The 122674-nt window shown below is 43.6% G+C and overlaps 2 protein-coding genes across 3 annotated transcripts; one reads left to right on the top strand and one right to left on the bottom strand.

The window, feature by feature from the left end:
* The first annotated feature begins 4626 nt into the window (after nt 1-4626).
* RAB35 (RAB35, member RAS oncogene family) lies at nt 4627-22762 on the top strand. Its single transcript, XM_054006521.1, has 6 exons — nt 4627-4824; nt 8869-8919; nt 9728-9851; nt 17681-17805; nt 17903-18027; nt 20126-22762. Exons 1-6 carry the CDS (start codon nt 4773-4775, stop codon nt 20252-20254), a joined length of 606 nt encoding a protein of 201 aa, XP_053862496.1. The 5' UTR covers nt 4627-4772; the 3' UTR covers nt 20255-22762.
* Nucleotides 22763-23600: 838 nt separating this feature from the next.
* BICDL1 (BICD family like cargo adaptor 1) lies at nt 23601-98980 on the bottom strand. Of its 2 annotated transcripts, XM_054007017.1 has the most exons (10): nt 98536-98980; nt 92909-93124; nt 53422-53538; nt 49788-49934; nt 46913-47092; nt 45750-45968; nt 44182-44325; nt 38723-38853; nt 36221-36341; nt 23601-27369 (listed from the first exon to the last, which is right to left on the bottom strand). In XM_054007017.1, exons 1-10 carry the CDS (start codon nt 98947-98949, stop codon nt 27169-27171), a joined length of 1890 nt encoding a protein of 629 aa, XP_053862992.1. In that variant the 5' UTR covers nt 98950-98980; the 3' UTR covers nt 23601-27168. The 2 variants fall into 2 exon arrangements, with proteins under 2 accessions (XP_053862992.1, XP_053862993.1); XM_054007018.1 differs by lacking the exon at nt 44182-44325.
* Nucleotides 98981-122674: the final 23694 nt, after the last annotated feature.

Raw genomic sequence — 122674 nt, 5'->3', positions numbered from 1 at the left:
TGATGTCAGAGTTATTTATCTGGCAAGACCACTTCAAGGTTTTATAGTTCACCAATACTATTGGGCCCCATATACAGAGAGACATCAGAAAGCTCTGGTAGCAGGAAGCTGAGGTATTTTTTGGAAGGTAAAGTGAGATTTTTGTGTCCTCGGAGATTGTTAAACAAACCATATCTATTTTATCAGATAAAAAACTGGCGAAGCCTAAGAAATGCAGAACACTAATAATTTTTATTTGAAATATGAGAAGAGACTGCTTTGACTCCTCAAAAAGCAATGAAATTTATGGGCTCAAATCAGGATGAAAGGAGAAGTGTGTTTAGTCCCATACATTGAAGTTCTTTATCTGAGCATACAATCTGGAGTAATCCCACGGGGTTATTAATGCTGATCTTCTGTAGCTGCCATTATGATGGGAGTAAGTAGGAAAGGGCTTGATCTGGGCCATACCAATACTGAAACTTAATCAGGAATTAAAAACAGATACTCAAACAGAAAGAAATATCCTCTAGGATGGCCTTTTTGAAGGGTTGGGTTTTTCTGTTCGAGTGTATTGCTTCAGAATCTGACAAAATGATCTTACTCTCCCCTCAAGTGTCCATAATATGATTTGTGATCCTGCAGAATGAGATGTGTGCTATGTAATTTAATTATCTGACTCACCTATGGTGACTTTATTCTATATCCTGTTTCTACTTTGTTTTGGTAGAAGTTGGTGAATTGTATGTTTCTCGAATGAACAGAAATTTAATGGACAAGACTAAACATTAACATAGTCATAAAAGGGTGAAATTCACCCTAGTGCTGTGAAGGGCCTAAGTGATAAAAGGTCTTTTGCAGGCTCACTGCTTTAGAGTGAATTTCACCCATTATGCATGGAGTTGTATTTTGTTAGAAGATGTCATGCACTGAAACAGACTTTAAAAAGTTAATATCATCCAAAAGGTACAAAACAGCAGACAGCAAACAATGGATGTACTGAAAGTGCACCTATGTCATTATAGTAGAGAGGCAGAAAAGGGAGGAGAATGCAGCAGATTCCTTAAGGAGGGTTGTTAGATCATTCAGTAATTGAGGGCACTGGTCCTACACCCAAACCATGCATACTCTCTTCATGATTTATAAGTTAGTCTCCACTTGCAAAAACAACTAAAAGAATTATACTTATTTAAAAATTACTGTTGCCATGTGAGTAAAAGTTGGACATGGTCAATGAAGAACAGCTATGAATATTCTCATTAAGTTATAGCTTGTAAATTAAGGGATACAATTTTTATTGGCTGAATTAAATATTAAATTTTAAAGCCACTACACACACTTTTCACCTTGTATAGTGTCAAGTGAAAAAATATGGTGAATGACTACAGTCTCATTTCAGGAAAGAATATATTCAACTGTATTTTTAAGATTAAGTCAACTTTCAATATTCTATTCAACTGTTTAAAACAAAGTTTAAAGCTGGCTTTAGTGATCTTGATTTGTCTTTCTGACAGTGTATAATATATTGTGATGAATAAACAGATCATGTATAGTCAACCAGAAATAAAAATACTCTCAAATTTTACCATAACACACAAATTAAACCTGATCAGTGGGTAAACCTGATGCAAACTGGAGATGAGAGAACCATTTATTTCACATCAGACTTAGATGTCTTGCAAAAATCAGTCTTCAATAGAAGAGAAGATATTCCTACCACTGATTAAACTAACAGCCTTGAACTGCCAAGTTACTGTCACTTAGTGGCAGCTGAACTATATGCAGCTCAAGACAAGCACACAGGAATGTATGGGAGAGATATTTAAACTTGCAAGATACTTAATCTTTCTTCAATGGAAAAAAGAAAAAAAGTGGTGATAGTGTGAAATCTTCAAATGTTTGGATTTCTAAATAATTGAGTCTCATTTTATGGAAAAGCTGTTCTGTAAAACTGATACTGTTGTGAAATGTCTGTGTTGCAGTAGTGATGGTATTAACAAGCCCCAAGCATTCAAAATCATGAGGCAGGCTGTATGAGATTAAAAATAAATACATTTGAGAGGCTTTATTTGCCTCTTGGTGTTTGAGCATTTGGGATGTATGTTGGTCATGTTTTCAAGCTTTTCTCCACAACTATAAGGTCTTGAAATTTAATTTTAAAAAATTAAAGCTGAGATTCTCAAGACTCCGGGAACTGGGGCTTTACGAAAAACTCCAAATAGGGCAAGATTTGTAATTATAATCACAAGCATTGATAACACTGCTAAAGAGAAATATACAATGGGAGCTGTTTTTATGTGTCAAAAACCTCCACTACTGGAGCTGCCTTTCTGGTTCTTGATGGGCATGGTTAAATCCAGTAGTCCTTTCCAGAGTAATTGATTAACTGCATACCAATAGGGAAAATACTGGCAGTGCCATTGTAATATCGGTCTCACATAGGTGATAGGAAAAGAATCCTAAAGGTGCAATGTATCATAAAGGGAACAAGATTCTGATCCTTCATGATCTGAGCTGCTTCATACTAGTGTGATAGAAGAAATTTAAACCTCTCAAGTGAGCATTTTGAGAAGCAAGCATAGAAACAGCTATATTTTCAGTAAACATGTCATTTGTAGAAACATCTTATTGATCTGATTTCAGAGATATTGAAATCAGTGGGAATTGCAGGTGCTCAGCACCTCTACAACTCAGATCTTGTTTCTTTTAGGCCATTAAGTGTGGTATGGTCCTACTACAAAAAAATCCTCAAAGGTAATACAATCCTGTTCCCTAAGTGACACAAGCAGAAGACTGATTCAACTATATTCTGTTTCTCACAAATGTTATGAGTCATACCATTTTTCAGTTTCATTCTCCTTGTTTGCCAGGCCCTCTAGCTCTTGTCAAGCTGTAGACACTTACAACCCATGTGTCACTGAGAGGTTTTTTTCAGTGCTAATTATACTTGTTCCAGTTTTAAATAGTATACATAAGTAATGTACTTGTGAGGGTTAATAAATTGTAAACATATGGTTAAATCCAGTAAAATCAGCTCAGTTTATTGAAATACTAACTTGTGTCAATATTTTGGCTTGAATCTGTGCTAAACAAAATTTGACATTCCTGTAATTGCTTTGAAGACACATGCAGTACTAGGACACTGGTTTTTGCTCTAACACCAACAAGAACAATATTTCTATAGAAAAGTAACTTGGGAAAATACTGTTAAAGCTAAGGTTTCTGTGAATAATTTTTAAATTTTTGTTAGGCTTTGTCAGTTCTCTGTCCCAGCTCTACCTGAAAGTTTTAGGGCATGTGTGAACCTTACTTTGCAAGTGCAATAGTCATGACAAGTGTGCTCATACAGAGGCCTCATTGTGAGTTACACTAGCAGAAAAGACCGAATACCCCAGTGACCTGCGTCTCTGAAAAAAGAAGGTGGCTGCAGGACAGATGGAACTCGGTCTTGTATACCTCTCCATGGAAGATGAATGACTCATTGTACAGCTGCATACAAAAAAATGACAGCTGTCAGCCTTATTGGACCATATCTCCATACAAGAGTAGGCATAGCCTTGCACTTTACCATAGGCCCCACCTGTTTAGCAAAAAGAGCAGCAGTCCCTAGGCTCCACCTGCATCTTGGATTATTGCAGAGGTGGGTCTTCTTCATGCTCAGTGGATTTCAGCTGTAGATTTCAGTTGATGGAAAATGAGGTATCCACAGGCATAGTTGCAGAGCTATGCAGGAGCCAGGCGTTGTTTCAACTGCACAGGGATGCATCTTTCTATTAAGAATGAGAACTTCATTCCAGAGCTGCCAGGGACCCCTTCACTGTATGACACATGAGGGCATTCCAGAAGCTGGCGGGAGCTACGCTGCCTGAGAGAGAAGGGTAGGAGCAGGCTTTGGTGTGGCCTGCCTGGGAGGGAGGCTATTCCAGCATATGGAATGCAATGGCAGCTGCAGGGCTGCCAACTCTTTCAATAGTTGGTGTGTCTTTTCTTAAATCCTCAGCTCCTGGAGTCATGTGACTGGTACTCTCAGCCCTCATGGCTGCTTGAAAACGTGACCCCCCTCCCCCCAGGCTGGGAAGCCAGATGGCAAATAGAGCCCAACATTCAGTGTTGTTAAAAATCCCACCGTTTTTTAGCCTCTCTCATGTTTGACTGGGGCCCTGTCTCAAGGCCGGGTGAGGCAGATGGGAGCCATGGGCCTTGTCCTCTGAAACCTGTCATTGGGCAGCCCATGCATCAGAGCGGAGGGGTCCTTTGGGGTGGCTCCCTGCTCTGAGGCAAAGATGGGTAGAGGCCCTGGCACAGCAGGTCCAAGGGCTGGGGGCCTGTCTGAGGAAGACAGAGGGATTCCTGGGGGGGGGGGGGGCGCTGTCCCCTGACTGTGAAATGGGCGCCAAAACTACTGAGGGGACTTGCGCCCCTCACTACACATGCGCAGGAACACAGCGGCGTCGGGCGTCAGAAAGCGCATGCGCCCCATAGCCCCTCGCTAGCCTCGGAGTGACACGGGCGTAAGCGCCCAGGTAGAGGGAGGAAGTGAGCGTTGGGCCCGGGGGCCGAGAGGACGGGGAGGTATTGCGCATGTGCAGTGGGAGAGTCGAGCGGCCGGCGGTCTCCAGCTGCAGAGCGCGGCCGAGGCGGTGCGCGTGCGCAGTGTGAGCCCTCGGGGTGTTGCTGCCGCCGCTGTCAGTTCCGGCTGTTTGTTCGGGAAGTGGATCCGGCCCGGAGCCGCTGCCGCCGCCTGAGGAGACCCCACCTCTCCCGCCGCCCGGAGCTTCCGCTCCCCACCGGCCATGGCTAGAGACTACGATCACCTCTTCAAGCTGCTCATCATCGGCGACAGCGGTGAGGAGGGGAGCGAGGCCGGGCCTCGGGGCGGCGGGGCTAGGCCTCTGCCCGGGGCAGGAGCCCTCCGCGCCCCTGGCGGCGTCTGACTGGGCGAGAGGCCTGTGGGGCCTCGCGGGGGGGTTCGGCGGGTAGTGCCGGCCGGGGGGCTGGTCGGTGCAGGGGCGCTGCCGCCGGGGGCGGGGAGTGGGCGGCTGGCGTGGAGGGGCCGGTCTGGCTTGTACCTGGCTGGCCAGGCCGAACGCGGGGTCAGAGAGTGCCTGGGAGGGCGACACTCATTCAGCACAGGCTTGGTGCAGAAACTCCTATAGCCGGAGCGGCTGCCCGGCCGCCTCCTGATCCTGCCTGAGCTGTGCGGGGCTGCTTGTCCGCCAGCGAGCGTTGAAACACACCCTCTGGGTGGACTCCTGCAGGCTCGCCCTCACTCGGTGGGGCTAATCGCATCTCCCCACTGGCCCACGAAGCGGCCTGCTGCCGCTGGAAGGAAAGGGTCGGTTGTCTCCTTTGCTTTTAGAGTATCTGTTTAACCTGTGGAACTTGCAGTCCCAGAGTGTTGAGGCAAATAATGGAACAGGATTGAAAAAAGGATTAAACACCTGGATAAGTAAGGATAACATCAGCATTTACACCCGCTAGGATAGACTTTACAAGGGCAATCAAACCTCATGTTTTCGGGGCATATGCTGTTATCTAGCTGGGATCAGGAAGGAATTCCCTCATAACGACAGTCTAGAGGGTTTGGTCTGGGCTCAGAATGCCCTAAGGACTGTTGTTTCCAATGTGTCAATTCCTGTGTTTTTAACATTTAAAATAAAAATGTTCTTTAATATTGGTCAAGATATGCCCTGTTGAAGCTTTGTGTATGTGTTCATCAACTTAGAAATAACTTTGGGTCTTGTTTAGATCTTTAAAATGGAGGAGGAGTATGTGTTGGATGTATATGTTCCATCTACTAATCATGGATGCCCGAAATACTTAACCTGTTGGTTGAAGATAGGGAAAATGTCTGATCTTTGAATTTAAAAGGCTTTGCAGAGCTTGAAACACTTTTGAAGGGCAAATAATTGAATTTACCATCTGTCATGTCAGTTGATCTATTTTGAAGTGCACCAGAAATGCAGGTGGGGTATGTCTACTTTTATATAGGTGTCCCCAAACTTCACCCAGTCAAGTTCTATAGTCGCAACCCTTCAAGATCCTGAAACTTAATTTAAATAAAATGGAGTATATGTTATCCACCCTCCTCTTTTAACAGAGGTGTGACCTGTAAAGACAGCAGATCCCAGTATGCAATGTGGGATGACCATTTGAATATAAATGGAACGCTGCATGATCCTAGGAACTGTCATCTCAATAGGCTTGCAGCTCCCTATCAAAAGTGGTTGAATGTGTACTACACTGTGTCCCCCTCGTTGTTGCAAGAAAGATAGGGCTTGTGTTTACAGAGTCCCTATTTTAAATAAGGTCAATTTTTTTTTAAAAGGGAAATTATTCTAAAACCGAAGGAGAGGAGGGCACATGTGGTAGCTTACTGATCGCTTTACTAGAGTAGAGTTTAAATACTGTCTTCCTTGCCTGCCAGTAGGTTTCAAAACAATTTAGGCAAGATTGGTAATTTGGAGAGAGCACTCTATTAGAGAGGAAGATTTTTCTTTTGATCGGTTAAATCCGTTTGCTGGCATTTCTTAACTTGGGCAAAGCCTCTAATCACTGAAGAGTGTCCAGTGTGAGAAACTGTGCATGATCTGATTGTGAGAGGACTGGATGCCTGCAGCTTGGGGTTCTAACAGTTCAATCCACTGTAGAGCTACAAGTATTGATAGTTAATGTTTTCTCTTTAATCCCAAGAGGAAGGCTTTGTCCCAATTTCCAGAAACATTTCATTTGCATTGTTTATTGATCCTTACAGAAAAGCCCAGTGTTAGGAAATGCAATGTTGTTGGATGGATTGTTACATTTCATCTGCTTTTCCCAATATGGAATTGTGACAGTAGAATTTTCGTGTTTAAAACAGGTCATTTTGAAAAGATGATTGTAGTCTTAGCTGTCCAAGTTGTGCCAAAAATTTTAAAAATGAAATATACAGATAGTTAGTCTATCACTTGCATGCCTATGTCTGTTCTTTCATTCAGCTAGAGCTGGACTTGTTTTGAAAGCTGTGATAGGGAAATTTATGCACTATTAGATTTCATAATTAGAAGACAAGGCAGTGCTTTTGAATTCTTACTTTTACATGAGTGGAAGAAGTTCTACTGACTCTGTCTCTTCTCCCTTCCCCCCGTCCCCCAAACTTAAAATGTACTTGCATAGGAGGTGGGGGCCATGGGGAGTGTGGTTTCTCTGTATATGAGCAGTGTGCTTTATAGACAGTGTTCATTCAGTGAGATCTGTCATCTGGAACAGCTAGAACTTCCTGAATTCTGGAGGCTTGGCTTCTCTTTACAAGCCATTTGGTGATTGCCCGTGGTCAAGACATTGTCCACCACTGAAGTAGATCCTCCTGACAACATGCAAGTCATTTGCTCTCCATGGAGTTCTACAGTGTTGTTTGCAGCTGGTTTTGTCTTAAACATAGAGATGCAGTCTAACAAGACTATAAGACCCAACATGTGGTGTTGAGGCCACTTGGATCGAGATGACAAGCTGCTCGCTGGGATCTGTAGACTTAGCAAGCTGCATCTTTTTGAAAGTTGGCAGTGGTTGCAACAGCGTTGGTTATATAAATTATATGAAGCCTTTGGGCCCTTGGCATGTTGCTAGTGCAGCCCTCTCTGAAGTTTGGGCAACTGTTATCAACCACCTTCTCGGAGCTTGGGGTGTTCAGCATTTGGCTACTGTAACCTGGTTGTCAATATTGCCTTCTGTATAACACTCATCTTCTGTGAGAGGCTACCTTTTCTGCTCTTGATGTTTAGGCAAATGCTGGCTAGGCTTATGCTTTAGGCCTATGAGACATGGATTTTTGGGATGGCAGGGAAGATAGATACTCTGTTTAGTGTTATGGGAGGTTGGGGGAATCTGAAAAGACTGTGAAGAACTATAGGAACTCTGTGCAGTCATCATACAGAAATCCTTGCAGATTTGTTAATAGTGACTGTGTTAACCAGTTTCTCAATGAGCAGGCAACTTAACATGAGTAAGCGCTGACCTGACAGACCCTAGTTTTAAATGAGAGGAAATAACATTGGTCAGTTACTGTGATCAGGTGAGCAAACTGGAGCTAAGGGTCTCTTCTAAGAAGCAACAAAAATGACTACTTGGGGTTTCCTCATGCCAAAACCCAGTGGGTTTGTTGTGAAGGAGTCAGTTCTTTGTGATGGATTTTATTGGAAGCAGGTGTGTGCAAGATGTTCCCATGAAACTGGAAATGCTGGAATGTGACTGCAGATTGTTTAAGGAAAACCTGAATGAAGTACTGTTCAAAGCATTCAAAATTGTTACATGAAACATCTCATGCAAAGGGTGCAATTTCAGAGAGATCCTGCAGTATGGAATACTTGCTGCTTCCTATTAGATGACAATATAGAGCAATGGTTCCCAACCTTCTTGAGCAATTGCACTAGTTTACCTTGGCTGTATTAGTCAGTGCTTGCTGTCTTCCATTAAATAATGCCCATTCTAACCCCAGCTTGGCAGCACCAAACCCTGATCTCAAGGCCCAAGTAGCCCAAATTTCACCGTGGGTTCAAGTGTACATGATTGAATGGGAGATAGGCAGTGGTGTTCAGGCATGGCACAAAAGCTCATAGAGATGGGATGTTTTTAGAATATCTGCTGGGGATGCCTGCTGGGTCATTATTGGTCCAAGAACTGAAAGTTGGGGGGGGGGGGGGGGGGGTTTGCAATGGATCCCTTGAGATCTGACCTGCAGTTCTGTTCATGCCAGTTTTCTCCTCTGAGGCTTTGGTCAGGAACTGATAGAACTAGATTATCTTCCAGAAGAAGGAATTAAATGGGATTCAGAAAATACAGTGAATGAAAGACAAAATACCACCATCTGTTACTTCTATTCCAACAGAACTCAGCATTTTTTTTCTCTCTCAGGTGTTGGCAAAAGCAGTTTGCTGTTACGCTTCGCAGATAACACTTTCTCAGGTGAGTGTTCCCTTTTCTCCAGTGGTGAATTGGCCGAGGGCTTTCCTAGCACCGCCCCATCGCTACAGAACTCTCATCCTGGGAGTTCACTTAACCTGGCACTGCTAGCCATATTAGAAATCTGTTCTCTTCCCAGCTCCATTTCTCTTGGCATGCCCACACAAAATCCTTCCATTTTGATTGTGAAAATCCCATTGTGTCTAGATCAGCATAAATCCTGTGGAAGAGTTCAATTTGTTAAATGTCTGTTGCACCATGCAAACTTCTGCCCATTGTAAAACCTCCCATTCATCCTGTGGGATTAGGATTGATGGAGGACTATAGTTAAATCATGATAATTTAATTCTTTGTAACATGATTCAGAGTTACCAGGAGGAGATTAATAGAAATAGATTGTAGCCAAAGGGAAGAGAGATTCCACTAGCAGTTAAGATAAATTTTGCCCTGCAAACTCTCAAAAATAAAATATTTGTGTATTTGTTACCCCTCTTTTGATGAATTTGGTGCTTATTCTCAACCACTGGTATGGTGTTGGAATAGCTTTCTTGAAATAGATTTTTTTGCCACTGGATTTGATTTTTGGCATCAGTGGTGGAAAATAGCCTGGACTCATGAATAATTATTATTCAGATAAAAATGGGGCTTGAGATACCTGTCTAAAAGGAGTCCAAATAGATTGGGCAAAGTGACAGAGTCCTCCTGCGGCTACCGCCAGCTGCAGCCTAGACACGTGTCCTAGTGAATGTCGATAAGTCTAAAGGGAACAAGGTTTGGTGTTCTCACTTGCATACACACTTCCTCTCTGTAGGCAGCTACATTACCACAATTGGAGTGGATTTTAAAATCCGGACAGTTGAGATTAATGGAGAGAAGGTGAAGCTACAGATATGGGACACAGCTGGACAAGAGCGTTTCCGGACTATCACATCAACGTGAGTATAGTTGGGCTCCTTTGAATGTGGCTCCAAGCTTAGATATTATGGGCTTCTTGGAATGTAGCTTAGCTATTATAGCATGGGAGTTTCTCAAATATGTGGTCTATCTGTGTTTGTGGCGATTCTTTTCCAAGCTTTCCCATGACAATTAGGGATAATGGAGTTATGGTTAAGGAAGGAAGCAGGACTGGGAAGCAGGACTCCTGGATTCTTGGCTATGCAACAGATTTTCTGTATGATCTTGGGCAAGTCTCTTAATTCCTCTACCTCTAGTGTCCCAACTGTAAAACTGGGAATGTTTCTCTATTTTTTTATACATCAGTAAATGTAGCCCCTCAGCCTTCTGCAAAATGTGCTACAGAAGTTCAACGTATTAATCCTCTCTATCAGTTTTGTAGTTTTAATGATTCGTTTGAGGTTTAAGAATTCAATGTCAAATATATGGATTCTTTTTGGAATTGCTAATGGTGAAAGGACATTCTGATGGTTAGATTAAAGTACATAGTGTTCTGTTGAAACGGACACCAACAGAAGGTTAACCTTCTTCTTGGTCTGAGGTCAGTTCAAGCTCATTGTCCTTTGAACAACTGCAGTGCTTTTCCTGTTCCTGAAGAAACCACACCCTGAGCTGCAGCTGCAGCACTGAAAGCTCAGGAGAATGAAATGTTTTTGCTCTAACTGGTTACAGTGGATTTGGGGCTGCTCAGAGGGTGTTGGAGGAAGAGGAAGGAAGACATTTGGAAATGGATCCTTTGTTTCCTTTCTGTATAAAATACATTTGTACTGGGAGGACCCAAGTGCCTGTTTTCTCATACACTTTAAGGCCAGAAAGGCCTAGATTGTGATCATCTAGTCCTGTCCTCCTGCACGTTGCAGGCCACAGAACCTTGCCCACCCATTTCTGTAATAGACCCATAATCACTGGCCGAGTTACTGAAGTCCTCAAATCATGATTTAAAGACTTCCAGTTACTGAGAAGCCACCATTTACTCTGGGTCACTTGCAGGTTTAAACTATTCTGCAGAGGATGGTGAAAAACCCCCAGGGTCTCTGCCAATCTAACCTGAGGGAAAATTCCTTCTTGACCCCAAATATAGTGATCAGTTGGACCCTGAGCATATGGGTGAGACCCACCAGCCAGACACTGGGGAAAGAATTCTCTGTAGTAACGCAGAGCCCTCCCCATCTAGTGTCCCATCTCTGGCAGTTAAGGATATTTGCTATTAGCAGTTACAGATGAGCCGCATGCCATTGTAGGTAGTCGAATCATACTATCCCCTCCACAAAACTTACCAAGCTCAGTCTTGAAGCCAGTTAGATTTTTTGCCTCCACTGCTTCCCTTGGAAGGCTGTTTCAGAACTTCACTCCTGGATGGTTAGAAACTTTTCTCTCATTTCAAGCCTAAACTTGTTGATGTCCAGTTTATAGCCATTTGTTCTTGCGTCAATATTGGCACTTAACTTAAATAACTCCTCTCCCTTCCTGGTATTTATCCTTCTGATGTATTTATAGAGGGCAATCATATCGCCCCGCCTCCTTCATTTGGTTAGTCATTCATAACTGACTTCTCCTTTGGCTTCTGTCAATTAACTGAGGCAGATCATTTTTCATATAACATCAGGTAACTACCCCAAATTAAAAAGCCGAATGGGGTTGGCTGCCTTTGGGAGAGGTTTAGATGTTTAGAAATCGGTGAATAGTGCTCCATCCTTTTCCTTTGCATTTCTTCACTGATACTGCTGGAGACTTGTTTCATAAAAGCATTGCAGACTTAGTGTTCCTGTGCCTGACATCACTTCTTGTTTCAATGCTGTGGCAAGCTTCAGAAAGGAAGTGGTGAGGGGGGAGGCAGTAAGACACTGCTGAAGTTCTTATCAGCTGTGCATATGGGCCACTTGTTGTGGCTGAATTTGTGCTGAGTCAGCAAGGCACCTTCCTGTTTTCAGAATTCACAGCCACACTGCAGGTCTGAGTTAATGAGCCTTGGTTCACAAGGCTGTGGGGGCTGATGCGAGCTAGATCCGAAAACCACAATGCCCAGCAATTAAAGGGGAATTCCAGGAAATGAGACTTACTTTTGAGGACAGGAATAGCTGCAGAAGTGACTGTCTAATGTAATGTGTAAACCTTCTGCTTCTCCTTCCACTCTCAATCATTTAAAAACAAGAACTTTTGAGAATCATAGAGGATCCTTTCTACATGAAGGTTTTTGGACTTCCTGATGCATGTAATGCTGCTGCTGTTACAACTTCTCTGAGAGAGCTGAAGACAAATTGTAATGTGCGGGGGAGTAACAAACCCCCATGTTTTCCCATATTGTAGAGTTTTCAGGGTAGTTACTAGCCTGCCACAGAACCTTCTGCAGAGAAGCAATAAATATGTTCAGCTTTACACGCAACTGAATGGGCATTTTTGCTTTCAGCCCCTCTGGGACATTGATGGCAAATACTTAGGGAAGAAGTGAAAAAGCTGCTCCAACATTCTGTATTGTAGTAGAGAAACTTTTTCCTCCAGCTAGGTGGGCTGGCTGTGGCTTCTGGAGTACGCTGCTGCTACTTCTTTAGATGGCCAGTAGGCGTGAGGCAGCCTCCTCTGGCGTGGACCATATTCCATATGTAGATAATAAACTACAAGATTGTGGATTCAGAATTTTATTGTCAAGCGAGTAACTGATTTGCTTAGACCAAGACATTGAATAGCAGATTAAATTACCAGGTTATAGAGTGTACAGAAGGGCTTGGCCAAACAAAGCGTGGGTAGGGTGCCAATACATTGTCAACAGAATGGTTGAAACTTTAGGTTGCTGTAGCAGTGATTGTTTGGATTGAAAGGGAAAAGGTGATCCTTGGCTATTGCTATAGACCAGTAAATCTTTTTTGCAGATAAAGATAGTCTACAGGTAGATGTCAAGTCAAGTATGGTAAACAAGCTTGAAGGCTGAGAGCATCTGTCGTAATCGTAATGGGTTTGAAGTGCTGCTGGGAAGACTTAGAATTGCAACATGACTGAACTGAGTGCAAGTCTGTAGTAGAAAATGGGAAGACATAAGCTGCAGTAAAGTCATCTCTGTGTAAAAGCCCAACATACTTAAGTTACAGAAGCTGAATAAGACACAGAAGCTGTTGAGGAACGTAAAGGAAGCTGAGCAGGAGAATTATTTTTTATAAAGTCAGGAAAAGTAAAATAGACTGAACAAATCCTGCAGTAAATAGCAAAATGTCAAAGGCAGCAAGACTGTGTACATATGAAATAATCAGGGGTCTTGGGGTTATTGGTGTCTAGGTGGAGCAGTGACTAGTGCACTAGCCACTTAACTTTAGAGAGCTGGGTTGACTTTCTCCTAAATCCAAACAGAATTTTAGTTTTGATCAGATAATCCCATATGTGCACATCACAAACCCTCTGGGGATATTGCAGGTCACGAATAAGATGTGAGAGTTGCATGCGCTGCATCTTTCCATGCTTGGTCTGCTCAAGTACATTTGTGAACATAGAACAGTTTTTAACGGGGATGGTAGTTTATATCCAGTCTCCTTAAGGACAGTGTGGCCTTAACTCAAGGGTGAGGTAATTATAGAGTGATTAGCTACCGTGCATTTGTAGAAGAACAGGGTGGAGATATGTCCAAGTCAGGGATCAATTTTCCAGGGACAACAGAAGTAGAGTTATGGTGTACTGAACACCAGATATGGTTATTAAAAGGTTAGATGTACTTAGTCAACAAAATTCTGATTGCAGATGATATGCATTCGTGCCTCTGACAAGAAATAAGCAAGGAAATGGCGAACTTTAACAAATGTTGAATTCACTACAGTCAGGTGAGATTCCAGAGGACTGGAAAAGGCAAACATGTAAACTATAAACCAGTGAACTTACAATATCAGCTTTAGAGATGCCATATTGGACTAGACCAACAGCCCACCTAGTTGGGTGTCCTATCTTTGACAGTGGCAAGTTTTGGATGCTAGAGGAAGGTGTTAAGCTCCAGGCTGTATCTAAGTGTATGGTACAAAACCAGCAATTAGAGGGAGATTTTTTTTCCTGATCTCGGGTGGTGATCCGCTTATATCCTGAAGCATGAGATCTGCTTCTGCTTGTAATATAAAACAGACTACTGTAACTGCAGGTGCTATTGATAAATGTCTAATCCCTTTCTAAAAAATGTATTAAGCTTTCTGACTCAATAGTATCCTGTAGCAGAAAGTCCCACATGCTAATTCTAAAATGTTTCCTCTTTTTATAGGCGTAGACTTGGAAGAGATGTAGTGGGAAGGTGTAGCGGGTTGATTTAAGGATATCATTGTTTAAACAACCAGCCCTGGAGTTTTGTGAAGATTTATTACTTTGTTGTGTAATGATTCAATAATAATGTACTTACAGCTTAAGATTTTACAAAGTTTTGTAGAAAAGATCAGGGTAATGTTTATAATGCATTTGTGCAGCTGTATAAACTGCAGGATTCTCATTCTTTTATTTGAATTTCTTATGATGCAACTCCAGAATTTAAGCTTTTGTACATTTAAAGTCTCTAGTTTTGTGGTTGAAAGATAACCCAATAATCTTTGTCTGCGGACATTTTGAAATAATAATTTGGAGGTGTGAGTAGCCCCATTCATCTCAATAGGACATTAAATTGGAAAACCAGTGATGCTTTAAACATCAACAGCTATTTGATGACTGTTCTTTTTAGGAAAAACACCAAGTTACTATGCTTCTCCATTGTTGGATGTTGTGGCAGATATTGAGTTGCAGGGGGTAGCTAGTTGTCAATATTTGCAAGGATGGGGAATGAGGATTTCATTCCTCCTTCCTTCAATTTAAAATGGCCTCTATCCTACCCAAAATAGGATGGGGGGGGGGGGGAAAGGAGATGCATCTGCTCCTTGGTATCAAAAGCCTCGACTGCCTCTTAATTGTCAAAAACACAAAACTGACTCCCACTCCTTCCCGGGTGCCAAAAGCCCCCTCTGTCCCCTACCCATCTGCCAAAGCCAACAACTTCCCCCAGGCAATTTCTATAAAGCAGTTATGTATGTTTAGTGCAGCACGTGGAAAATTGAAAGTATGACCACAGTGTAAATCAATATCAAAATGAGATCATATAGTCACAGTATGTGTTGCACTTGGGCGGCATGAGTTATGTCTAATGTGCCACTTAAGACACAAGGCCTTGGATAAGATTCATGGATAGTGTAAAGCGGGGCGACAAGCTTTATAAAAAAAAAAAAAAAAAGAAAAGGGGAGTGGGGAGGGAATTAGTATCCGGAAATAAAGGTAGTGATAGATTAAACCATTAGGTTAGTCAAATGTTGAGTGAGATCTCAGACAATGAAGAAAATTGCAGTTTAGCATAGACAAATGTAACATTGCGGGGGGAGAAATGGGTCAACCAAAGAACATCTGTTACATGAAAGAGTCTTCCAGTTCAGAATCAAGAAGAGGATTTAGATGTAAACCATCTGTCCATTGCTCAGCCCCAGCAAAACCAAACCAGATACAGTACTAGGTTTGTGAGCAGGATGAGAGAGCACAAAACGGGAGCTGCTGGACCTATGTAAATTAGGCCCCAATCTGGAGCAGAGCTTGTCTACAAGTCACGTTTCACGTGGAAGAATATTTTTGATGTGGACTGCAGTCCCTGAGGATAAAGATGTTATGTAGTCTAAAGAATCTAAATTATAAAGGAAATTTCATATTTTTTTCTGGTTGAGGAAAAGATGAATTGGCCTAACAAGCTTCAAAATCATGAAAGGATTGGTTGAGAGAACTGGTTAAAGGGTTTAAAAGTACAGCATAATCTAGAAAAAACAGTCTGGGATTAAATATTCTTGGTCTAAGCTATTTCATGCCAAGGGACTTGAACGTATGGCATATGTTTCTGAAAAAGCAATGCAAGAAAATTATGATATGCCTGGGTTTCTTTCTGGAGAACGTAAGAGTAGAGATGGGAACACATAGATAGGCAGACAGGTTCGCATGGTGACCTTCCATACTTCTGAATTGTAATGATCCTATGCTAAAAAGTTGCTCAACATCTAGTTGCTGCCTCCACCACTACCTGGTGATGTGAAACAGGCTAAGACAAAGCAATTAGTGGGGAAAAGCATAGCTGAAAAGCCTTCTAGAGATAGCAGCACTTTGCACTTCAGTGGGTGAAAAGCACTGAGTGTGCTGCAAAGGTCTGGTATCATTAATTCTAGTCTTACAGATGAGGAGACTGAGGTAGCGATGTTAAGTGACTTGCTCAAGCTGTTACAGTGAGTCGGTGGCAGAGACGAAAATATAAATCGGAACTAGTCTGAAGTGTAGCCCAGTTGGTCTTGCTCAGTGTCACAGTGCACAGATGGATTGGGGTGAGTTCTGTCTGGGGAAGGATTGATTCAGCAAAGGGAGAACTAGATTCAAAGTGTTGGTCGCAGCTGTCATCTCTGATGAGCAGAGGGAGGAAGAGCCCTTGTGGAAATGCTGATAACAAGAGATTGGTCTCTGGAAATCTTGAAACCTATTTCTAAGGGAACTGCCTCAGTTTGGCTGCTGTGAACTTCCGCATTTGCATTAGTAAAAGCTAATCCTAGTCAGACACAAGAAAAGGAGGAGGAGGGGAAAGACAGGTAAACGTGAAAAGTGCACCTCGTAAAATAATTCTTGGAGTGGTTCAACAAAGAAAACCATTTAAAAAAACAAAAATGCCAAACCATTGGGAGGGATCAGTGTTAATTGTCTCAATGATTTACAGAGCAAATTTGCTCAATTCAAAAGTGAAAGGTTTCTTTCTGAACTGCCAGCCCTGCAAACTCAACTGGGATCTGAATATTAAGCTGAACATAAAGGTTCTTTCCTTCATGCACATCATTGTACTAAAGATTTTGCAGGCCATAAAAGGTCTTCATTGATGCCTGCACTGCTCTATTTTTTTTCAGAGTTTGCACAGGTGGAACAAATTGGAACATAGTGAACAATTCTGATGCACAAAAAGAAACTGAATCCATCTCCTTTTCTTAGCTGTGTTGGTTCTGCAGGACTAACGAGCTTTGACTGCATTTCACTTATTTTTAATCACTAAAGGTAGAAGCTATGACTCTGAATGCACATATGGAGCAGATCTGTTGAGTAGGAAGGTGCCATCAGTACACAGTTGCTTTTCAGAGTAGAATGAGACTTTAATGCAAAAGGAGTAACCGGGGGCTAAATAGCAAAGCAGACAGATCTGACTAGTTTATATCTGATCACAAATTAGACTTGTTCACATGTTAGACCCTAATGAGCATTTTTCACATCTCAAAACTACTGCACAATTTGGCATAATTTAACGATCTTTGCTGGAAGGCCTATGGCTGGAATAGTGGATGCTGTTGCCAGAGAGGAACTGGAGGCACCTAATGATGGAGGGGAGCTTGCAAAATTCCTTTCCTGACTGCAACCATTGATCGGTCTTTAATTTGTGCAGGAACCAAGATTCACATGAAATGGGCAGTGGAGGATGGCTTGCCACTGTCTGCTCCCACAGCTGGAAGCTCATGCTTATCCTTGTTTGGGTCCCAGGCAGCCCGGCAGGACCTGTAGGAGGTTTATCAATATAGGGGCTCTGAAACTTGTTCATATGGGCCAACTGAGCAGAGAACTGTGCATGTTTAGGGGCAGAGCATGAGCTGACAGTTGCACATTAAATGACTCCCAGTGGGGCGAGGGGGATGGGGACTTGTTTGTTCAGGTTTGGAGATTTATATCTAAATGATCTAGAGGCCCATTCCAAAGGAAGGTGTTAGGATAAGGCCAAGCAGCCTGAAGTTTGAACTAGCATCTGTGTCCTTTTCCCACCCCATAGGTATTACAGAGGGACGCATGGAGTCATTGTTGTCTACGATGTCACCAGTGCAGAATCCTTTGTGAATGTAAAGCGGTGGTTACATGAAATTAACCAAAACTGCGATGATGTCTGCCGGATACTGGGTAAGCTCCTACTCCGCGGCTGCTTGTTCTGGGAAGCCTTTGCTATGGCAGCCTGGCCAGCGTAGGACGTGGAGCACTGACCTTTTTTCCTTTTTAGTGGGAAATAAGAATGATGACCCAGAGCGGAAAGTGGTGGAGACGGAAGATGCCTATAAATTTGCCGGGCAGATGGGGATCCAACTGTTTGAGACCAGCGCCAAAGAAAACATTAATGTGGAAGAGGTAATACCCTGAAGCAGTGGTCCCCAACCCTTTTGTGGCCAGTAGCACATTCATGTTTTCAGAAGAGTGTGGCGGGCGCCAACAATTTTTCAAGGTTTATTTTGTATTTGTACATTAAATAATACGAAAAACATCATATTTAATATTACATAATATATGAATCCAGAGAGAAGCCGCAAGGACAGAGAACACCAGTGCCAGCAGCCCCGGAGTACTCTGTTCCTAGCAGGTGCGGGGCCTCGGGTTCTCTCTCCTGCTGGGCACTAGGCGGGCCCCGCATCTGCCGGGGCAGGGCTGGCTCTAGGTTTTTTGCCGCCCTAAGCAAAAAAATTTTTGGCTGCCCCTCACCTCAGCCCTGGGCTCTTCCCCCCCCCCCCCCCCCCCCGCCCCCCAGTACCCAAATGCACGTGGAAGGCATAGGGACTAACCCTCAAACCTTGTACCCGGAAAGGGATGGGGATCTAGTAAAGAGGGTTCAGGCAGAGGAGTGGGTGTGGGGTGCTTGGGGGCTCTACACTGGCAGAGAAGCGGGGTGTGATGTACTTGTGGAAGAGGAGAGGGGGTATCAGGAGAGGTGCAAAGGAAGGGGGGAGGTGCGGGAGGAGAGGCTGGGGGATGGTACAAGGGGAGAGGTGCAGGTGAAGGGAGAGTACAAGGGGAAGGGGTGCAGCAAAGGAGCGATGTGGGGAGGTACAAATGAAAAGCCTGCGAACGGGATGGGTGGTGCAAGGGCTGAGAGAGGCAGGCGCTGACAGCTGCTTCCCCAGCCCCATGCAGGCAGAGCCGAGAAGACAGACACTGACCCCCAGGTGCCAGAGCCGCAGGGGTCCCCCGGTGGGGCAGTATCCCCCGCTGCCCCGCTCGGAGCCGGGCTTTGCCTCTCCCCACCCATGTGCTGTGGGGGCCCAGGGCAAGCAGTGCGGGGCTGAGGCAGGGGAGGTGCGCGGTGGGCTGGGTCCGAGGGCAGCTCCCTGGCAGCTCGAGCTGCCCAGCCACTTGCCCCATCAGCGTGCGAGCTGGGATCCGCGCCCCCTGCGCAGCCCACTCGGGTGGGGAAATGCCGTGCCACCCTGGGGAGACTCAGAGCGGAGTAGTGGTGGTAGCGGTGGCGGCAGCAGGACCCCTCCTCCCTCCCTGCATCCCGGGCCCCACTTCCCTCCCTCCCCGGCTCCTCATGCACTCCAGGAGCCCCTCTCGCCGCCGCAGCCCGGGCTTGGCTTCAGGGGACGATGCTCTGGCTCTCCAGTGGCAGGTCTCTGGCCGGGGCCGGCTCCCGACTTTTTGCCGCCCCAGACAGCCCCAGAGTTCTCTGTCCCTGGCAGGCGCGGGGCTGCGGCTTCTCTCCCCTGCCGGGCACTAGGCGGGTGCACATAAATGCCCCAGCGGGTGCCATGGCACCCATGGGCACTGCGTTGGGGACCACTGCCCTGAAGGGAATAGGAATATGGCTACTTTTCAGAAGTAACAGGCTAGGAATGGCAAAATATTGCATCTGTTAAAGGGAGACACAACTTTTACTGTTAGGAGGCCACATACCAACAAAAGTAGGAGGGGTTTTCATTGCCATTAGCATTGATTCTGCCTCCATATATGCAAACTGCAGCTGAGCAGTTGCAGTGGGAAGGAGAGAGACAGGGTCAGGTGGAGAGGTACTGCAGATAAGATGACTTTTCTTCAGTGCAATAAAGGTTAAAGCTGGAGGCGAAATTAATAAAAACGCTTCAGCCTTTTAGATCTTTTCCCCAACAGCTTTTTTTGCACTGGAAGTGCCAGCCTCAGTGGCAGGGAATGCTAGACCCTGAGTCATTGGCCTTGGTGGTGCTGCGGGCAAGTGAGGGTTATGCCAAAGCCTGACTTGCTGCGCTAGACCCTGACTCACTGGGTTTAGTGGGGGAGGGAAATGTGGGGCTGGAGGATGCTGGACCCCAATTCACGGGCCTTTGGAAGGGTTGGGAGAGAATATGCTGAAATCTGACTTGTTGGTCTTAGTGACATCATGGGCTGCTTTTGACGTTTCATCTACTTCTCTGGAGGGTACCCCCTCAGCAGCCAGCCTGCACTCCCAGATGGTCTGAACTTGATTGTGTTTCTCTTGCAGATGTTTAATTGCATTACAGAGCTGGTTCTGCGAGCAAAGAAAGAAAACTTAGCAAAGCAGCAACAGCAACAACAGAACGACGTGGTGAAGCTAACTAAGAACAGTAAAAGGAAGAAGCGGTGCTGCTAATGCCATTTCCCTATTGCAGAGACTCTGCTCTGACAGATCAGCCCCTCCTAGACTTGGGCTACTTCACTGGGGCAGGCTTTGGGAGGACTTTCTCAGTTTTGTGCCGTTATTTAAAGGTTTTCTCCATCTTTTCTATCAAGAGGCGCTGGCACCTTACCATGTTAGTGCCAAGAAAGTATCGGATGGACTCTTGCCCCTTCTCTCCTCCCCTGCTGATTCCAGTGCGCCTTGTAGACAAGAAAGGACGTTGCCTACCAAGTGGACTGATTAACCCAAGAGTTTGTACATAATGTATATTGCTTTAACCATCCGCACCTCCCTCTTGTCACTTTGGCTTATGCCTTCTTAATGTCAACCAATCATGAACTGCAGTTATCTTTTTAAAGATAGAATACAAAGTTCTTAACTCGAGCAGGCTCCAGGCTGGCAGCGATTGCTGCTGGGGCCTTGGGCTTCAGTTTGTTTGGGCTCCAGGCTGGCAACTGGTGCCCCTGGGGCCTTTGGCTTCACTCTGAGTTCCAGACTGTTACTGGGGCTTCAGCTTCATTTTTCTAGGTTCCAGGGTTGCTGCTGGAGCCTGGGGTTTCACTTTACCAGCCCTGGGCTAGCGGCTGGTGCTGGGTTTCACTTTGCCATACTCCAGGTTTGTGGCCAGGGCCTTGGGTTTTACATTTGCTTTGTGGTGCAGCCCAGCTGTACCTGTGCTCTTTAGTTTGTATCGAGATATTTAAAAACAAATCTGCAAAAAATGGGATTTATTTGGATTTAAACTTTTAAAAAAAAACAAAATGAAACTAAACTCCTGTGACTTCTGCTTCTGGGTCTGCTGGTTGTTCCAGGCAAGGGTCCAGACACTTCTTGAGAGCAACAAAACAGTGTGAATCTGCCAAAAAAAGCTCTTCATGTTGCCCTGTCCGCAAGTAGATCTGAATTCAAATGTGAATGCTGGTGGCAGAGCATTGCTTTCGAGAGAGATGGAACATGTGGAAGTGAATCCAGCTCTTTTGGTTGGTGTCTGGATCCGACAGTTGCTGCAGGATCATTCCCAGGACTCTCCTGTCCGAGAGGAGGACTGCTCTCTCTAATGGAAAGCGATTGCTTGTATTATGTGGTGATGGTTGTGGGGAGGGGTTCTCTTTGGTAACGTACTCTGGTCTCACTATGCTGAACAAACAGCATTCCCCTGGCCTTCATTGGCTTTTGTGGGAAAATAAGGGCTCAGTTCATTAGTCCCTGAATAGATATGCTCAGGGACTGAGACTGTCGTAGCAGGAGCAGGATGTCTTTGGGCTGCTGAGTAACGTGTTCATCAACTGATTCGCTAAGTAAAGAAGAAATTCTCGTGAAATACTGACTGGAAAGGGGTGGGGGTTTTGGCTTCTGGCTTCATACTTGACCCTGAAGATGACACAGCACTTGGGTGTCAGCACATGGTCCTCCGGAATCACTGGCCTTAGGTTTGGTAGGGCATGTCCCACTGACATCCGTGAGCTTGGAATCCTCCCAATCACACCCAGGAAAGGCTAAATTGAAATCACTTATTTATTTTGCCGGCCTTTTTAGAGTCTTATGGTTTGTGGTAAAAGCCCTGATCGTACAATCACATCACAGATCAGTCTGACTTTAAAGATTTTTTTTTTTTCATGCAAACCATGAATGTGTGACAGGTTTTTAACCAGTGCAAGTGTTGGGAGTGTATAGCAGCTGCCTTTTCCCATCCCCCATCTCTCTTCTGCACATATCTATCCATGTTTCAATGGTAACCCAAGAGTAAAAATGAGCTGGGGATAGTGGGGTGATACTGCTAGAGTGAGCACTGCATGAATGCCAAGATGTGCATTGGTTGCTTCTGCAGGTGGCAGCAGAAATTACACCAGGCAGCCACCAGATGTGCTTCCAATGTGGAATGTAGCATATGTACCAGGAAGGAGCTCTGTCAACCTTCTCTATCCTTTCCTGTTGAAATGGAGCTGGCTTGTGCCACAGTTCCCGCTCTGTGGGCTCGACTTGAATTACATTGATGGGGCTCATGTGCTGAAGAGTTTGTAGATCTAGGTAGGGGTAAAGGGTATAGGCAGAAGTAAAGGGGAAAACTGAATTTGTTGGAACTGATGCAATAAAGTGAGGAAATGGTGCACCTGATCTGGAGTGTTTTGATGTGGAAAGGTTAGTTCTCATTGAGTCCAGGTATTTGTGGCCGCAGGTGTGAGCTTTGCCAATCCAGCAGTCCAATTTCCTGGCTTGAAGTGGGATTTTTTTTTTAGTGCTGCCTCTACTGGCCGTAGAGGAGCAGCCGTCTACCTGCTGCTGCCACTAAAAGTATTAAACTGAAAGAGGGTGGGGGATGGGGACTGCGTCTCTAGAGGTGCTGATGTGAAGTTTCCTAATGTTAAGCGATGGGATGTCTAACTGGTTTGCTAGGATTATTTCTGTATTGACAGTTTCTAATTATGCTTTTTAAATAATTTTAAAAAACTAAAAATAAAGGTTACAAGCTGCCAAATCTTCCTCCTTTTGAAGGTCTGTTTCCTCTGCTGTCCAGCATCTGGAGCTGGGTTCTCCCCCGACTTGCCTCCATCCTCTTGTTATATGTGCCGCTTTTCGGGGGGGGAGGGGTGTTTGGCAAGGGGCAATGGCTGCCTTCAGTCATCTTGCTGCCCTGGGATCTTTCACTCTGTTTAGTGGAGCTGTGTATTAAATCTTTCTTTATGGGTTGAAAATTGGTGATTTGCGCTTTATTCCTTCATTCCTGTCTCAAGGTAAAGCTTTGAAGACTTCATTTGCAATTACACAGGGTAGAGCTGGAGACTCCAGCAGAGTTTGGAGCTCTTTGTTAGAGGCAGGAGAGGACAAATATTAATTAATAAAATAAGAGGCTGATTTCCCTCCCCACCCCCACTGCAATTTTTTACATTGTGGGTCTGCCTCCAGTTACTGTCCCCCATTTCCCCTCTCCCCCAGCCCCCCGTAGTGACTCATGGCCATGGCTGTACTTGTTGCCCTCGGTATTTAGTTTCTCCCCGTGTAGACAGTGTTACATTGACGAGAGAGCTTCTCCCGTTGACATTGCTACCACTTCTCTGGGAGATGGATTAACTGCTGATGGGAGAAGCTCTCCCGTCAGGCTAGGAGCGTCTTAAGCACTGCAACTGCGCCAATGCAGCGTTTTAAGTGTTGACCTTCCCTTAGGTTCCCAGGCAGCTGAAGGTGTGAATACTCCAAATAGATGGGTTACCACTGCTTCTCTGCCCTATTCACCTGGAAGCGTGCACATGGCTGAATTGCTTGAGATTGTGAGAGGTACCGAGTATGCAGTCAGGGTGAGGTGGCTCTCCAGGGTCGCAGAATAATCAGGGATCAAAGCCCAGAGACAGTACCGTAGAAATGATCCATTTTATTCTGAAGAGAACTATTTACAAAAGAAGCTGTGGAGCATTGTTTTTACTAAAAATATGCCTTTATAGATTTATATAATACGTATCTTATAAAAACCATACACTTATTTACATTACTTCTACGTACAAAAATTACAGCACTGTGGTATGTACATATCTATAGATACATTCTTTCAGTTTGTCCCTGCTGTGTGCTTTTTCACTTTCAGTCTATGGGGACTGTCACTTCACTGTCTTACCCAGGCACGTCCCTTGTACCTCTAAGCTTTTGGTTAAAACAATTTGCTTTGCAGTGGTTGAAGTAGGAATGGTAAAGAGGGTTTGCTCTATGTCCAGAATCCACCATCAATCCTAGATAGGGTAAGGCCTACACACATCACCTGAAGTCCTTGTGCATGCACTGTTGCCTGTAAGCCCACTTTATTGCTGCTCTGCACAAATTGTGCCATAGACTTCACTCCTCAGTTTCTTTTCTTAAATTGATCTCATTTTCTTGCTTAATGGTACCTTGCTGATCTAAGTGTGTGTTAAGATAGTAAAGTGCTAGTGACTTGACTTGCATCTACATTTATTTGTATTTATTTTCTGTACTATGCTCGAATCTCATATATAACAGTAGGTCCCAGCTGTAGACTTTGCTAAAGGGAGCTTCTCCTTAGCTAGCAAAAAAATTTGCTTGTTTTCCCACAGCGGCAGTGAGATTGCTTTGTAATTGTCGTGCAGTTGTGTGAAATGTGCAGCCTCCATCCTTGAGCTGTGCAACTGTTGTACCAGGTGCAAGTCTCATCCCTGCCATATTGCCTGGAACTCCCCCTTAAGTACTGACAGGTGAAAATATTTTGTACTGGCGTTGACTGCTGCAGATCCAACTCCTGTGCAGTATAATCCCTGTATGCTGATGCTTGCCTGGGATACGGAATCTACTCTGCTGGGCTGCTGGGCTTCCTCCAGTTAGCGTTCTCCCTCCTCGTGACCTTTTCCAATAGGTTTGTAAGTGTCAGCTGCCCTCAGGGGAGGGGCGCTGGCATGTTGAACCCCTTATAGTGGATTAATTCCAGGCTCCTATCAGCTGTGCTGTCTTTGATGGTGAGTGCTCAATGACAGTTTAAGGCAGTGGTGGGCAACCTGTGGCCTGTAGGCCGCACGCGGTCTGTCAGGGTGATCTGCTGGCGGGCCGCGAGACAGTTTGTTTGCATTGACTGTCGGCAGACACGGCCGCCCGCAGCTCCCAGTGGCCGTGGTTTGCTGTTCCTGGCCAATGGGAGCTGTGGGGAACGTTGCGGGCTGCAGGGACATGCTGGCTGCTGCTTCCCACAGTGCCCGTTGGTCGGGAACGGCAAACCGCGGCCACTGGGAGCTGCGGGCGGCCGTGCCTGCGGACGGTAAATGTAAACAAACTGTCTCGCGGACCGCCAGCGGATTACCCTGACAGACCGCCCACGGGCTGCAGGTTTCCCACCATTGGTTTAAGGGACGACGAAACATTTAGGACACTTAAAGCACAGCATTAACGACGTGACATTTTGGGAATGTCTTGCTGCGAGATTGTCCTGAGAGACACTGCTTTATGTATCTGGTGTTAAGGTAGTTTTGTTGCAGTTGAGCAACAGCAGCTCAGCACAAGGACAGTTTCCTCTGACCTGGTCCCTGGTTCATAAGCTTTGTTTTGCCCATTTTCTGGGCTGAATAGCTCCCATGCCCAGATGGAGTTGCACTTTAAGTCCAAGAGAACTATATCCCAACTGTCAGCTCGAAATACGCTTGCTTTCCTTTCCCAACAGCTATCAACCTTCCCCCTGAAAAAAATATTGCAAAGAGTTTAAGGACTTGCTCCTTCCTTAAATGAAGAGACTTGTGAATTTCAATTACTGGCCTACACAGCTGTGACTCACGTCCACTCTCCCCTCCCAGCGAACATGCAACAAAAGGCACCTTTCTTATCACTGCATCTTCATTGCATAACTTAAGCCCCTTTCCTTAGGATGGCATATATACACTACATCATGGCTATAGGTTTCCCCTCCTCACCCACACATGTGCTGGGTATGCAGCTTGGAGAGGACTGTAGGAGACTGGCAGTTGGGAAATGAAAAGGTGACAGCAGCATAAAACCCTAGAACAGGCTGTTGCTTAAACATGCCAGCGGCTGCTTTCTCTAAAGGGGAAATGCTTATTTTATTGGTGGTAAAGTAGTTGTAAAGGAAGAGCTCTAAGTGGTAGTAATATGGCCTGCAGAAGGTACCAACCCTACTAATAATCTCATACGTACTGCAGGACTTCTAGCACCAAAGTGTGTGCGTATGTGTAGAGCAGCAGCATGTCCATACTCCTCACCCCAAGGGGAGGGGTCTACAACCACACTGAGCATAAGGGGATCCGACCTTCTACCATCAAGGCCTGAGTAGCAGAAAACGTATACACAGGAGCTATGGCCCTGAAGATCAGCCCTATAACTAAAGCTACTGCAGCAATGCTGAGCAGTGGAAGAGCTACACCTAGGACCTGATTTTCAGACACACAACAACCCATTTCTATTCAAATCCATCCGTTTTAGGTGCTCAGGACTTTGAGATGGCAGGTCATTGGAGCCCAGTCCTTAGTCCCATTGAAGCGACTTAGATTTTTGGCTATTGATTTCACGAGGAAGATGCACAAGGCCTTTGGCCCTAAGGCTGAGCTACACTGAACTTCCACAGCTAGGCCAAGGGAAGAGTCGGTACCTGAGGAGCACTGAACATTCACAACTCCCATTCCCTGCAAGTTGAGTTGTTGTGCTCAGGCTCCCCGAGGATCAAATCCTCAATATTCCGGGGTCTGAAACTGACCAACGGGGACCTAGATTCACCTCCTAGCATTAGCAGATTTATAACGGTACTGAGCTGGAAGGGATCTGGATTCCTGATGCGGTATGAGTAGCTATGGAGAGCACCGGGGGAACAAAGACTTCCAGTCGTAAGCGGAGGACAATAAGGACTTCCCCCACAGAGTAAGCTACAGCCATGTAAACATGTTACGTTCCCAGGACCAGTGCAACTACAGCCTGTGTAATCTGCAGGACAGCCCAGCTGCCAGGACTGGAGGTTGTATGAAGGCCACAACTTACCCCTACTCCTACTGTGACACTAGTAGTCAGTCCCCTGTATTGCCTTGTCCTGGGGTTGCTTATTTCCTTCTCCAGCATGAGAGAATGAGTTTAAGACAATTGGATTATTCTTCATAGCAGAAACTGAGTGGCCTGTGTCAAAGCGCCTAAAACGTACCCTGAAGTTTATCACTTTGCCTAAGGAATAAGAAAAGTTGCTCTCAGTTGGTATCACATTGTCAAACTGCAAATCTCCAGTTCATGTAAACTTTTTGTTCAGACCAGGTGGATTGTAAATAGTGCAGTCTCAAGGGTTAATTCCTTCACCCTTTGGGTTTTTCCTTTTGGATCAGATTCAGGTCCATTAGGAAGCTGGACAGTTGCCCCCAGCTTCTCCGCTCTAAGCAGGAATCATTGGAAAGATTTCTCCTTTCACATTAATTTTTCTTGAAAAAGGAAAAGAGACGGTTCCTTTCTGCCCCAATGGGCTCATCCCCCTGCTGCTCCGGCCTGAACACGGGGGAGGGTCTTGCAGACCGCTTTGCTCTGTAGCCATTGGAGAAGGAATAAGCAGGCTGGCTCCATTCCTTCAGATGTTTGTCCATCAGCTGCTGGTCAATGACCCTGTGCATGTCGTCCTGTAACAGAAGGGGAAAAGGATGTTCAGTCAGAAGCACAGCCAGCGTGTCAGCAGAGTTTACTCATGGACATGGCTAAAATGGGATTCTAGAATGGCCATGATGAAAGGAGGAAGGGTGGAGGGTACAAGGACCTCATTTAGCCACACTGCATGGGCCTGCATCAGCATCACTCCTCAAACACCAGGCCCTTAAAGAGACAACGCCCCACCATTATTCAAATGGAAATCAGGCCATTCACAGTTTAATATAGTTTAAGAGGTGGCTGTTTTCCAAGGTTTTTGCTGATGCGTGTGAAATGGAGCACCGCTTCTGGTATCCTTCTCCCAGGTCCCTGGCCAGTCTTTTCGGAGCTGGCTTGCTGCCATCTCCCCTCTCTCTGTCCAGGAAGCCGCACAGATGAGGCATGTGACTGAAGCAGAGGCCAGGAAGGGACAGGACTGTAGTACTGAACCTAGAGTAGCTCTGTACTGAAGAGTAGGCAGGCCAGATGGCAGAGAGAAGGTGAGGGTGGCCACATACATGAGAACCTCTTCAAGAGGGAACTAAGGAGGTAAGGCTTCTATTCATAATCAAAGAGAAACTACTGTCCTGGGTTGTGCTGTGGATGAGTTATGCGGCATTAGTACAATTTAGTGAGGAGTATTACGGTGTCTTTCTTTCCGATCAGTTTTCAAATAACATGGCACAGACCATCTGCAGCTGCCTGATCAGCAGGAGGTCATAATTCGCCACTGGATCATCCAACACTTTTAAAGTATAAGAAACCTTCCTTCCCCCAAGTAACGTTCACAGCATTGTAACCAACAGGACTGCCATATGCAAAAGGATTCAAGTCAACCGCCAACTTTGACTTCATCCAGCAAGACATGACATGACAACAGGGAAATCGTAAGTTTAATAACCCCAAACCCAGTTCTGCTGCAATTGGCCCTAATGTCGTATACAAGCAGGAGGCCATCTTGTACATGTTTTACAACAAAACAGGATCAGAATTATCGTCTTGTTTGAAATTTCAAGTATGTCAAATCCGCCCAACTGGCCGAGGCTCCTTGCCTCTCAAAGGGGTTGCTCACCCTTGCAATGTCCACGGGGGTCAATAGAACTTGAGGCTCTGACTAGTTAAACACAGCAATACAAATACACAGCACTTCCGATGCACAGCTCTTTGAACAAACACTAGTTTCTCAGATAGACACCCTGCTGGAGGCAGGTGCAATCAGAATCCCCAGTTCACGGATGGGGAAATGGAGGCTGTGTGGTGATGTGGCCTGCCAATCTCAGAGCAAATATTCTGTTCATGCCTGTCTCCTACTGCACATCAGCTGACTCAGCCCCCACATCCTTCAGAATTCAAAACCAAACACAAACAGCTACCCATCACTCATGGGAATGACGGTCTGAAAAGCCAGGACAGTCAGGGTTGAGCTTTCACATCTGGCCTCTGTTCAGCCTACTGTGTCCAGGCATCGGGGGCTCTGTCTTCTGATAGCTGCTCTCACTCCAGCCTGCTGTCTGATGGTCTCTGCCAGCAGCAGGCAGCATTAGGCATCCTCACGCTAAAAGTCCTATTTTTGCGACACACCTGAATTCAGGCTCTGCTGGGTTAATCCCGGAATGAGGTAATGTGGCGGCTGATGACCTCACGGCCCTCAAAGCTTACTGTTTAGAGGAAGCCCACTGAGTGGTGGGGTCTGATTATGCAGAATGACTTTCTAGCCAGATGGCTACATAGTTTAACAAAGATTCGGCACTAGTCAGACTCAGGGTTGCGTGAATCCAGAAGATGACAATTTCCAACCCACACACATTCTATGCAGCATAACACTCTAATGGGGGTTGGTTGCTATGGGCGACCATCAAATGCCAGTGGACACAGATGGCACATGCTCCATCACCCACCATCACAGCAGGTGCAAGTGCCAGCTCTGATTTGGGATGTTCAGGCAGTTCATGGCTCCGGAGATGTGTAACGTGGTCAGTGATTCAGTGAAGGCACTGGGCTCCTCAGACTCAGGTAAACAGCCTGCAGACACTTATGGCGCCATTCACTTTTACAGTGTCTCAAAATAAGCCCATTATTTCCAGGATAAGAGGAGGTGATGTCCCACTTTACAAGGTGATCTGGTTGGTTGCCTGCTAGGTAAGCAGGAGTGGGTAAGTTCAATAATTTAGCCTGAAGCGATTAGCTTGTTTTCAGGAGGGAAAATACCTGCCTTTCTAACTATTCTAGTACATGTAATATAGCCATGTTCATTTTAAATTCCTTCTGACCCCAAAATATTCCCCCGCCACCTCGTCCGAACTCTCTTTTCAGGCCAGTTTTAGAAATATAAATTAACCTAGGATGTGCCGTACTGGAACCCGCTGCAGTTCCAGTTAGTCCACTAGGTTGCCTCTGCCCTACGTATCTGATGGGTTTAGAGGCAGATGATCAACTTCCAACAAACACACAAAACAACACACCTGGGAATCTGTAATGCTAGCTCCTGGTGTGTGGGAGAAGGGGGAGGATTGCCCCTTGTGGTCTATTCACCCAATATCTGGAGGTGGATGGACTGATATCCCTTGTGATGTACTTACCCAAAGCCCAGACCTGTTATCTGCGCTCTTTAGGAAGCAGATGCAGTGAGCTGGAAGTAGCAGGAAGAGTGACAGGGCTGTTAGGGGGCCTGAAGCAAGGTTAGACTGCAGAGTTCATATTTTTTTAAATTAGGGCTGAAAAAAAGGAGGCTGTAATGGAAGAAAGTGAAGGGCAAAGGGGTCAAGATGAACTTCAGTATTAACTAAAACAGACTCCAGCAGCTTAACATACTTTAGGTTTATATACCCAGCTTTTCAAAGGGCATCTTCCCCCGAGCAGATGAGAAAGGCACTTAGCCATCTCACTGGCAGATTTGTGCCCTCCTTTAACTGTGGGGTACCATTATATATAATGCAGCGCAAAGGATAAAAATAGGGCAGCTGGCTAAAGAGCCCTTTAAAAGACCGTCCCAGGAGACCTTACATCTTGAGGTCACTGACTAGACAATACGGTAGGTCAGAGGTCAGAAGTTCAGTGACTTGCCCAGGCTCTCGCAGAGAGGCCATGTCTGCGCTGGCATTAGAAGTCAGGAATCTGTGGCTCCTAGTAGTTTGCAGCAAGGGATACACAGGGATGGAGGGAGTGGAGAAACTGGGTGAAGGGAGTGGTGATGTATCAGTTTCATTCAGTAAACCAGAGTATACAGAGATAATTTGACAGTGCTTGTGTATTCTGATTGGCTGAGGGGGGGAGCCTCCATTTTTAGAGTACACTGTTCGCATACAGAAACACAGTGATCTCTCTGCTTCTCCTAGCCAGGAGACAGGCAGCACTTTATCATAGAATATCAGGGTTGGAAGGCACCTCAGGAGGTCATCTAGTCCAACCCCCTGCTCAAAGCAGGACCAATCCCCAGACAGATTTTTTTTTTTTAACCCCAGTTCCCTAAATGGCCCCCTCAAGGATTGAACTCACAACCCTGGGTTTAGCAGGCCAATGCTCAAACCACTGAGCTATCCCTCCCCCCATGTTACAAAGAACATGTATCGTTTGGGGCGTGATGTCTATGGACTAGAACACTGCGCCAGGACAATACCCCACTGCTAGAGACAAGCCCCAGGGAAAGCACACGCATTTATCAAAGCTAACCAGCAAACCTAGTTAGACTCCCTATTATCCAAACAATCTATTCCATTGACTAGCTCTCATATACACATGATTAATGGCGTTTGCCTAGTGCAGTCGTGACAGTTGTTCACCACAGCATTGTTGGACAGCTGCATGTGGATGTCTTAGAGCTCATGAGGCTGATTCTTTGCTGCCTTTCACCTGGTGGAGTCACTTACACCTGTGCAAAGTGGCTGTGACATGCTACTCTAGCAGAGTTCTGCTCTCCCTCCTGCCAGCTGTAACATTTCAGCGCCAGCTTGCAGGGGAGTAAAAGTCTTCACATGGTGCAAGGCACCAGAGAATCAGGCCCCGGGTTTCTTTCAGCCCAGGTGTTGTGGGCTTCTCCTACTCTACTGGGGTTTCATGCAGCTTGCCAACAGCCAGGCATGTCTTATTTAATAGTGAAAGTTAAAGGGAAGCTGTTGCGTCTCTATTTGAATAAGCAACACAAAAACCCCTTTCATTATCTAAATTTTTCCCCATTTGCTTTTGGGGACACCACTGCTGCTCCTTATTCAGATAATGGTAGGCACGGGTAAAATCAGTGACAATATCTAGTGACCCATAGAGTAAGAAATGGCACTTATTCTCACCAATGTCATATTTTCCCATGATATGTGTTCAGTGGCAGATCCTGGGTTCTCCCGTGCAGAGATGTATGAATAAAAGACCAACTGGAGCGTTTAATTCCACTAAGATCTGCTGTTTCCATCCCCAAACTGAGATGAGAATGGTTTACCTTGATTGCATGCATGTGTCTGTATAAATGCACATACCGTAACTAAGCTATCCCCAGCACTAGGAAGCTATGACATATGGCTATTTTTGTCGAGGGCCATTGGTTAAAATAGAGACTACGAGAGCAAACATGTAGTTTGGACCCCTCACCAGCACCAGGATACAATTATGAATTAAACACAGCTAGAGTAGTGGGAGAGTTAATTTAATTTTCTAAAAATACTTGGGGTCTTGGGGGAAAAAACCCCAACCCCCCCCCAATACTTAAACTTCATTTATATTAGATGGTTATCAGACATAAATGACTTTTTTTTAAATCTTTCAGTAAATCAGGCAGCTTGGCAAAAACTTACTGCAGTATAGGAATATATATTTTTTTTAAATGTGGAGTTCCATTTCTGATATAACCTTCTGTAGTGGGCCGCATTCTGCTGCCATTAAAGTCAATGGGAGCAGGATTGGTCCCGCTATATTTCTGCTGTTTGACATTATATACTATAAAATATAAAAGAGCAAATGCCTGTTTATAAAACTACAATTTAGCAAAGTACTACACATGGTAACTAAGAGTGGTTGACAACATCAGTCCAAGTTCCAGTAGAAACCAGGGATGTCCATATAAGCCTTATCTGCAGCCTTTGATATCTGTTGGACTGTCGGCAGTCAAAAGATAAGACTACAAATTAAAAAACCAACAATTTTTATTTCAATTACTCTTCTAGGTATGCGAATGAGACTGAACGCATTTTTAGCTATTAGCGGCAAGAATTTCTAGTGTGGGCATACGAGGTCAGAGTCCCACTGCCTTCCACTTTTTGAAGTCACATGCATGCAGCGTGGGTACAAATCGCTACCCAATCGGAAATTTCCACTCACAGGGGTGGTGGAGCTTAATATTCGCTTTGCACAGATTTAAATGACTGCACAATGGGAGAATGGGCTCATGGTCCTTACCAGAGGCAGGGACACCTTGAATAGTCCAGTTTTTCCATGTAGCTTTTGAAAGACTCCTATCCACTAGTGTGTGGAGTTTAAGTTCACTTGATATAGGGCATGTCTTCAGCTTTAACATGGCTGTGTAGTCACGGCCAACCTCCACAAGGGGCACAGCTCCCACTGTCTACACTGGCACTTTACAGCGCTGTAACTTGCTGCGCTCAGAGGGGTGTTTTTTCACACCCTGAGCGAGAAAGTTGCAGTGCTGTAAAGTGCCAATGTAGACAAGCCCCAAGGGGTTTAGTCTTTGTGAGTTTGGGTCTGTACCTAGGGGGCGTCTCAGTTCTCAGTGAAAAGCAGCAATTTTTTTACTCCCAGGTCAGTAGCTGTTCTCATCTAGAGCCCGTTTGGTGGTCCGTGTAAAGTAAGTCTCCGTCCAGGCTTTACTGGGTAGATACCCCAGCGCTAAACCAACCACCACCTTGGCCATTTTAGAGATGACAAGGACTGAATGGATCACGGAGACTGAACTCCCTTCAACCCTAGAGAGGATCCCTCTAGGGCAGGATTGGGATGCACTGATCGGGCAGGGTCCAGGAGTTTGCTCTATCCAAGCCTGTGCTACCTGCTCTGTGAATAGCCAGAAGTTTTCAGTTGCAAGAGCTATCAATCCAGCATCCTCCACTACTAAAAACAGAGGTAAGTTATCTACTGTGTCATCCCATCTAGGCAAGATTCCCTGGTAACATCCATGGAATAGGAATTTTTTTTTTAAACTAACTAAATGTGGGATTTTTTTAATGTATCTTCTAATTTTTGTGTATGCAATTGGAGGAGTGTGATGTGTGTTCTCAGCCTAGAAGGAGAGAAAAGCAGTTTCCTTCATTCTCAGGCTTGGTCTACACTTCAAAATTTACATCGGCAGAGCTGTGAATGCTGACTAAACTCCCAGTGTAGCCACAGCTATGCCAACAGAAGAGGACTTCTGAAAGCACACGTAATGTTGTTTGGAGAGGTCATGTTCCTACACTGGCAGAAAAACCCCTGTTGGTGTCGGTTGTGTCTACACTAAGGGGCTGTCAACATTGCTATAGTGGCATAAGCTTTGTAGTGTAGATACAGCCTGAGTGGGTCGTGTTATGGCTTTAAAGTTTGAGTCCTTGCCCAGCTGTCACTAACTTTGAATTGGCTTCCCAAATGACTGCTTCAATGTCAGATGGGCAAGTGTTGTAGTGGCTTGGAAAGCTAGTTCTAGATGTTCTGATCAGGAAGAGAGAGGGCAATGCCTGCAATGGCTTTTCTTGCCAAAAAGTTTTACACGCTAAGGGCCAAATTGTGCTCAGTTACACTACTGTAAGTCTCTATGGAGCAGTTCTGGGTTGACTCTGGCATAACCAAGAGCAAAGTTGGCCCTACGATGTGAAAAGGTTTTGCTTTAACTTTAAAACCCCTACCATGAAGCGATGTTTTGGCTTTACAAAGTTTTTCAAAAGGCTGTTTGTTCTCGTTCATTATTATTCTACAAAATTAACTCAGTTTTATAGGCCAAATTCATGCCTGCTGTAACTCCTGAAATCAATGAAGTTACACCAGGAGTTACAATAATTCTGATTATTTAAAATGGTAATTACCTGCTATGTTTTCTTGTTCACAGCTGGTTGTCCTAACACACATCAAACTCAGTGAAGTTTTCAAAGCAAAAGGACTTCAGGATTGGACAAATGACAACATACTCTTCAGAAAAGACTATTTCCTGGACAGACTCTATTAGCTTCACGAAAATAGACCCTTTCCATTCATAGAGCTGTTCACATCCTCAGAAAGGAACAGCTCATTTCACCTGTTTAATAAGATTTGTGCATGTGCCAAGAGACATTTGTCATCAGTTTACCTGTGCAACCTCACTGAAGTCAATGGGTTGTGCAGGTGTAAGTGAAGGTAGAATTTTACCCTTATAGACCTGTTCTTGCTCCTGTTAAAGCCAATGACAAGACTCCCACTAGCTTCAGTGGATAATCAGACCCTAGCTTTGGAGAGGAAAACCAGTGTTAAAAGGAAACAGCTATAGGAGACAGACAGTGGATTCCAATGGGCACCTTGCACTGTGTGGAAATGATCATGGAGGACGCCATGTGTAATGAAAGTAGTGAATGGAACAGAGGCTAGTGTAGTCTGTGAGACACACTTTCCTTCAGCAGAGAATGAAACACCACTGGACTTGGATGTGATGGGAGAGTGAATGAGGTGGGTGGGATGGAGCGTGGGAGCTCACCTCAAAGGCAGGAGGGGTGTACGACAAAAGCTGTTGGTACGGGAACTGAGAGAGGCCACTAGATCAGAAACCAAAGGAGCCAGATAGTAAAAAGCCCTGAGGAAGCAAACTGTAAGCAGGAGAAAAAAGAGAAACGAGAACACAATGGAGTTGAAATAGGAGAGAGGTTGCATGGGAGAGGTTTCTACTGGTCAGGTTGGATAGTCAGTGCAGTCATCATCGTACTAGTTCTGTAACAACCTACAACAAACCAGGGATCCATCAATCTCTGCCTTGAGCTTTGTCTCTCCTTCCATTTGTTTGTATCTTTTTTCACACATCCCTCCCTCCATATTATTTGTCCAAATAACTACTGTATCTTATTTCTCTCAAGCGATCTCTGGCTTTGTGTGACTTCGGTGCTAGTGGCTCCCAAACTGGAAGAACCCAGGTTAGCCATTTTACCCATAATTTGGAGTGGGACTGAGTTTTCACCTTTCCATCTAGCTAGATTTTCTGATGAAAAAGAAAGCATTTACATCTGTGTCCTGAAATGGTAGAGCCCAAATGATCAGTAATGGCTTCATTGCCTCTGTTCCCTATCTGAAAAGGAGGCACAGGAGACTGACTGAAGTTTTTAGAAGATTTAGTGCTGCTACATGTGGGTGTCTTCAGTCAGTATGTTACTCGGATAGTAATCTGATCTGAGATGGTCAATGTCTCTGATCTATGGACATAGGAAATCTAAAGTAAGGAACCTTTGTCCCGCCACAGCAAAACTTTTCCACGTCCACATCCCAGAGACTGAGCCAGGTCGCAGCTGTTAGAAAGAAGGAGCTGAGTTTTGAAAAGGAGGTGTCCCTGTCACCAGGGCTATGTGCAGCTGTGAAATTAGAGTTGGTTCCTTTAGTTGCTCTGTCCCCATATTAAATAGTTGTTTCTTTATAGTACACTGTCTGCAAGGGTCCAAGTCCAGAGATCGCTCCCCTGCTTTAACCCTGGGGCTCTCTGTGGCTTGTGCCCTTCACACTAGTGTTTTATTACTTGAGAAACAACAACTTTTGTATTCCAGATATATTCCAGCTTCATGTGTGATATGAGCTTACAGACAAGAAGGAGTCAACCTGTGGAACTTTCCCTTCCTCAACCAGTATACCCCTCGCCTTGAGCCAATGATCTGTAAGTGCTTCCCACCAATGCTCCACTTTGCACCGATGTTGGGCATCACCTACCTGCCATGCCTCAAGCTGCTGTGAGAGGTTCAGTTTCTGTTGAATAGCATCCAGCAGCTGACTGTTCAGAGACATCATGTCGATCTTGCACTTGGCTAGTTCCATTTCCACGGCATTCTTCCTGGGGGGAAAAAGAGAGACATGGACAATCTCAGAGCACAATTCAATTTTATCTAGATCAATTCCTGCAGGTCTTCAAAACCACCTCACCGGTGTTCACTGATTTCCATTCAGCAAAATCCGGATATGGAACCTGAGATCAGATCTGCCAAAGGACTCTGAATATTGAGTGGGTGACTAGCTCCAGCTTCTACTGGGACAATGAAAAGGAGATGTATCCTGCCACCAGGTGAGCAGAGCCCTTATCATATGGAGAATACTTCTCTATAGAGGGGGGATGGAAAGCGGGACATACTCTGATAAATTGTTGTGTAGGCTTCCACTGTTAAGACCCCGCCCAAACAATTTACACTTGTAAGTCTTTATTCAACCATTTCCTGTGCCTCATATGCCCAAGAAATAATATAAACTGGTAGGGAATATCCTGGCTGCTAATTGTAGATGCAAGTTTGTTCTGATATTTGTATTAACCATATCTGATTCATCCGCTACCCTGCAATAACAACTTTCCCCTGCTTTTCTGCAGAAGAGTGGTCTAGGAATTAGTTTTTATGTTATAGGCAGAGCTAGTTGCACCGCCTACGTTTAATGATGCTCAGCACCTCTCATTAAAACACTGTTCTCAGTTGCTTATAACTTTGCCAAATTAACTGTTCAGGCTGAAATTTTCCATGCAGGGTGTCTGCCTGAGGCTGAATTGTTTTGGAAAGTTTCAGCAAAAATGGCTTGAGACAGGAGGGAAATACATTTTGCCCATGTTAATAATAATCTTGCAACTGCTCCTCTGAGATGGTCCAATACCTCCAGTCTTTGGAGCAGGGTTTTGCAGTTTGGCAGGGGATGTCACCCTGGTGCTTGGGATGTGCCTTTTACTGTTTTTTATATCTGTCTGTGCACGCACAAACACTCTTCCCTAAAGCACCATCCCACCCTTGCCTTGTCTGCAATCAGTCACAGCCATTGTACAACCTCTCTCCAGTAATAGCTCACACACCCAGTTCCACAAACCATAAATATTAATGGCTTGTCCCACGTGAACTACTAAGGTCACCTGAACAGCAAAAAATCTGCAGATCTCCAGTGAAAGGCCCCAGGTCTGAGTGTTTCAGAAAAATATGCTTCTATTGTAAAACAGCCCATCACTGCTAGATATTAACAGTGGAATTTATGCATCCCCCGAGTGGCATAGTTGCCATAGAGACAGCAGAACTGGCAACCCATACTGCTATTAAATGTCAAAGCAAGCCTTTTGCACCAAACATCAGTAGCAGGGATATTCCCTACTTCTGCCAACAGATGGAGCTGTTACAATGGCATTCTGAAGGGATTTGGTACCTTTTGGGACACTGTAAAGAACACTTGACAGATCATGTAATTAAAAAAAAAAATTGAGCCATTGTGTATGCCTGCTTATCTGCCCTCCCTCCTCGTATGCATGCATGATTTGATGTGCTCTGCTCCTCTTGCCAACCCAGCAAGGATTAGGCGTTGCTGTAAGGAAGTGGGCTGCATTGTGTTCTGTCCTGTCTCACTTCACCGGAGGTCAGAGTCTCTCTTCTGATCTAGAGTAAGCAGAATACAAGTGCTTTTGCCCTTCTCCCCTTCCTCCAGAGCCTGGTGTCCTGCACTTCATGTTCCTCCCTCAGGCTGCCTAAAACTGAGCCCGCAACGATGGGGAGGGAAGGGGCAGACTGGGAAGGTAAAAAAATGAAAAAATGTGGCATAAAGACTGGATCGAAGTCATGGGAGGGGAAGGACAGAGGGATGCGGTAAGAGGGTTGCACAGAGAAAGTAAAGCAGGAGAAAGGGAGAGCAGAGGGAAGGTGGAGCACAGAGGCTAAGGGCAGAGGAACAGGATAGAGAAGCATAATTGAAGGACCAGAGGATTGCAATAACAGAGATTCACAGAGGCACCAGAGCAAAATGGAAGAGGGGGACTGGAAGAGCTATGGAACAGGTTAGAGAAGGTGCAGTAGCAGAGATACACAGAGGAACTGGAAGGGAAGCTAGAAGAGCAAAAGAAAATAGGAGGAGGAGGAAGGGACCAGTTCCAATATTTGTATTCCCTTCCCAAATGGGGCAATAGCCATCCCTTGGCTTGATGAAAAGATCTGTCCCCCAGAGTTGCTAAAAATAGACTGTATGGAGTTTCTTTTAAATGAGAGCAGAACTGCTGGTTCCAGGAACTTCCCGGGATCAGGACCCCTGTCACAGGCACTTAGCAGGACTCCTCAGCACTCAAAAGTGGGAAGATCTATCACTTTACTGGCAGCAGCCTGGCAACAAAGCTGCCCCCAAAGTGTCTGCTTTGAACAAACTGATGGGTAAATTCTGAGACCACAACCCAAACCCATCTCTGTTTTTCAATAGAATTCTAGTTACTTGGCAATGGCCTCATCTCGATCCCTGATGGCCTTCAGAAGCTGTTCATTTGTCTCCTTATCTTCAGCTGACCCTCGGAGCCTGTCCCTTTCTTCTTTCAGCGCAGTCATCTCCACACTCAGCAGCGTCACCTGTCAGGAACAGGAAGAGCACTGACAAACATTTCTCCCCTCAGGGTAATAATTAGTACTGGTGGAAGGTGCCCGACTGGCAGCCTTGAAGAGAGAAGTCCTCTAATCACAGAGCACTTAGCATGAGCAGTGACTGGCTACCACTGGACATGTGCCTCAGCTCTCATCTGAATGAACCACCTTGTAAGGGTGAGAGTTTCCAGTCTCCGGGCCCATCAAACCTTGACCTTTACAGAGGCTGCCAACAATGGTGATAACTGAAGTGGTGGCTCCTACCTGCAAGGCCTAAGCTTTGCCAACTCACTTGTCATGGGCTGCCAAACAGCCATCAGATGGCAATGACTCCATTCCATTCCATTTAATGATCACCATGGATAATGTTAAAGGCCATTTTAAAGGCTCCACTGCAGCCCCTATGATCCACCATAAAGGAGATGAGTTGTGATCCCGCTATCTCAGCTACATTACAGCCACTGAAGGTTCACTGTCAAAATGTTACTTCCTCACCAAGAGACAGTCCTCTATTGATCCAATGTCCTTTCAGCCTGCACTCTGGTCTCTGATCTTTCCTTGACATCACTTGGGTTCATAAATTTTCAAGTGCCTCCCACCCCACCTCAATAAGTTTAAAAAACTAAAAAAAAATAAAAAACCTCATTTTCCTGACTGTCTTTTCTTTAGAAGTAGTGAGCAGTTAAAAACAAACCTATGCAAGAGTGATGATGTGAAAAAGGCCACTCAGCTCTAAGGTTACTGGCACTCATCAGAATTTTAATTAGACTTTAAAATACATGTAAAATATTTAATAAACTGAGAATCTATTTACCCTTTAACCCAGTCCAAAGTGAATTAATAGCTTATGAAATCATGAGGGACTCACTCTATCACAGCTCTGCAAACCTCCATAGGCATTTGGTGTCTTGGTCTGCTATATGCAGGAATTCCATTACCAACATACTGCACTACCACCTTGGAAATCTTTCTGAGATGCAACAAACTGCCCTTCTCTAAACCTCACTGGTGGTGGGAAGACAGCTAAGAAGTTATTCACCACATCGATATTTCCAGTGACAGTAGAAAAGTATCTGCCATGGATCTGCTTCTGGGCATGGACCGATTGTGGGAGATGAATGTACACAGAGAAACTGCTTTTGAAGATGGAGTTCTGATGCCAGGTTAAAATACAGTACTGGCTGGCAAGTCTTTCTGGGAGGCTGAAGGAGAGGGTGAGATATGTTCACTAGGCTGAAGTTCTACACAGCATTGGACTCTCCGTGTCCAAGTAAAAAATACAGAACCATAGAAATGTAGGGTTGAAAGGGACCTCAAGAGGTCATCTAGTCCACCCAGTATGCTGTGGCAGAACCAAGTAAACTTAGACCATCCCTGACAAGTGTTTGTCTGACCTGTTCTCAAAAACTTCCAATGGTGGGGATTTCCAAAACCTCCCATGGAAAACTATTCCAGAGCTTAACTACCCTTATAGTTAGAATTTTTTCCTAATATCTGACCTACATTTCCCTGGCTGCAGATTAAGCTGATTACTTCTTGTCCTACCTATCATTTTTGCTGCTCTCCTATGGACTCTCCCCCATTTTATCCATATCTTTCTTGAAGTGTGGCACTCAGAACTGTGTGGCACCCAGAACTGGACACAGTACTCCAGCTGAGGCCTCACCAATGCTGATCAGAGTGTGACAATTACCTCCCAGCTTTGAGAGGTGACGTAGTGGGTTGTAATGGAATTAACTGCAAGAAGCTACCCAATACTTTGTTTGAAGTATTGCTGGGAGCATCTCTAGGAAAGGCTCTGGCTTTAACTTGAATCTTCTCCGTGTTAGCATATTCCTAAGAACGAAAGAGCTGTTCCCTGTGAGATTGCCACACAAGCACTAGGGAACCCTTCGAAGATATTTCTGTGTATTAATCATTCATACAGCTCCTCATTTGTGTTTGTTCAACTGGCCCTGATTGGGAAAGCCACCACGCTTATTCCCAGGAAGGGGAGGGTTATACAGTCCCAATACCTTCCTCCAAGTGGCAGTGGTGAGAAGTCCTAAATGAGCTGTAAGACACTGCATTAGTTCTCCCCCTCACCCCCCATAGGAGCGGAACACAGTTCAGAGCAGGTGGCTGGGGAGCCCACGCTATTTCATCCATCTAAAGCAGATGAGCTTCCAAGCAGAGGTTTGAACGGTCTTTCAGCACGGGACAGTCTATAAGAATTGATTGGTTTCTTTGCTCACAGATTGCACTGCATGGCAAGCCCTGTAAATATGCCAGTTAAACATATCCAGAGGTGTGTTAGAAGGCACTGTCCTGTAATAATATCTGTAGCTGTGGATGTACAGAGGGGTGTACAGCATAAAATACACCACTTGGTGGGAGTAGAATGGAGCAGTCATTCCCCTGCCCGGCAATTTTCTTTAGCATTAAACAAGATTTTCTGATTGTTTCTCCCATGTGGTTACTTACCCTGTGGAAACTGTGGTTCTTTGAGTAGTCCATGCGGACCCACTCTAGATGTGTGCATGGGCCTGATCAGTGAGAGAGTGGATTTATTTTTTAATAGCAGTGTTCACTGGGCAACATAGTCATGCTGTGCTGCCTCATGCTTCCATATCGGGGCACAAAGAGTGGGGTGGCTGTGACGCCTCTCAGTTCCTGTGTGGCTGAGGATTCTGAAAAGCGGTGACAGAGGATGGGTTGTGGGATCTGCACTGACAACAACAGCATCCTGAAGAACCACAGTTACTATAGAATGGTGACTTAGTCTTTCTTCTTTGAGGTTGTCAGTGTGGATCTCACTGTAGGTGACCGGCCACCACTACCCTCCCTGAATGGTGGGAGTGAGGGTTTTAACTGTATCAGTCAAACAGTGATTGAAGTACCGCTCTCCTGAATTTGGCATCTGACCAGGCTTCCTTATCAAGTGCATGAAGTTAGTGGGTTGCTCTGTGTAGCCTTATAGATTTCAGAGATCACCATGTTCCTGAAGCAGGTGGAAGATGCCGGCTGTATTCTGGAGAAGTGTGCTTTGATGTCTGGAGGGAGATGCTTGCCAACAATGTGCTAGCAGGTGGATCCCGTGTGATGAGATAGCTTACCCTTTTGATGTGCTGGATATGGCCTGAAAGCCTTGCTTCTGGTGAGGTAATAGATAGAACAACGCACTAGAGAGGTCTAAATAGGCTCTTCCTTTCTCCTGGCACCGAGCGTGGCTTTGGGAAGAAGGCTAGTCAAGCAATCCATTGGTTTAGGTGGAATTCTGAGACCACCGTAGGGATGAACTTGGGATATAATATCAGTACCACCTTGTCCCTATGAAAGGGTGTGTAAGGCAGTCTGGCCATAAGGGCTCGGAGTTCATTAACTCTCTGTGCTGAGATAATGGCCACACAAAAGATGATGTTAAGGTGGTAATCAAAGCACTCGGACAGTGATTCAAAGGGGGATCCAAGCTTTAGAAGGAGGCATTGAGGTCCCAGATGGGAGTTGGGTCTTCGACTGGAAGGCAAGCCCTGTAAGGGAGGCCTTTGAGGAATTTTGATACTGTAGGGCATGCGAAGACCAGCTATGAGTGTACTGGAGTGCGACAAGCAGATATTGCAGCAAGATGAACCCTGGGAGAGTTGAATCCTAACTCTGCATGATCTTGGATATTATTCAGGGGATCAAGTCATGCCAAGACCACGTGCCTTGCATCTGCAGGTGGTTCAGGTGGGTGCCCCAGCTTGTCCTTAAAGCGTCCGTAATAAGCGTTATCAGGAGGGAAAGGACAGAAAACGGCACCCCTTTTCTTATGTTCACTAGGTCTAGCCACCAAGTGAACTCTTGCATGACCTGAGGCACTGAACAGCTTTCTGAGATGTCTGGACAGGAAGTATACAGATGTCAGCCACAACTGTAAGGGCTATACGTGAAGTCTGGCAAGTGGCATATGCATGGACACTGACATGTAGTCTAAAAGTCTCAGACACGTATGCACTGTCTGAGGTAGGTTCTTGCCAATCTGGAGTCAATTAAAGCTCCTCTGAACTCATCTGCAGTGGCTTGAGAAACAATGTCTCATAGTTCATAAGGAGTCCTATTTAAGAGAATAGGGAAAGGAGGTATTCCAAGACTTAGAAATCTCGTGTTGGAACATGCCTCAGCCAGTCATCCAGGTATGGGTGGACATGGATTCCCTACCTCCTTAAATGCTCTCCCACCACTGCTAGGCATTTGGTTAATATTCTTGGTGTTGTGGAGAGTCCAAAGGGCAGAACCTTGCATTTTTAATGGTTGGGCCCCACTGTGAATAAGCCATACATCTGTCCCACAAGAAGTACGCATCCTACAAGTTGAGAGCTGTGAGCCAGTCTTAAGCGTAGAACGAAGGAATGATGGAGGCATGCTGAACCAAAGACAACATATGTATTTGTTGAGTTTCCTCAGATCTAGGATAGGCCAAGACCCCCTTTCTTTTTCAGAATGAGGAAATACTGGGAGTAGAAGCCTCTTGCCTTAAGATCTGGGGGAACCCGCTTCATCTAGGAGCCACAGAGGAAAGAGGCCACTTCTGTTAGTAGTTGGCTGTCGTGAGAAGGATCCCTGAAGAGCAAGGCAGAGGGCAAAGAGTGGAACTCAGTGGGGTGGCTATGGGACCAGTGACTTGATCTCCAAAGTCTCGGCAATCCTCACAAGGAACTCCTAGAATGTTTTAGAGTCATCCTTTGCAGGTGCCGTTGCCGTTGGATACCACTTCATCTAGCAGCGAAGAGTGAAGACCATTTAGTGGTGAGATGAGGCACTGACATTGCTCAGCTCCTGGATCTGTCTCTTCCTAATATTCACGCATCAGTGGTTTGGCCGGGGATGCTGCTGGGGAGAGAGATCTCTTCCTTTTCCTCAGTTCTGGAAGGCTTTGAAGAAGTGTTTAGGTTGAGCTGAAAATTAGTGTGTTGGATACTTGCCGGGTTCTGTCTTGCTGCCACGGCCAGTAAGAGGGAATCAAGACAAAGTTGCAGCCATCCCACCTTTATGCTCTCGGATGAGGCCGCACAGGGTGCATACATGGATCCTGCCACTCCAGTTCCAATCTTGCATGTGCATGAGGCACATGCACACCTACAGAGGGATCCACACTGAGATATACTTGAAGAACATTGGGTTAGCAAAAATGGACTCATACAGGACTCTGAAAGGTGTTGCCAACAGGTCTTCTCAGGATATGACTAGATGACCTCTTCCAAATAAGCAGAGCGCCCTGTGGGAATGTGCCACAATCCTGTCTTACAAAGCAACATGCATTTCAGAAGGTCCAGGGAATCTGCATGGATTGCTCACCTGGCTGTGAAGTCTCTGCAGTTCCTCCAGGCTCTGCCTCAGTTTCCCTCTTTCTCCCTCCATTAACTCCCTCAGGGCCCTTGAGTCCTCACTTGTTTGCCTGATCTGTTCTTCTAAAGCATCATCATCACTTCTCCGAGAACTCTGGCAGCAAGAGAGAAACATCTTGCTCAGCTTTCATTTATAAGTTACAGTTTGCATTAATTTTGTACTGATTTGGGGCCAGCTCTAAGAAAGTACGAGCAAAGTGGGAATGTCACTCTGCAAGAGCTCTGATGTTACAGTACACGTTCACATCCATTTATGCAGTGTCCAGAGGGCTCACAATGCAGCCAGTCACAAATACATCAACTAAGACGAACACACACACAGCCCCTAAGCCTGGGTAGAAAGAACACACACAGGTTACTTACCTTAGCATAAAGATATACAGACACACTCCCCACTCTGTAATACTCTACCCGCATCTCTGACTACAACCCAGCTCTGATATTACCTCTTCATACACTTATTCCTAACCAGCTTTCCATGTTTAGGCCTTTATATGTTATCTCCATTCTCCCTTGAACAAATGCAATCTTGTATTCTTTCTCAACCTTTTATGATTCAATCCCAACTCCTACAGGCACTGAAACTGGTTGGGTCAGGGTTCCCATTCATGTCTGAGGTTTGCAGGTACACATAGCCTGCTGGCTTATTTCTGGAGGTGCCATTCCAGAATGGAGCTGCCTTCAGGTTGGCTGTTTCCTTGTGGGGAACACACAAGTCTTGAGGATGAAGCAAATGGAGGGCCAAGATGTGACTTTTGAGTCTTTGTGAAAGGCTACACATTTCCCCACTACTTTACTCTGTCATGGAGGTTGTCCCAGTTCTCCAAAGAGAGGATCTGCAGGTCACCTCCAGCATGATTCTATTCAATCACCTATTATGTTAAGTTTCTGAGCTCTGCTTCTATCCTCAGTACTCCAAGGCAAAAATAGGTGATATGTTGCTGCAGGAGATTCTCTCTCCCATGCATAGGGGCCACCTCTGGTGGCTTATCACAGGAGGGTTTGTGTCTATACTCTATAGGACCCCAATTCTCATGATAACTCTTACCTTGCTTTTCACTCTCACTGATCTCTTTATATCATTGCAGTTTAAAACAGGGTTGGGAGACTTTAATCAGAAATGATGGTGAAAGAACCAAAATACCATGAGAAAGTTTGCAATATTTTCAAGCTGGCTGAAACTAACACTAAGTAGAACTCTTGCAAGAAACCCTGATGAGTTCTCCAGAGTGATTTCCAGACTGGAGAGATTTGGATGAGTATCTGAACAGAACCTTGATACCTTTTGAGGTCATAAGCTTAAATCCCTTGGGTTGGCATGTCTAAATACTGGCCTACTTGTGATATGTGAGATTGCTGGAAATGGATTGTGCACCCTGATGTCCCATCTTCAAAGCCACAAAAGAATTCTGAAAGCCCACAGAATTAAGAATCTAAAATAACTCATCCATACCAGACTCTTCCTTGCCTAGCACCAACACTGACACCGAAAATCCTTCTCTGTGTCCAGCTACCTACCGGGGAGTCCGTGCCATCTAGAACACTTTGTATCAACCTCTTCAGCTCATTGAGACCGGCACGTAGACTGCCAGCGGGGACATCTTTGGCTGATGAGGTTTCTGAAGACTCATCCATGGAGGAGTCTGTGGAGACTGCAGAGTCTGCGCTGTCATTTCCTCTGAGATGAGAGCAGAGATATCTGACTTGGCAATAGGCCTCCCAGAGCTGCAGTCTCAGCTGGAACAAGACAGCATTATATTAGTCCGTGGCTTCAGGGACCCATGAGATTCTATTGCCTGTAGACTTCCAGGATGTGACCATGCCCTGTTAGCTAGAAAAGTCCTTTGATGCACCCTATCCTAGATATAATATTAATGAAAAACAACAAGTACTTATCTAGTGCTTTTCATCTAGAGGTCTCAAAGTATCATTACCTGCATTGCATATATAAGGAAACTGACACAGAAAGGTTACTTGGTTTGCCTAATGCTACATGGTGAGTCAGCATAGGAAATTGAGATAGATTTCCTGACTTACAGCCCAGTGCCCTGTCCACTGGATCACACAGTCTCCTTGAACAACCAGGACCTGTGTGGCCCTTGCTCTTTTCATCTGTGTGCACGCGCACATGGATTTTAAGTGTACTTTACAATATTGTCTCGTTAGACTGACCTCACACTTGGTAAGGCAACTCCCATCCTTTCATGTATTTATACCTGCTCCTGCATCTGATGAAGTGGGTTCTAGCCCACGAAAGCTTATGCCCAAATAAATTTGTTAGTCTCTAAGGTGCCACAAGGACTCCTCGTTGTTTTTGCTGATACAGACTAACACAGCTACCACTCTGAAACCTTTACAATATGTGTTAGCAGTGCAGCCCTCTCTCTCTCTCCTAACTGGTGTGGTTTTGTACCCCTAGGTAAGTTCACACCAGCATGTGCACATGTATTAATGCAGTGCTATATCAGATAAAAAAAGTGTTGGATGACTACGGTGTGGTTTGCAATAGACTGTGACTGTGGGTTTCTTAACTGATATCCATAGCAGCTTTGTGGAATGTGTGGTGTGATTCATTGCCGTTTGCACTAGTCTGCTATGCTTTCCTAATCTGCTATGTGCGTTCATATGGTGCACATTTACAAAAGTTCATACGCTTCCCCAGTGTGCAAGGATGATCGTACCTGCTCTCTCTCTTGTTCCAGTTCTTCTGCCTCCATGCTCTGCTCAATCTCAGATAGCAGGGATGTGCTGGTTGTGTTGAAACTTTGGAGACTTCTCTCCTCGCTAAGCTCTTCTACCTTTCCCTGGAGCTGCCGACAGGACAGCCGAACCTCCTGGAGCTCCAGCTGACTTTGATGCAGCTTCCAAAGGAAATCAAAGGAAAAAACAAAACTAGTGAATATGACTGAGGACTAGATGAATCTCTCAGCTCATGAAGGACCTTGGTGGGAGCCCTGAAAAGAGGATTTCCCTGCATGTGGGAGGAACGGTCTTTGCTGCTTGTCTAATTTCTAAAGCTTAACAGTCTGACATTATTACCAAAACTTTACTTGCAGCTAAAACTAGACATGGGCTGGGATCTAAAATATGTTGAAGACCCAAAATCACTAGGTTAGTTATGGCTAAGATGTATTATGAAGAATTCCAGAAGGAGCTAAGGAAAAATTAGGTAATTAGACAACAAAGCAACAACTGAATTAAAAAAAATCACACAACCATTTGTGTTTCAAAGAGATGTAGTTAAACCCTGGTCATTCAAACCCCAGTTAACCAAGATTCATATATCCACTGCATCTAAAATTCACAGAGAACCATTTCACTAATTTGAAACTCCAGTTATCTGAATGTTTCAGATATCCCTCAAGGCATTTAAATCAGGGCAGCATATCTGTAGTGAGAGGGTACAGTAAATGATTATTTACAAAAATATATGTGACGATATACTTGTAAGTGATGTAAACGGAAAGTAACACAAATATATTAGGTCTCTTGTTACACTGCTGGTACAAAGTCAAAGCAGTAAACCCTAGTATTGGGTGCAATCACTTTCTACACAAATAACAGGCAGACCAAAATTCAGTGGACACAAGTGCATGGGAGATAATGTACATTAAAAGGAACAGTTTAATCCATCTGTTTACACTGGCAGGTTCTGAATTAGTGATAGCTTCTAAGGAAAAAGATCTAGGCATCATTGTGGATGGCTTCGTGTACAGAGGTGTTCAAAAAATCTAAGATGCTAGTGTGTACTAAGTAGGGAATAGAGAGAAGTATGAAAAAAATACTATGACACAACGATGGTAAGTCCTCACCTTGAATACCGCATTCTGCAATGGTTCCCTCATCTTAAGAAAGACAGCAGAAAAGGTCCAGTGGAGGGCACCAAAATTAGTTAGAGGCATGCTGTGGTGGGGGCGGGGTCCAGATGTGGCAAGATGAAAAAAGACTAGGAGTATGTAGTTTGGAAAGGAGAAGAGTTCTGATAGATAATATTTTTCTAAATACTGTATACTACAAAAAAAGCAGTTGGGAGCTCCTATTTAACTCTCTCCCATTACATGAGAACTAGAGGGCACTTGCTGAAATTAAGAAGTGGAAAAATAAATGAATAAAGGAAATATTTTAATGTAATGTATAATTAGTCTATGAAACTTACTTGTGCAGATTGAGGCACATAGCTTAGTAAATTTTAAAATCTGATTAGATTTTATCTGTGAATAAATGACATTAATTAGAATAAAATTATAGAGGCTGGTGAAATGGACAGTTCAGGATGTTAGTAATGGCAGAAAAAGTCTTTCACTTCTAGGTCACCAGTTCAAATCCACACCAGGCTGGTAGCAGATTACTGAGCAGCGCTCAGATTGTAATGACTTTCATCTGCATAAAATGAATTGGTGGATTTCAGTCCAGTTCCCGGTGGACAGGTGTCCAAGTCAAAAACCCACCCTCACAGCTCACATTAACTGGCCCCCAAAATGGCAGTCTCACAGCAGAGAGGCCAAGGAGACTGAGCTCCCGGGATGGAGTTCCTCCAAGCCCGGATTGAGGAACAGTGGTAGGGCAGAGTGAGAAACTTTCAGTTTCCAGGACCGTTGACCCTGAGTTCAGGAAGAAATTCTTCCCCTCATCTACTATGGTAAATCAGGATTCTAGTTAAGTGCATTATAGGGGATTTTGCACCTCCTGCTGAAGGAGCAGCCAAAGTCAGACAGAAAATACCAGTCTGTTTGTGTAGCAGTTCCTATATTCTTGTATTCCACAGACTAGCAGAGAAAACAGGGAGCTAATTGCCAAAGAATAAAATAGCCGGTATAGCCACAAACCTGCAGTGAGTAGGGTGAATTGAGAAAAGAAACCATAACAGATCACTCACCACCCAGAAACAGGCCCTATAACACTGACATAGCAACTTGTTCAACATCATTCCAGGAGTAATGTTTACTAAGGTGAGCATTGGCCTGCTAAACCCAGGGTTGTGAGTTCAATCCTTGAGGGGGCTAGTTGGGGATTGGTCCTGCTTTAAGCAGGGGGTGGGACTAGATGACCTCCTGAGGTCCCTTTCAACCCTGATATTCTATGAAGAGATGCTGAGAACTCCATGGGTGTGTCATGAACCTTTTGAATAGTGACCGATCTGAGGCTGGCTACCATGCTCTGGACCTCTGGCCAAAATAACCATAAGCGGACCTTATTGGAGTTAGTCCCAGTAAGAAATCAGCAGATATGCAACCAGATTCCTCAACCTCCATTGAAGTACCTGTTTTCCTTGATCAAATGTTCTCACTCCTTGTTCTAATAGTTCATTTTCTCTTCCTTTAGTCTCCTCTGTGAGAGTTCCCATTCTCTGCAGGCCATATCTAGGCTCTACCCACTCTGTTGTTCCTCTGTCATCATAAGAGTAATTTTACTCTTCCCTTTGGTCTCCTATCTCCAAATTCTCATTCTCTTAATTGTAGGTCCTATCCCAGAACCCCTCCTTTATCCCTTCTTAGCTTTCAGAGTTCCATTTTCTCTTTAATTTGAGACTCTCTCTCCACCTCCTGTTCTCCTCACCTGCAGATCCTTATCATGGCTTTGTCTTTCCAGGACCAGCACTCGCTCCTGCAGTTCCTCCACGGTTCCCTGAAGCAGATCGTTTTCCTCCATCATGGCACTAAGGCGACACTCCAGCTCCCGCTTCCTATCTGTAAGCATCTTAATCTGAAAGGGAAAGAGAGCTCGAGGTGGGCTCCAGGCTTTGGGAATTTTTTTTTTCTTTTACAATGTGGTAAGAGAAAAGCAGCAGGAACCAGAGAACGTCTGTGTCTGCACCTGTATGAGAGAGACTGTGCCTCTTTATGCAACTCAGAGCTTAGGAAGAGGCTGAAAGAAAACGCCTCCCACCAGAAAACTCTGTGGAGCAGAGTGGGAGTGCAGCTCCTGAGACGCTGGAATGTGCGTTGCCAGGCAAACGTAGAGGGAGGGAAGGGGAGAAAACATTGTGTACCTTGGAATTTCCTAAGAGCTACAGTAAAGCATGACCCTACCCCCCTCCTAAGGATTCACCCAGACCATAAAATCTGCAAGAATGTGAAAAGCTAGTTACTCAGCCCAGCTTTATTATGACTCTGTTCCTGGTGTGAGCAAATGTTGGAGTTCCCAGGAAGGGAACTCTCCTGCGTTTTTACAGGGCCACTTACTGGAATCCCCAGGAGAGAAGTGTGTGTGTGTGTGTGTGGGGGGGGGGGGGCGTTGTGATCGTACACCTTGTTCTTTGCTGTATGTTTGGTTTGATGATTTCTCAACACGATATAATTTTATGCTTTAAAAAACAGCCTGATAGTTTTATGCAACAATTACTGATATCTCCCCAACAATTACTTGCTTTAAAATAGATTCAGGCCTTTCAATTGTCCAGTGCAGCAAGCGCAGGTGATGAGGGGCAATGTGCCAAGTCCATTCACTTAGCAAGAAGCTGTATATAGGATGATTCAGCACTAATAAAGGCCACTGTTTATTTAACCAGGAAAGAGAATACATTTTCCCATCTAGCTATCTATCCAGGTTCTTCTACGGTGCCTACCACTATGATACCTGAGTGCTGGGGGTATGTTTTGTACACTGTCCAATGCCATCAGCTGTTCTTCAACTATGCTCACAGACCTTTGATGCTCCCAGTACTTCCTGGTCAGTTCCTACACCATCTCACATGGCTTGGTCCAGCAACTCATGTTCCCTAGGCCTATCTGATACCCACTCTCTTAGCTGCTCCCTAGTAGTGTCCGGGGTCCTTTCAGACCTCTCCGATAGCTTGGGGAATATGCGCAAAGGTCTCTTCAAATCTCTTTTGCAGCTCCTTGAATAACCTGCTGGTTCTCTCCAGGTTGCCCTCCCACCTGTTCTGGATGCACTCCTAGCCCCCATTAACACATGCCCTAGATGCCTTAAACCATCTCAGATATTGGTCTAGCCATTCTATGGTTGCCTTCTAGACTCTCCTCTAATCCCCTCTGCCTTACTGTTCTCTAGGTCTTCTCCAGTACACCCATGTTAGTTGCTAACTGTCCTCCAGGCTGTCTCTGATATTCTTCCACCTGGCTGCCTTCCAAGCCCTATGTTTATGGTTATGTACCTAGTGTACAGATGGTACCTGGACACAGATTAACTAGACAGTCATCTGTCCTGGAGAAAGGGGGAATGCTGTATTCATCCAGGGGAATCAAGTGTTTGGAAAGATGATATAATAATAATTAATTATTATTAATGGAGATATCCTATCTCCTAGAACTGGAAGGGACCTTGAAAGGTCATCGAGTCCAGCCCCTTGCCTTCACTAGCAGGACCAAGTACTGATTTTGCCCCAGATCCCCAAGTGGCCCCCTCAAGGACTGAACTCACAACCCTGGGTTTAGCAGGCCAATGCTCAAACCACTGAGCTATCCCTCCCCCCATAAGGAATATTATGTCAATTTTGTATATCTGCATTTCTCTATTTATAGAACACCTCCTGTACATATTAGGACATTATTCTTCTATGAGTAATGATTGCTGAGAAGTCTCTTCCCCTACAAGCATGACTTCAATGTAATGGAGAGAAGGGATGCAATAGAGAGAAACACAGAACAAACAGAAGGACTGCATTTTACATTAGTACTTGTTATAAAACTCAGTAATGAACACCCTGTGAATAAGTAAAAAAACAACCCACAACTGTCCTGCAGGCCTTGGGCCAAGGCAAGGGGGTGAGGGGAAAAAATGGGCTGAAAGCGCAAGACAGGAAGGACCTTAACAGGTGGGGCATGCACAGTGATGGTAACAGACATGCATTCAAAACTCAATCAAAGCATCTGTACTTACTTCAAGGACCTGCTGCTCCACACCAAGGGGAAGAGGACAGGAAGGGAAAAGGAAAAAAGGGGGTAGGGAGGGGAAGAGAAGCAGAAATTTAGGAAAAACTCTTCTAATCAGTTAAAAAGTAGTAGGATTGTACAATAGGGTTTTTCCCCACTCCTCCAGGTCCTTCATATTCAAATCTCCCATCCTCCCCAGATCACAGAAGGAAAAGGAAACAAACAACATACTGGCCAAGATATCCAGAGCTAAAATAAATATAAAGGACGGCCTCATGTTTCCACATACATCTCAAATGCAGGAGAGGATTTCTGCTTTCTTCTCAGCCATTCAGAACAGCTCCCTCCTCAGAAGTGGAGTGTGTGTTTGGATGTGGCCCACTGGAACATACCCACATTTTGTCTCTAAAAGCTCCCCCTTGCTGTCTCCCCTGCTTTACATCTTCCTGACAGGATTATCTTTTAGACAGGGGCAAAAACAAACTGAAACAGGATGAGGCGCTCTCACTGCACCAGTCAGGAAGAAGGAGCTGTGTTTTCCAGCTCACTGTATATACTCCTGCCTTTACAACATTATCCATACTCAGAGTTGAATGGCAGGGAATGTCTTCCACTGAGCTCTCAGAGAGACGTGCTTCTTCCAAAACATTCTTTCATGACAGTAGCTGTGCCTGTATGACAGTCACCACCTTAAAGAGGGTAAACTTAAAGGCCTTTAGGTGACTAACACACTTTTGTACATGCAGTGTTGTTGTAGCTATGTCAGTCCCAGGATATTAGAGAGACAAGGTGGATGAGGTAATATCTTCTATTGAACCCACTTCTGTTGGTGAGAGACACACGCTTTTGAGCTTACACAGAGCTCTTCTTCAGGTGACCTGAACATACACACATTTTGGCTCCTCAGAGATCCACCTCACTGTCTCCCCTGCTTTCCATCTTCCTGATAGGATTAAGTGACCTGAAGAAGAGCTCTGCGTCAGCTCAAAAGCGTGTCTCTCTCACCCACAGAAGTTGATCCAATAAAAGGTATTACTTCACCTACCGGGTCACACTTGGGTACACTAACTCAGGCTGTTTTCAAAACAGGGGACAACTCTGCTACTTATATACAGGAGTCCTGTTGGTGTGAACGAGGAGCATCAGTTGAGAGAGAAACACAGGTGGCCAACTAAATTAATTAGCTCCTTCTGCCCTCTAGCTAGCATCCCTTTTTCTTGCTGGCACAAACTATCACGATTAGGAATTTGGTTTTGTTTACCCAGTTCAGAGGGGTTCATTACATAAGATTAAAATATCACTGAGTACCTTGAGAGACGTATCAAACCTTAAACCACCATGATCAGAAGGCCACTTACCTCAGCCTGGAGACTTTCGAGTCGTACTATATGTTGACTGGTTGATGAGTTCTTCTCCCGGAAGTCCTCTCGAAGGGTATGGACCTGCATTGAGAGTTGTCTCTCCACCTCTGATGCCTGCAAATAGGAGGCCACACACAATTACCTCAAAATGAGAAACAGGGGCAGGAAAAAGTCCGGAAAGTGATTAGCTTCTCCCACCCAAGGTGGATTTTATAAACGTGAAGGAAATCCCTAAATTGATGTTATTTCCCAACAAAGTCTGGAATCACTAAAAATTCAGAAAAGGGGAGGCACACTGTGAGCTGGCTAACCCTCCATACACAGCTGCTGAAGATGCTTGAGTTGCATAGGGTTATAAATCAGTGCAGAAGTCTTCCCACCCAGCCTCCTAGAACCACTGCAATTAGCAACCATCTCAAGGATGGGGACAACCAAAGAACACAGCCCACAGCTTTCCTCCATTTCACTTCGCACACTCCTACGGCATCCAGGGGCTGTGCTGAGCCTCAGCATTAGTAGACCAAATTTACCTCATTTGCATCTATTTATCTATGGCACAAGGAGAGGAATAACTTGACAGTGAGGGTAGCTGGAAGTTGATTTCTCTGGGTCAATCATGTTGTTTCATTAAAAGATTTAAAGTGATCTCTGGCACCCCACACTAAGCCCTGGGCCATCTCTCTACTGGTATGGTTCTAATAATCTTTGCCTTAGGTCTATGGCCTGATAAAGGGGGAGATGCTTCAGGTGCATCTCTGAATGGGGTTTGTTATGCTCTTCCCTTTGGTTTTGTCAGCAAAGATGGCTCCCAGGTTGGTATGATGAGGCTTGAGAATAGTTCCAGAACATTCAACCAGCCATTCCTCAGAGACTACTGCAGACCTTCAGCTGTAGTAATAGCCACAGAACAACCCTACTGCCACTCAGAAATTCAAAACGATCCCTGAACATAGCCTACTAAAATCATAAACAAGGAAAAAGAGCAAAGCCACTTTTTCCAGATTGGAAAAAAATGGTGGTAAATCGGAAAAAGCTGGTTTAATTGGTTCTCTCAGGATTTCCTGCCTCCCTGTATGTCAAACCTAATTCAAAGAAGCCAGTCCCTGACCCCTATTAATAAGAACCATAGCACCCAAAGGTCATGCCTATATCTGTCAATAAAAAAGGCTCTGTTGTGGGCTACTAACTGATTTTAGTGTCCATCCTGGTCCATTTCCAGCTTGGAAAAGAGGAGACTAAGGGGGGATATGATAGAGGTATATAAAATCATGAGTGATGTGGAGAAAGTGGATAAGGAAAAGTTATTTACTTATTCCCATAATACAAGAACCTAGGGGTCACCAAATGAAATTAATAGGCAGCAGGTTTAAAACAAATACAAAGAAGTTCTTCTTCACGCACCGCACAGTCAACTTGTGGAACTCCTTACCTGAGGAGGTTGTGAAGGCTAGGACTATAACAGCGTTTAAAAGAGAACCGGATAAATTCATGGTGGTTAAGTCCATTAATGGCTATTAGCCAGGATGGGTAAGGAATGGTGTCCCTAGCCTCTGTTTGTCAGAGGATGGAGATGGATGGCAGGAGAGAGATCACTTGATCATGGCCTGTTGGTCCACTCCCTCTGGGGCACCTGGCATTGGCCACTGTCGGTAGACAGGATACTGGGCTAGATGGACCTTTGGTCTGATCCGGTACAGCCATTCTTATGTTCTTATGTTCTTATCCTACCCTGTGCCAATATATTGTGTTTCTGGCTCTTGCTTTAATTGTCACTTCTGAATGACACTGCAAATCCCCCATTTTATTTGTCTTTTTTAACCATTGTTGTTACAGGTGCAGCACGTACCCACTACAATAAAAACATAGCGATATGGAAGACAGCCTTAAGAAGCAGATGCAATGTTCTCAGCATCTTGATCAGTTATCAGATTAATCCTAAACAGGGTCAATGAATTGCAGGTTTTGTATCTGATTAATTAGCCTTGTAAAGATGCTTTGGCATACTTCAACATGAAACATTGTATACATATAAGACAACCATCCTCCTCAGATGAAGGATGCTATAAAGGTCTTTTTCTGTGAGTATGACACACTCAACTTCCACTGATGTCAACAGGAATTTAAGAGACTAATAGGTACAATTGGTGCTACACAGGACGGGGCTTTAAAAGAGCAATATATGATGCTATTATCTGAGGGCCAACAATAGTATTAAGCAATGTAAACTCAAGTTGTGCATAGAGATAATTAATTCAACATTAACTCAGTCTGATTTTCCATGCGTATCAGCTGACTCAAGACATGGTTTTGTATGTGTGTATGCAGGTACCCACACCCAAGTTATGCAAGCACTCAGAACTCCAGGAACAACAGTGTTTCAGAAGATATGCATAGGATTTGATGTTGCAGAGTCTAATCTAGCTGTAGGATGATGAACTATATAGACAAATAACATGGTACTAATACAGAGAAGAAGAAATAATGCAGCAAAAAGTAATTCAGGTAAGAGAAAAAGAACTTGTTGCAATACACCCAGCTGGTTTGGGTAGGCCCATTAGAGACCTCAGAAGTCCACACATTTTAATTACCTTTACATCATGAACTTGTAAAAATTTGAAATGCAATAAAAAATGCTTTGGCATGGGCCCCCTCGCCATGCTGTTTCCTAGAAAATAATGTTTGATTTCCAGTAAGTGATTTTTGTTAACGAGAAACAAATCTCTATGCCATTCAGCTATGCAGATGTCATCTCAACCAGGAATCTTTTATTACTTATTATTATTATTTTTAAAAATTTAATATGGAATATTATGTGATGAGTGATGGTTTAGCATGAAATCTACATGGAAAATGGCAAAGTTTTTTGTTTTTCTCAAAACAGAAGACAAGTTGTCTTGCTGAAAAACCTGATGGATGAAGTGTTCTGCTTTAGCAGATAGTTATGATTGAAGTGGGGTTGTGGTTGACTCAGTTTTACATTTCAAGGAAGGAGGTGAGAAAAGTGGTTCATGGCATTGTGTGATTTCAGTGGCTACAATTTAAAGGGGAGTTTACTGCACTGCAAATATTACTAGCATAGTGTGCTTTCCCGTCCACCCACCCCATCCCAGAACAAGTTCCACCGGGACTCATGCATCCGATGAAGTGGGTTTTAGCCCACGAAAGCTTATGCCCAAATAAATGTGTTAGTCTCTAAGGTGCCACAAGTACTCCTCGTTCTTTCTGCTGATACAGACTACACAGCTACCACTCTGAAACCTGTCACCAGGACTCTGTGATTCTTTTAGCTTTGTGGTAAGCTTGGAAGTGGAAAAGAAAAGCATATCCACTTTGACTATCTGCTCAGTGGTAAATTATGTCTCTACCACTATTCTTTGAAAAAGTAAAAGGTAAGGCAGAGTAGGCTATTTATCTGCTGAGGCCTCAAGCTGGCTGATATGCTTGATTGGGCTGAATCATCAGTGCAACACAATCCAACACTTACACAACAGAGACACAGACTGATATATGCCATGTTGGGCTTTTTGGGGGGTTAATATGATTACTATATTAACATAGCTAACAAGACTGAAACATAGTTTTAAATCACCTGCTAAGAATTTTTTTTTTTTACTACTTTGTGATGAGGGAGAACACAAATTCACTGTTGTCATGGGGCATGTCTACACTAGTAAAAACAGGTGTATTTGTACAATGTGATAGCTAACACACAAAATCTTAATGTAGACATGGCAAGTTGTAGTTTTAGCTCGATTCACCTGGCTAAGGTCATCTTGTGGAGGTGAGTAAAATAACACCTTCCTGAGCCACATAAAGTGTGGGAAACATAGTCACCCACCAATAGCCTAGTGGAGATAAAAAGGAAGTGACCACATCACATGTTTCTTTATTTCTCTCCTCAACAGCATGGAGAGAAATGGTTCCAATCCAGAGTCACCCTTAGCTAATCAAATAATTTATTTTTACATTCCCAAATTTTCTAGCATTCACAGATCCAAGAAGATCACTTCTCAGCTGGTCGCTGTGTATTGAGATCCATTTGTCACTGTTGAATTTTCGTGCCAGCTTGGTTCTGGAGGTTATTAATGCTGCTGCCAAATTCACTTCTCCAGATATGGATTGAAAAGGACTGAATTTTCCTCCTACATTTAAATTATTTTATAGAAAAAAATCTCAACAGAATCAAATGCTCTAAAGGTTACAGAGCAACACAAGTTTCAGTTAAACAATAAGTAGAATCAGAAAACCTAAATATTTATTATTTTGATTTATAAAGTCCCCAAATTGCTCAGCTCATGTTCTGCCTAACATTTAACAATGTCTGATTTTAATATGTCCATTTACCTTTAGTGTTCTCAAAGATCTTGTCTTTGCTCTACCTTTTCCTTCAGAGGTGGATTAAGGTTTCCTGGGGCCCTGGGCCAGAGTAAGTGGGGGGCCTCCCCCACCCCTTCCATCTGTGGCCTCACACCTGTTCGGCCCCTTCCGCCTGTGGTCCTGCCCACAGCCCCACCCCTTTCTGTCCCTTCCACCCAGGGTCCCCTGCCCACTGCAGCCCTTTTGCTCCTTTCTGCCCACCCCGCCACTGTGGCCCCAAGACCAGAGAAGCTCTGTCCCTGTACCATGGCCCCGTGATGTGCAGTGGGGAGTGAGAGCTCCTCCAGTCCCAGGGCTGCAGCAGGGGTCCAGGTGCTGGAGTTTTCCCCTGCTGCCCCCAGTGCTTCTGCAGGGGATCAGGGTCAGGACGCTGGGGCTTCTTGCGTCCCACCTGCCCAGTGCTTCTGCCGGACAGCGGGGTCAGGCATGGCGGCTTCCCCTGCCTCCCTGCGGCTTCTGCTGGGGATGGGTGGGGGTGCTGCGGCTTCCCCTGCCCAGGGACTTCTGCCGGGGATGGGGTCGGGGACTGCTGGGGGAGGGGCTTCCTCTGTTCCACCCACCCAGCACTGTTGTCGCAGAGTGGGCTTGGGGTATGGGGGCTTCCCCGCCCGGCACTGCTGCTGGAGAGCGGATCATTCTGAGATCTGTTAGCAGGAGTGTTGTAAGCAAGACACAAGAAGTAATTCTTCCACTCTACTCAGGACTGATAAGTCCTCAGTTGGAGTGTCCAGTTCTGGGCCATCACACTTTGGGAAAGATGTGGACAAACTGGAGAAAGTCCAGAGGACAGCAACAAAAATGATTAAAGGTCTAGAAAACCTGACCTATGGGGGAAGAGTGAAAAAACTGGGTTTGTTTCAGCTGGAAAAGAGAAGATTGAGGGGGGACATAACAGTCTTCAAGTATGTAAAATATTGTTATAAAGAGGAGGTGATATATTATTTTCCTTAACCACAAAGACAGGACAAGAAATAATGGGCTTAAATTGCAGCAAGGGAGATTTAGGTTAGACATTAGGAAAAACTTCCTAACTGTAAAGGTAGCTAAGCACTGCAACAACAGGGAGGTTGTGAAATTTCTGTCACTGGAGGCTTTTAAAAACAGGTTAGAAAACACCTGTCAAGGGATGGTCTACATAACACTTAGTCCTGCCTCACTGAGGGGACTGTACTAGGCGATCTACTGAGGTCCCTTTCAGTCCTATATTTCTATGATTTTGGCCTCAAGTGTTTAATTAAAGACTTCCTTTTTTTACTAGATGCTTTCTACTGGAGCCCTGATGAATGTCTCCGTTTTTTTCTTTTTAACTGCTAAGAAATAAAACCAAGCAGATAATGTAGCAGAAAAATGTGATTTATGAGATAAAATAATCCCAAGAGCTTTAATATTGGAATTTATGAGAACTGCCAGGCTCAGAGGAAGATACAAACTTTCCTAATGTTTGGGGAAATTTTGGATCAAATTTTCAAAGGACCATTTCTGAAAATAAGTCCTATATAGAAAGCTAACAAGACTGTAAGAAGCCAGCCTCTTTACCTAATGTACTTTTATAAGGAAGACAATATAAATTTAATGAAGACTATTCAAGACAAATGTTAGTTTACTAAATCATATATAATAGGAGAGACAGCTCTTAATTAATGGCAAAGCGGAAAAAAAATGAAAGTGACTGAGTTACTCATTTACTAATTTGCCAATAGCTGAGTTCAAGAGCTGTCCTTTCCTCTGTCACTGCTCCTGGATCATTAACACTTACAGTTCAGCAGTTTCATGCACTGCCTCCATGGCTTTAAGGTACCTGCAATATCTCCAATTTTTAAAGGGGACGGCAGAGGAACCATGAATGTGGGTCTTGAAAGGTAAGTAGAAAAGGAAATTATTATTATTTTGTTTTAAAATACATTTCTCCATAATAATAAAGTTTTTAATATATGTCCAGTTATTGCTTTGGGAGCTTAAAGATTTTTACCAATGCTTCCAATTCATGTCAATTCATTTATTCAGGTCCACGCTAAACAGTGACTCTAAGAGCAATATCATGGAGTTCCTTGTTTATGGCCTCTCAATAACTCCAGATTAAATGTGCTCATTTTATAAGTGAAATGAAGCCTTTCCTAATTGCCAGCCACTGTAACTCAAACTGTTAACAATTGTGTTGACTAGTTAGCAGTTATGACTTTGAACACACAAAGAGAAATCTTTCCACGCTTTCTCTGTAGCACCTGTTATCGTAGTTTCTAAGTGCTATATAGTTAATTTAGAGCTGTGACGTGTTTCTTATTGTGGCCTTGCGTGGATTCTGTCCTTTGCCTCTCCAAGGGTACGTCTACACTACCTGCCGAATCGGTGGGCAGCGATCGATCCAGCGGGGATCGATCTATCGCGTCTAGTCTAGACGCGATAAATCAACCCGAGTGCTCTCCCGTCGACTCCTGTACTCCAGCTCGGCGAGAGGCAAAGGTGGAGTCGACGGGCGAGCGTCAGCCGTCGACTTACTGCAGTGAAGACACCGTGGTAAGTAGATCTAAGTATGTCGACTTCAGCTACGTTATTCACACAGCTGAAGTTGCGTAACTTAGATCGATCCCTTCCCCTCCCCCCCCGCTAGTGTAGACCAGGGCCAAGATTACAGATTTCAGGGGCCAGATCAGCTCTTTCTCCCCCCCCACCCCCATAGTAAGAAAGTGCCATTTCTACATAGAGAACACGGTGGGTGAGGTAATATCTTTTATTGGACCAACATCTGTTGGTGAGAGAGACGACCTTTTGAGCTTACACAGAGCTCATAATTATCTCGCTCACCCACAGAAGTTAGTCCAATAAAAGACCACCATTTCTACATAGTCACTTTGCAGTGCAAAACCACCCTGAGTAAAAGGTTAATCTCTATTACATAGTTCAATATAAATTATACAGTATCTTGTGCTAGATATTGTGGCTTTCTATGTTAAAAAATTACACTGGAAAAATTAGAACTTCTGTCTGTATCACATGATGGAAGCAAAAAAATTCCTAACACTATTTGAAAACTCTTCTATGGTAAAGGCTTTAAGAAGTGATTTTTTCACACAGTTGAAGGGCTGTTAGCATTCCATAGTAGGTTTAATATCCTAGGATATTTTTAGAACATTGGCATTTTCAGTGTCCGTGAAAGTGTATGTTTGTCTTTCTATCCACAGTTGGGTTGTTGCACTGTTGCAGGTATATTTCATTCAGGAGCAATGGGTGAATATGCCCTATCTGCTTAGCTAATGTGTGGAAGTATTTCATTTTCTGAAAGAGGTTTCTTTCTACCCAGTATCAACTCCCTTAATGTCTGCAAGCAACGCCTGCAAATATGGAGCATCACCCACTCACCTACAGCTGCTCTTTCCTCACCTGCAATTTGAGTGAAGCTGACAGGTTCAGGACTCCTCTAGCCTGGCAGGGAGTCTTAAATCTTGAAGTTCTGTCTTCTGGTCTATGGGGTACGATCAGAAGCCAAGTACTTAACCTAGACAGACCTAAGGGAAGCCCAATTGATGGAAGTTCCAGAAAGAGTAGCCATGGATCCTGTACTTGGAGACAGAGGCACTTGGTAAGTGGTGTGTTTAGTCCATCTGTTGTTTGTTTTGTTTTCCAAGAGGGTCATGTGACTGGGCTGTGGGCTCTGAATAAGCCAGGTAAGACAGGTTTGTTTGTTTATGTCTTCGTGAGAACCATGTGGCTGTCATCCTGGGGTCTTTGATCAGCTCCAGTGTCTGAAGTATGAGTGAGTAATTCCTCCCTGTTATTTAGGGGGTGGGTTTAAGCAGTGAGGTTTAGTATATGTCAGTTGCCTGGCAAACAGGAGCAGCAAATGGGAGTTTCAGCGGGAGTTTAGACAGGGAATATGCTAGGCTTTCATTCTATATGAAGTTCTATGCTCAGTAGCGTGATGGAACAGTGCTGACCTGCAACAGATATACCACGTTTTCTTTCCTGCCTGAAACCAGAATGAACTTCCTCTGTATGAAGTGTGAAATTATGACTGGGTTGGAAGAAAAAGAACAGACACTGGATCATCAGAGAGGGTGAGGAGATTTTGGATAATCTGATTTGGGAAATATCACCACCCCAGATTCAAGAAAGAAAGGAGCTGGCCGCCAAGGAGCCAGAGTGTGTGGAAACCAGAAAGGAGGCTGGGCAGTTTGTAACCATCAGAGACAAGAGGACCAGGCAGCATTCTATATGTGTGGAGGCAGATGAGGATGGGCAGGCTGTGACTATGAGAAAAGAGGACCAGGAGGACTTACTTATAGCGAGAAGTATTTAATCATTGTGTTCTTAGCATGGAAACTGCAGAAAATATCTCTGAAGATCCAGTTGGTTGAGTGGAATGCAGAGATGTATGGGACACTCCTGTGAATGGCTACTCAGCCTAACTCACAAGACAATCAAGCAAGTCTGCAAAGAGATCTCCAACTATCAAAGGAGATTCTATACTAAGGAGATTGAAAGAAAGTTCTGTAACGGACAGATGGGCATCAGATGGTGTGCTCTGTTCCTGGAGGCAAGATGTATGTGACCTTGCTCAAGTCATTTAATTTCTCCTTGCCTCATAACTCACTGAAGATTTTATAGGCTTCTGAAGTCAGCGGACAATGATCCACTGGTAGATATCCAGTGCATATCCGCACTAATGACATTGTTTCATGGGATACTTCACAGACTTCAGGAAGTCTGTAGGGTGCTAAAGGAGAAGAATGTCCTTGTGATTTTTTTGGAGATACTTCCTGTCCAATGAACAAAGGAAGATAGAAGGCGGAAGATTCTGGAAATGAATCACTGGCTAGGTAAGTAGTGTTAGGATTGAGAGTTTTCATTTTGAGGAACGTAGGTCCAGCTTCTATGAGTAGAGGGGGCTGTACAGTTTGGATGGCCTCCACCTCAGTAGAATGGGAACCAATCTTCTAGGGAACAGACTGGCTAGACTAGTCATGAGGGCTTTAATCTAACAACAAAAAAGTAAAGGTGAAAATTGGAAACAAATGAACATTCATTTAGCACAAAATCAAGATGCTGAAAACAAAATTAATCAGGCATCAAGGGTCATGAGGAGAAGAAATTATTTAATTGCCTATATGTCAATGCTGGGAGCCCAAGTAATAAACAAGAGGAATTAGCATTGCTCATTTATGAGAATAAATTTGACCTAGTTGGTATTACTGAAACCTGGTGGGAAAATTCACATGATTGGAATTTTAAAATATACAGTTATAGGGAAGGGATGAATGGGCAAAAGATAGGGGAGTGGCATTCTATATAAAAATGGCATTAATGGTTTTTGAGTCATGGACACCTCGAAAGCAAATCATTTTGAATGTTTATGGATCAATATTCTAACAGATGCATAAGATAAAGCACTAGTTGGTGTCTGTTACGGGTCACCAAATCGCTCGAGAGAATATGATAGCCGGCTTTTAAAGTACCTGGATACAATGTGTGTATGGGGTGGGGGGGAGGGGGGCGGGGAACTGCCTTACCATGGGAGATTTCAATCTGAATGATATATGGTGGAGACCTCCTGCTGCCAGTGCTAAAATGTCCTTGGAATTTCTAAAAACCTAGATGACAATTTCCTAACTGAAAAAGTGCTGCATCCAATGTGGGGGAATTCTATATTAAACCTCATCCTGACAGATAAAGAGGAATTGATCACAGAACTAATAATTAGTGGATGCCCATGTACGAGTGATCATGACTTGATTACATTTGTTATGTGCAAACAGAATAAAGTCCAAAACAGTAATATAGTTAAATGTGATGATTTAAAGGGGCCAATTTCACAAAGCTGAAAACAATTATTTGCCAAATCAGGTGGAAGAAGGAATTTAAACTGAAAATTGAGAATGATAATTAGGATCCGTTTAAGAACATTTTATTAGATGCCCCAAAAGACACAATCAAGAAAGAAGATTACACTGATTAAAAATCCAACCTAGCTTAGCGGGAAGTGAAAGCAGCTATAAAAAAAAATGGAAAAAAGAGAAGTTGATAGCAATGAATATAAACTGGATGCTATGAAATGTAGAAAATTGATAAGAGAAGCAGAAGGACATAAGGTGAACTCTTTGGCCAACGGAGACAAGGACAATAAGACGGAGTTATGTATATTACCAAGAAAAGGAATCCTAATAATGTTGTTGGTCCATTACTAGATGGAAATGGTAGGACTGTCAATAATAATGCAGAAAAGGCAGAAGAGATCAATGAATACTTCCGTTCTATATTTGGGAAAAGGTTGGATAAAGTAGTGCTATCCAGTGATGATAAAACACTTTCCATTCTAACAGTAATTCAGGAGGATGTTGAACAGCAGCTACTAAAGTTAGACATTTTAAAATCAGTAGGTCTGGATAACTAGCATCCAAGAGTTTTGAAAGGGCTGGTTGAGGAGCTCTCTGGACCATTAATATAGATTTTCAATATGTCTTGAAACACTGGAAAAGTTACAGGGTACTTGAAGGAAGCTAATATTGGGACAATATTTAAAAAGAATAAATGGGATGACCTGAGTAATTATAGGCCTGTCAGCCTGACATAGATCCTGAGCAAAATAATGGAATGGCTGATACAGGACTCTATAAATAAAGAATTAAAGGAGAGTAATACAATTAATGTCTAATGAGTTTATGGAAAATAGATCTTGTCAAACTCGATACCTTTTTTGATGAGATTACAAGTTTGGTTGATAAAGATAACAGTGTTGATGTAATATTCTTAGACTTCTACAAGGCATTTGAGTTGGTACCAGATGACATTTTGATTAAGAAACTAGAGAAATACAAAATCAAGGTTGCACACATTAAATGGATTAAAAGCTGGCTAAATGATAGGTCTCAAAATGTAATAATCATCTGGTTGGAGTGTTTCTAGAGGGGTCCCACCAGGGTTAGTTCTTGGCCCTAGTATTCAGTCATATAGGTTTAAAAGCAATAAATGCAACTACAACAAAATACAACACATCAATACTTGCTAATGTGCTCTTGTGTATGACCTTTTTAATAGTAATGATGGATTTTCCCTGTGCCACTAAACACTACAACATTGGAGAATGGATGGGTTAGGAAATCAGTAATAAGGGGGAGGCTAGGGGAATTAAAAACAAAAAGTGTTTTGATCTTCTCAGGCCTTTCACCTTTTCTTTGGACTCTACAAAGTGTCCATAATTTTCTTTGTAAAGGTGAGAGACACGCAAGGACTAGTTTTCAAGGCAAATCTCTGCATTTTTTTAAGTGAACTCTCAGAAACCAGATGCAAAGCAGCAGCCTTCATCTTGTGCAAAACTGCATTAAAGAGGGCCCAAATCCTTCTCCTATTAAAATCAATACCCCCATTTTGGACCTACAATAGGTTGACATTAGAAGTCCAGATAGAGGACAAAAATATGATAAGAAACAAAGCACTGTAGTGCTTGGAGGACATCCAAAACTACTTAGTGCACAGTATTGCACATTTTGCTCTTGTTCTGCATGCATAGGTTCCACTCATGAAAGAAATGCAGAAAATCAAATATAGGGCTCAAGGGCAGCAAATTTATTCCCGGTTATTAGAAAGGAATAAGACTCTACTACTGTTATACTTTAACTATATTAAAGATTATTTTAATTGACTTTACAGCATTGTCAGTCTTCATATGTGACCTTGCGCAAGTCATTTAATTTCTCCTTGCCTCATAACTCTACCTGTAAAATGGGAATGGATACCACCAACCGCACAGGAGGATTGAGAGGCTGAATTCATTAAAGGTCAGGTCTAGTTTCACTGAAGTCAATGGGAGCTGATTTCAATGGGACCAGAATTTGGCACCAATTGTTTGTAAAGAACTTTGGGATCGTTAGCTAGAACGTGTATTATATCTTACTGCAAGGATGCCAAAGATAGATCCCAAATGTCCTCAGCTTTATCATCTGGGCTTGACTTTAAATGAAATACCTGAATGATACACACCAAGTCAGTAGAGGTCAAGGTCCTTGTTAAAAGATCAGTGTGTCTCTCTAACAAGGAAGGCAAATCTGTACCTTTCCAAGGAATGAGAAATCTGGGAAAGGAGACTATCATAAACCTAATATTTCAAACTCTAGGATAAGTGGAATTTTAACATTTAAAGCTTCTACAAATAACTACTGTTTCCCCAAATAGGGGCACGCTTGGAGTTCTTAATATGGACTGTGGCAAAAATCAGCTTGTATGTGGCCTCTCTAGTGTAAAATCCAAAAGTCAAAGACATTCCTTATAGCAGAACCACGAATAAATCATGAGCATAGACCAAAAGATACTCTAACGGAAATACACAACATTTGAACTCCTTTTTAGGGTACCTCTACACTGCAATAAAAAAACCTCATGGCAGTGAGTCTCAGAGCCCAGGTCAATCAACTCAGGCTTGTGGGGCTATAAACAGCAGTGTAGATATTTGGGCTGGAGCCTGGGATCTGAGACCCTCCCGCAAGGTGTCAGAGCCCGGGGCTCCAGCCCAAGCCTGAATATCTACACTGCTATTTTCAGCCCCGGAGCCCGAGTCCCGTGAGCCCAAAAGCTGTGCTGTGGGTCTTTTATTGCTGTGTTGATGTACCCTAGTGACTAGCTGGGGACATAGGACCTTCCAAATATCTTCAAGAGTGTTTATTTTTAAATGAGGAATAGATATCAGTGTGGGCACAAACATGAAATACTTCTTCAGAAAGAGAGAGGCTCCAAGCTCCTAGCTGGCAATTGGAACCCAGGGGAATCCAGCCTCTATTCTCAAAGTCCGTACTGAAGGAAGTATCTTATGCTGAAGTCTAGCTGAGAGACTGGCCATCCAGGTTCAAAAATATGATTTCTATCCTCTCTCTTAAAATGTGTCTATGCCTAAAAGTGGGTCACAATGAGAGGCCCAAAATGCGGGACTGCTGGAAGCTTAAAATGATTTGACATCCATTTCTTTAACATAAATAATAAAGGGGAGAACACACCAGAGTTATTTGGGTCACATTTAATGTGTGACAATCAAGGCAGAGTTGTGAAGGATGGGAAATGAATTCTAACATTTTCACGCATAAAGTGCAGAGATGCAATTTCTACGTTTAAGGTAAACTCTATTCTAGATCTTAACATGCATTAATCAGAAAACAAAAGGAAATCCATTAGATGGCCCAAGCTTTCAAAAGTGTTTTTACACCATGTTTAAATTTGTGCCTGCAAACAGACTGTTGACCTCTATCTATATGATCTGTAGGTGTTAATATGTCAGTGCTTGCAAACTGAATAGGTGGATGTCAAAAGTATGTTATTTTCACCTGCAAATAGATGTGTGCCAAGAAGTGCAAACACAAATTCAGTGGCTGTTTTAGAAAACTTGGCCCATAACTTTTAAGAAACTGACTGGCAAGTAAAATCTGAAAAAACTCCTCCTCACCCCACCCCCAACTGAAGAGAGAACAGTCTCTAAAACAGAAAAGGGAAGGAAGAAAATAACTTTTTCTTAGTTTGCAGAACAAATCAATATATCTAAACAAAGGATCAGGAAGGAATTTTCCTCCAAGCCAAACCGTGGTATGACCTTGGTTTTATTTTTCCCTCCTCTGCAGTATGTGGTGCAGGTCACATACCAGGATTATCTGAGTATATCTCACTTAATCAATTCCCTGCCTTTGCAGAGGCCTCAGGCATTGGTGCATGTCGGTCCCTCCTGTTCTCTGCCTGTGGCACATAATAGTTTAGTCTCCTGTGGGTGTAATACTTTGGTGGTCTAATTTTGTTTGTTGGGTTTAGCGTGCAGGTGCTGGGTGGTGTTGGTGGCTTGTGCTATACAGGAGGTCATACTTGATGATCTGATGGTCCCTTCTGGCTTTAAACTCTACATATGACTCTCTGAGACAGATTTAAATCAGATCTAAGGGTTACTAAGCCAACCATTCATTAGGCTCAATTTCTGTCTTGTCATTTACATCACAGTTCAGTTCTAGAATAAAATGTTCAGTTGACACTCATGCTGATTTTGTTAGCTTCTCAAGTGTTTTTTTTCTCAAATCTTGAAGCCCCAGAGCTGATGAAATTTTCCTTGGACTTGAGCACAGACTGTTGCTGGATAGTGAACAAAGTCTCCACCCCAATCACTGTAAAAGTTCACTTTAGTAGCAGGAGTTTCATTTTAACTCCCACAATAAAACTAATTTTTGGCTGCATACATAACAAGCCGTGGTCATAAACTTAAAATTAATACTTTGGCACAGGGAATCCAACTCGGGACTATGCACTCAATAAATATACAAACTCCTCTTTGGGCTAATGGGGAATCTCTGCCCACTGACAGTCACGTGAGGACAGAATGTTTTTGTAGGCCAGCCACTAAAAGGTGAAAATCCTAAAACCAGCTCCGATTCCATCACACGAAGAAGTGCAGTAGTACACACACCAGTACAGTACAATTGTAGGTTCACATTAAAAAAAACAACCCCCCCCCCCAAAAAAAGTGTCTCTCCTTTGAAGGAAAGCATCATCATGCTTTCTAACTGTGCTGGTGGACAAGCCTTTGCCTACCAGCAATAGTCCCTGGTCAGTCAGTGTCCTTTTTATTCTCCCAACAACCTAGAATATTGCTGACCATAGAACTGGGCTGTTAGACATCCAGATGAAAAGCTTTTAGATGTCTATTAGGTCTGTCTCCTCCATGCATGTAACCTAGCATCCGAATACTTTTCCTTCTATATTTTCATCAGCCTCCAGAAACAATCCTAAACTGTTGTTCTCCTTCATGATAGCAAAAAATGGTCTGTCTGTCTTTTAGATTGGAAGCTCCTTGGGGCAGGGTCTGTGATGTCTCCGTTTTTGGTTGGTTAGTTGGTTTTTTAAATGATTAACTCTAAAGGTGAGTGCATTATGGAGATCCTGGAGGCTGCATTATCATGTCTTTTCCTTTATCCTCCCCACCCAACCTCCTTTCTATGTCGTCTCCCCCTGTACTTGACTTAACTTAGCGTTGAACACTGCAAACATTTTACAGTAATGCATAATTTTACACAGGTGCATAGTCCCATTGATGTACGTGTTTACAGGATCCGGCTCTTAGACTGTAAGCTCTTCAGGGCAGGGACTTGGCCTTTGTTTTTTGAAGCGCCATGCATCGCTATAGCGTCATTTAAGTAATAAACAAAGAAATAATAGCAGCAATAAACTCTAATTGGGGCTAAAGCTGCTGCATTTGACTGCATTAGGTTACTCTATAATGAAGACTCTCTTAATAGCTACTTATACAACTTAGGGTACGCCTACACAGCTAAAAAGACTGGTAGCAGCAAGTCTCAGAGCCTGGGTGAACTGACTTGGGCTTGTGCAGCAGGGCTAAAAATAGAAGTGCAGACATTTGGGTTTGGGCTGGAGACCTGGCTCTGAAACTCAGTGAAGAGGGAAGGGTCTCAGAGCCTGGGCTCCAGCCAAGCTTGAACGTCTACACTGATATTTTTAGCCCTCCAGCACGAGCCCCGCAAACCCGAGTCAGTTGACACGGGGTCCGAGATTCACTGCGGTGGATTTTTGTGTGCGCACGCTATATAGACATACCCTCTGAGTCTAATGGGCCAGATTTTTGAAAGTGCTCAGCACCCAGGACTGGGGCTGCTGAGTGATGAACACTTTTGAAAATCTGGTTGCTTATTTAGGTGCCAATGTGAGAGGAGTTGGGTGAGGAACTGTTTTGAAAATCTGGCCTTAGTGTTCCTATGACTGGTTTGAGCTCATCAGGTTTTTAGTCAATTTTCTTGAGAAGCAATTGCATAAATTCTTCAGAAGATGTGGGAGACTGGAGGCAAGAGCATGGAACCTTTTTTGGAAGCTTGTCCTCCCACAGTGCGATTTTAAACAGTTTCTTAGAGCAATTATTTTTAAAAATCAGCTTTCGGCATATTTTCCTGTGTTTCTGCTCTCCAGCTATGTCCTACAAAAATATGTGCTTGGAAAGACCAAAAATAAAATCAGTAAATTAACAGAAAGGACAATTTGTATGAAAAATAAAAAGAACAAAGCTTATTTTAAAGGTGCACCATCCCACAATGTTTTTACTCACAGTCTGAAATCATACACACGTTTCAGAGCATGTGATCATTGCTTGAAAAGAGGTTTTTACTCATTTTTTCAATTTAGGTTACAGGATGTTGGGCACCAAATTAGGGACATCCCTTCATATGCTGCATGAGTGGTCACCTGTGCTGGAACAAGCCACTTTCGGGTCATATACAAATAATTGAAGTTTTTGTTGGAGGAGTGAGGAGGGAAATAAAATTCTGGCAGGAGAAAAGAAAGGGCTACTGAGGTGATGTCACTGCCAAAGGTTGGGGATAGTGTAACTACATGTGTAAATCAGAATGCACTGAAAGGATATTGTAATCACAGACATTTTTGTGCCTAGCTTTGTACTCTGAATTTGGGGCACCAATGTCCTAATTAGATTTATGAGGGCAGCCACGGTTTTGAAAATGTAGGTCAGCCTCTGTTATTGTTTAATGTAAAAACCTCCCTGGAATGGTTCAGTAGGAGCAGAGATCTGCTCTAGAAGGATACACTGTAATTGTTTTTGAACTGTTTTTTCTTTGGCACTAAATTTGCTGCTTCTTGACAACACTGAGCGCAGACATATTGAGTGTTTGCAGTAGTCACAGACCAAACAGGTTCAGTTTGGAGTGGGTGAAAGCGGCACAAATGCTCAAAGCAGCATGACCGTCACCTGCACTCTAGCTTTCTGTGTAATTATCAGCAGTGAAGTCATTCCTATCAAGGCAAATCCAAGTCAATTGGGTAGAGAGGAAGCTGAGGACACTGTCCAGATCTCAGATTAAAAATATTACCAACCCAAGCACAGTGGGGATTATACACAGAGGCGTCTCTGTTTTATGTCACCCTATCTGCCCACTTCAAAAAGGATGGTCTCCATCACTATATTGCTGCTAACATACTGTCCTTTCCCAGCAGATGAAGATTTGATAGCACGTGCTCCAGTCCCTGACCAAGACAGCTTCCTGGCACAGCTGGCAAGATCAGACTGAGGAATATGATTTATATTCCAAGAGCTCCACCTACTTGGACTCTGTCCTGAGGTGGGGACCTCAGAGTACATCTACCCTTTGAGCTGGGGGTGTAATTCCCAGTTTGAGGTCTGATTGAGCTAGTGTACTAAAGGTAGGGTAGTTGTGGTGCTGCAAGTGATTGGAGGGCTAGTCGCCTCAGGTATGTGCCTGTAGGCTACAGAATTTTTAGCACACTGAGTCAGAGCTTGCATGGGAATTTCTCCTCCCACTGGGAATTACACTCCAGTGCAAAGTGTAGAGATACCCTATGAGTGCCACTCAGGCGAGAGATTTTATTGATGCTGTCACTACCAAAGCCTTGTGGAAGGGAGTGAAAGTAAATATATAAACACCCTCTCCTGCACCCGATACAGCTGGTCTGTCCATTTGGAGATGGGAGCGGAGTTAGCTAAGCAGAGGTCCTGTCGAGTGAGGTCCCTTCTAGTGTTTATAGGGATGGCATGTTGGTGATCTACACCGGCTCCCCGTGGATTTCTGGGAGGATTTTAAGATATTGGGTTTGACCTACAAAGCCCTAAATGGCTTGGGATCTGCCTATCTGAGAGACCACCTCTCTGCCTGAGCCATGCTGCTGCTGTTGAGATTAGCAAAGGCACCTGAGCTAGAATTCCCTCCGTATAAAAGAGCAGGAATGGCTGGCAGGTAACGCACTCCTCCCCTTGGTCTGAAGTAGTTCAGTCCTGTTGCTCTCCAGGGCATGCTGCAAGGTTCCTCATTCCATGGTGGCTTTTGGGGAGTAGGATGTTGTTCAAGGGGCATCGGGTATTTAGAGGGAGTATGGGGCATTTTCCTCATTTATTCCTTTGCTGCAAGGTTTAACCGTTTGCTGTTGTAGTAGATAAAATCAGCAGCAGCTTCCTCTATCTTTGTGTAGTTGTGCTCTTAAAGAATTGTCAAGGCTGCCTGGGGCTTAGGATAGGAGCCTCGTGCCTGTTTCTACAAATCAAAATAAATAAAAAGAAATATTTCAAGAGGACAACAACTGAAATGAGCGCTGAATAAAACAGCCAAAGTAATTGTGTGGCTGTGTCAGCTCCTCTTAACTGGGAGCAGGGAGATTTCATGCTCACATACAGTTAGAATCAGATTTATTTTTGGGATTTTTTTTTTTAAATTCTGGCAATTTGCATTTTCTTTGTCTCCTTTTCCATGCAAGTTCATTTATCGTTACTATTTTTATTTAAATGGAGAAACAAGGCTAACCTCATAGGGGAGAGCATGCAGATTATTCCACGTTTTGAGAGCACACTGATCCGGTACAGTAATTCTTAAGAAACTACAACAGGCTTTTAAACTGGGATCTGACATAGCAATGCTGCATTTAAATTAATATTTTTCTTTTCCTCTCATACTGTATATCTCCTGTTAGTGAAAAGCAAGATTAATGTGATCAGTGTCAGAAGAGAAAACTTTATTCTGCATCCCAGGCTGGGATGTGGCTGATATTTCTCTTGTACATGCATGAGTTTTTGGTAGGAAGAATAAGTGTATCATAGCACTGCGTGCCCAAATATGGGGTTGAATGAAGGAATGCATCTAAGATGGTGTAACTTACACTTTCTTCCAGCCCTTCAGCATGCTGGTTACAATAATATAGGCCCAAGCTACATTAACAATTCTAAAAGCACCAGTGTGTAGTTGTTTGTCACAGTTAGGTGCATCCATGTTCTAGCACAGCTGATTTTTGGAGTGTGAACGGGACAACAGGCTTATAGAACCACGCTAGGAAATAGAATTACAGCTCCCTTACACTCAGACTCAGCCTCTTTTATGCCTACTCACATGTCCCACTTATCAATATGCTGCTTACGTCACATTACATGGCAGCACCATGGTTCTGGCCCCTGACTGGACTGTTTTTCTGGCCTGGGGCAAACCTGGAGTCCTCTCTCTCCCTAGCTCAGAAATTTGCTCTTGGGGGAGATTTAAATGGGCATAGGCTTCCCTTACCATGGCCATCCAGGCATATCTGTGTAATGTGTGGCTATGTATAACCTTGCTACCTAAGGGGAGGCTTATTTTTAACAAACCATATTACTCCTAGAAAACTGGAGTAAATAATAGGTGTATAGACTCTGTTATGGTACTTCTTTATGGGTACAATCTGTATTTTCAAAACTTTGTCTGGTTTCAGTTGCTTTAACTCTTCTCTATGTTCCCTCACACACTTTGGTTTCTCCGGACTGTTCCTCCCTCTTTTTTTTTTTTTTTTTTTTGCCTTCCTCCCTGTTTAATTCTTTTCTATCCCTATCCCCTCAGATAATCCTCTTTCTGATCTCCTAGTTTTCACAGGCACTTCAGGTGCCATTATTCCGTCTATTTTCATTCTCTCTTTAATTTTAAAGGAACAGCACCAACCCGCCCCACTCTGCTCTGCCCTCCTGGCTCCCGGCATCGCTTGGGGGAGGGGGTGTAAGCCAGAAAGAGGTGGGGCAGGGACTTGGGGTAAGGGGTGGAATGGGATGGGGAGGGGTCAGAGCAGGGGAGGGAAGAGGTGGGGTGGGGGCGGAACAGGGGCCGGGATGCTCGCTGCTGCTGGCACCAGGTACCCTGCTAACCCCTCAAGCCGCCCTGGACCCCGTGTCCCCCAGAAGCACGGGGCCCCCCAAAGTTCAGGGCCTGGGTCGGCTGCCTTGGTCCATCCTATGGACGGGATGGCTCTGAAAATATAAGCCCAAATATTGGTAGAGCCAGTCCCACGGTCCTGAATATTGTGGAGCACAGGCATCACGGGCCCATATAACTCACCACCCATGGGTCTGGGGTCCAGGCAATGAATCCCAACAAAGTCTAAGGCTGTCTGCAGCAACTCTGCTGAAATCAGAACATGAATAGCACATTGCTACTCTTGTGCTTAGACTTAACATTTAAACCACTTAATGCAGGAAGTGCCAGAGAGGTCCTTCACTGTGAATGAGGGACCTTTCAATATATGTTTCTTGGATATGATTAGCTGGATCTGAACCATCCTAAAACCAAACACCCCAGAAATATAGTTCAATCACTGAACAAACAAAAACGTCATCAGTTCCTGTTGTTGCAATAAAGCCATCCCTGCCCAGGGCCAACTCAGAAATGCACTCTTCTATTGTCAAGGATACTAAGTACACTTCTACCCAGATATAATACAGCCCGATATAACACGAATTCGGATATAACACGGTAAAGCAGTGCTCCGGGGGGGTGGGGCTGCACGCTCCGGCGGATCAAAGCAAGTTCAATATAACACAGTTTCACCTATAACGCGGTAAGATTTTTTGGCTCCTGAGGACAGCGTTATATCGGGGTAGAGGTGTATGTCCAGAAAAGGAGAACAAAGACAGAAATGCCACGTAGGAAGACATGTCTGTCTGGTGGAGTTGAGCACTCCACAGTTATCTTGAGGGATGTCCCAGAAACGTGCTTCTTCAATATGGGACATAGTATTGGAAAGTCACTTTGTTCCATTATTTTAAAATGGTTTAGAACACGAAGGGCCAAATAGCAGCAACAGACAATGGTTTAAAGAGCCTCTCACTTCTAGGTCAGGTCAAATGGTCACCAATAATATAGAGTTATTGTTGTCTAGCTGTTTGATGCCCTATATGAAATTAGTTTGGTGGTTTCAGTCCAGTACCCAATGGCCAAGTGTTCACATGTTTCTACCATAAATTGTCCAACATTGTTGGTAATGTCAGCAGAGAGAGACTGATGAGGCTACAGAAACTGAACAACATACTCTCAGACTTAAAGCTGGTCCATTCAGGTCAGGATTTATGAATGTTGGTAAAACAGTGGGGGAGGAGGAAGGGAAACTTGCACTGCTACTGCCCATTTTATTGATAAACGGGGGCTAGCCATTTCCAGCAATGTCAATCCAGCATCAAATTCCCATGTGCGAACAAAGCTACATAGGAACTCCTCAACTGGTGCTTAAATTATAAAGACACTTCTTTTAACATTGCCAAGGGAAAGTATTTTTGATGAAACCAAGGTGTTCTTTCACTTGTCCTTGTTCAAAGAGTTTGTAGTTATGTCAAATTATAGTGAATATCTCCAAGCTGAAACATTACAAATGAAGACACAAAGAATACTGAACAAAAGGGGAATAGATTGTGAAGAGGAGACAACTAGTTTAAATACTTGTGCACCACAAGCCGTTTGCTGTCACATTATGTATTTAATAAAGGCTGAGATGCCTATATAATATTTTAATTCTTGGTTTGCTTACCAAGCTGTTTTTCCAATAAGAAAAATTCAAGAGCTTCATATTTTAGCAATGTTAACCTACAGTAGGTATACTAGAGGTGTGCGGAAAGTGGACTCTTGGCTGAATTCACTGGTCTGCTAAAGTCACTTTGCTCTACTTATTATGCATCTCAAAGAGTCCTTGAAACTGGCTGGTCATAGCCAATGAAGAAATCCTCCTAGGCAGAGGAACTCTCTACTGGTGCAAAGCTGGCAGAGGAAGTTCTGTCATCTTCTGAGCCAGCCCCTCCCTTCCTTGGTGTAAGGAAAAGGAGGGGGCACATCGGGAAGGGGTCGTTGTGGAGTGGAACTCTGCTATGCCTGATCTTCCACTGGTGTAAGGTCCCAGAAGGACTTTACACAAATAGTATCAGTCAAGGTTGCTCCTGTGCGTGTATTACCGAGGAGTGATCCAAACCCAGACTGAACAGTATTCAGAAATTAACAGGTTAAGGGGGGAGGTGGGGAGAAGGGCAGCATCCGTTCATTAAGCCGTTGTTGTGGGGATTTGGAACTTCCCAGCATGATACCCATTGGCACCAAGGGACTAAGGAGATAAAGATATTAAAGTCCAACTTTTCAGCACAAGCCTTTTGTAAAGTGCTGGTTCAAAATACACCTTTACCAGTCAAGCGGTGGTAAGTATATCCACACAGCTCGAGCCTGATAACTTGGAGGGCAGGTGCAAACCCTAGTTTTTGGAAACAGAATACTGGCTTTCCCCTCTTTCATTAAGTTTACAGAGCTTTGGAGTTGGTGGTAGTAATAATCTCACTGAAGCATTTTTTAACATAACCTGGTGTAGTGAGGAGACACGGCCTCCCACCCTGTCAGAAGGGGAAAAACCTGAGATCGCCCCCTAGTGGGCAGAACCAGGCCACCTGTGGCCACCCCACCGGAAGCAGAGGGGCGGGACAGGAAGCTGGACTATAAAAGGCCAGCCTTCTAGCTCACTAAGAGAGGGCTGTCAGAAGAGCAGGATGTCCTTTCCTTGCTGCTGGGGCCAGGAGCTAAAGGAGCCAGCTGCCTGACCAGAGGAGTTACCTGAATTGCTGGAGACCAGCATTGCCGATAGACTGCTGGGGCTGCCATTGGCTGTTTATCCCGGAGAGACTGAGGATGACTCTGGAACCCAGGTGTCCCAAACTGGGGAGGGTAGAAAGGAGCCCAGGGATACTGAATAGGGTTTGGCTGTGGAATTATTGTGAACTGGCCAGCATGTTGTGGGTGGATCCTCTGCTGACCTAGTGGTGAACTACCCTACCACTAACAGAGCCCTGGGCTGGGATGCAGTGGAGTAGGAGGGCCTGTGTCCCCCTACCCTGGGCACCCCACCAGTGGAGGGTGGCTACTTCCCCACTTGGAGGCCTGAATGGGTTAGGCACCTGCCAGAGCTAGGGCACCAGGCACACTTGCTGTTGCTCCCAGTTGAGAGCTAATTTCCCCACCCTGAACTGCTGGGCTGTATTGCTCGGACTTAGCCTGAGCTATAAACTGTGAATTGCCCGGACTGGGGTGGAAAGACTAATTAAGGCCTGGGCTGATTGTTGGCCAGGCCCACTAACTGCTCACTGCCCTGATTGGGGATTGGGCAGAGGGATTAACTGCTACTTGGATTAATTGCCACGTGGACTCACCAGCTGGGAGCTGCCTCCTGCTTGAGAAACAACGAGGAGGCATGGCCTCCTGCCCTGTCAAAAGGGGAGAGAGATGTGTCCCTCCTTACACCTGGTCAATGCTCTTCTTTTCCAGTAACTTCACAGAGCAGGAATTTACACCAGGTTATAAGGCTCATTGGGGCTAATCCCTGCTAGTATTACACTTGTGTCCATGGTAACTGTCAGATGAGGCATAATCTTAGTGTGATGAGATGTGAGAAGGGTATTTATGGATAGTTGCCTGATGATGCTGGTTTAAATATACCCCAAATAGATGATGTGAACAGCTTTTACTTAGATGTCTCTCCTCCATGGTGAATTTTGGAAGATATATTTCAGATTGAGTCCAAGTCACTCATCTGCCATGTAAAACAGCAGCTAGTTGGGGGGAAACCATCCCTGTCATTTCCAAGTTGCCCTTCGTTGCCTTATCCACTGTAATGCAGCTTGGGGGACAAAGCATCGGTGTCATGAGATCAGTGACCATCTGTTTGCTCTTTGTATAGTACCGAGAGAGAGTTTGTGTGTGTGTGTGTGCGCCTGTGTAAACATATACACACAGCTAAATTAAATCAGGCATAGCACTGACATGGATTTTTATTAAATCCATCTACCATATGTACCTGCATATATTATGAGAAAGTGTGGCCACTGTTTCAAGGCAGGTTTTTTTGGGGGTGGGGAGTGCATATGAATGTTGGTTTGGAATCTCTTTAGGAAACAGTTTATCAGCTACTATATTTCTCCCACCTACCTGTGAGCTGGGCAGCTCTGGGCACTAACTTTGCAATTTCCCCCCACCAAGGTATGTGGGAGGAGTTAACTTTTATAATGGGTGGGTGGCTTGCATGCAAGTATGTCCAGTCAAACTAAGCTACCCACTCTCCTGACTTGAATAGTCTCTACTAGCACAAAGCTCACTATGGCTATAAAGTGAGCCAGTCCCCAGGCTGGTAGTTGGTGGGAGTGCCCAGGAGACAGAGCTTTCAGGCTCCGGCAAGACAAGAATGCATCCTGTCAGGCAAATGCAACTTCTCTGGCTGATTAAGGAGAAATGCTGGTGAACAACAAAGAATTCACTTGTTTTCCTCAGCCCGTGATAGAGGGCCTTGAGTATGAATTGTAAAGCAGGAAAGAAATAGGGAGGGGATTCCCCAAGTTTAAGACTCAATACAAATTACTCTCCTGGAAGGGGGTGGCGGGTAGGAGGAATGTGTCACTAGCAGCTGGTCCATCACAGACAATCTCTGTCACTGCTAATCTCAGTAAGCAGCAGTGATGAGCTGGTGGGCTGGATAACACCTTCTATTGTGGGAGGCTTCAAAGTAAGTCAGCTAGTTTATCCCTGTACTTGGGTTAGGAGGAGCTTTTCAGAAGGCTCATAGCAGCAGCTGCTAATCTCAGTTCCACGGTCTACAGCTGCCCCCTCACTCCTTCCATTTTAAGGGGGTTCAAACAAGGGGGCTAGACCCAAAGTCCGCTTTACACAGTAGTTTAAACACTGGGCAGTGTCACTGGACTCAGCTGACATTGAGCAGGGTTCCCATCTATTCCTCAATTCTTCTTTCACGTCCTAGAAAACCAGTCCTTTTCCGTTCACCTCTTTGGAATTCATGTCCAATAAATGTCCATTATTCTGAACAAACAATGCATCCCTTGGACGCATCACCTTTTGTGAAGGGCCATAAAATCTGATCCACAATGTGGAGGCAAGAGTGAAGGGTCTTGAGGTAGGTTATTTTGAATCTTTAACTTCAGATATTTAATCTCAGCCGGTGTGCCTAGGAGCTGGCTTCTAAAGGTTGAAAAACAGTTTTCCTTTTGTGTGTGGGCATCCTTTTAGCCAAAATGTCTCTCTGCATCTCTGGTGCAGGCTTTATGGGCACCCATTGCGTCAGCTACAAGTGCCCTAAAGATGGATAGTTGTTTTTTTTTTTTTTTTTTTTTTTTTTTTGCTCTGAAACAGAATGAGGAAAAGGAGAGTCTAGCAATAGACCTTACTGGGTCTAGAAGGAGCTTCAAAACAACAAGCAGGCAGAATCTGTTTTGCATCTCTTCCAAAAGATCTACTTAAAGTAGATATGTCCCCATTGTGAGGTGCTCAGATCCTCTGATAATCTTGAATATATTATCCTTTCAACACTCCCTTGAGGCAGGGCAGTGCTATTATCCCCATTTTACAAATGGGCAACAGAGGTGCAAGAAAGACTAAATGACTCACCCATGGTCATATAGGAAGTTGGTGGCAAAGCAAGGACTTGAACCCAGGTCTCTCAAGTCCTAGGTTAGTGACCTAACCACTGGACTAGCCTCCCTCAAAAAGCTTGAGGATTTTTTATTTTTAAATCTCACTTACCACTTCCTAAGAGGTCCCAAGGAGGGGTGGTACAGCTGCAACAATCATTTTCTTTAGTAACCAGCCTCCATAAACTAATATCTCAAACCTATAAAGCCAAGGACCGCTAATCTGGTATTTAAATCAGAACCATTTAGCTAACCATTTATTTTTTTGGCCATCCATGCTAAGGGGAAGAGAAGACGAGTGTGTGTGACAGGAAGCAAGGAACAAACACTTAGCCCATGAAGTACAACAGTCAATAGAAATCTACATTTTTCTAGACAAAGGCAGACTGACACTATTGACTGCAGTGAATGTAGTAACACTCTGCACCTTTATAAAAGGTCAATGAAAGCTACTTAATAAACATTGTGTTAAAGAGAATCAACCTGTTAACTTTTAGAATATCTGCCATTTTAGGAACATTTTTCTTGTCACTTCATGTAAATGAGTCAGAAGCAAAATGAAGCTGCTACAGAGGGCTTATAATATTCCTCAAGAGCTGGTGGAACAATCTGCCTTGGAACCTTTCCCTGTGTTTCCATTCACTTTTACATCCCAGGAAAGAGATGCTTTATGCCTGCGTACTTTATTCTCCGTTTGGCTGGACAAAATATTTCCAAAGCGCATGTCCTATTCCTTTAAAAGAGTTGTGTGTGGATTAAAACTTTTTTTTTAAAGGTGTCTTTATGACAGGGCTGATTTGTTTTTGTTGTTTTTGTTTCCACCCCGCTACCCCGATTTCTTTTTGTATCTTTGGCGATCTGTGGTTTTGCTGAAGGATCAGATTGATATTTCAGATGAAGTCTATTGTTAAGCTTTCACAAGATGACTAATGGAACAAGGTGGTTGTATCTTTGACAATGGATCTCCTTTCTCCAAAATGTTAGTTGTAATTAACTACATGTTCACAAAACAAAGAATTTTGTCTAAAGGCCATCCTCAATTGCTAGTCTTTTATGCACAATTCTTGTGAGGTCATTTCACTAGTTCTCCACTCATCACAGAATCTTCCAAGGTAAAAGGACCTGAGTTTTTTCGAATAAAGAAAACAAACCTTGTTTTGAAGAAATATCCCAATATCTTTTAGACCCTATGGTATGTTATGAAACAAAAGGGCACAATTGCAATGCCCTTTCTTTTCAGGCACTTTTAGACAGATTCTGCTGGTCCAAAGAATACTGAACTTATCACAATGTCCATGTTGTATATAAAAATACTAGTTTCTTTGACTTCATTAAGAGATGTCCGTCTTAGTCTATAGGCGCTGTCTTCATTGCACCCTGTGTAATATCTTTGGTGTAAAGGTTTAAAAAAAAAAATCTTCCTCCTGGATTGGCCGGCATGCCTAGAGATGTACCCTGGAGCTATGCGCCTGGTTTTCTAATATCTCTGATTTAAAGGCAAGGGTGTCATTAATAGTTGTAGGTTAAAAATCCAGCAAGATGTGTAACTTCTGTGTTCTTTAATCCTATTACTAACTCAATCACAAACCTAGGCCAAGTTGTCCCTGTAATTTCCCACTGCAATAATGATGGGTGTCAGTCTATGCATAAATCATCTGTGTATTGTTCTTCCATTAATTCTTGAATATTGTCTTGAAGCTACACTGATCAGGAAGGGTGATGGGTCACTAGGTTTTCTAAACTGAAGTTTCAAAATGGCTTATCCATAGCCTTTTCTCCTAGTGTTTATAGGTTAAGGAATTTATGTGCATTTTTATATATCTATCCAGGAGATCAAGAGGAGAATTTAAAAAATTGTTTGAAACCAATACTTCCTCTTGGTCTCCCAATGCATCATCTTACTGATGTTGCACTAGGATCTATATAAGATTCTAATCTATGGCAAAATGTATAAAGTACTTATAAGGCCCTCATCGGATGAGTATATGACCCCATTACCAAAGTATCCGAGCACCTCACAACCTTAAAATATATTAATCTTGTGAGATAGGGAAGTGCTATTATCCCCATCTGAGTTTGTGGGCTACCACCCTTAGGTGGTGGTGCATTTTGGAAAAGAATAGGCAAACAACTTAAACTAAATGTGGTGCTAAACAAAACCAGTTTCCTGAAAGTGGCTGCCCCTAATAACCTACAAAAATGGATATGAATTTTGGAAGGAGATTCATGCTGGGAAAACTTTCCCTGACTAAAATGACTGACACATGGGGCCAAACTCTCCCCTCAATTGCACCCTGAAATCTGATGTCAACCTCACTGACTCAGCCAGGTCACACCAAAGTAAATGAGAGTAGAGAACATGGTCTTCCGTCTGATTACAGATAAACAAATCAGTTAGGTAAGGTTAATTAACAATCAGCCCCAGGCTAATATAATCTAATTCTGAAATTAGCCATTTTGGGAGGGGAAAACTGAGGCGGTTTTGGGCATACTGGGGAAAAATAAGCCTTTGAGGGGCAAGAGAAAAATGCATAGCAGCTTGAATGTTCAGAATAGCTGCATCGAGAATAGGTTTTAGAGAACTTGGATGAAAGTGATAAGGTAGGAAGGGATGTATGTCCAGGACAAGATGATGATGATGTAATGGCTAGGAAGCTAAGGGCAACCAGTGATTGGCTCACAACACCTGCTTCAGAGCAAACTACCGTACTACTGTTAGTGATCTTCCAAATGGATCCACTAATTGCTATATGAAGGGCAAGTTCAGATGTGAATGGCACATTTTAAGTGCCTGTATATTGGGGGGGGGGAGAATTCCTGCGCCAGATGTATAAACAGTTTTCTTGTGACTTCTCTTCATATACATCATGATCTGTGCAAAAGATGGAAAATTCCATAATTTTTTCTTAAATGTTTAAATGAAAAACATTTAAGATAGACAATTAGAGTGTTTTAGGGACTAGTTACCAAAGCATTAGAACTTTGCTCCCACTGGGGGTTCTCCTCCTAGTTTTGATCTCTTCCATCCCCCTTCTCTGGACCTTGCATCATGGCAATCCTCCTAGCCATCAAGGAGGGCTGGATGCAACTCCCACCAGAGTTAGTACATGAAGCTCATGTCAGCAGCACTTCCACATGGAGGTGAGCAAAACTGCCTTTGCAACATTTTCTACTGGCTGGGTTGTGAGCTCTGGTATCATAAAGAAATTGCACCAGGTCAGTTTTGTCATTAGCTTGAAAAGTTCTTTTTTTCTATATTCAGATTCCAGGGCCAGTTCTAGGCACCAGCAAACCAAGCACGTGCTTGGGGTAGCACAAGTTCAGGGGCGGCATTCCGGCCACCATTTTTATTTATTTATTTATTTGCTTCTGCAGTTGCGCTCCCGGAGATGTTTTTTTGTGTGTTTTGTTTTGGTTTTTTTGCTTGGGGCAGCAAAAAACCTAGAGCCGGCCCTGTCAGATTCTACTCCTAAGCCACCACTATCCATGCAAGTTACTTGTGTCCCCACGCATTTAATTTTGTTCTATAAAATCTGTGTGTCAGACTCCTTTCCCACCCCATCTTCCTCTACATGCAGTTAGTCTCTCAGATGCACAATAGAAACCTGTCAGATTGCAATACCAGTAACACCTAAAGAAAAATTAGCCTCGCAACCCACCCATTCCCAAATTGCACCACTCAAAAGTGACAGCGCCTTGCACTTTCAGTCAAGTGTACGCTCGCAGTCTTACCCAGCAACTGTCTTGTCTTTCTGTGCCACAATTAGTGTTGCCAATATGTTGGTCTAACTGAGCTCAATCCAGTTCTATAGTTAAATAGTTGTGGAACGTATATCAAAGGTCTGAAAGAAGCTCCAATTAATCCTAGAAGAGTGTTTCAAATAAGCTGTATTGCTAAACATGATTCTATACAAACAATTGATTAAAGGTTTGGTCTTAGTGCAAGACGACTCTCGTGTTTCATAAGTAACTAGAACACTAGAAGTGCACTCAAAGCCAATGGAAAGGAGACCTCACTCTACTCTTGAACTTTTGTGTAGTAAGCTATTTTTAAAATTACTTTTTTATTAAACTAGCCGTTTAAAAGGCCTTTACTCTCTATATAGGCTCTTTTAAGAGGTCAAATGCTTTAAGTAGGCTCTTCCATAGAGATGTTGGCAAAGCTGAGTTTTGAATAGCCCTGGTTTCAGCTAGAATTGCAATGTGTGGACTCAACACTGTCAGTTTTCTAGAATCTGCTGGAGCAGATTTACAGCTGCAAGTGTGAATAAGCAAAAATACTATTTTAAAGATTTCCTTTCCTACCCACATCTGATATGCTGCACAAGACAATCCCTATAAACATTAAAATTAGACACGGATTCAAATGAGAACTGCTGAATTTGTTTGGAATGAGAAGGCCAGTAGGAAATTATTTCAGGTCAAAACCCAATTCAATTTTGGTACCAGGTCAGATTCCAAAAGGGCCTATTTTCCAGATGTGTCTCAAGGGGGGTAGAAATCTGAAAGCCAGCTCATCCTATGCAATTTCCATCATATTGGGGCAAAAACTCATAAAAACTAGCTGAGATTTCAGCACTAAACCCAAACTCTAAGCCCAGATCCAGATTTAGCCTCTCCAACCACTATCTAAAGTATTAGAAAGGTCAGTGAGCTCCAGTTACAGCCATTTATCAGTGAACTACCATACAAATTATGTATGTGATATATCTGCTACTTTGGAAACTAGCACTCAGATGGGGCATACCCCAAAAGAGGCAATGGCTGTGCTCAAGGCAGGGGAGTGGGAATCAGGAGTCCTAGGTCCATCACCAGTTCTGAAAATGTTGTGCTGTGACAGTGGGGGCAAGTCACTGTCACCATTTTGTGTCTTGGTTTCCCCAGTCTACAAAATAGGGAATATAGAAATGCTGTGAGGCTTGTTGGCTCAGCACGGATTCTTGGAGCAAAGGCACTTGTATATAAGTGAGATATGAGACCAAATTCAGCCTGATATAACCAGGTGCAGCTCTCACTTAAGTGAAAATTTGCATCTTCTTATCCCAGGCTTAATAGATTTATTATATATAAACAGAAATTCACCACCTTCTTTGTTATGGGTGGGGGAAAAATGCACTTTATCAACGTATTTCAGTAAGGTGAGCCTTGCTAAATTCTACTTGGCCACTTGCCTGGAGCAAATAATTATTTTTGACGGGTGAATAAATTTTTTTTTCCCCCATCACCTGTTACAATAAGGTATAGGCTTTCGATCTTGGGATGGCAAATCTCCATGACAATTTTTGGAAGCCTAAAGCAAATCAAGGAGAACCTGTTTTCAGATGCAGCCCTACAACATGCACACGTCTAATTCAGGAGATGGGGATGTGCCACTTCCCTGCAGTTATTCATTTAATAGGGATGTCAGACAGTTCCTGACTGACCAGCTTAGACGTCACAACTGCGTCTTCCATGCACTTGCAGCCTGACCGCAGCGGACTCACAAGTGGAATAACAACCTTGTCACCATGGCAACATCACCAGACTGGGACAATGTAATATGCTGTAGCCTAGCAACTGGTGACGGGGCTGCTGAGCAGCTCTGGAAATGGCAAATAGACAGCGTAGAGTGAGATTGATCATCCCCAGGCAAAAGCTGGGATGACGCTGAGCTGAGTACCCTCTCACCCCCATAAAGCCTTGCTGCAGGAATCAGATGGGAAAACACCAACATTCCTCCACCCCGCTGGTGCCCAGTGGAGGGATGAGGATGGAAAACGCACCACCTACAATCAGCAAACACTCAACACTCCTCCCCTAGAATGTCATCCTGTAAAATCTGCCGATCTCCCTCTCCTTTGCCACAAGGCAGGGTGCAGCATTTGCCTAGTTACTATCATGCCTAGGGATTATCATGAAAATAATAGCACCTTATAGTTACATAGGCTGAAAGGTACTGAAACACTTCACCCAACCTCAAGCCATACATGCAATACCCCTGAAATTCAGCCACAGCTGGGATGAAGGGAGTAGCCAGCTATCTGTGCACACAGGCCAGGGAGGACTGCTCCTCCTACCCCCTGTTAAATTTGTTAATAAAATAATTTCTCCACTCTGACATTGAGCGCTTTCCCCAAGTATATTTCAATGGAGTTAAAAGATGTGCCCCTGGGGGCTCCGAGAGAGGAAAATCACTCGTTGCTGACAAATATGGAGGCAAGTAACCTTTTGATTAAGAAAACTGGGACAAAACCATAAATTTACATCAGGGGCCATGGGATCCTGAATGCCCAGAATGAACAGACAGGACCTCACTTTAAAGGTCTGAGCTGAAATTCATCCTATGCAGTTTACTGAATTTATTTATTTACCTCAAAACAGAGGGCTAACCTGACCCTCCTGGAATTCAAACCTGTGGTTGCAAGCAGTCTCAATACTTCAAACTAGAAGTTTAGATAATTAAGCCATCCCCCATGTAACCGACAGCAAGCCTTTGTTAAGCACACCAATAGGGAGAGATCTACAGTGATCTTAAAAAGAACAGGAGTACTTGTGGCACCTTAGAGACTTATGCTCAAATAAATTTGTTAGTCTTTAAAGTGCCACAAGTCTCTAAGGTGCCACAAGTACTCCTGTTCTTTTTGCGGATACAGACTAACACGGCTGCTACTCTGAAAAGTGATCTTAAAGTGTCATTAAAGCAGTTTATAACCTTAAAACTTCTCTGCATCTCTCTATGAACACCATTGACTTTCTGGACAGACAAGTGCACAATTTGCACTTACAAATGATTTGAATGTTTCTTAGCATCCATCTATGGCACTGAATCAGCTTGGGGAAGGGCTTTCCAGGAAAGCACACAGCTGTGGCAATGTCCCACAGTTACAGCTTTAGTATAGACAAGTCCCAATAGTCTGGTCATGATATGGCATGAAGCTGGATTATTATCTTGGAGTCTTTGCCATGGTGTTAATCAGAAGCCTTTCCTGGCATGGTGAATTCTGCAGAAAATTCCATGTGCATGGAATAAATAGGGTCCTGTAAATGATGTGGGGATTTTTAGCTATTGGGGAATAGTGGGGCAGCCAAACAGTCCCATACAATTCATAAAGGGCTCGAGCTAAAGCCCAATGAAGTCAATGGGAGTCTCAGTGGCCTTGGATCAAGTCCTTTGACAATGAATATTTTTACTTTTGCAATCTTACCCCCGCCCCCATGTCTAGGCAGAAGTGTGTCCCTTATTGCATATGCAGTATATCAGAACAAGACTTGTCAAGATACACTGACTCAGGTCAGGTGACCTTCAGCCTCTGAACCCAACTTCACATCAATTACAGGCAATGTATACCTGTAGATCAGAGGTGGGCAAACTTTTGGGCCTGAGGGCCACATCTGGGTAAGGAAATTGTATGGCGGGCCATAAATGCTCACGAAATTGGGGGTTGGGGTGTGGAAGGTGGTGAGGGTTCTGGCTTGGGGTGCAGATTCTGGAGTGGGGCCAGACATGAGGAGTTGGGGGGGGGGTGCAGGAGGGTTCTCTGGACTGAGGGGTTCAACAGGTGGGAGAGAGAATCGGGGCAGGGGATTAGGATGCAGCATGGGGTCAGGGGTGCAGACTCCAGGTGACTCTTACCTCAATCAGCTCCCAGAAGCAGCGGCATATCCCCCCTCTGGCTTCTAGGCAGACGTGCAGCCAGGCAGCTCTGTGCGCTGCCCTGTCCACAGGCACTGCCCCTGCAGCTCCTATTGGCCACAGTTCCCAGCCAATGGGAGCTGCGGTGGTGTTGCTTGGGGCAGGGGCAGCATGCAGAGCCCAATGGCTGCCTCTACACATAGGAGACTGAGTGGCAACACGCCACTGCTTCTGGGAGCCGAGCGGGGCAAGTCCCCAACCCCACTCCCTGTTTACAGCTCGAGGGCCACATTAAAACGTCTGGAGGGCTGGATGTGGCCCCCGAGCCATAGTTTGCCCACCCCTGCTGTAGTGCTTCCTGTGCGAAGATTCAATACAAAATCTTCAGTAGCAGGCAGCTGATTACTGCTTCATTAAAACAATCCTAGCCACAACAAAATTAAAACTGTTCTTTAAAAAACAAATCAATGATTAACTTGCAAGCCACAGGATGCAGAACTGGTAATTCACAGGAACATCCTTCCAGGGCTGAGGCAACAGAAGTTTGCTCTCCTGTTTTCAAAAAGCTGTGCTAGTCTGAGCTGCCTTAGTAACAGAGGGAGGTGCCACATCTCCAGATATGTTCTGTCAGGTGATTTGAAACAACTTCATACACAAGACCTAAGAGGCTTCTATTAAACATGTGTTTATGGAATAAATCATTAGAACACTATGGATCAAATTCATTCCTGGTGTAATGTCTCCATAACTTAATGGAGTTACACCAGGCCCAACCTGTTTCCCCTAATAATTAGCAACAATGCCAAAAAATGGAAATGCACTCCACAAAGCCCAACTTAATATGTATATGTGAACCTAGATGAATTACCTAAAACTTGTATAGTTCCTATACTGCCAGAACCAATAGAAACAAACATTTAACATTCAGCTTACTAAGTGCAAACAGAAAACTCCACGCTGCTCTGAGTAGGGCAAGGGTAGCCAGAAAAGGTACTCAATAGAAGCGGTTGAGAAAGGATAACGTTATCTGGCCTGCAACTCTGGAATAAAAGCATTTCGCTCCAAGCAAAGGGAAGGCAAAGGGCAAGAAGAGACCTTCACTTCTACTCAAAGATGAAAGTGGGTTGGTACGGACCGGTGCAGTGTACCGGTAAGAAGTGACCGCCGGTATGGGCCCGTACACTGCCAATGATAAAGACTGCCACGGCAGTGCTTTAACACCGCTGCCCCTTTTGCCCCCCTCCTCTTCCAGTGCCACTGGGAAGGGGGGGCAAAAGGGGCAGCTGCCCCGGGGCCCTGCAATTTAAAAGGTCCTGGGACTCCTGGCTGCTGCCGTCGCTACCATGGCAGCGGCCGGAGCCCTGGCCCTTTTAAATCACAGCCAGAGCCTTGGGCAGCATGGGCCGGGCAGCACTGGCTGGGGGAGGCTGACCCCCCCCCCAGCCCCGCCCCTTCTGCCAGAGGTTCCGCCCCTTTCGGGGGCCTGGAGCCAGGCCCCCGTACCGGTAAGACTTAAGTTACTTTCACCCCTGCTTCCACTCTTATGAAGCTTCCATCTCTTAATACAGAATCTGAAGAGGAAACATCCATTTAAAAATTGAGACAGATTAGTCACCGAAAGGACGGCATGTGGCTAGTAACTAAAACCTCCTCTGGAGACTTGTACCTGAAGCTGATCTTTCCCAAGTTTTTTCTCTCTATCCTAGAGGGATTGATTGAAATAGCTCATTCATTATAACACCATGTCAGCAGCAAATGTTGTCAGAATATAAAAGCTACAGTGACTCTACTGAAGAACTATCCTAGAGGGAAACCAAGGCAACTTAAGACTTAGCTTTCAGTGTTTAGAGAAAGTGATTCCAGCAACACAAGATAATACACGCTTCTTCCTGCCCCAGAGAACAGATTTTCATTGCAAAAACTACTGGAGCTTGATGTTGTTAAATTACTTCTTAATGCTCAGTGTACTGTAAAAGAAGCTTAACTAAACTGGGAATGATGCATCCTCATCCAAACTGTAGATGCAGCAACAGGCTACAGCAGTCCATTGCTTGGTAGCAGGAAGTATGTGGGAAAGCCATCTGGTAAAATCTATTTCCGAAACACACATTCCTTCAATCACTTCCTGACAGAGGAAGAAGCTAATACTTTCTCTCATTCTAAGTAGAAGGTCCTTTTATTATTATTTATATTACAGGCCTGAGCAGAGATTGGGGTCTGTGTGGTGTTTGCTTTAGATGCACATAGGAAGAGACAGTCCCTGCTCCAGAAAGCCTACCGTCTGAATAGACAAGATAGGAAGTGTAGGAGAAAGGGAGCATTATCCCCATTTCACAGATAGGGAACTGAGATAGATTAAGCACCTTCCCCAAGGTCACAGAGAGAACCTGCAGTGGACCTGAACTTGGATGTAATGAGCCTGTACCTTAACCATAGGACCATCCTTTGTCTCCTACACTTCATATTTAAACAAACAAATGTTAATGAATTTCTAAGTCATATTTATGCATACCACTTCCCTGCATTTAGGCAGAATCAGAACTAATCAACTATGTGTCAGATATTTTACTCCTAACAGATATTCTCCTTTACCTCATGTTGGGGCCTGTACCAGATGTATTTCACACATACAAAGTATTATTGTATTAATCCAACATACAACTGAGATTTTAATCCCAAATCAGGAAATTCAGAGGCAAGGTTGCTGTGAAACATTAAAAAGTGAAAGTTTAAGGTTATGTATCACATTGATCTCAATACTACCCACCTAAATTCTCCATGAATTTCAAATGGATACAATATTCTTTTTCATTTCCCATTTTAAGCTGCTGTGTTGCTCTGTTTTGTAACAAACAGCTATGGCATCCCCCAAGGAGCTACATTTCAAGGGTAGGTTAAGTGCCCGTAATATAATATTAACAGTTATTAGTAGAACTTTACACACTTTCTCATCTGAATATCTCAGATCACTTTACAAACATTAATTTACCCTCTCATCACCCCTGTGAGGAAAGAAAATATTATCTTTAGTTTTACAGATGCGGGAAAACTGATGTACAGAGAGCTAAAGTCTACAGCAAAACTACGAACAGATCTTCTGACTTGCAGTCCTGTGTTTTAGCCATAAGACCATCCTTCCTATGTCCTTTAGCTACTCCAGAGCCAGTGTAAGACTCTGTTAATGTTGAAATCTCAGGATAAAAGCAATACAAAGTAATGTAATGCTTGGCACCAAGATGCTATTTAGTAAATGAAATATATAATCTTTCATTCCTATATCTTTAGATGCACATAAAATATGTACAATTTTGTATTGCAATGCAACATTTTATTTTGTTATTTTCTAATTAAAGACCCTAATGGGATAGAAATATTCAAGGGGGCAGAGTTAAGGCTTCTGTGGAAAACTTTGCTCTGAATTTCCTGATTATTATGCAATTAAAGCTTCCACCTTATTGTTGCATTAACATTCTTGTATACTAATCTCTTTTGGACGAAGAAATTATTAAACACACAGAATAAAAAGGCATGTGAAAAAGCTACAACCAGCCCTGAAGTAAGACTTTATATAGTACTTGCGCTCAAGATCGCAAAAGACACACCTCTTCCTAGAATCTTTTTTCAGTGGATGTCTTCCAGTTGACCAGACCTAAGCTTGCTTGGCTCATGAGAGCCCATAGCACTATGGCTCCTGCAAGCTAGTGTTTTTTTGTTATAGTCCCTGAAAGCCTAGGAAATAACATGAACAGGAATCAAAACCAGGTCACTCACATAACACTGCAAAGCACTTCTCCCAGGTCAGATATCACATATATATATATCTTCAGAATAAGATACGGGATCATTAAGAGCAACAGTTAGATTACAAAGGAACAACAAATGTAGAACACTAAGCATTCTTAGGTAGTCACTCATCCCTATATTAATCAGGCTTAGATTAAAAAACAGAAATTGGATAAGATGAGAAACAATCTGATTTCAGGCTATTAGACCCTGGCACTTCAATTGCAATTTACCAAGACTCCCATGGCTTCATCCCAGTAAAAACTTATAACAAAAGATGATGATCTAAGATGTATATTAAATGTCAGGAACCGTTGCACAGGTGCCAAACTGAAATGCTGAGAACTACATTGCTTATTAATATCTAAAGTTCACCCAATAAGTTCTCCCCATAAATCCACATTCTTTATCTCTAAGAAGGGGGCTGATTGTCACTGCATATGTGAAGTTCAGCACCAAGACTGACATTCTAAAGAGATGAGTGGCCCCTCCTCTTCCAGTGTCTTTGTGGGACACACAGGTTCTGTAGAAATGGGTAAGGAGGGACACCGAGCATAGATCTCTGGAAGTAGCAGGGATTTAAAGGACCAAAAAGACCAGTTAGGACTTGGATGGTGGTGGAACACTGTGACTCTTTAGGAAAGGAACTGCCATATGCTATGTTTGTACAGTGCAATGGGGCCCTGACTTAGTGGAGGCCTCTAGGTGTTCCTATGCTATAAATGCTATATAATTATCATCTTGTGTGGCCCAAAGCCCAAGGAAAAGTTTGTCCTTTCCTGAATTGTCTTTCAGCTTGTTTTGATGCCTGCAAGTTACAATCCTTTATGTAATTGTCTTAATGACTGGCTGTGAAAAGAGCATGGCAGTGGAAAAGTGATCCTGAAGCTGACAGAAATCTGATTGGGACTAAGTTGACAGCCTGACTCATGTGAAGTCCTAAGCCTCTACTCCCTGCAATATCAAACCTACCCTCCAGAATGTCTCTCTAGTCCTAGATGAAGATCTCAGCCATGGATTCATACCTCTCCTTGACAGAATTGTCAGTGTATGAGCTACAAAGAGCAGATTCTAGATCACTAGGTACTTCTATAGCCCTATCAGTGTGGTATGAGAGTACTTCACAAACATGAATGAATTTCTCCTCTACACCCAAGGAGCTAGGGAAGGATTATTACACCAATTAAAAATAAAAACCACAGATGGGGAAATCAAACAGATTAAGTGACTTGCCCAATGCCACACAGATAATCTGTGGCAGAGCTTGGAACAAAACCCATAATTTCCCATGTTGCAATCCAATGCCTTAACCACAAGCTCATCTTTTCTCTCATACAGAGACCTTGCAGAAGCTACATACACAAAAAGACAAAGTAAATGCACAGCTGCAGCCGGAGCCCCTGTGTGTAGCTACTGATATTCTCCTGGTGCCAGCGCTGTGGCTCATGCCTTATTTTTCCCTTTACCAACTACTGTGTTCCTATCAGATCTAGACAACGACATCCTGGTCCAAGCCTACACTTTGAGCTGCTGCTTCCCTACTGACCCCAGTTCTGGATCTTTAGCCTGAATCTACACAGTACATTGTACTGCTTCAAGTACTGTACTTGATATGCTGGAGTAATTTATCACATTCACATGAGACATTCTTGCAAGGGTACTACCATACAGACTATTAGATTTCTATTGGTTCTCTGGGAGTACCATGGAATAAAGGAGGACAAAAGATAGATTCTTAATTTTCTAAGACAGGTTAGTTTTTGGGCCTGACAACCTTAATCATCCTTTAAATTATTGAAGGTATGCATTCAATCTAGAAAAATTTCTCATCCTAGTTTTCAATTTTCAATCCTCCTTCATGCAGCAGGCCAAATTATGTATTTAGTAAAAATCATGAAACCCCAATGAAGTTAGGAGGGTTTTGTATGTTTACCCCTGGACAGAATTTGCCTCAGTGAGGGCATGATCTCAGGGTGACCAATTCTGCCCTCAGTTCTAACAGTATAGATACCATTTAGCTCAATAACTGTCACACCTGGATAACTGGAGGCAGAATTGGGCCTTTGGTGCCATCATTAAATTGACAGTAGATTAGTCTTGCCCTGCATATAGTAAAATATTAATGACACTTCAAGCTGATAGCTGTTTAGAAGTCTTAAGTTCCTGGAGAGGAAAAGAGAAGTTGGATGAAAAATATCCATAAAATAAATAGAAAACAGCCTTGATTGCACAACTAACAATATGCAATTGTGTTGTGGATCACCTTGAAGAGCCCATTTTCAGGGTATGAAGTGCAGTTTAAGGACAGTACATCTTGTTAGGGGCACTGATGTAGTTTGACTAGAGACATGGAATAGATTTTTTTTAAGGGAAGGGTCTCACTCATTTGTGTAAAAGGTTGATTACAGAAGAGTTCAAGACTTTTCCGAATGACAGAGTTGACTAACGATGTGGGGACTTCCACCTCCCCTGCCCCTGTCCCTGCTAGAAGGCCTCACCTTGCTGAGCTGATCCAAGAGTCTTTGGTTCTGTTCAGATAATTCCTGGACGGCTCGTGTTTTCTCTCGATCTGCTTCACGAAGGTGAACCTGCTGCTTCTCCAACTCATCCTGTAGCTGTTTCACATCGCTCTCCAACTCAGACACCCTTCCTTCCCATTCCCCTTCTCTGTTCTCAAACCGTCGCCTTAATTCGTGTTTCTCTTGCTCTAGATGCTAGGTAATAGAAAGAAAGAAAAAGATTATGAAAGCAGAAAAAAAATCAAAGGATGCTGCATGTTCCTACCAGATTCTCCATTCCCAGATATCCCTCATGTTTTCATCAGCTCCTCCCTGTACGTTCATGCAGCAAACACAATATAAGAATTTGCTACTTCTATATGACTTGCAAATCTATATTAGAGTCAAGAAACAGGTACTGAAATCTCTCCCTATTCCAATAATAAATCTGTCCATGTGCTTTGTAGATAAATGGAGGAAGTCAAAAATGCCAAATTTTGTTTTGAGTACAAAGAAACAGCAAAGCAGACTCTGAATGTCAATAAGCAGAAAATTTAGGTCACACAGACCAATTAATAATTTAGACAAACATGAGTCAACTCAAACAATTTTTTTGGGGGGGTCAATCTAGTACCATCCTGTTATTCTTATTCTGCTCTCACAATCAGAGATCTTTAAAACCAGTTCTGTGGTGCTTTAGGCACCCTGCAGTAAAATATGCTTCTTGTCAAGTGGCTCTTACTGTCCTAACTAGGTACATCGTATTACTGCGTGCTGTAAAACAGCTATTGTTTTCCACACCAAGGGGGGTGGGGGGGGTGTGTATCAGTGGCTGGTGATGCGACTTCTGTACCTAATATATGTATACATATATTTAGGACTAGATTTTCAGAAATTGACTTGACATTTGCAGGCACAATTTTGCATCCACAATTAATTGTTTGTAAAAATCAGGTAGTTAGAAGTCTATTAGAATTTGCACGTTTTGCAGGGCCAGTTAACTGAAGGTCTAAAAATGGAGGCTCAGCTAAAGTAGAGCTGAAAATTAGGTCAAACTCCTTCCATAGTATACCCTTTTGCAGAAAAATCCAGGAGGGCTAAAGTTGCTTGGAAAACTCAAGTTCTGAGTGTTTCTGGGGTAACAGAGGCCATATTTGCTTGCCTGCAGACTGGTTCACAGAGTGAAGCCCTTTCCTTTTGATGCTCCAAGATTCTTGGGGAAATCTTGGGTATCCTGAAGAGTGACAGCCTCTTCTTGCTACTCCCTGGGTCCCTTTGTCCCACATGGCAAGCTGGCTCCATCAGAAGCCATGTTGCCAATGCCTCCTCTCCTGAATGTGGTCCTCCTTTCAAGAAAATGTGACAGCATGGGACAAGAGGCAACTGGGATTAATACAGACAGCAATTCCCCATTTTTCCCAGGACATAATCCCACAGCGAACAGGTCACTATCGCCCCATCCCTTCATGTCCATACACCTATGGAGAGAAAAATCACACAGTATATATCAGCCCCATTGTTCCAGGAACTGTACAACCGAATAAAGAAAGACAGTCCCTGCTCTGAAGGCTGCCATCTCGATTTTAGAAAAATCTCATGAGGAAAAGTGTTTCCGACTATTTTAACGATGCTACAGTTGCTGCAGTCTATGGGATATATTCTAATTTTAGCAGGTGAGGGGGAGTTATGCATATATATACCCACACATCAAGCCAAAAATATCCTCCTTTATAGTTCAATATCTCATTCATTGCTAAGCACTGTTCAGAAGGATATGGGGGTGTGTGTTGTGGATAGAAGACTGAACCTCAGCATGGTGAGTATAAGTAGTGCAAACAGATTACAATCAAAATTCTCAGGTGTATAAAGAAAGATATTGAACATAATTCAGAAGCAAACTGTAAGCCTATATACAGGACCAAAATGACTATTTTAAAATATTGTGCTGATTTGCTACAAAAAGATTAAATAAATGGAAGAGGTGTACAGCAAATGGGAATCATATTGATTCGGGGAATGTAGTTAGTAGGAAGACCTAATAGCTCTCGCCTAGTTGTCTGGTGAAGGAGATACAATAAAAGGTATTGTGGGATACCACTGCAGAGTCAAAAGAGTGGAATCCACCAAGATGGGCTGACTAGATTTGTGTTTGCCCCTATCTTTTTTTTTTTTCATTTTTACATTTTTTTTGTCTCAATAACAGGCTCTTCCTATAATCAATCCTTCCCCAAACCTGGAGTCCTGTAAGTTGGATGGAGATCTCCAGTGCATTTCCATGCTATTTAGTACTGACAGGAGTGAAAGAACAGACTGTTCTAATTGATATTTCTTTTCTAGCATTTATTTCTACTCAGAACTGAATTCTAGAAAACATTCCATTCTGAAAGTGTGCTTCCTCATCCAATTAACTGAGTTGGGTCTGTCCTGACTTAAAAAGACAGGAGTAAGTGTGGGGGTTGCCTTATTGACAATGAGAAGCTGCACTGCAAAATGCTGGAAAAAGGACACAGGTCAGGAACAGAGGCATTAATTAATTGTTTTAACCCCTTGCAGAGGATAACAATGAGATTCGGAGAACATCCCAACTATAAGAAGATCTGGATTCCATATTTGGAAATGAATGTAAACTCTGACTCAGTACTGAGGTCTGTCAAAGTAGGTGTGCTTGGTACCAAATGCAGAACCTTAGTAAACTAGGCCATCAAACACACAGAGAACACTTTTGGAGATAACAAAGAGCTAATTGTGCATTGTGTGTGTGTGTTTTCAGAGAAAAACAAACGTATGAATCTGCAAAGAATCGAGAGAAAGAGCGTATATAGATTTATAGCTGTTTTGGTGACGCCAGAAGAGCAGACCAGTGCATTGTTAGCTGGGAAATGGATACACTGGAGAAACTGCACTGAATTCTCAGCATTAGCTCTAAACAGTTAACTTGGGAGGAAAGGAGGAAAAGTTTCTTGAAACTTGCTATTTAACAGCAGTAAATCTGGGTGAAATGTAACTAGGGTGATTCAGCTAACAGCTCAGTTTCAAAAAGCAGCAATAATAAATTCTACAAAGGGAGAGAGAAAATGCAATATAGGGAAATGGATAAAATAAGCACAGATCTTTTCCTTTCCCTGCCCCCCAGTCTGCTCCTGCTCCCATTGAAGTGAATGGAAGTTTTTCAATAGACTAACTTTTAGCTTGATGAACACAGGATTATCAATGTTTTTTGCAGTATTGTGTAGCCACGTTGGTCCCAGGATATGACATAGTCAAGATATTATCTCAAAATACCCCGTCTCTCAGGTTAAAACAAAAGCAAATCTAACTATTAAACAATGCACTGGGAGTGAAAAGAGCTAAATATTAAAAACACGTACTTGGGGGAACATGAAAGTAATAAATAGTGTAATTAAACAACATTTTGAACAAATGTCACCTTCACTACTGTTGCTATCAGAAGAGTAAAATTACTGAAGTTTTACTATGGAGATAAAGTTATTGGCTATAGTAAAGTATTGGGTTTAATAACAAAAAGACAGATATCCCTTTAGGATGAAAAAGCTCACAGAACAAAGGACTTTGGTACTTACAGTAAATTCACAAATCCTCTTGAATTTCCAAAGATATGACTCCACAAGGAAGACAGGAATGTGCTGAAGTGTACACACAGGGTCAGGGTCGGGTAATGGTTTAAATTATAATGTTGATCTGTCACTGTTCAAACTAGCTCTAAAATGGTGTTCCCTGGGTTTAGTATTTTCAACAATATTCACTGGTGGAATTAGAAACTTCTAGTGTAAATCTCTAAGCAAAGAACTGGTGTAATAGTAATACTTTATAGAGTTGCGTAATAGAATTGGTCCAAGAGAAGCTGCCGGCACAAGCCCTTTCATTTATAATCACTCCATTTCAACCTAAAAATCAATACATAACTCAATCCACTGAGTTCCTAGCAAACAGCTTTTCCCAGCTATTTATAGGTATTTTCAAAGCAGACAGTTCACACACACATATACCATTACGGTTATCTGCTGGCATACGTTATCCATAATAGCCAATTGCTAAGGCACAAATATTATGTACACAGTACCTTCTACTTTAAGTTTCAATTCTGAAATATTCCTGAATCTAGACTTAAAAAAAAAAAGTGGGTGTGTCCACAGTTAAAATGTACCTACTGTTCTACCTCCTTGTGCAGGGTCAGCACCTACTTCACAGACCTTTAAGCACATTATGTTGTAGTCTGAATTGGTACAAATTATTCAAAGTTCTACACCATAAACAAAATTGAAAGGAGGACTAATTTTCCCTTTATTGCATAATTATTTTTTTCCCAAATAGGAAAAAACCTATCATCAGCATGGGGGATTTTCAGTTGATGCCTTGTTGAAGGCCTTTCCAGGTCTGTCCTGGGTTCTCCCTATATAATAACCATGTGCCTCATCTCCAATAAACACGAGAAAGGAAGGTACCCGTATAAAGAATTACTGTTTCCTAGAAGACCAACCACACCAGAGAAATGTTTTAAAGATAGCAGGTGGGCATAATTTGTAACTGAAATGCCTTCATGCAGTTCCATATGTTCCAGTAGACTATCCAGGTGTTCAATTAGATACAGGTTATACAAAACCGCTAACAAAATTAACCTCAGATGATTTCATTTCCATTAACTATAGTTCCCATGTCAGGTTCTGGTAGGGCTGTAAACAGATTTTTGCAATGTTGTATACCTTATCTTTGGGCAATCAAAGGTTTTCATGGTTTCCTCCCATCCTCCATAGCCCTAAGACAGGAGGTCAAGGCAAGAGCATCTCTAGGTTTCAATATAGAAATCTTCTTTTAGAAATAACTAACCCTCGTAGTATAGAGTTCATATGTATACATATTCTACACACTAACAGCACAGTACACGTTCAAAGTAAATTAGATAAAAAGGACTTGTGCCTGAAACCTACAACCAACTCCCCAAAGTTACCTTTAAAGAAAAAGTAATCTGGGTGAAGATGGAAAAGGGAGGACGTTCTTTACAATACAATAATCTAGCGGTGCCCCTGAATTTAGCATTGCCAGCTTGTGGCCAATGAGCAGCTGAGACACACAAAAACTTGCTGCGAAGAAAGGCCTCCTCCATGCTTTTTAAAGGAGCTCAAGTCTCCCTGCTCCTCCGACCTCCCGCTGTCTCTCTCTCTCTCTAGTCCTTGGAGCCGGGGTACTTCCCACCCCGAGTGCCAATGCATCTCCTTCCTTTCACCAGCCAGGGCCTGCAACTTAGGTGAAACGCTCGTCGTTATCCCTGGAACCCAGGTTTCTCCCCCTCCCGCCTCCTCTTACAGAGTCCCTCAAGGGCAGGTTTCCAGAACCAAGTTCTCACTTGCTCCCACATTACTGTCACTGGAGACTAGGGCTTCTCGCCCCACCCGGCACGCGGCTCCGAAGCTCACATCTTCTGCCCACCCACCCTAGACAGTCGGTGAGGCTGGAGTCACCCCAGCTCACCCCCCTGCTTGCCCCTGGAGCGCAGCTCGCCACCTACCCTGCCTTGTCCCGCATGCGAGTGTCCCTGAGGCCGGCTCTTCCCCTAGCCCAGCTCGTCCAGCGCCCAGGTCCTGCTCCCCCCCCCGGCCCCAGCCCCTCACCTCCAGCTTGTCGGTGAGCTCCTGGTGCATCCGCTCGTACTGCCGGCTGATGTCCTGGTTCCTCTCCAGCAGCGCCTTCCCGAGCCGGGCGGCCAGCACCAAGTCCTTCTCCTTCTGCCTGATCAGCGAGAGCAGCTCGGGCTGCTGCCCGGCCGGGGCAGGCCCCGCGTCCTGCTCTCCGGCTTGCTGCTGCTGCCGTTGCTCCCCGGCGGCGGCCAGGAGAGCCAGCTCCTCCTCCAGCGCCAGCTCCAGCTCCCCCGGGCCGCCCTGGAGCGGAGCTAAGGCGGCCGCGGCGGCTGCGGGGCTCCGGGCGGCTCCTGCTCCCGCGGCCCCCTGCAGCTCCATGCAGCAGGCGCTGTCCAGCTCCGCTGGTGCTGAAGCGGCGCCCGCCAAGCCCAGGCAGTACGCGGCCATGGCCCGCCCCTCGTGCGCTCCAGGCTGCGGGGGCAGGCGAGCCCGGCCCCCGCCGCTGGGGCTGCCTCTGCCCCTTCTCCTCCCGCACGCTGGGCTGCGCCAGGAGCCTGCCCCGCGCTCCGTGCCCGCGCCGAGCCGCCGCCGCGCGCGCCGCCTCCCGGGAGGACGCGGGGAGCCGCCTTAGCCGCCCTGCTGCCGGAGCCGGGCTGTCTCAGCGCGCGCGGGGCGCCCCGCTGCTGCTGCTGCTGCTGCCGCCGGCCGCGCTCCGCAGCGCCACTGCCCGCGCCCCATCTCCGCCGCGGCGCCTGCAAAACATCGCGCTGCAGCAGCGGCTGCAGGAGCCTCGGAAGCCGGCGGCGCGGCCACCCCCCTCCCAACCCCGAGCCCTGACGACAGCAAACACCTGTTCTCCGAGGGGCTCTGATTCGCCGAGCCGGGTAGCTCCATAGGCCGGCACCCAGGTGCTGCCCTGATTAACCCCTCCGTGCCCCGAGCCTCGCCGCACTGCTCAGAACATTCCCTCCCGCAGACACACGCAGGCGCCGGGGCCCCTTCCAGACAGCCCACCTTGGACTGACACCCAGGCACAGGCTGCTCTCCGGGTGGGGCCGGAGTCGGTCTTCTCCAGCCAGCCCATAACGAACAGCACAGCACAGCCCTATGATGGGGCCCCCTAGCGCCCCTCGCAGTGCCCGGGGCTGTGCTGTCTCACTGCAGGGCCTTCAGCTCCGGAGTGCCTAGGGGAAGAGATGAGACTGAGCCTAAACCTGCCACTTCATACTACATAGGAAGCTATTAGTGAGCAAAAACAGACAAAAGCAAAGAGTTCAAGCCAGCCCAAGGCAAACCTTACTGGCAGTATTTGCCATCTAAGATGCCATGACGTCAGGTGCCCTCAAAATTACCTCAGATTAGTCTTTAAAATGCCCTACAGATATTTCTTTATAATAATGCTACTCACTTTAACAGGGGTAACATCTCCAAAGCACTTTACCAATGTTACCTAATTCTAATACTCTGCATTTACATAGCAGCTTCCATCTGAGGACTCAAAGCACTACATTACCATTGGTAAATTAAACCTCACAGGCCCCCTGGCCTAAATGTTATTCCCATTTTACAGACAATGAAACAGGCAGAAAACATTTAATTTACTTGCCCAATACTACACAGCAAGTCTAAAACAGAGTCAAAATTTCTTCTCAAGGAGTTCTTCACTCCCAGGCTTGCTCAGTCTACTAAACACCACTACTTCTATTGTTATAAACCACAATCCTCTTAAAACCTGCCAGATTCCAATAACAGCCCTAATGTTGAATTTCATCCTGCCTAAGATTGGTTCCTGAAAATCAGAATCTTTATGGTTCTCAAATCATTCAGAACTCATCTTTGGATGAATCATAATCTAAAATATTTTTCTTAGACATGGTTCTTAAAGCTCAGGCAGTATGGTTTACTGGTCAAAGCAGGGGACTGGGATTCAGCAGGACTCCTGGGTTCTATTTCCAATTTACCAGGGACTTGCTCATTATGCTGAAGCAAACTACAGAGGTCCTCATTTTCAAAAGTGGCCTCTAGTTTTGGATTCCCAACTTTGGACAGATAGGGCTCAACTGGAATTGTACCTACTCAGCCTTCCAAAAAAACACAATTTATGTGTCTAAAGCTGAGCAACAAAAAGCGAGGCACCTAAAGCTAGAGGCTACTTTTGAAAATGTGGCGCTTATTCTCTCAGTTTATCATTGTATTGATCTGGAAAATGAATGACTTAACAATGTCTACTTTGTAGGCATGTTGTGAGAATTACTGTAAGAGCGTCTCTGATTTAGGATACTAATGACACAATCAAAACACTAATCTGTTAGTAGAACTGCTGTGATGGGGCATCTGCCCCACACTGGCATGGAAGGGGTTAATAGACCCCTAAGGAGGCTGTGCAGGAAGCAGCCAATAGGGAGAGGCTGTGAGAAGTAGCCAATCAGGGCCCAGCAAGCCCATATAAAAATAGGGCAGGGCAGAGTAGAATTAGTTACTCTCTAGATCTCCAGGAGGTTGGATTGGGGGCCTTGTTTGAGTGAGCATGTAATCTGGGCAGAGTAGTGCTAGGCAGGAACAGGGGAGTGGGAGGGAGCTCCTGCCTGCTAGGAGTGGTATGCTGTGCCCCTGGAGTAAGGGTGAAGAAGATGCTGGTGCTGTGGGGGAAGTGGCCCAGGAAAATGTACTGAGGAGTTGGAGAGGATGTTACATGTGGCTGCTATTTACAGGGTCCTTAGGTGGGCCTGGGACCTGCCACTCACCACTGGGGAAGTGGCAGGACAATTGACTGCAGTTGCCACTGGTGAAGTGGCTGGACAGTTGACTGTAGGGCTCCTGGAAGGGGGGAAGTACAGATTGTGATGTGGCTGGAGGGCTGTGTCATGAAGAGGACACTGCAGTCCTGGGAGTGACATGGATCCAAGAGCAGATGTGATGGTGGGCCAGGCACCATTGGGTGAGGGTGTACTGACTGGCAGAGCTAATCTCCAAGATGGCCAGCAGGCGGCACCAGCATGGTGAGTGAAGCCCTGCCACAATTGCCTTTAATGAATTAGGGGTGAGAAAGGCATTTCAAAAAAGCTTCTAATTGTAAAATATAACATTCATTAACTGAATACTAGAACTTCTTTAAAGAATTAAAACAAATGTTTGGAGAATCCCATTTCATCATCTTAATAAGAGTGTGTGAAAAACTAACACTATTGGCTAAACCAGTGGGGCATCACACATGTACAAATTCACCAAAATGTGGTTGACATTCTTTTTTTAATGCTGAAAGGAAGAGTTCACAAGTAGAAACAGACTTTTTTACACCCACAAATCCTCTTCCATATCTGGCATAAAACTGAGATCTGATCCTTGTAGGTCCCCAAGCCAAGGAAAATACCATCCTACCCAAATATCTCTAAGAGAGCCTTGCACCCCTTAGAGTGCCATTATGTTATCCTAAGCCCTTCTTGCCCTTTTGGAGGCCTTGGTTAGGCTTGCTAGGCTAATGAGGTGCCCCTCACCATCTTTATGGCCAGCAGTTTAGTTTGGATAGCTGACTACAACTCCCAACAGCCACTGGGGCTTGCTATCAATTGAAGATTATTACTTTTGTACTAGGATAAAGTTCATTTTAAAGGCAGCCTCAGTGACTGCTGGGAGTAGTAGTCAACTCTAGGATTAAGTTTCCTCTCTGGAAGGAGACACTGCAGAGGAGTCGGGAACCATCAAATAGCCAAACACCCTAATAAAGATCTCAAGGGAATTTTGCTAAGGGCCCAGGCCCCACCCTTTTTGGTGGGGGAGGGGAAGAAGGAAAGTGGTGCTGAGAGTTCAAATTATCACCATTTTAAAAAATTGTGTCATTTTAGCTGTGGTTGAATTGAGACCCCTTTAAGGAAGACTACACTCCTGTAGGAAACAGGAATTTTACACAGCTTTATCCCGTTAAAGGTTGCCTCTAAATTCCCAACCCCTCCAGGGGACTCACTTGAATTCAGTCTATCTCTATACATAACTGCATATATATGAATACTAGGACATAGAATTAGCCCCACCCTCCAACTAATTACATCTCACAATTGAGCTGTATCCCTTCCTAGTGCTCGTGAAGGTGTCAGATTGGGAGCCCTAAAAATCTTCTGTTTATCCACAGATAGGATATAGCATGAGTTGTGGAAATGCAAACTTCCCTCTAGCTTCCTGCCAATGGCCCTTAACTCTGCATTAGGAGAGTAACTTTGAAGGTAACTTACCCAGCATGCCTACTCAGTCCTTGGGCTTTTTCCTAACAATGTCAGTTAATGTGAACTGTGGTGGAGTTTGTGATATGAATACCTGTTCACTAAGAACTAGACTGAGATGCTTTAATTCACTTCATACGGGCCACCAAGAGCCATCAAATGGTATTAACTGTTGGTCATTATTACCCAGAACTATATTCAAACCAGTAATTTAGAGGTGAAAGGCTCTGTATCCCATTATCAATTTTCAGTCATCCAGTTCCTAAGACCTGTTTTTTAATCAACAGAAGTTTGATTGGCAACCAGGGCTCACTTTACTGCAAAATGATCCTGTACAATATTATATTCCTTAAAAGAACCTCTCCCCAGAACAGAAACCATACCATTACTAGGTAGGCTAGGTTTCTTCTTAACTAGGGGAGGTAATTTAAAATCCAAACTGATGATGTGCGCCTTCTGCTGGAATAGCCTATTATAACAAAGCAAGCCTTCTGGTGTGGTTAATGAAATCCATTGTGGCATTCCTTTTCATCTCTAATGCCTCCTTCAGTGTATAAAATAAAGAGATTATACTGAGAAGATATTAATCCCCCCAAAAAGCCTCAAACAAAACTCTTAGCTCTAGCAGTTGGATGTGTGGGAGAGATGACTGCCTGGGAGGAGAAATAGACACACCTAAACAGCATTTATTACAGATAGGTTAACGCCATACTCGTACATTCTAGTTCAACATGCTCAGCTTTCATTTGTGCCCAGCTAACCGCACAATGTTCTATGTAATACATTTGACTCAGCCAAGCAGTTAAAGCATTAATATAAACTATCTATTAATCTCCATGTCAGAAAATCCATCACCGTCCTCAGAATTTAATTATTGATTGCCATTATTAGAAGTAGATTACTGAATTGCTTTAACTCCTTTATTCATTACCCTTCCTTTATTGTATCATGCACACTGTTTTAATGGAGTAAAAATATTTACATAAAAAGCAGTTAAAGATAATTTATCTTATATTGTTATAGTGGCTTTCATCCAGAAGGATACCAAAGTACTTAACAATCTAGAGCTGGGATTTTCAAAAGTCTATGGGAGTTAGGCACTCAACTCCCACTGACATTCAAAGGGAGTTGGTCCCTAACATTCTTAGTTCCTCTGAAAAATCCTAGCCTAGAAAAACAAGAAGCATTTAATGGAAGCAAGTAAAAACATTTTGGGAGCCATCAATGCCCATGTAGTGAGAATTCAAGAAAATTGGTAAACTGGAGATTTTGATCCAAGGATTTCTTCAGTGTCCAGAAGAAGCATGAAATGTGCCTGCACATAAAACTGCAAATATTTTTAAACATGGACATTATTACACGGGTGCTAGTAGCAGGCAGCCACATTCCCTGAAGAGACAGAATGGGTTGGCCCATTTAACTATGCAGAGTTGATGCCAAAGAGAGAAAGGGGAAATTATTTGCCAGTTAATTTTGTCTGCTGTAAATGACATCTTCCTCATCATACAGCTATATAATTTTTTTTGGTCCAGAGAGTAGCAAGTCTCAACCTATGGCATAAGTAAACAAGGATGAAAATATGACATCTGTCAGTTGGTGTGTAAGCAACAGGATATTCACATCCTTCTTAGTCAGAAACTTCCACTGGTGTAAAATTGGAACAAGCAACAAGGTAGGCTAATCTGGAGGGGGTGGGGGAGAAGAGAACCACAAACATGGTTAGTAATCAGGAATTTCATCTCCTTTTCTCCCTGGGATAGATATTGCAACCCCATGCAGTGCCTTTTGGGACCACTGCATTAAATTTATTGTTTTCTGTATGATCCAGGAACTGAAAATAGTAGGGGGTGGGGAGGGTTGATTATCCCTGGAGTTCTTTACAATCCCAGAGAAGCACCACCCCCTGTGGTGGTTTGCATATAGTGGTTCAGACTGGATTTTTCCAGAGACTAGGAAACAAAGGGTTTTTGATATAAAAGAATAAGTATTAGAGTGTATAAAAAAGTGTACTACCCCCTTCAGGGATAGGCTGGAGCCTGCAGCCTTGGGATAGTCAAGGAGGAGATCCCTGTGCCCTGCCCTAGGGGCTGAGCCATTAAAAACAGAAATGGGAAGTAGAGCAGTGGATGGGAAGGAGGAGTAGAAGTTGAGCTGCCTGAAGCAGGTGGTAGTTGTGCTTGCCTGTATTAGGAGACAAACTGAACCTGACACAGGGACTTTGGTGTAGACTGTAAGTTTGGGAGCCCCGTATTGGAGTCCTGATGAACTGTTTGTTGCCAGGATTTCTGTTCTGAAACCTGATTATTATATGTTAATGTGTTGGCTTTTCCTTGCCCTGGGTGGTTAAAGTGAATCCACTGTTGCTCCACATGGGGAAGCAAAGGTGAGGCACACCTGCAGTGCCACACTGTTCGGCAGAGGTCTGATTAGCAGTTGTCTACGTCTTTCCACTGAGCTTCAACTGACTCGTGAGTCTTCCTGTTGAGTCCCACAATGGACAAGCCTGCGGGTCCTAGGGGGAAGACCACAACCTTTGCTGAAGAGTTGGAAAGACTGGCACATCCTATTCCTCTGTGCTGGAATTGGGAGTGACCTCTGGTAAACTTTCAGTAAACATATTGGAACTTGTGTTGTCTTTTGTTTTCTTGTTTTTTTTGTTTGTTTTTTTTAAATAAATGTACTCTGTCGAGAGCTGTGGGATCACTGGTAAAAATGCTCTTTGTCCATGGAGAGAGATCACAGATGGGCTGTAGGAAGCCTAGCTTGATGGAAACATTTAAACCTCTCCCACTCTTCAGAAGGCGTGGGATGAGGGTCCACAGCCAGAGACGAGTGGTGGCTGAAGACGTGAGGAAACCCCCATGAGTGAAAATATATGTACAATTACCCTGAAACTGTGATACTCCATCCTACAGTAATACAATTCTGTAATTAAATGGGACGTTTAGGGAGCATGGGGGGCGGGGGGCTTAGGGCTGGGAGTCTTTCTGGCTGGGCTGATGCTGAAACTCACTTCTGACAGCCACTTCTGAAGGAAGCAAATCTGGAAGTGGGCAACCTAGCCTAGGACACTGGTATATAACAATGTTCTCTAGAGGGGTCAAGGAGAAATAAACTCCAAGCCACAGAGGCTCTTGAAGGCTGATGGCAACCCTTCCATTAAGGCATGTTTTGAAATTAATATTGTCCTGCCCTATTCACAGGAGAAATGAAGTGGTAGAGTGATCCTACACCCAATTTATTAAATAGTGAAGCAAGCAGAAAGGGTTATGGCTTACCTAGTATCTGACACGCTTCTTTGCCTCTCTGCTTCCTAGCAGCTAGATCACAGCTTTCTGTATACAGGATTGTATGATTCAGAAGGGGTCAAGACAGACCTACTAAAAACAAGTATCAGAGGGGTAGCCGTGTTAGTCTGGATCTGTAAAAAGCAACAGAGTCCTGTGGCACCTTTAAGACTAACAGAAGTATTGGAGCATAAGCTTTTGTGGGTGCATCCGACAAAGTGGGTATTCACCCACGAAAGCTTATGCTCCAATACATCTGTTAATCTTAAAGGTGTCCCAGGACTCTGTTGCTTTATACTAAAAAAACAGTCTCACTGTTCTAAATTTTTAACCAGGACATTTATCTTTACTATTAAAACAAGCACTCGTACATGTCAACGTGAAGTGAATGGGTAAAATATTCTTTAAACATCAAGAAAAAACTGAAAATTCAGTAGGCACTTTTGCTTCAGTCAATACCTCCTCCTCAGACATAAGAGGACAACACTCAGAAATTAAAACTATAAGTGAACACCTCCTCTCCTCCAGAGGAAGAAAGGACACGTGGGAGTCTAGAATCTAGAAAGCCTTAGCCACATCAATGAAAATGTACTTTTGTTCCATAATTTGAACTTTAACGTCACTGGGATGAGAGGAAAATTTTCTTAGCAACCCTCAGCCTCCTTTTAATATGGTGAAAAAGCCCTGCTGTGGGGGTAGCAGACTTCTGTTGCAGCTCTGCCTCTGGTCTTCTAAAAATGTTAATTGCTGTATTTTTTTCATCCACTTATCACATTTTAGAATTTCTGCTTCTAATTTGCCTCAGAGCAAAGCTGAACTGGTATAATATGCCACTCTTCTCCTGAAGGTGGAGAGACTAAGGTAGAGGTGGTCAAGTGCAGGCCCTTGAGTTCAACGTGGCTGCTCAAAAGACCAATTCAAGCATATGAGTTTCCTTTACATACTGGGCCTTAGCTGTGAGGACCAAGGTTCAATGTGTTCTCCCTCACAACTGTTCCAAATTTCTATGCTCTTTCAGTTGCAGATATGTGTGTATTGCTATTGGATGGGAGAAGTAGGTAGTATACACATTAGGAATGTATATTTATGAAGGCAGGTAGGGGAATAGAGGATGGAGAATTCCTATTAAACAGGAGGCATCTGCTATATGCCCCAGCCAAAGCTAAAATAAAAAGGCAGACAATCCAGATTTTCCACAAGGCTCAAATGATCACCACAGTGATCTTTGCAAGCAAGGAGAAGCTCGTAGTCCACACTGCACAGCCCAGAAGCATAAAACAAACATGATGTCAACACTGGTGGGTACTTTGCAGCTGCTTGTTTGCAGCATTGTCTGAAGTGGCCTTGGTGGCCCACTGTTACCCTCATTTAATACACAAGTTATAGGTCCCAGCATGCTTGAATCAAGATGTAGCTACCATTGCCTGTAGTTTCTGCAGGCTGTACTGCCATATTGAAGATGAGGATCAGTGATGATCTATTCTACTCCATTTTATGCAAATAAGGTGTGATGGGCTTTGGACCAGTTATCAGTACAGCTGGGCAAAGTTTGGGCATCCCTGATCTAGGCATAGTTCCCCATCAGAATGGTAGCTAGCATCTCTTCAGTGAGTTGAGAGTCCATGATGGTCAAGACTGGCCTTTGGTTGTCCAGGTCCCTATGTTGAATAATATACAGGGCCTCTTGGGCATCTCTTAGGTTATGCCAGACCATCGGAGAATTAAAAATGGATCCAGCTCCACGATTTAAAAAGCACAGGTCCCTTGATGCAGGATTTCCAAGGCTTTATAGATGATCCATTAGGAGGGGTGATTGTTACTTCAATTTGGCATATATGCTGGCTGTGGGGACCCAAAAGTCTTGGGCGTCTCCAGACTTGACTAGAGGCAGCCACACCTGTTGCCCCTGCATAGAGACAGCTCTAAAAGCTTTGGCCTAGTAAAAAAGGAACTGGATTTTTCTGCAAAATGCATTGATAGAAATAATGAAATGGATCTCTTTAGGTGCAAGGCCCTGAAATAGAAATTGTGCAACAACATGCTTGCTACATCAGCAATGTTACCATTGTTAACCTAAGAATAGCCACACTGCATCAGACCAATAGTCCACCTAGCCCAGTATCCTGTTTTTTGACCAGTGCCAGATGCTTCAGAGGGAATGAACAGATAGGGCAATTATTGAGTGATCTGTCCTCTGTCAGCCAGTCACACTTCTAGCAGTCAGAGGGCTAGGGGCACCCGGAGCATGGGGTTGTGTCCCTGATCATCTTGGCTACTAATGATATCTTCCATGAACTTATCTAATTCTTCTTTGAACCCAGTTATGCGTCTGGCCTTCATAACATCCCCTGGCAACAAGTTGCACATGTTGATTGTGCATTGTGTGAAGAAGTACTTCCTTATATTAGTTTAAACCTGCTGCCTATTAATTTCATGGGGTGACCCTGGGTTCTTGTGTTATGTGAAGGGGTAAATAACAGTTTCCCTATTCCCTTTCTGCTAGCTGTCTCTTTTCTAACCTGAACAGTCCCAGTTTTTTTAATCCCTCCTCATATGGAAGCTATTCCATACTCCTGATCATTTTTGTTGCCCTTCTCCGTACCTTTTCCAATTCTAATATATCTTTATATAAAATGGGGTGACGAGAACTGCCAGCAGTATTCAAGGTGTGCGCATGGATTTATATGGTGCCATTATGATATTTTCTGTCATACTATATATCCCTTTCCTAACATTTGCGAACATTCTGTTTGCTTTTTTGACTGCTGCTGCACACTAAGCAGATGTTTTCAGAGAACTATCCACGATTCCATGATCTTTCTTGAGTGGTAACAGCTAATTTAAAACCCATCACTAAGTATAATTGGGATTATTATTTCCAATGTGCATTACTTTGTACTTATCAACACTAAATTTCATCAGCCATTTTGTTGCTTAATCACCCAGTTTTGTGAAATCCCTTTGTAATTCTTCCCAGTCAGTTTTGGACTTAAATATCTTGAGTAATTTAGTATTGTCTGCAAACTTTGTCACCTCACTGTTTAAACCCTTTCCAACTCATGTATGAATATGTTGAACAGTACAGATTGCAGTATAGATCCTTGGGGGCAGGAGCGGCGCCAGGGTTTTTGGCGCCCTAGGCGGGGGTCCTTCCGCGCTGCCGGTCGTCGTTGGCAATTCTGCGGCGGGGGGTCCTTCCGTGCTCCCGGTCTTCGGGGCACTTCGGCGGTGGGTCCCGGAGTGAGTGAAGGACCCGCCGCAGAATTGCCGCCGAAGACTTGGAGTGCGGAAGGACCCCCGCTGCTGAATTGTCGCCCCCCCAAATCCTGGTGCCCTAGGCAACCGCCTAGGTCGCCTAAATGGAAGCGCCGGCCCTGCTTGGGGGACCCCTCTATTTACCTCTTTCCATTGTGAAAACTGATAATTTATTCCTACCCTTTGTTTCCTATCTTTTAAAATCCTTTATTAAAAATAAGCACTATTAAAATCCTTTATTAAAAATAAGCACTAATCCATAAAGCAGATGAAACAGAAATCTGAGAAAAGGTAAAAATGTCTAGACAGTTGGGTTTACATATGGTCTGAACTGGGTAACTCAGCAATGTTTTTCATAAGTGGCTATCAGGTATCCTGAATTTCTGACCCTGATATTAGAATGCTCTTAGCCCATTGACTAAGTCCAGCTCTGAAAAACAAGTGATGAAAGTGGAAAGGATATTATGTTAATGATTACAAATAAGACATAGAATCATAGAATATCAGGGTTGGAAGGGACCACAGCAGGTCATCTAGTCCAACCCCCTGCTCAAAGCAGGACCAATCCCCAACTAAATCATCCCAGCCAGGGCTTTGTCAAGCCTGACCTTAAAAACCTCTAAGGAAGGAGATTCCACCACCTCCCTAGGTAACCCATTCCAGTGCTTCACCACCCTCCTAGTGAAAAAGTTTTTCCTAATATCCAACCTAAACCTCCACCACTGCAACTTGAGACCATTACTCCTTGTTCTGTCATCTGGTAACACTGAGAACAGTCTAGATCCATCCTCTCTGGAACCCCCTTTCAGGTAGTTGAAAGCAGCTATCAAATCCCCCCTCATTCTTCTCTTCCGTAGACTAAACAATCCCAGTTCCCTCAGCCTCTCCTCATAAGTCATGTGCTCCAACCCCCTAATAATTTTTGTTGCCCTCTGCTGAACTCTTCCCAATTTTCCCACATCCTTCTTGTAGTGTGGGGCCCAAAACTGGACACAGTACTCCAGATCCCTCACCAATGCCAAATAGAGGGGAATGATCATGTCCCTCGATCTGCTGGCAATGCCCCTACTTATACAGCCCAAAATGCCATTAGCCTTCTTGGGAACAAGGACACACTATTGATCATATCCAGCTTCTCGTCCACTGTAACCCCTAGGTCCTTTTCTGCAGAACTGCTGCCTAGCCATTCGGTCCCTAGTCTGTAGCAGTGCATGGGATTCTTCCATCCTAAGTGCAGGACTCTGCACTTATCCTTGTTGAACCTCATCAGATTTCTTTTGGCCGAATCCTCTAATTAATCTACTGAGCGTGTTCATCCTATTTATCAGAGGGGTAGCCATGTTAGTCTGAATCTGTAAAAAGCAACAGAGGGTCCTGTGGCACCTTTGAGACTAACAGAAGTATTGGGAGCATAAGCTTTCGTGGGTAAGAACCTCTTACATCTGAAGAAGTGAGGTTCTTACCCACGAAAGCTTATGCTTCCAATACTTCTGTTAGTCTCAAAGGTGCCACAGGACCCTCTGTTGCTTTCATCTTATTTGTATGTATGTATCATTCTTGTATCTGAAGCTAGAAATATGAAGTATAACTTAAGTCCTATTGTAATTATGCAAAGTGTGGGCCATTAATGATGGTTTGGAAGCTTGATGGCTCCCATTGACTAGGACAATTGGTTGTAAATGGCTCTGTTTACTTGCAAACCACCCTGGGTACGTGTGGGCCAGCTCTGGAAGAAAGAAGAATGAGGTCTCACAGGACATGTGACCACGTTGCTTGATGCTGAAATCCATCTTAAATCTGTTACTTTTCCATTTAGAAGGAGGGGTAGGGACCCAGAGAGACAAAAGACTCCTGCCTTAGGTCCAGAGCTATAAAAGGGGGTGGAACAGAACAAAGGGGGCTGCCAATCATGATAAATCCCCTGGCTACCACCTGAGCTGGAACTAACAAGGACTGTACCCGTGGAAAGGATTGGGCCCAGACTAGGAAGGAGTGTAGTCTGTGAAAAACGCTTATTGGAACATCTTTGAGGGTAAGATTTATCTGTAAACAGTTTCTTAATGTATTAGGCTTAGATGTGCGTGTTTTGTTTTACTTTGCTTCGTAACTTACTTTGTTCTGTCTGGTTTCAGAGTAGCAGCCATGTTAGTCTGTATCCGCAAAAAGAACAGGAATACTTGTGGCACCTTAGAGACTAACAAATTTATTAGAGCATAAGCTTTCGTGGACTACAGCCCACTTCTTCGGATGCATATAGAGTGAAACATATATTGAGGAGATATATATACACACATACAGAGAGCATGAACAGGTGGGAGTTGTCTTACCAACTCTGAGAGGCCAATTAAGTAAGAGAGGGAAAAAAAAAACTTTTGAAGTGATAATCAAGATAGCCCAGTACAGACAGTTTGATAAGAAGTGTGAGAATACTTACAAGGGGAGATAGATTCAATGTTTGTAATGGCTCAGCCATTCCCAGTCCTTATTCAATCCTGAGTTGATTGTATCTAGTTTGCATATCAATTCCAGCTCAGCAGTCTCTCATTGGAGTCTGTTTTTGAAGTTTTTCTGTTGTAAGATAGCCACCCGCAGGTCTGTCATTGAATGGCCAGAGAGGTTAAAGTGTTCTCCCACTGTTTTTTGAGTATTATGATTCCTGATATCAGATTTGTGTCCATTAATTCTTTTGCGTAGAGACTGTCCGGTTTGGCCAATGTACATGGCAGAGGGGCATTGCTGGCACATGATGGCATATTGGTAGATGTGCAAGTGAACGAGCCCCTGATGGTATGGCTGATGTGATTAGGTCCTATGATGATGTCACTTAAATAGATATGTGGACAGAGTTGGCATGAGAATGCATAATGAGACTCAGTGGAATAAGCATTCTAAAAATGTAGTCCATTCTCTCTCAGAACTTTTTGTTATGTGGTCAAGTGGAAGACAGAGCAAGTAGCATTTTCTTCTGTCTTGTGGTTTATTTATATGAAACAGTTATGCCCTAACTTTCTGGGCTGCTGTATTAACCTGGTTAGAATTGTTCTGCGGTCATTAAATGCCGAGACATGACTTTATGCGTTGTTGTGGGGGAGGGAGAAGGAGGAGAAAAGTTTTGTTTTTAGTGTCTGTCTGCTTGCTTATGCATATACTGCAATTTGTAATCACACACTGCTGTTGCTACTGTGAGTCATCTAGCATTATTGTGTTATAAGTGACCATGCTGACATGAAGCAATCTTGATTTTTATTGCAGCTCCTTCAGGAAGGACCACTATTGAGGTCAATTATTTCATGATAATGGCAACTCTGCCAGGTATTTGTGCTTCATTGAACAATCATGTTGTTATGGCAACTAGGGTTCTATAAATTATCTGAAAACCAGCCTGATTCACAAGTGTTGGGTGCAGCAAGTGGAAAATACTGTTTTTCTTTTTAAAATTTCATTTGTATTCACAAATACAGCCACCAATTAACAATGTGATCCAAATGTTGCAGCCATATTCACTTGCACAGTAACTGCTCTTTGGGGCAAATCCTCTTTGCTATTGATCACAAGTACACAGGCTTGACACTGGAGGCCCAACAGAAGGGAGAAGGAATCCTCCTTGAGTGGCAGCTGAGCTACATTGGCCATTATTTTAGCTTCATCAGCGTTTGGTCAGTTGGTACCCCATCTTCTGAAGCGATATATGACCAGTACTTCAAGATCCACTGGCTCCTGCCTTTCGCTTCCTTGAGGCCCCATCCGTAGCCATGCACTGGTAATTCCGAGGCAGCTGAGCTCTGCAACATGCAGGCATCATACACCAGGCTCCTAAAATCTTGTCCTGTCTATGCAATTGAACCAGACTGGCTGGGCTGTGGGCCAAGGCTGTCTGTGGCTGTGGAGAAGCAGGAAGGATGTGCTCCGTTAATGTTGAGAGATGGGGGACTGGAGAGCTCAAGGGATTGGTTATAGGATACAGAACGTTTCTCTTCTACATAGCTAGTTAAAATCGTGGTGGCCTTTGTGAAATGAATTGATAGCCTTGATTTTTTTTGTCCACAGTACAAAAGCACCTTCACCTGCTGGCTTGAGGAGACTTTACACCACCAGTACATCTTTCGATACTATCTCTGTGGGTTAGAAGTTCATTTATTCACTGCCTCTCCCAGATAAACTCCTCTAGGAAAGGATATAAAACATATATAAGCCCTTTAACCCTCAGATGCTCTGCTTATTAACCAGCTCATAGGAAATAACATGCTTTGGGCTAAAATCAGTTTTCAAAAGTTACTGAATATTATTCAAAGCTGAGAACTCAACTTAGTCTCTGAATAGAATAGGGAAAAGGGGTTTAAAATAGTCTTTTGTCTGAGCAGTGTCAACTTCAAAAAGTCAGATCAGACAGTCTTGGGCTTAAAGGGTCAGTATACAGCCAACTACTGCTGGCTTTAGGATCAGAAAGCTCTCAGTATTTTTCGTGTATTAAAACTACTTTTGAAATAATACGTTTAACCTGATATCTTGTGCAAACTATGGAATTGAAACACTATATATTGCTTAATATGCTATCTTTTAAAAATAGAAAGAATAGTCCCTTTATGCAAAAGTGTAATACTATTGAATAAATTTAATCCATGATGGTTTTAAGCAATCTTGAATGCTAAAGATAGTTGGCCTGATTTATTTATATATAAATACAGTTAGATATGTCTGTAATGGCTCAGTCCTGCTCTTATTGACGTCAACAGCAAAATCCCCTATTATTTTTAATGGGGTAGAACATGGGCCTTTAAAGTCATAGAGGCTGGGGCCAGCCAACTTTAGTTACTAAGTAGGCACACCTGAGCAAGGATCAGGTGATTCCCCTATAAACAGCAGCAGAAATCTGCTGAGTTGGAGTCCCAAAAGTTCCAACCTGTCACATGTTCCAGGGGCCAGAAACCCTCTATACATTCCACAAAATGCCCACCACAGGGATCACCTCTTAACACTGAATGCTGTTTAGTCCCCAAGGTATTGAACACTGGGGGATGAACTAGTGTCCTTTGGGGATAAGACATCACTCTTAAGAATGTAGTCCTGATATGTAGCCTACTTTTTTCCTTTGTTCAGATCCTTCCTATTGTCCCATTATAACCTTTTGTACAATTCTAAATTGTTCCCCTCTCTACTGTGGTAACCACCTATAGGAACTTGAAGAAAGTCAATCATGCTCACCTTCTCCCTGGCCTTCATTTAGGCAAGCCATATGTATTTGGTTCTTTTAATCTTTCCTTGGAAGCAAAAACCCTCCATGTCATTCTTGTTGCTCTTCCCTTAATTCCTCCAATTTATCAACACCTTTCTGGTTTCATCAAATGAATAGTTGCCACTGGCAACTTGCCAGGCTGTTGGATCATATTCCTTGGGCCTGATGCCTGAATCACAGTCCCTGTGGTTTTATCAGAGTCAAAATACCCAGCTTTTAGGGGAGCAATCCGCTTCTGCCCAAGGTAAAAGTATATTGTTTATTAAAAAATAAATTGGAGAGCAACAAGAGGATGTTTCACCATAAAATAAGATTTATAATTGTCTTCAGTTTAAGCCAATATTTACATATATAAAAGTTTGTAGGGATAAAACCAAGTATTGCTAAATAATGCATTATAGGGACATTGCCAACTTAATTTCATTGGGTTTGCTGGTGTTTACTATCCATTGTTTGTAATATTCTCTTAGAGATGTGAACACACAAGATTTTTACACTATGATTCTGGCTCTTCCATTCGGCAAAGGTTGCTTTTTTGGGGACAAGGCAAAAACCTGAATATATAATGATTGAAATAAACCTACATTTTCCTTGACACCTTTACTCTTTATTTAGGTACCAGCATGACTAATAACATCAGCACAACCTGGAAAGATTTGTTTGTGATATTGCTGAACTAGGTAAAGGAGAACAAGGGAAAACTATTAATTTGTGTAGAATCTACCCAGTGACTATTCTTTTATAAAATGTTTCGGTTAGACCAGAACTTTTCACGAAGAGATACAACTGTAAGATTTCAGTTAAAGATTTTTTTAATCACAAAATTGGTGTTTTGTGAGCAGCCCTATTCAGTTGTCTCAGGCCAATTTAGTACATTGCTGTATAGCAAAGTCATAAAACAAATATTTGTTATAAAATATGCTGTGTTCTCTTAAGGCCTGAACATGTCAAGTGCTAAGTTGATGGTGCTCAGCACCTCATCTGATCAAGCCCAGTGAGATTTGAGGGCACTTGGCATGGTGCAATACAGACAATAGTCATACATGATCTTATACCATTTTTAAATTAATGACCCCAAATAAGCACAACACTGAAGCATTCAAGTGGGGAGGTATTTAATTATCTTTAGATGTCAATTTGAAAATGAATTTTCTATCATGCAGCCTAGATTTTCAAAGTGTTATATGCTAATCAGGACTTTAGGTAGAGCATCTGCACTAAGCACTCTTTCCCTCAGGTAGTTCCCCACAATGGGTACTTTAAATGATCACTCCCCTTCAGATGGAAGTCTATCGAAAATGAATGTTGGAAATGGGAGTGCAAATAGGTACTGCAAAAATGAGGCATAGCCTACATTTTATGAGACTACCTCAGAAGTAGAAAGACAATATTTCAAGACTGCCACTGCCTCAAATGATACAGATATGAGGGGGATTGTTTTCTCTGACTGCAATGGGTGCCTTTAAGACAGGTAAATTGTAGTCATCTAGGCTTTTGCTAGAACGGGGAAACTTTCATACCAAGCCCCAAACTGATTATTCCTGCCTGATTTCATTTCCCCCAACCCAATCTTCTGCTCTAATGATTAGAACACACTTTCTCTTCAAGTCAAGTAGCTGTAAGGGACAAAATACTTATTGTTTGCTTCCTCCTATTAGAAATATTAGACTTTTGAGACTGCATATTAAAGGTTAAAGCATAATTATTCTATACTATTTCATAGCTGACACAGATGGATACTGGTTATCGTATAAAAGCCTGAAGAGAACAGAAGGACACTGACTCAGCTTCAAAGAGCTTGCAATCAAAATTTAAGACAAATCACAAAAAGTGTGCTAAATAGCAAGAAAGAGAGAGGAAGGACAAAGGTTATAGTAATCTTACCTGGTGAGATTTTAAAATTTAAGAGCCAAATCTGCTCTCCATTGGAAATGGGGACATACCAACTTTTTTTTTTTTTTTTTTTTTTAAAGTCCAAAGTCTTTCTTTGCTTAGGTTAGGTGGATCCAGTCCAGAAAAATTGGCTATAAATATGGCAGCTTAGTAGGGAAAATACATGTCTGTTGCAAGACACTCTCAGAATATCAACTCCTCCTGTACGACTAATTCAGTGATGGATCATAATAGATCAAATTTACTGGCCATGTTACATAAAAACAAAATCAGAGAAAAAGTATGGTATTCTGGGATAATGAAATCTTTGTTCTAGGACAGGTTTGTTGGAGTGGTTCTGTATAAAGTTCATACTTTCTTTCAAAAAATGACAAAAAATAAATCTTAAGATAAAAAGCTCCCTTTGTTTTTCTGCCTCTCCTACTAACCCTTAATACTGCATTGTACACTTCTAGATATTTTAGGAAATGTGCAGACCATATTTGTCATTAATATATTCTGTCTCAATTATCTACTTGCACACAGCTCCTGCGTGGGTGAATTTCAGATTCAAGACTTTCCTCAGTAAAGTAGATTCTGCCCTTGTTGCCCTCTTTAAATTCACTTTAATTATTCTGTATAAAAAGTGGCAGGCTCTCTCTCATACCAAATGAGGGTTATGAGAAAACTGCTGCAGTCTTCTATACTATGTATAGTATAGCCAGCAGGTAGTATTCATTGCAGCATCTTTTTGTTTATACCTAGCCGACTAACCTCCACATAAATCATGGAAACAGCTATGTGTTTGCACTACGGTATTGTTTATTTCGGATTTCAGAAGTGACTTTGCAGCAAAAAAGACAGTGTCTAACCTAACTAGTGAGAGTCTGCAATCTGCATTGGCAATGCTGTTGTACCACCTTGAAGCTTATTCCTGCATTTCTCATGCCCTGCAAAGCACCCATGGATGTCCTCATGGGAGTTGTGTGTGCATGTGAAAAGTAGGGTTGGACCCTTGTGATTTTCATTACCTTGGCACATGCTTCTGTATATGTTGTTTACCCAGAGCTGCACTGCTCTCTCCTGGTGACTTACTGCCTCAATGAAAAGGTACAGTCAAAACAAACCACAGTACTCTAAAACATGGAAGTGATGAGACTTTCATAGGTATATTAATTAAATAAGCTTAAATCTATGCTCATTTTGTGCTGATCTTTAGATGAGATCATTCATATCTATTGAGGGTAACCTCAGTGGTTTCCAACCCTTTTATTGTGGGCATTCTACGTCTGTCTACTTATTTTTCCATCTCTAGAAATCAATGAAATATTTCTTCATATCGTGTTAGAGGACTATTCTATCAACATGTGAGGATTTATGGAAGCTATTAACTGCTGTCAGTGGGAGTTATGTATATGAAATGCCTCAAGTTTGGATTTTTGGGGAAAAAGACCCCTCAATTTCTGACTCCAAAGATTGTAAAGGGCATGATTTACAGGTCATATGTGAAAAGCAACAGAGGGTCCGGTCCTGTGGCACCTTTAAGACTAACAGAAGTATTGGGAGCATAAGCTTTCGTGGGTAAGAACCTCTTACATCTGAAGAAGTGAGGTTCTTACCCACGAAAGCTTATGCTCCCAATACTTCTGTTAGTCTTAAAGGTGCCACAGGACCCTCTGTTGCTTTTTACAGATTCAGACTAACATGGCTACCCCTCTGATACAGGTCATATGTGAACACTGAAAGCCTATCAAAGTGTATTATATTGAATCTTGGCATAAGTTCTTTGCTTCTCAGGTCAGAAATGGTTGAAGTATTGTGGATATGGCTTGCTCAGTTCTAGATGGAAGAGAGGATGGAGTGCATTGTGCCACTCCAATGGTACCCTGTACTAGATAACTTGTGTACAAAAGGGCAGTATGAAGGAGGTCTGGATTCTTTACTTGTCAGCAAGACACTGCTATAGGTTGGCCTGGTTCAAGGGAAAATCCTCCAGGGAGAACACAATAATATCATCTTATCTATGGTCATAGAACCCATAAGATTATTTTTCCTTCTTCTGGGTTTTGTCAAAAACTTCTGTTGGTCCTGGCCACCTCCAGGTTCTCTCTTTTTTGTTTGTTTTGGTTTTTGTTTTGTTATAAAGGTAAGTAATGGTCACTGGCACAACTTGCTTGCTTGTCTTTTAGAATTGGTTCATAAAATTGGAAGGAGCATGTATAATAGAGGAATGCTTTGACACTGCCAGAAAAGTAAATATCTCCATCTACATTTCAAATAGTTCTCTTAAAAATCAAACCACTTCATATTCATATATTTGCTTAGATCTCAAGTAATGGTACATGTACCAGAAATGATGGTTCAAGCTTTTGTTGCTAGTAGTCTGAGCTGTCCCTGCTTTTGCAACTTTAGTTATATTGACTAGCACTCATTTATGCACACTGTTACTGGAGAATTAACTGAATAAGTGCATTTGAACTTGACTAATGGTTGCAGAATTGGGTCTTTAATGATCAGCTGCTGTGGAGAACACAAGTACCCTACCAATGCCTGTTTCCTGTCCTATGCAGTTACGAAGTTGGATACTCTTACACGTTATCGAGCTTGGATGACATGTAAGACACAGGAGCTGCCCAAGCTGCATCTCAAGTCAAAGCATGTTAAAGCAAATAGGTAGAATAAGCACTGTTTTGCACAGCTGAGGCCTTAGTCTGGTAAGCTGGTTGTATAACTTCCAACTTTCTGGAGCACTAGAGTTGCACCAAAAGGTTGGGATACACTGTATTGGATATAAACACGTTTATCCAACAAAGCATTGATGGCTTGTCAGCATGAAGGAAAAAACTCCTTTATTTATCCAAATACTTATATTGTCATCACTGTAGCATCTGAGCTCATCCGTAGGGATTCTGTTCAGCATGATTGTCATTCAGCAGACCCCAAAGGAACACATCACAGCAGACTTCCAGACCAAATTAAATTGCACGAATAATACAGAAGACTTGCAGTCTGTCTGAGCAATAACAATCCTGCACCCATACTTTCATTTTGTTTTTCTAATATATTTTTCTTCTGACAGCCCATCAACATTTAAAAACTATTACACTGTTACTGATGCTTGAGCCATTTGACAGCCACTTGAAAGAACCCCAGCAGATTTTGCTTCTTATTTTATTTGACCTGACTTAACTAGTTTCCTCTGTTGAAATATCATAGCTCAATTTGTAACTCCCAACATAGACTATGTCAGGAAGCACAGTATGTGCGGTGTAGGCGAGTGCGGGTACTTAAGCTGTCAAGGGGAATCAATTATAGGAATTCTTGAATTGCGCATTGGATAAAAAACAGATGACATCGCTTTACACGTGCAAGTGTGATGTAAGCTTTTTAATTTAAATCCAAAAATGTCCATAATCACAACGAACATTTGACACTAAATACTATAAATTGCCTAGGCATAGTAATTTTTGTACATTTGAAGTACTGCAGTCTCCTCTTTATTTTGGTGTGGAAAAGATGTGCAAATAAAAAAGTGAAACATTCCCATTCTGCAAACATTGCGTCCTCTGCATAGAACTCATGCAGATGTGGTCCCTTACGAGAGAAAGAGAGGTTAAGGAAAAAGATTAGTTACCAGTTACTGGTGTTCTCCTAAAGTATTGCTTTTGCTGTACACAGTGGGTGTTGTGTGCCCTGCCATGTGACCACAGGAGCCATGGTAGTAAGGCAATTATCCATTAGAGGGGTGCCACTGATCTGGCACTGAGCAGGAATAAATTTAAGAAATACTGAATGTTGATGTGTTTTCTGTATGACTACAGTGGTTTATCTCCACAGGAAACATTCAAGAAGGAAAAAAATGGCTTAAGATAAGCTAGCCCTCAGCAAACACTTGAGAGTTGTTCCTGTCTTGATCTCTTGCAGGACTGGTTTTCACCAGAAGGGTCAAAGCCTGGGGGGAGAGAAGAACTATAGCAAAGTTTAAAGTTCATGTTCGTTCTCTCTCAGCAGTTGTTGTTCAGGCACCTGCAGTGGGGGTCTCTAAATTAGGCCTGCCTAGGCTACTAAACTTTGGGTAAAACACCTGTGTGTGTAGATTGTTTTAAAATCCTTTTTTTCTTTTGCTTTTTCCCAACTGTTAAAATAAGTGATACTTTTAAGAAGGCTGTCTGGTCACTGTAAGCTACTAGTCATAGTAGGAAGAATCACAGGGGCCTGAACTTGGTTGGAGCTGCAGGGTATGCACAGTGGATACACAGGATTCTTTAGCCCAGGGCGCTATCAAAGAATGGAAGAATTGTGAAATTCCACACTGAGATAGGTAAAGGCACTAAAACCTGAGGTGGGTATACTCAGGGTACATCTACACAGGGATTAAAACACTTGTGGCTAGCCTGAGTCCACTGACTTGGGCTTGAGGGGCTCAGGCTCCAGCACTGAACAACTGATGTATAGACATTCTGGCTTAGGCTGGAGCCCGAGCTCTAGGACCTTGTGAGAGTGGAGGGTCCCAGAGCTCATCTACACAGCAATGTTTAGCCCCACATCCTGAGTCAGGTGGCCCAGGCCAGCCGTGGCTGTGCGGCTGGTCTTTTATCCCTGTGTAGACATACTTTCTGAGATCAGAAAAGGGACAGAAGTGCAGCTAGCTCTGTAACTATGAAAGGGTGCATGCCTCTGTCCCTCAAATCCAGTATTCTAAATCCAAGAGTATAAAAGCCCTGCCTCCTACTGATCCCTGCCTTCATCTCTTTATGATGGCCCAAACTGACAGAGAACCCAGTTCTCTGCACTGGTGTTTTTATTTTTAAATGACGGCTAGTGTTCTCTTTCAGAAAAGTTGCTAGTTAATAGTGAAGTTTACATAGTTAGTATAAATTTCCAACTGTTGGCATTTAAGTTTGACCATTACAACCTGATGTGAACAAAAATGCAAATAGTTAGCTAATTTGTTTAATGTTTAGAAAATGTAGGTCTATTGTATTACTGGCCAAGCTTGTGAAGCCCCAAAAATACGTACCTTCAGCTGGTATGCCACTCTGGGTAAAATCAAGCAAGAGATCATTTTAGACAGGGGCGGCCCCAGGCACCAGCGCAGCAAGCGCGTGCCTGGGGTGGCAAGCTGCGGGGGTGGCCTGCTGGTCACTGTGAGGGTGGCAGACAGGCAGTCTTCGGCGGCATGCCTGCGGGAGGTCTGCCGGTCTCGTGGCTTCGGTGGTGGGTACGCCGAAGGCGCGGGACCAGCAGATCACCCGCAGAAACGCCGCCAAATCCGCGTGACCAGCGGACTGCTCGCAGACGTGCCGCCGAAGGCCGCCTGATTGCCGTGCTTGGGGTGGCAAAAAACATAGCCATCCCTGATTTTAGACATGTGTCCATGAGCTTCTAAAGGAGAGGGGTCACATGCTTCATTGCATATATAGGCCAAGTTGTATTTCCAGCCAATAACTCTTGAATGCTGGATCTGATCAATTCCAAATTTCCAGGAATGTTCTAGGCCTCAATGGACAGAACCCTACTGATTTTAGGGAAAATCAGAAGAGGGAAATTGGGAGAATCAACGTAATAAGGATGGGGGAAGTGGGTAGGTATAGAGCTCCTGGCAAGAGGAAGAGGGGAAGGTTCCAGAACTAGAAGGGGATGGGAGAGTAGCACACAGGGAACATGGAGGGCTGCAAGGAGCCTCCGTGTGTACAAAGAACTTGGCCTAAAGAAGCAATGAAATATGCTTTATTATATTATAGTTGATAGGTAAATCATTAAGAGTAATGTCAAGGATCTTAGTTTGTTTCCCAATATCCCTTAGTGTTCTCAAAACACAAAAAAAGGCAAAGAAAATATATGTATTTTATTTTCAAAAGCTCCAAATGAAGATCTCATTGCAATTCTGAAGGTGGGGCCTGTGGACACATGAAAGAATCTTTGAGCCAACTGCAGCCTTTGTAAGTGAAAAGATGAGCAAATTGCCACTGTCCCTTCCCCTCCATTCATAATTTGACAACTGTACCTAAAAACAGAGAAGATTTGAAGGCAAATGTCTTTGGGGTGTGGTTTTCCAACTGGAGCTCTGAATTCTATATATTATCTCTTTCAACGTAACTAAACAGCAAGCTCAAACCATCGATTACAGTATAAAATCACATATACACAAATAAAATTCCTGTCAAATAAGATTAAAATTCAGGATGAGGAAGCCCCGATCCATCACTTTAAGAACCAACATTAATAAAAATAGCCTTTTTTAAAGGGAATGTTTTCTACAGAGGAACTCCCTTGCCTAGTGCATTTCCTCTTTCAAGGCCTGATATTTT

The sequence above is a fragment of the Malaclemys terrapin genome, chromosome 16 (assembly GCF_027887155.1).
Source record: "Malaclemys terrapin pileata isolate rMalTer1 chromosome 16, rMalTer1.hap1, whole genome shotgun sequence".
NCBI classification, from domain to species: Eukaryota; Metazoa; Chordata; order Testudines; family Emydidae; genus Malaclemys; species Malaclemys terrapin.
The sequence above is the reverse complement of the archived record's forward strand: the minus strand, read 5'-3'. Positions and strand labels throughout refer to the sequence as shown.

What these genes read in the sequence shown, in the direction of transcription:
- RAB35 (XM_054006521.1), top strand. Translation starts at nt 4,773, where the DNA reads ATGGCTAGAGACTACGATCACCTCTTCAAGCTGCTCATCATCGGCGAC. An exon ending in GCTCATCATCGGCGACAGCG is followed by an intron (nt 4,825 to 8,868) that starts GTGAGGAGGGGA and finishes TTTCTCTCTCAG; the next exon opens with GTGTTGGCAAAAGCAGTTTG. An exon ending in CGCAGATAACACTTTCTCAG is followed by an intron (nt 8,920 to 9,727) that starts GTGAGTGTTCCC and finishes TCCTCTCTGTAG; the next exon opens with GCAGCTACATTACCACAATT.
- BICDL1 (XM_054007017.1), bottom strand. Translation starts at nt 98,949, where the DNA reads ATGGCCGCGTACTGCCTGGGCTTGGCGGGCGCCGCTTCAGCACCAGCG. An exon ending in TCGAAAGTCTCCAGGCTGAG is followed by an intron (nt 49,935 to 53,421) that starts GTAAGTGGCCTT and finishes TTTCCCTTTCAG; the next exon opens with ATTAAGATGCTTACAGATAG. An exon ending in TGCAGAGACTTCACAGCCAG is followed by an intron (nt 38,854 to 44,181) that starts GTGAGCAATCCA and finishes TGTTCCTGACAG; the next exon opens with GTGACGCTGCTGAGTGTGGA.